Here is a 144,179-nt window from a genome sequence, read left to right as displayed (position 1 = left end):
GGCCTGAAATAAAGGAAAAAAGATATACAAAGCTAGATTTCTCCCTAACTATCCATGGTAACTACCAAAAACCTGCTCAATAACAATCTGCAAGTCCCCCTGAATGAAATGATACCCCCTATGTATGGATACACATAGAGACGCAGCCACCAAACACCCCAAAACAGGAGCAATGCAGAAGGGCAATTGCAGTTGAAAATCTGGGGGCTGCGCTCTATGTGTACTACTTGCGGTTTTTCAGTCTAAACACCCCCAAACTCTGAAATAACCCCCACAAACCATATATTATCGTAAAGTGCACTTCTTCAGCTATTCAAAGACGCCATTCTTGCTTTTCTACACGGAGAATTGTGGCCGCAGTCCTTCGTAGAAGTCCGAGACTTGGTCTGAAATAAAGGAAAAAAGATATACAAAGCTAGATTTCTCCCTAACTATCCATGGTAACTACCAAAAACCTGCTCAATAACAATCTGCAAGTCCCCCTGAATGAAATGATACCCCCTATGTATGGATACACATAGAGACGCAGCCACCAAACACCCCAAAACAGGAGCAATGCAGAAGGACAATTGCAGTTGAAAATCTGGGGGCTGCGCTCTATGTGTACTACTTGTGGTTTTTCAGTCTAAACACCCCCAAACTCTGAAATAACCCCCACAAACTATATATTACCGTAAAGTGCACTTCTTCAGCTATTCAAAGACGCCATTCTTGCTTTTCTACACGGAGAATTGTGGCCGCAGTCCTTCGTAGAAGTCCGAGACTTGGTCTGAAATAAAGGAAAACAGATATACAAAGCTAGATTTCTCCCTAACTATCCATGGTAACTACCAAAAACCTGCTCAATAACAATCTGCAAGTCCCCCTGAATGAAATGATACCCCCTATGTATGGATACACATAGAGACGCAGCCACCAAACACCCCAAAACAGGAGCAATGCAGAAGGGCAATTGCAGTTGAAAATCTGGGGGCTGCGCTCTATGTGTACTACTTGTGGTTTTTCAGTCTAAACACCCCCAAACTCTGAAATAACCCCCACAAACTATATATTGCCGTAAAGTGCACTTCTTCAGCTATTCAAAGACGCCATTCTTGCTTTTCTACATGGAGAATTGTGGCCGCAGTCCTTCGCAGAAGTCCGAGACTTGGTCTGAAATAAAGGAAAAAAGATATACAAAGCTAGATTTCTCCCTAACTATCCATGGTAACTACCTAAAACCTGCTCAATAACAATCTGCAAGTCCCCCTGAATGAAACGATACCCCCTATGTATGGATACACATAGAGACGCAGCCACCAAACACCCCAAAACAGGAGCAATGCAGAAGGGCAATTGCAGTTGAAAATCTGGGGGCTGCGCTCTATGTTTACTACTTGTGGTTTTTCAGTCTAAACACCCCTAAACTCTGAAATAACCCCCACAAACCATATATTACCGTAAAGTACACTTCTTCAGCTATTCAAAGACGCCATTCTTGCTTTTCTACACGGAGAATTGTGGCCGCAGTCCTTCGTAGAAGTCCGAGACTTGGTCTGAAATAAAGGAAAACAGATATACAAAGCTAGATTTCTCCCTAACTATCCATGGTAACTACCAAAAACCTGCTCAATAACAATCTGCAAGTCCCCCTGAATGAAATGATACCCCCTATGTATGGATACACATAGAGACGCAGCCACCAAACACCCCAAAACAGGAGCAATGCAGAAGGGCAATTGCAGTTGAAAATCTGGGGGCTGCGCTCTATGTGTACTACTTGTGGTTTTTCAGTCTAAACACCCCCAAACTCTGAAATAACCCCCACAAACTATATATTGCCGTAAAGTGCACTTCTTCAGCTATTCAAAGACGCCATTCTTGCTTTTCTACATGGAGAATTGTGGCCGCAGTCCTTCGCAGAAGTCCGAGACTTGGTCTGAAATAAAGGAAAAAAGATATACAAAGCTAGATTTCTCCCTAACTATCCATGGTAACTACCTAAAACCTGCTCAATAACAATCTGCAAGTCCCCCTGAATGAAACGATACCCCCTATGTATGGATACACATAGAGACGCAGCCACCAAACACCCCAAAACAGGAGCAATGCAGAAGGGCAATTGCAGTTGAAAATCTGGGGGCTGCGCTCTATGTTTACTACTTGTGGTTTTTCAGTCTAAACACCCCTAAACTCTGAAATAACCCCCACAAACCATATATTACCGTAAAGTACACTTCTTCAGCTATTCAAAGACGCCATTCTTGCTTTTCTACACGGAGAATTGTGGCCGCAGTCCTTCGTAGAAGTCCGAGACTTGGTCTGAAATAAAGGAAAAAAGATATACAAAGCTAGATTCTCCCTAACTATCCATGGTAACTACCAAAAACCTGCTCAATAACAATCTGCAAGTCCCCCTGAATGAAATGATACCCCCTATGTATGGATACACATAGAGACGCAGCCACCAAACACCCCAAAACAGGAGCAATGCAGAAGGACAATTGCAGTTGAAAATCTGGGGGCTGCGCTCTATGTGTACTACTAGTGGTTTTTCAGTCTAAACACCCCCAAACTCTGAAATAACCCCCACAAACTATATATTACCGTAAAGTGCACTTCTTCAGCTATTCAAAGACGCCATTCTTGCTTTTTTACACGGAGAATTGTGGCCGCAGTCCTTCGTAGAAGTCCGAGACTTGGTCTGAAATAAAGGAAAACAGATATACAAAGCTAGATTTCTCCCTAACTATCCATGGTAACTACCAAAAACCTGCTCAATAACAATCTGCAAGTCCCCCTGAATGAAATGATACCCCCTATGTATGGATACACATAGAGACGCAGCCACCAAACACCCCAAAACAGGAGCAATGCAGAAGGGCAATTGCAGTTGAAAATCTGGGGGCTGCGCTCTATGTGTACTACTTGTGGTTTTTCAGTCTAAACACCCCCAAACTCTGAAATAACCCCCACAAACTATATATTACCGTAAAGTACACTTCTTCAGCTATTCAAAGACGCCATTCTTGCTTTTCTACACGGAGAATTGTGGCCGCAGTCCTTCGTAGAAGTCCGAGACTTGGTCTGAAATAAAGGAAAAAAGATATACAAAGCTAGATTTCTCCCTAACTATCCATGGTAACTACCTAAAACCTGCTCAATAACAATCTGCAAGTCCCCCTGAATGAAACGATACCCCCTATGTATGGATACACATAGAGACGCAGCCACCAAACACCCCAAAACAGGAGCAATGCAGAAGGGCAATTGCAGTTGAAAATCTGGGGGCTGCGCTCTATGTTTACTACTTGTGGTTTTTCAGTCTAAACACCCCTAAACTCTGAAATAACCCCCACAAACCATATATTACCGTAAAGTACACTTCTTCAGCTATTCAAAGACGCCATTCTTGCTTTTCTACACGGAGAATTGTGGCCGCAGTCCTTCGCAGAAGTCCGAGACTTGGTCTGAAATAAAGGAAAAAAGATATACAAAGCTAGATTTCTCCCTAACTATCCATGGTAACTACCTAAAACCTGCTCAATAACAATCTGCAAGTCCCCCTGAATGAAACGATACCCCCTATGTATGGATACACATAGAGACGCAGCCACCAAACACCCCAAAACAGGAGCAATGCAGAAGGGCAATTGCAGTTGAAAATCTGGGGGCTGCGCTCTATGTGTACTACTTGTGGTTTTTCAGTCTAAACACCCCTAAACTCTGAAATAACCCCCACAAACCATATATTACCGTAAAGTACACTTCTTCAGCTATTCAAAGACGCCATTCTTGCTTTTCTACACGGAGAATTGTGGCCGCAGTCCTTCGCAGAAGTCCGAGACTTGGTCTGAAATAAAGGAAAAAAGATATACAAAGCTAGATTTCTCCCTAACTATCCATGGTAACTACCTAAAACCTGCTCAATAACAATCTGCAAGTCCCCCTGAATGAAACGATACCCCCTATGTATGGATACACATAGAGACGCAGCCACCAAACACCCCAAAACAGGAGCAATGCAGAAGGGCAATTGCAGTTGAAAATCTGGGGGCTGCGCTCTATGTGTACTACTTGTGGTTTTTCAGTCTAAACACCCCTAAACTCTGAAATAACCCCCACAAACCATATATTACCGTAAAGTACACTTCTTCAGCTATTGAAAGACGCCATTCTTGCTTTTCTACACGGAGAATTGTGGCCGCAGTCCTTCGCAGAAGTCCGAGACTTGGTCTGAAATAAAGGAAAAAAGATATACAAAGCTAGATTTCTCCCTAACTATCCATGGTAACTACCTAAAACCTGCTCAATAACAATCTGCAAGTCCCCCTGAATGAAACGATACCCCCTATGTATGGATACACATAGAGACGCAGCCACCAAACACCCCAAAACAGGAGCAATGCAGAAGGGCAATTGCAGTTGAAAATCTGGGGGCTGCGCTCTATGTGTACTACTTGTGGTTTTTCAGTCTAAACACCCCTAAACTCTGAAATAACCCCCACAAACCATATATTACCGTAAAGTACACTTCTTCAGCTATTCAAAGACGCCATTCTTGCTTTTCTACACGGAGAATTGTGGCCGCAGTCCTTCGCAGAAGTCCGAGACTTGGTCTGAAATAAAGGAAAAAAGATATACAAAGCTAGATTTCTCCCTAACTATCCATGGTAACTACCTAAAACCTGCTCAATAACAATCTGCAAGTCCCCCTGAATGAAACGATACCCCCTATGTATGGATACACATAGAGACGCAGCCACCAAACACCCCAAAACAGGAGCAATGCAGAAGGGCAATTGCAGTTGAAAATCTGGGGGCTGCGCTCTATGTGTACTACTTGTGGTTTTTCAGTCTAAACACCCCTAAACTCTGAAATAACCCCCACAAACCATATATTACCGTAAAGTACACTTCTTCAGCTATTGAAAGACGCCATTCTTGCTTTTCTACACGGAGAATTGTGGCCGCAGTCCTTCGCAGAAGTCCGAGACTTGGTCTGAAATAAAGGAAAAAAGATATACAAAGCTAGATTTCTCCCTAACTATCCATGGTAACTACCAAAAACTTGCTCAATAACAATCTACAAGTCCCCCTGAATGAAATGATACCCCCTATGTATGGATACACATAGAGACACAGCCACCAAACACCCCAAAACAGGGACAATGCATAATATTGGGGCTGCGAATTTATATGAGGTTCTCAACTTTTCTCATCCTAAACTGCACCTTTTCTGTTAAACCCCCACAAACCATATATTTTTGAAAAGTACACTTCATTAGATATTCAAAGATGCCATTCTTACTTTTCTACACGGAGAATTGTGGCCGCAGTCCTTCGTAGAAGTCCGAGACTTGGTCTGAAATAAAGGAAAAAAGATATACAAAGCTAGATTTCTCCCTAAGTATCCATGGTAACTACCAAAAACCTGCTCAATAACAATCTGCAAGTCCCCCTGAATGAAATGATACCCCCTATGTATGGATACACATAGAGACACAGCCACCAAACACTCCAAAACAGGGACAATGCATAATATTGGGGCTGCGAATTTATACGAGGTTCTCAACTTTTCTAATCCTAAACTGCACCTTTTCTGTTAAATAACCCCCACAAACCATATATTTTTGAAAAGTACACTTCATTAGATATTCAAAGATGCCATTCTTACTTTTCTACACGGAGAATTGTGGCCGCAGTCCTTCGTAGAAATCCGAGACTTGGTCTGAAATAAAGGAAAAAAAGATATACAAACTTAGATTTCCCCCTAAGTTTCCATGGTAACTAACAAAAACCTGCTCAATAACAATCTGCAAGTCCCCCTGAATAAAATGATACCCCATATGTATGCATAAACATAGAGACACAGCCACCAAACATCCCAAAACAGGGACAATGCGTAATATTGGTGCTGTGAATTTAGGTGCATGTATCCATATATCATCTGAAACTGTCCCTTACTGATGAAATAACCCCCAAAAACTAAGATTTCTTGAAAATAAACACCTTCAACTATTCAGAGATGCCATTCATGCTTTACTGCGTGGAGAATTTTGGCCACATTCTGCATTGTAGAACTCTGCTTTGGTCTGAAATAAAGGAAAAGATAGTATACAAAGTTAAGATTTATCTCCCAGGGAATTTTGGGACCACTTTATGGATCTGCATCTGGGTGCTACTACCCCAAAATATATTTCACTCACCTATTCGGATATATTGTAGTGGAGTGTCTTTGAGTTCCATCTGTCCTGTGGTGTTACGATACGAATTCCTTTGCTTCTTCCTACACTATTTCGCCAATGACAAAATCTGTACCACATTTACAAATACATTTTCCAACAGAAACCATAGTAAATTTGGCCCATAAATTATGCAAGTGTCCTAAGAAGTTTAGGAATTTAGGTGGCAACAATGAGGATTGGGGCATTAGCAGCTGAAATACTCACAAATCCAGAGATACCTAAATCTACAAAAACAAATGCAAATGTTGCTCAGAAATACAGACAAAACTATAGATAACTGCGCTGATAGACGAGCTTTTGAGGTGCCAGTAAAATAAAAGACTTGTAGCATCAGCATTAGAGATGCACATCATCCCACGTATTCATCACGCACCACAAGTTCTATCGTGTGCCCTCTCGCCAACCAGCACCTCATTTTGCTATTTACCACCAGCGCAATAGAAGTGCTATCCATAACACAACTGGTCTAAAACACCATTGCTCAACACAAAAGCTGAATGCCTAGACTAAGAACAATTGGAGTAGACACTCGCACACCCGTTGTGCAGGTATATAGCTTTGCTCGGTGCACAGTGAATGGAGGATACGGTGGCCTCCTAGTAACGTCTTGTATCTGCAGGGCAAGCCCTAGCAAAGGTTTTTACTGCGGTGGCACCACGGCAGTAAAAACCTTTGCAAGGGCTTGCCCTGCAGATACAAGTCTCGTGTGCTAGTGTGGTTTTTTGATTTAGACTAAGAACAAACCTACATACAAGTTTTTACTGCTACATTGCACTGCTCACCCAGTGCCAAATCCTATATAAAAAAATCAAAGATCACTACTATACAGAAAAAAAACTGTCATTGTTTGCCTTGTCAAACTTTTTTTTTTTATTAACAACATCTATACCTAGTTATAAGCGAAGTAGGGACCTGCCAAAATGTTAGATCTCAATAGGGGGGCTTGAATCTGAAAAACCACTCCACAAAAAAAAAAAAAAAAAAGAAAAGTATCACTCTGCCAGCACACCTAAACAGCTACTGCTAGCATGTGCATAAAAACCTAGAGCATGCCAAGTTTACTATACAGATTTACTAAATCCTTTTACCACCAACAAACCCAGAGAGCCCTAACCTACCAACACAACACAGAATTCAAGCCCTCTCGTAGTGTACCACAGTGTGGTACACCTCAAAACAGGGTTGGAAACACAAAGCAGGCTTGCTAGGACACTTGGGACAAAAATACCGCACATCTTTTCTAACACCCCTGGAACGGCAAACCTTACAAGCTCTCTGGGCATATCTTTTATTAGGAGTTGGTGGAATTTGGGCAATGAAATGCTTACCCACCATTCGGGCAACATTGTCATTGCCAGGCATTTCTGGAACCTCCTGTACATCACCAAACAAAAGGGCAGGGAGCAGCTGCAGCAGATAATTGTAAAAACTCAATTTTGGGCCTGGTACTGCCGTTTTGTAAACGACATAAGAATTATAAAGGGCCATTTGGATCATATAAATTGCGGCTTTTTTGTACCAGGCCCTGGTTTTTCTGGTGGCGTCGTAATAAGTTTGGATTTGGTCGGTTTTATCGACGCCACCCATATGCTTACTATATTCTTTACAACAGAGTGGCTTTGATTTTGCGGGCCTATCACCACTTCTGTGTTGGACAACTACACTCTCATTGTGGATAGTAGTAAGCATAAAAACATTTTTGGTGTCTGCAAATTTTAATGCCAGGAGCTCATCGCTTCTTAGAGCATGTACTTCTCCACGTTTCAATTTCTTATCCACCAGTTCCTTGGGCAGTCCTCTGCGGTTACGCCTAACAGTGCCACAAGCTGGGGTGTCCAACCAGTAAAGGGTTCTGAATAAGGGGATGCTTGTGTAAAAGTTATCCACGTATAAGTGGTAACCTTGGCCCAACAGTGGAGTAATGAGCTCCCAGACAATTTTACCACTGACAGTCAAGTCAAGGGGACAGCCGGGGGGGTCCAAATTAGTGTCCTTTCCCTCGTAGATCATGAAAAAACTAGTATAGCCCGAGCTGCTTTCACAGAGTTTGTAAAATTTCATCCCATATCGAGCACGCTTACTAGGGATGTATTGGCGAAATTTTAGGCGCCCTTTGAAGAGCAAAAGGGACTCGTCCACACATATATTTTGGGAGGGGGAGTAGACCTCTGTGAAGCGCTGAGACAGGCTATCTATAAGGGGCCTCAATTTGTAAAGCCTGTCGTAACCGGGCTCATTAGGGGGAACAGCCGCTGCATTGTCGTTAAAATGAAGAAACCGCAGTAAAATTTGATAACGGTTTCTTGGCATAACGGCTGAAAAAAGAGGGATGGAAAGGACTGTAGTGGTATCCCAGTATGAAGCTAAGGTGTTGCGTTCTACGAGTCCCATTGCCAATGTGAGCGCCAGGAATCTTTTGATTTCATTTACAGTAGTGGGATACCACGCCTGGGCTCTTGAATACCCTGGTATAGGGTGGCTGGCAAGATACTGCTCAGCGTATAAATTTGTGTAATGGACCATGTCCTGTAGGATGGCCTCTGTGATAAAAAGATTGAAGAAATCTAGGATTTCAAAGTTAGTGGTGTCCACCTTGACGCCCGTGACTGCAGTGAATGGGGGAATTTCAGGGGCATAATTACAGGGAGGCCCCCACATAGGCGCTCCAACTGCTGCATCACCACTACCCTCACCCTCTTCTACCTCCATGGGTGCATCTGGCACACTGCCACCAGCCTCTCCCTCTTCTTCTACTTCTTCAGCAGTAAGTGTGCCGCCACTACTAGCCTCTGCGCTAATAGTGCTGCTATCACCAACCTCTGATTCATCAGTAGAGTCATCAGATGGGACATACTCCGAATCAGAATTGCTAAATTCCTCTGAGCTGGAGTCCTCACAATACCTAGCTGCTTCTGCAGCGGTATAAAACCGTTTGGCCATTGTGCCAGAAAAATACAGACCACTGCAAAACTAGTAACAACTGCAAAGCAAGAAGCTCCTAAATCCAATCCAGCAAGATTTGACCAACTGCTAATACAAACAACCAGAGGGAAAAAAAAAAGGCAGCAAGATCTGACCAACAGTTAACCACTGCTAAAACAAACAACCAGAAGAAAAAGAAAAAAAAAGAAGGCAGCAAGATCTGACCAACAGTTAACCACTGCTAAAACAAACAACCAGAAGAAAAAGGAAAAAAAAGAAGGCAGCAAGATCTGACCAACAGTTAACCACTGCTAAACAAACAACCAGAAGAAAAGGAAAAAAAAGAAGGCAGCAAGATCTGACCAACAGTTAACCACTGCTAAACAAACAACCAGAAGAAAAAGGAAAAAAAAGAAGGCAGCAAGATCTGACCAACAGTTAACCACTGCTAAAACAAACCAGAAGAAAAAGGAAAAAAAAGAAGGCAGCAAGATCTGACCAACAGTTAACCACTGCTAAAACAAACCAGAAGAAAAAGGAAAAAAAAGAAGGCAGCAAGATCTGACCAACAGTTAACCACTGCTAAAACAAACAACCAGAAGAAAAAGAAAAAAAAGAAGGCAGCAAGATCTGACCAACAGTTAACCCCTGCTAAAATAAACAACAAGAATAAAAAAAAAAAGAAGGCAGCAAGATCTGACCAACAGTTAACCCCTGCTAATACAAACACCAAGAAGAAGAAAAAAAAGAAGGCAGCAAGATTTGACCAACAGTTAACCCCTGCTAATACAAACAATCAGAAGAAGAAAAAAAAACTAGAACTTGAACTCCTTCCAGAAATCTACAGAATAGATTACAGACAAGACACTGCACGTGCCCAAAATCGAAAAGAACCTTTTGGGGGCACTAAACAAGCAAACAGGGCAAAGGAACAGTCTGGAATAAAATCACCCAAAGCACTAAAACCAACAGCTATTGGAATGAAATCGGGGGCCAGAAACCTAAATCAACCAGCGTCACTGCAAACACAACTTTTTTTGGGGCACTAAACAAGTAGCAAAGGGCAATGCAAATGAAAAACAGAATAAAACAACAAAATGTAATAAAAATCAGCTAAAGCAATAAAAACCAACAGCTATTGGAATGAAATCAGGGGCCAGAAACCTAGACCAACCAGCGTCACTGCAAAGGCAAACTTTTTTGGGGGCACTAAACAAGCAGCAAAGGGCAAAGCAGAATAAAACAACAAAATATAAGAAAAAAAACTAGAACTTGAACTCCTTCCAGAAATCTACAGAATAGATTACAGACAAGACACTGCACGTGCCCAAAATCGAAAAGAACCTTTTGGGGGCACTAAACAAGCAAACAGGGCAAAGGAACAGTCTGGAATAAAATCACCCAAAGCACTAAAACCAACAGCTATTGGAATGAAATCGGGGGCCAGAAACCTAAACCAACCAGCTTCACTGCAAACAACTTTTTTTGGGGCACTAAACAAGTAGCAAAGGGCAATGCAAATGAAAAACAGAATAAAACAACAAAATGAAATAAAAATCAGCTAAAGCACAAAAACAACAGCTATTGGAATGAAATCGGGGGCCAGAAACCTAGACCAACCAGCGTCACTGCAAAGGCAAACTTTTTTGGGGGCACTAAACAAGCAGCAAAGGGCAAAGCAGAATAAAACAACAAAATATAATAAAAATCAGCTAAGACAATAAAAATAACAGCTATTGGAATGAAATTGGTGGTTAGAAACCTTGATCCACCAACGTCACTGTAAAGGCACCAAACAGCAAATAAAAGTGAAAATGCAATATAATAGATATAAAACACAAAGCAACAATGAAAATGGTAAAAAACTGCAAAAATACAATAAAATAAAGCAGATAATTATAGAACAAGAGTAGAAATAAAGTTTTAGCAAAAAAAAAAACCAACTACTAAAGAAAGCAAAGAAAGAAAGAAAAGAAAAGAAGTATAGGGGAAAGAAAAAGTGTAGAAGTGTGAGTGTGTGTGTGAGTGCGTGTGTGAGTGTGAGTGTGTGCTTGGCAAAGATGCCTGTAAGTGTGTGAGTGTACAAAAGTGTGCTAAATGATAAAGACAGAAGAAAAAAATATTCAAAAAAAAAAAAAACAAATTTAGAGAGATTAGAAGGAAACAAGTAAAATAAAAGGTGTAAGGGTGTTGTAGTTCAGCTCACTGAATCCAAGGCAGGCAATCAAGGCGACCAAACCAGCAGGAGAACCGCAGGAAGGCAGCAGGAGGGCTCCAACAGACACAAGTGCGCAGTAGGAGTGAAAGGGGAGGCGTCAGGAGGGCTGGATTTATTTGGGCAGCAGGAGCGCGTCACAGCCATGCGCCCTGCGTGCGCCCTGCGCTCCTATTGGTTCCAGCGACGATCGGTGGGGAGACCGGTGAGTATGACCGGTTTTGCTCGTTGCCTAGGGGGTTCTGCCAGCATCTAACGTGCGCTTGCGGTTTTAAATGCAACCGCTGCGCACTGGAACCCGGAAGTGCTGGAGATCGTAGAATCTACGATCTGTGGCACTTTGGTCCTTTGATCCACAGAACGTAGATTCTACGATCTGTGGCACTTAAAGGGTTAAATATTTGGCCCATATCTCTGCCTAACTTTAACTAATGCAAAGTATATATATATATATATATATATATGGTAGAGGCAATACTAAATACGGTAATCAAATCAGTAAGTTATTATATTGTGGCAAACAGTACATTCAAAGAACAAATCAAGCTATGTATTGCCTTCTTTACATCAGGTCTACCATGCAACACATTAAAAAAGGACGATGTGCAGTTGGATGAAGTCTTTTTATGCTGTTGTTTTGGTCACATATTTGGGCTGATATTATTGAGGTGACCATATCCTAGTTTAATAGTTGTCATCAGAAGAAGGTCAAATATCTGAGAAACTGATATAAGTGAAAATGAAATGGAGAGATACCTTCACCAACCACTAAACTAGAAGAGTATAATTATGCAATGCCTTACTAATTTTTTTTTTAGCAATCATAATGAAAATACTGGATTAGAAAGTGAATTTCCCCCCTTGCACGCTTTCTTTTTCCCTGTCCCATTTTGGATGAACCCCTGTTCTCAGTGTGGAGTGCGGGATAAATGTGTAAGAGGGAAGAAATAAAAAACACTACAAGAGTACAATACAACATAATAGCACAATTAAGTTGCTGTTGTTCAAAACAAAAGAAAAGATACTAAAGACTGTCTAATAAAATGAAAAGGCAAAACATTAACAGGAATAGCACATTTTGTGCACGGATTCTCTTTTGTTTAATTGTAAAAAAAAAAACAATTTCTTTAATTGTTGATTTTGAATTTAAAAGCTACTATTTTTTAGTTCTATCATCTATTCTATAAAAAAAAACAATATTTAATGACATATAAGAAAAATTTTTTCATAAATTGTAATATAGAGGTATATTTTACATTTAGAACCACTTGTCCCTTAAGTGAATACTTTATATTGATTATTAATTAGTACATAATCCAAAAATGCTATTTCTGGAGTAAGTTGAATGTTGAGTCTCGAGTTGTTTTTTTGACCAGATTTGAACTCGGGACCAGAAGATTAGAAAAACAGGACAATTATCATCATTATTGCATTTATTAAAAAAGTTTTAACATTTTATGCAGCGCTGTTACATTATAACTGACATACAGATACCTATACAATAGGCAATGTTGGCCCTGTCCATAAGGGTCTGCAATCTATAAGGGCAATGCCATACATCATTACAGACTGGAAAAAAGTTTTTGTGAAAACTAAGTTATTGGTGTTTTGAGATTTTATGATTTTATATTAATAAATAGGGGCATCCAGGAAACTGTCTCGTAGCCTATTCACAAATAAGTCATCCCAGAAGTATTCATGTTTGAAACGGTCAAGAAAATAGAAAATCGCTAACCTTGGACCACAATTTTTTAAATTTTTTCTATATTGCACTTGCACAACGCTCTAGACAGTCACAAAGGACCGTTAGAAATCAGCTGGACATGGTGATGTGGCACTAATAGACATACCCTGGGTCCTGGCACAGATTGTACAGAAAATTGCAAATTTGGAAAACCCAATAAAAAATTATTGTTAAAAAAAAGAAATACCCTGGGTTAGTGCATTTCTCTGCAAGGAGGAGAACCATCCATTGCCCAAGGTTAACAAAAGCAATTACTGGGCCAGAAAAAGAGACAACCCCCCCCCATTTGTTTTTGATGTTCTTGCCCTTTAACTATACAGGTGTTACCCTCATAAGGAATATTCTACATTTACATTTATGTGCAAGTACATACTGTAGTTTTAAGATTTATAAAATCGGAAATGAACCTCGTTATGGTTTTTTTTTTAGAAATGTTAGCATATACTTTACATTGCTTATTAATAGGCTCTCATTTGGCATTTTTATTTTAAGACACATGTACTGTAGCCTCTGTTTACAGCTCCTCGCTGTATATTGGCTTGGTTGCTTCATAAATATTTGCTGCCTGATTTTATCAGCAATGATAATTACTGCTTTACAATTGTAGGAAAGAAAACGCTAGCCATGGAAGGGCCATTTCTTGCTGATAGAGTCACTTTCTGCACCTTACTGCCATGTTAGATTAATTCTTTCAAAAAAGGTTTTCCAGAACAACTGCACTGAACTTGCAATATGTTTGAAATGTGTAAGTGAGGTCAGAAAACCTATTAAGACTCAGCAAGGTACAATACATTATTAATTTCCTTATTAATTGAGATCATTTAATCTTGTAATCCTCCAATTTCAAGGCATTTAACATAGCCCCACTTTACCTTTGCAAGCCTTTGTTCTTCCATATTTTGCCAGAATAAGGGCCTGTTGTACTATTTTTGAGAGATGTATTAATCATTTATTTGGTAGAATTATAAAATTGATAATTATAATTCAAAATACCAAGGTTCCCACAACATTATACTACACTGTGTCACGGTCGGCACCCTAAATTCAGAACCAATGCTAAGCATGTTCTTGGGTCTTGCTTCCACCTTTAACAGCCGCCTTTCACCTCGGGTGGAGCCCTCAGCTAATCGGATGCCGCCAGGTCTTATTAAGAGAGGTGCCAAGCGAAGGGTTCTGAACAAGCAACGGGGCATGACGGTAAGGCTTTTGGGCAGAAGGTCACAGTACAAGGCGTAGACAGAAAGCATAGTCAAATCAGGGGCAGGCAGAGTACAAGCGGAGTCAGGCAGGCAAGGGTCAAACCAGGAGATCAATCAGAAGGGATACGGATACAGCAGAATCGGTTACCAGGCAGGGGTCAGGATACAGAAGTCAGAATCGTCAAAAACAGGCAGGGGTCACAACAGGAATCAGATATCGGGCAGGAAAACAGCACACAAGCACCAGGGACTCTCAAAGTTTGAACCTATAACGGGCAAGGAGAAATACACTCTGTGGCTTTAAATACTTTTAAACTACACGCCACTACGTGCTGGCGTCATCACGCCAGCACGCATACGCCAATAAATAAGGAAGTTGTGCGCTCTAAGAAACTAAGGCTTAAAGAAGCGTCAGTGTGGCGGGCGTCCCCGCCGAGGAGGCTGCAGGCGTCCCTGCAGACCCCCTCCCAATAGACCACCGGGGTAAGCTGTTACATTACCCCCCCTAGAGGAAGGGCCATTGGACCCCCAGGTCTCTCAGGAAACTTAAGATAGAATTGTTTCCTGAGACGATCAGCCTTAATGTCACAAACAGGAACCAAAGAATTCTCCTCAGGGCCATAACTCTTCCATTGTACAAGATATTGCAACTTAACCCGCACAAGGCGAGAGTCAAGAGTTACAAATTCAGGCTGACCCTCTACCGAAACGGGGGGAGGAAAGGATTGTGGACAGACCTATGAGGCTGATTTCAAAAGAGACACATGAAAGGAGTTAGATATTTTAAAATTGTCAGGTAATTTGAGACGAATGGAGAAAGGATTGATTATTTCGGTAATGGGAAAGGGACCAATAAACCTGGGTCCTAACTTGAGTGATGTAACCTTAAGTTTGATGTTTTTTGTGGATAACCAAACTGAGTCTCCTACTTGATATTTGGGTGCTTCCCTACGAGACCTATCAGCTGCCTTTTTTTTGAGCAGCCGTAGCTGCAGAAAGGGAATCGTGCACCCCGGACCAGATCTTGGCAAATTGTTTAACAGAATTATTGACAGATGGTACAGAGGATAAAGAAGCAGAAAAAGAAAATGCTTTGGGATGTAAACCATTAACAATAAAAAATGGAAATTGACCAGTAGAAGCATGAATTGCATTATTGTAAGCAAATTCTGCCCAGGGTAATACTGTAGTTCAGCCCATGAGGACTGGTTGTCAGACACATAACACCTTAAAAATTGTTCAAGGGACTGATTAGCCCTTTCAGTTTGACCATTGGTTTGAGGGTGATATGCAGTTGAGAAAGACAAATCAAACCCCACCAAAGAGCAGAATGCTCACCAAAATTTAGAAACAAACTGTACCCTTTTATCGGAAGCAATATTGACCGGAAAACCATGTAATTTGAAAATATTAGAAATAAATAACTCAGCCAAAGTGTGGGAGGGAAATTAAATGACTCATTTTGCTGAACCTGTCCACCACCACCCAAATCACAGTTTTCCCTTGAGATGGAGGGAGGTCAACAATAAAATCCATAGACAGATGGGACCAGGGTCTTTCAGGAATAGGAAAATTTACAATCCCATGTTTTAGTGATTGAGCACACTGAATATGCATTTGTGATGAATTAACACATGTGTAAGTTACTAACATTATATTGTTCATAAAGCACGTAAGGTGTGTCATTTAAGTGTAGAAATACTACACTATATTAACTTTTTGTTATTCCCCCTCCCTTTGAGGGATACAGCAACTCCTTTTTTCTTGTGAAGACTGTGTACAGGCAGAGGACAGTTGCCCTGACAAATAGGACAAGAATTAACAACATTTTTGACATCTTGTTTAAATGAAGGCCACCACACATTGCGAGACAATAAAGACACAGTTTTAGAAATACCAGGATGTCCCACCATTTTTGAATTATGAGCCTCACCCAGAACAAGTCCTCAGGTACAAATAACCTCCCAGAAGGAGTATCTACAGGGGCAGAAGATTGAACTGAAGACAATAGTATTGCAAGGTCTGATCCCAGAGCTGCCACAATCAACTCACCCGGAATGGTGGGAACACACTCACTAGGTTCAGACAGGTTAGACTCAAAACTCCTAGAGAGTGCATCTGCCTTAGTGTTTTTGGAACCAGGTCTGTATGTGAGAGAGAAATTAAACCGGGTAAAAAATAAAGCCCATCTAGCCTGCCTAGGATTCAACCGTTTAGCAGACTCGATGTATAACAAGTTTTTGTGGTCAGTAAAGACCGTTATTCTGTGTTTAGCCCCCTCCAACAAGTGTCGCCATTCCTCAAGGGCCCATTTGATAGCTAAAAATTCTCTATTACCAATGTCATAATTGGCTTTGGCATGTGAAAATTTCCTAAAGAAGAATGCACATGCATGTACCTTGTTGGTTATCGGATGCCTTTGAGAAAGAACCGCCCCTGTCCCAACCTCTGAGGCATCAACCTCTACAATAAAAGGAAGTGTAGTATCAGGGTGACGGAGAATGGGAGCTGACAAATTCTTTCTTGAGAAATTCAAAGATTTGAATAGACTCGGGAGGCCACATACTTGGATCTGCACCCTTTTTGGTTAGATCCGTAATTGGAGACACCACCAAAGAAAAATTTTTAATGAATTGACGATAATAATTAGCAAAACCTAAGAACCTTTGGGTTGCATGTAAAGAAAGAGGCTGAGCCCAGTCCAATACGGCCTTAACCTTCCCAGGATCCATTTCTAGACCCTTACTGGAGATATTGAACCCCCAAAAATTGGACAGAAGAAACCTCAAAGGTGCATTTCTCAAGCTTCACAAATAAATTATTCCTCCTTAACCTGAGCAACACCTCTCAGACATGTTTTTGATGGTCACCCAAGTTAGAGGAAAAAATTTGAATATCGTCAAGATATACCACTACGAATAACCCCAGCAGGTCCCGGAAGATATCGTTATAATATCGATAAAATTCCTGGAACACTGCGGGGGCGTTGCAAAGACCGAATGGCATAACTAAATATTCATAGTGGCCATCCCTGGTGTTAAAGGCCGTTTTCCACTCATCCCCTTCCCTGGTACGAATGAGGTTATATGCACCTCTAAGGTCTAGTTTGGAATAGATAGTAGCATTCTTGACCTGATCAAATAATTCCGAAATCAGCGGAAGGGGATAGCAGTTTTTGATGGTAAATTTATTAAGGCCCCTATAGTCAATACATGGGCGAAGGCCTCCATCGTTCTTGCCCCAGCACCAGCAGGGGAACTAATGAAACCTCTTTCAATGTTTTCTTTGAGGTACTCTTTCATTGCTTGGGCTTCGGGCAAAGATAGAAGATAAGTTCTCCCTCTAGGGGGAGTAGACCCAGGAATGAGGTAAATTGGGCAGTCATAACGCCTATGTGGAGGTAAAGTTTCTGCGGGCTTTTTAGAAAATACGTCAGAGAAATCAGCATAAGCCGTGGGTAAACCCTCTAGGGATGTGACTGCCACCAATTGAGGAACACTTATGCAAGAGCCCTTACATTTTTGTCAACATTGAAGAATTTCCCCAGTTACCCAATCAATATGTGGGTTATGTATCTGTAACAAAGGTAAACCTAAAATTAGAGAAGAAGAACCCTCGATAACAAAGAAGGATAACTCCTCAGAGTGCAAGTTGTTAGTGCACATGGACAAGGCCACAGTTTTCCTTGTTACCAGACCTGACCCCAAAGGGCTTTTGTCAACAGCTAAGATTCTCATGGGAGGAATTAAAGGAGTTAGAGGAATATTAAACCTTACTGCGAAGGCAGCATCCAAAAAATTCCCAGCCGCCCCAGAATCAACACAAGCGGAAACCTTAACAGAGAAACTTCTCGACCCAAATGGAGCTCCCCTTCTCCATTTAGGCTTAGAAGTTTCCCGGCCTCTTATGACACTGATTAAGAATATGACCCTTTTCCCCACAGTAAATACACAGACCCTGAGACCGCCTGCGGGCCTTTTCCTCAGGAGTTAAATGAGTGATACCCAATTGCATGGGTTCCTCCTGAGGTAGAGGCACTGAGGGGTTAGATGGCTTTACATTAGTAAACCCCATAGGAAAGAAAGTACCCTTCTCATCCCTTCTCTCCCTCTGTCTTCTATCTACTTGGATGGCTAGGGACATTAGATCATCCAGATTGGTAGATAGAGGGTAGTTTACTAAACTGTCTTTTACAGCATCAGAGAGCCCTAACCGGAATTGGCTCTGAAAGGCCATGTCGTTCCAACCAGTTTCGACAGCCCACCGGCGGAACTCAGTGCAATACACCTCTGCATCCCGTTTTCCCTGGCGTAATTTACGAATCGCAGTATCGGCATGATCCGGGTCATCGTAAAGTATCACCATACTGTGGAAGAAGGTTTCTAGGGAAAAGCGGGCAGGATCAGAGGAGGACAATCTTCTCAAAGCTAAGGTATTATTTGCATGCCTCCTGAAAGACAAAGAATTTTGTTCTATCCCCACAAAAAATTTTCGGGGAAAGAAATTTTTGGTTCATGGGATTTAAGAATATTACCCATCACAGCAGGAGAACCCTCTTGGATGGCAACAGGAGGTGCAACTACTGGACTTGGCGACTGTTGCATAGTGTCCAGTTTGGGAGTCAGGTTATGAAAGCCATGCATCAAATAATCTTGCTTTTGCTCTTGATCCTCCAAGCGCTGCAGCAGAGTAGTGAGGAGCGCTTCAGTAGTGGAAAGAGCAACGGCAGCGCGACCTTCGTTGTCCATTTTAGGGCCCGTTATAATGTCACGGTCGGCACCCTAAATCCAGAACCTATGCTAAGCACCCTATTCTCGGCTCTTGCTTCCCACTTTAACAGCCGCCTTTCACCTCGGGTGGAGCCCTCAGCTAATCAGATGCCGCCAGGTCTTATTAAGAGAGGTGCCAAGCGAAGGGTTCTGAACGAGCAAAGGGGCACGATGGTAAGGCAAAGTTTTTTGGGCAGAAGGTCACAGTACAAGGCGTAGGCAGAAAGCGTAGTCAAATCAGGCCGGGTCGGGGCAGGCAGAGTACAATCGGAGTCAGGCAGGCAAGGGTCAAACCAAGAGATCAATCAGAAGGGATACGGATACAGCAGAGTTGGTTTCCAGGCAGGGGTCAGGTTACAGAAGTCAGAATCGTCAAAAACAGGCAGGGGTCACAACAGGAATCAGATATCAGACAGGAAAACAGCACAGAAGCACCAGTAACGCTCAAAGCTTGAACCTATAACGGGCAAGGAGAAATACACTCTGTGGCTTTAAATACTTTTAAACTTTGCGCTACTGCGTGCTGGCGCCAATAAATAAGGAAGTTGCGCGCCAAGCGCGCTCTAAGAAACTAAGGCTTGGAGGAGCGGCAGTGTGGCAGGCGTCCACGCCAAGGAGGCTGCAGGTGTTCCTGCAGACCCCCTCCCACTAGACCACTGGGGTAAGCTGTTACACACTGTAAGATAATGTCTAATTAAAAAAGAACATTCTGGTGATGAAAATGATACGTAGCCAAGTAGAAACTATGCATACTTGTTGCACAGGCAATAGAATAAGCAATGCAGTGAGAATAAATAGCACTAAATACATGCAGTGTTGCTTATATTGACCTACATGTGGGGCAGACTTATGAATCATTACTGTAGATCAATTTATTTCAGTTTATACTTGGCCATTTTATGATTTAATTGATACATTATGAATTTGTTCAATTTCAGAATGACATTTTGAATCAATCTAATTCTGATCGATCATATTAAAAAGCTTTAGTTCAATCCATTTTTTTCAGTATCAATACTGAAAAATCCACATGGAAAAAAATTAAACACTACCCAAAAGCCTTTATTGGATTTAATATCTCAGACTTGTTATTTGGGGGCCATCTGTACATATTACATTAACCATCAAGAGAATTTCATTTGGATGTATAGACATTTAGAACACATAAATAATTTTACAAACCAAGGTTACAGAGTAAAAATGAAATCAATGGGCCCTACTCATAAGAACTTAGATCTAAATTTCAATATAGAAGCATATTAGAAGTTAAGAAAAATAGGTTTACAGAATGCCAATTGTCATCATTACTTTGAACAAAGGAAATATGCAGTGAATGATTTTACAGATAAAAGGTAAATGTGTGATTGGCATATACATATATGGTTTCCTGATTTTAGTAATAAAAAAGTATGTTTTTAAATGCATGTGGATGTACCTTTTAAGTCATGGGAGTGGATTTTTTTGTACCCACCCTATATATTGTAGCTGTATGGAAATCATGATGGGGTGAATCGTTCCAGTGCAGAGCTTGGTAAATCTACAGCAGTGGTAACGATGCTACCAATCTCTCATAAATTCCTGAATAATACCCAGCCTGTAGTTACATGACTTCAGCAAGCACAAAGGCTATGATCCATAGCTCCCATATCCCACTTTATTTCAATACTCTACACAGCAGGATCTCCCCATAGTACTGGGTAAATAAACAAAGCATTTGCAGCCCTTTGTTTGTTCGGTAAATTGCAAAATCTGCTTTACCAAAAATACAGTCTGACAACAACATTGCCACACTTAAGCTGTATGTTAGATCACAGACAGAGTTTGGCTATACTTTGACTATACTTTTGCACAAAAAAAAAATGGAATCTAAACTGCCTTAAAGTTCTTCTTAAAAGAAGAATTAACATAATATTAACAAGAACATCAAAAGCAGAAATGCAGGTAAGCAACATAGACCTTATCCTTTAACGTTTGACATTCGTTCTCCAGCATTGAAAAGAAGAATTGTAAATGCATTGTACAAACGGAGCAAAATTAATTTTTTTTCATCCAGCTTACACAGTGCACATTGTGCAGCATTCATTTTAGTGTAAACAGGGGTGCAGTAATAAGTGCCTGTCTAAACAAAGCAGGTTCCTTCCTTAAGACCTAACCCGCAGTCAACAACTGGGGTCACCTGTAGGAGACTCCTGGGGGCAAATTCCTAAAGGGAGAATTTTCGCCAGTGACCTCTTCACCACACTTTGCACCATTTCGCCAGGCTAAATTAGTTACTACTATGCTAATTCACTAAAATGCGGTGTTGTCTCAGCAGCCAAATGTTGGCGAATTTTCGCTGGCGCTACTTCGGCTGTGCGAGCTTTCCATATGGAATTTTTACCAGCGTTCATTTCTGCCTATCGAAACTTCGCTAGACCTCTTGCGCTTAGGCCAATTTGAATAAGGTGGGAACCTAAAAGCCATATGGACGTCTTTATTAGTCATGTTGGTGCAAATGCTTGAAGTGCCCACTTTTTATTACAAATGTCTAAGGAACCATAATAAAGACAGAAGAGATCCTCTAATGCCCTACAAATGAGCCCACCCTAAAACAAATGTGCCGGGTCCCTCAAATGTCTAGGAAAAAATGTTAACACAAACTTCTTTAATAGTTCGGACTTTTGAAGGCAATCCGGCTTTAAAAAAAGAAAAGTCGCCAGCGTTTTTTTCAACTTTAATGCATTTCCGGCATTCAGGATATGATGTCACTGACATAAGACTGAGGAAGATGTAGCTTCATTTTATCAGTTCGCCTGGTCTGAGTCTTGGCAATGTCCCTGCGGATGGGATTTCTGTTGAATTGACGCTAGCGACGGGCACTTTGCCCATGGTCTTCATTAAAGTAATTTGTGCCTGCCAATTTAGTCTGCAGTAAGCATTTATGTTTGATAGTATATTATTAATAACATAAAAGCTATAGCTGCTAGTTCTTCCAACAATTTGTGTTTTCATTTGAAGGGTCATCATCTGGCTACTTGGCAGCCATACGAATAAATTATGTTACTGTGGTGTTTAGTTCTGCTTGTTAAACATTAGTCCAGAGTTCAGTGTAAATTCCAAGACTCTTATTCTATAAGGTCAAAAAGTCATACACGGTAGTCACATCTCAAAGAGACCCCCAGTCCAAGGGCCATATAGTTAAGTAAAGTCAAGCAAAAACAAAAAAACGGTAGACACTTAGGGGCAGATTTATCAAGGGTCGAAGTGAATTTGAGGGAGTTTTCGAAGTAAAAAAATTCAAAGTAATTTTTTGGATACTTCGACTATCAAATAGGATACCATGACTTCGAATTTACTTCGACTTCGATTCGAAGTAAAAATCGTTCAACCATTCGACCATTCGATAATCGTAGTACTGTCTCTTTAAAAAAACTTTGACTTCAATACTTTGCCAACTTAAACCTGCCAAAGTGCTATGTTAGCCTATGGGGACCTGCCAGAGCATATCTCTAAGTTTTTGGGTTTCGAAGGAAAATCGTATGATCGTACGATAAAATCACTCGAATTGTACGATTCGAAGTACAATCGGAATACGATCGTACGATGAATAAAATCCTCCGACTTCAAATTCAAATGTCGGAGGATTCTATTCGATGGTCGAATTTCGAAGTATTTTCCACTTAGAAATTCGACACTTGATAAATCAGCCCCTTACTGTTGCCTGAAAAGAGGAGCCCAAATGATGCATAAAAAGTAGAAAATCTTTATTAGGGTATGCTTAAGTAAGTGCCAACGGTGGGCACTTACTCATAGGCTCCGATTTTCTACATCATTTGGGCTCCTCTTTTCACACAACAGTAAATGTAAGTACAATAAGGATCTATCTGGACTGCACCATATAAAATATATAATATATCTGGAGGATCATTTTTGTTGGTGAGGCGGGTGCACAGTACAAAAAACAGGTGGTAATTGTGTCGATTTTTTATACTTTTCATTTTTCCTCTGCAATATACTCCGCTTGTTCTTATTCTTCCATCCGCCACTGTATACATATATGGTCAAGTCATAGGCATCCCCTGGCATGCCACCTACCTTGCATACCAAAAGGCAGGAGCACCAGAGGGGGTTAGGGTGAGGCCATAAAATAGAGAGCTCCCTTACATCTCTGCAAACTGTAGTCTGCACCTTGGGCTAGATTTTTGATGAACTTCCAAGGAGGAGGAACAAGAATGCAAATAGTAAGGACATGCGGTCTGAGGGATACAGCTAATGCCTATGAATAAGTGCCTGTGGGTGCGAAACACGCAAGGCGGAGCATCAATTGGTCTGTATGCCTACTTTTTTAATATTTATGCTAAATAAAGAGTGATTTTTTAACTTTGAGAGAATTGACTTGGAATATATCTTTGGACTTTTGATTTGGGTGCCCTTTGGAGTTGGGGGCTATATTCCAGCATTTTTTGGCCCTTATTTGACAGGCCTGTGTAGACTGCAGCAGCTGAGTAATAAGTGTTTTTTGGACTTTAGCACTTCAGCACTTGCACACTTACTAATTGTAAATGATCCCATTGAAGACAAATCTTTTCCAACCCACTGAAAGTGGTAGAAAGTTCTTTTTTACAAAACGATTACATAGTAGAGCAAACAGGTTGAATATAAATATATAAACTAAATAAAATAATTGCATAAGTAAAGCATCACCATTAAAGTTTTGGTAAAGGCTTTATAAGTTCTCAAACCTTACTGCACCCACAGTGCTATAGTATGTTTTATATTTAATGTAGAAACCTTAGCACTGTACATGCAAGCATATTATTTGATTTAATTCTTGCCAGACTCCCTGTGGGCTATGTCCACTATCTGCTGAGCTGACCAAGTGCCCTGGACCTCCCTTAGGGATTTGGTCACTCTAATACCATCCTCCTACACTCCCATGCAAAAAATACCTTCATGATCTTTACAGAATTTCCTTAAATGAATAAGACATTTTCCTCGGATTTGCAGTGCTTTTTACTGCTGTTACATATGCAACAACATGATATTTAATATCATTCTGGGCAGTTGTTTTGATTTAGATGTGGTTTAGATTTTTTTACTTCAGGTTCAACAGTAATCATCACACAAAAATAGTAGTATAATGCATGTATGTTTTGCATGTCAATATTGGTTTCAGAGTTTTAAGCTTTGTTATTCCATCATTTGGGTTAAGCTTTGTTCAACCGCTATTAGAAAAATCAGAATTTATTTTGTGGTTACTTCTTTGCAGTGAACAAATATTGATAGAAAGGTCAGGCACAGCAAATCAATAGGAGTTTTAACAAATACATTTCAGCAACACATTAAGGTTAGTTTACAGTAACAGAACTGCAGCAATGAGTCTGTCCCCTTTGCAGTATGTTTTAGCTTTTCTCTAGTAGCCAAAATTGATTATGTTTACATATTGTTACATATTGCACTTTAACCCCATATGCAATAAATGGCACTAAGTTTGACAAGAAGCAGTAACCCATAGTAAGTCCGTGGGCAAACGTAGTGCTTTTTGTTACATAACCCCCTAGGAGTCAATAAATATTTTAACAGAGCTATTGAAACATTTTATATGTACAGTATATGTACTTATGTTTGGGAAGAAATTATTCTCTGCATGACAAATATTCTTTCTAAACTTAGTTTAAGGCATATTACTCTCTGTGAAGTTTTTAACACACTTCCCGAATGACTACAGCTAATTCTTGCTATTGGTAATCATATATTGTTGCTTTCACTATCTGGCGATGCAGATATTTTTGCAACCTTAATATAGCGTGTAATCTACGATATAGCATCATTTTATTGTATGTTTCAGTATAATAATGTATTCCCCTAAAAAAGTCCTAAAAACTAAAATTGAACCTGGCAAATTAATTTTTTTAACCTGAACATGTAAAAATGTAGCACACATGGGGATTGCAGTGCATTTGCTGTCTGCTCTGCTTTTTGCCATCATTTCTCTGTAGAAGACCTGTTTCAAAAATCTTCTAAAAGAAAGCTAATATGTATATTTTTTAAATATCAAGTGTTGTAAAAATGTTCAAAAGTGATGTAAGTAGTGATGGGCGAATTTATTCACCAGGCGCAAATTCGCGGCGAATTTGCGCGATTCGCCGCCAGCGAATAAATTCGTGAAACGCCCGCGAAAATTCGCTGCAAAAATTCGGCGGCGTCCAAAAAAAAATTTCCAAAAAAACGGGCGCCGCCGCCGCCGTTTTGCGAATTTTTTGCCGTTTCGCGAATTTAGCGTGAAATTTGCAAATTTATCGGCGAAACGGCGCAAATTCGCCCATCACTAGATGTAAGTGAGCTTCACTGGAACTGCACCTCACACTGGTTTTGACCTCATTTTTGTAACCACTGCAAGGTGCAGCCCAGCAAAACCCATGAAGCAAGTGATCTTTAAATGTGCTGTGCTTCTGTGACCATTAGTGCTCTTGCACTTGCATTCATGGTCTCAATAAATGAACCCCCTAGGGTCTAGAAACAGCATCCCTTTGTACTAGGCACAGATAACGCCATACCATTAAGAACTGTGTCACTTGGAATCAATTTAAAGGGGCAGTCTACCCTTGTGTTCAACATGAGTGCAATAAATTGGGCTCCTGCTGAACATACTTTTTACCTTTTGCTTTTATCACTAAAATCCATGGTTTTTAATAATGTGGGAGTTATTAACTAAAATTCAAATTTATCTCATATTTTATATAAAAAAAAACCATGGCCAAACTCTCATGCTCGATTTGGACTTATTTATTTTTAAAATAACTCAAATTAATCAGGTTGCAGAAAAACTCAACAAAATCAAACGAATACCCCGAATCAATTTTTTGCACGAAAACCCTGAAAAAGTTGGTTTTTCGGGCTAAACCAAGCTCAGACAACAAAATCTTCAAATTGAGATAGGTGCCTCTCCCATTGTCTTATACAGGGCAGTTCTGAGATGGTGGATTTTCAGATTTGGGTTTTTTGCAGTATCGGGGTATAATAAATCTTGAAAAAAAATTAAAAAATTAACCCGTAAAAGTTTTTGCTCCTAAAAACCTGAATAGATAAATTTGAGGTTTAGTAAATAACCCCCTGTATGTTGTAAACAAATGGGGCAAATTAGGAGACTGAAGCATCTCTATGTTTGGTATTAGAGATGTAAAATTATTAAACTGCAGTATATACAACTCTACATCTTTGCTGTAACTGTTTGTTACAGGGGGACTATCTATGTTCTGGTAATCTAATTATCTACCTTGCAAGGATCGAGTAGCTTCAGTTTCCCTGTTTAGCTTTAAAAATAACAAAAACCACAGATTGTTCATGATGAAAACAATGGGAAAAAGATGTGTTCATCACAGGTCCTATTCATTCGACCAATGTTGAAAAGGAGGACATACAGCCCCTTTAAAGCTTTGCATGATACAACCTTTATTTTATAGAATAGTAGTGCATATACTGTATGTTACTTTCTCCCTGCATTCAATTTTCTCATCAAATGGATAATTATCTGGTGTATTTTCTGTAAAATGGCCCACTTTTTAATTGAATTGATTGCTGTGATGTTTTTTAAGGAAAGACTTCTGCCAAGTTATAACAAAGTGTAAATAACAATATTTTTTTTACTTAGAATCTTTAGTTGGTTTCATTTGCCATTGTTCTATGGGCTGCATGTTTTTTATTATCTACACTGACATGTCAACATAGCAAACATATGGCTTAGAGGTCATCTCTGACTGCAATCTGTTAAACTTGTCAAATTTTACATTAACTCTATGAATTATTGCATATTAGTAGCTCACACAGTTTGCAATTTAACTTTAATATAATGTATACACATCATATTCTGACTTAATCACAGCAATTCCCTGCACTCCAATCAACTTAAAACACTTTGAGTACATTCATCTATATTACAAATTTGACACTATAAAACTTCTGGTACAACTAATTTCCTTATACATTTCTCTTCTCCATATGCTTTTCCTTCTCACTAACTTCTGGTTTGTAAGTTATGGGCAGAGTAATTACAAAATTTTCTTTCTAAGCTTTTTACCCACTTTTCCATTTGTTGCCACCTGGGACTATTTAGCGAAAATGTGTAAAGTCAGTAATGTAAAAACTAACAGCAGTGATCTATTTTTTTGTGTGTTAGAAACTGAATGTTCATATAGAATAACTAGGGGCACATTTACTATGGGTCGAATATGGAGGGTTAATTAACCCATCGAATTTAAATCCTTCGACTTCAAATATCGAAGTCGAAGGATTTAGTGTAATTCGTTTGATCGAACGATTCAAAGGATTTGAATCCATCGATTGAACGATTTTCCTTCAATCCCAAATTGCCTGGATAGCCTATGGGGACCTTCTCCATAGGCTAACATTGGTGCTCGGTAGGTTTTAGGTGGCGAAGTAGGTGGTGGAAGTTTTTTTTAAAGAGACATTACTTCGACTATAGAATGGTCGAATAGTCAAACGATTTTTAGTTCGAATCGTTTGATTTGAAGTCGAAGTTGAAGGTCGAAGTAGCCAATTCGATGGTCGAAGTAGCCAAAAAAATACTTCGAAATTCGAAGTATTTTTTATTCTGATCCTTCACTCGAGCTAAGTAAATGTGCCCCCTAATGTAGTATTCTATTTTTAATTGTAATTGGGTTTATTGGTAAACACAATCTGGATGAACGTGCCTTATTTTAGAATTCATCTGGTTACTTGATTAAGTATAAAAACAATATAGTGCAAAAATATATAGTTGGGAAGCAAATGGTGCAAATTGATCTTGAAGTCGTGTTCTAAACTAGCTTCCTCTCACTTGATTCTGCAGAGATAAACATGGTGAAAAGGCAATACATTATTTCCTCTATATGTTATGCTTCCTGTCAGTAAGTTAGTAAGAAAGCTAATGACAGAAGATATCAAATAATGTATAGTTTTGGGTGTCTAAGCCCTTAAAGAACTTTGCAGTTCTCTCATGGTAAAAGACACAAGTGCATCCCGTCCCTGCTGACACACACACACAATTTTGTTACATGTGTTACTACTGGGTTGGTATCATGCTGCCTTATTACATAAGTTATTTGCATATTCATTTTTCCCCATTGCCAAAACTGATGTTAAAACAAATGAAAAATGTTATAATTTTGGTGCCTAACTATTTACATAGCAGGGCCCATTTACAAACGCATGGACAAGGCACGGTTCCAAAATTGAGATGATATTCACAAAAACCAACTTCTAATTCTCATTGTCTTTGCGCATTACCAGTAAGTTGTTTAGTGAGGCCAGCAATTACATTGGGATTCTAGGGAGATTTTTTTGGTGTCCAATAATCCAACTGTTGAATACAATGTTTCAACCAATTAATGTCAATACAGGAATCATCACACTTGCATTTACAGTCTTGTCAAGGGTCATGTGTTTAGCAAAACAGTCAGGCTTTTTGACCTATCCTCCAGCTTTGAAGGTAGGAAATCATTGCGTTTCCAGGTCCCAGTCTGAGAGCAACTTAATTGTTGTAGCAACAAAAACCAGATAAACATAAACTGACCTTATCATCTTCTCAGCACCTAAGTAAGGTCCGAGGAAGATGGAGGTTAAGATTCATCATGCAGTTGTCATAAATGTTGCCAGGGGGTTTGTGCACTTGTGTTAAACCTCCCACCCACCCCCATTTTATGAGGTCCCACCTCTAATCATCAACATAGCATTTGATCACTTTTAATCCTCAAGGGCGAACAGAAACTGGAGGAAAAGTGAAGGATGTTTAATCACCAGCATTGAGAAAGTTTCTTTTAATGGTAGTTATGTAAATAAATTCCTATTGAGAGTTGTTTTTTTACAAAAAAAAAAGCCAGGGACCAATTTCTCAGGCTGGTCGTCAACCTGTTGGTGTATTTGTTTGGTTCAGCTTGTGGGGTAAGTTTAGCCTTTAGAACTGAACTAAATAATTTGCTTGGCAATACAGATTTTCAACTATAGTTGCCAACTATTTGTTTTACAAATGAATGAGGTATAATAAACGTACTACAATAATATATGTATTCAAATTAATGCACATTTATTTATTCTGTAACATATGTATCTAAGCATTTATTGGTAACAAGCCTGGTAGTATGTGGGTTTAATATTCTAACCCCTAAATGTAGTTTATTAGGTATTTTGAAAATGTGTGTAAAAAAACCTTGCAGTTTCTCATGAGCATTCCTTATTAAAGATTGTATTTAAGACTTTGTACAGCAAGGTTATAAGTGTCATATACCTGTAGTAATAACAATATTATATAAATGTGGTCAAAATTACATTATTTGAAAATTAGAAATATTATTTATATTTAAAAAGATACACTATAGAATATATTACATGCCCAGCTAAAATATTTGCATTAAATATAAAGCATTAGGGCTTCATTTATGTGGGCATATTATTAGTATCATCTGGAAAGAAATAAATTACTTTATAGCCAAGAGCCAAAAGAACAGATTGACTACAGAATGCAAAGTGAATGATAATGCACAAGCACAGCAGCAATGTCAAACTCCTTCACTGTATGCAAGCATCCTCTGCCCAAGTTGGTATCATTTATCAGGCTTGTCTCAGATTGGCTACATCACCTGAAGTTAGAGAGCTGAATTATCATAGCTGTACTTTCTAGTGCAGTGGTGTAATTAGCCTGCTAACTCTAGATCACAGTGAATTCTCTTTTTGAAGGGTTTTGAAGGAGGAGTAGCCCCATTAGTTAGTCTGTCATGAAGTGGCCATGGAAATAAGATTATCAAATATTAATAAAATGTAGGACTGCTGCAAGAAAAGAAGTTTTTCTACCCTAATAAGTCGGTCTACTGTTATTACAGTTTGATGCAATTTATAATGTTTGCTTTATGGAAATAAGGGGAAAAATAGCTACTCGAAACTCATATTTAAAAAAAAATTGATTTTTTTTTTTTACTTATCATTATCAATGAACCAGAAAACTTGAAAAACTTGAATATGCTATATGTGGCACCCATTGACTTCTGTATGAATTCAACAGTTTTAGATGCCGAAGTTCGTTTGAATTCTACAAATTCTCTGCACTCAATATATTTTGTATGTACGAGTTTTTGAAAGAATAATTCGAAGTCAGGAGTTTTAGCTAAAAAATCAATGTGAAAAAAAAAATGTTGATAAATCAAGCAAATTATTTCAACTGTGCATGAACTTTGTCACAAATTCCATCTTTTCGTTCTTTCACCTTTTCGTTCTTTTTTTCTTATATCAATACCTTCTTTTCTTGGGATTGATGATGATATTGAACAACAATGAACTGTCTATTCTGTTCAATATAACTAACAACAATAATAATAATGATACTTAATACGAATTCATTTTTGTCGTATGAAAATAATAGTAATGTAAATGTATTATATTTTTTTCAGAACAAAAAGATAAACCTAATTTGTTCAACAAACATATATTTGTTTTGAGAGAAAAATGCTGGTTTTTTAAAGTAAAAAAGATAAAACTGACAATCAAGGGCTGAATTATTAAGCCATGACTTTTTCGGGTCAGACTTTTCGATGACAAAAATCTAAAAAAGTTGCACAAAAAGTGTGACTTTTTCAGGATTTATCATGTAACAAAACTGCACCAATTTATAAAATACTCCAGCTAAAACCTGTTGAAATAATTTAAAAGTCTATGGGGTATTTTTTATCAAAAAGTTAGTGATCGCCACAGTCCTCTAGAATGAAATTCCACTACTCTCCATTCATTTCTGTATATGGCAAGCTCCAGGCTGCAGAAATACAAGATACTACATCTCTTAGTGGGTGACTTAATGCTCAAATTAGAATTTTTGAAATTCGTTTTTTTTCTACTTTTAAAAACTTGAATATTTTTTTTTTTTCAAAAAATCCAAATACAAAAAACTTGATTGAATAAAATCTAAATTTGTGACTTTATATTTTTATATATTTTACACCTCCTCTCGTGTACTCATTAACTAGAGCAGACAGCAATTTTTGAGGCTAGATCAAGTTTACAACAACATATCTAAAGTGTGTAAATCAAGGGCAGAATAAACATCCCTTTTGTGAAAAAACATGCCTGCCCACAACTGATGAAGCTCTGTCTTCCAGGCTGCAGAGTGGATCCAACTGCTATCAGGAGAAGGCATTTATTTGGCACAAAGCATTGATATTTCTAGGCTCCAATGGAGGAACTCCAGGCTAAATTAAATATTGTAATTTTGCTAAAGTGTTGTTTTCAATTAATATTTGATTTAGGAGGATAAAGGGGCTTTTCAACTTAAATACTATCAGTATTAAGTACTAATAAGTACTACTAGTAAAACATGTAGAGAATTTAGGGGTCATTTATAGTTGGCCAATTGCACTGGAATTGTGGGAAGAAGAACCACAATCTGGGGACCAATGCATTGCAACTTGTGCCAATTTTTTCACTTAGTCCTTGTAAGTACTGTAAATGAGACACACAACATGAGTTACAAGAAGTCTCAAATGAAGTTAACTACATGTATGTACTAGTTAAAAACTGCACTGCAGATAAAAACCAAACTACCGTATATACTCGTGTATAAGCCGACCCGTGTATAAGCCGAGGTACCTAATTTACCTAAGAAAACTGGAAAAATGTATTGACTCGTGTATAAGCCTAGGGGCCCCATGTCAGATTTCAAAATGTGAATGTTGGTGCTTTAGAATGTACGGACAATACATAATCAGGTCTTCAAAATAAACATTTTTGGCTCCATCTAGTCAGTTGCAATGGAGTGCCTTTCCCTAGGTATTCATGTGAACTTGTGTTAGGCAAGGCTAAAACTGCGGTCTCAATATATAATAATTGAAAGAAATATTTTGACAAAAAAATAATAAAGCTATACTTACCCTTAACAACATTAGTGGAAGAGCTAAAACAGCTTAGTGCTGTTTGACTGGGGTTGAATAAACCAAAGCATTCTGAATCACTAAGGTCGCCGATCGCCGCCCGGAGCAGGTCCAGGAGCTCCGGGCGGCGCGTCCTTCCCTGCCGGCGTTCGCTCCCAAAATGGCGGCGCCCATGGCCGCCACGTGGGTAGCGGCCGGCGCCGCTACCCACGTGGCGGCCATGGGCGCCGCCATTTTGGGAGCGAACGCCGGCAGGGAAGGACGCGCCGCCCGGAGCTCCTGGACCTGCTCCGGGCGGCCGCGGAAGGAGCGTATCTGCGGCTGGTGAGGGATTTACGGTATGACCCGCGTATAAGCCGAGGTCGAGTTTTTCAGCACATTTTGGGTGCTGAAAAACTCGGCTTATACGCGAGTATATACGGTACATTTAAAATATATAAAAGGATACAAACTGTGTTTAATATGAAGCATACAGTAACACCCTAAACAAATGTCAGCAAACATAAAAATATGTACAGATATAGGACCTCTTATCCAGAATGCTCGGGACCTTGGGCTTTCTGAATAATAGATCTTTTTGTAAATTGGATCTTCATACCTTAAGTCTGCTAAAACTCATGTAAACATTAAATAAACCCAATAGGATTGTTTTGCCTCCAATAAGGATTGATTAGATCTTAGTTTGGATCACTTACAAGTTACTGTTTTATTATTACTACAAAAAAGGAAATACATTATAAAAATTTTAATTATTTGGATACAATGGAGTCTATGGGAGATAACGGGTTTCCGGATAACGGAATATAAAATACTAATTTCAGACTATAACCGTTCCTGTATTCTGAACTTGTTCTTGCCATATTGCTGCACTTGTGAAAAGTATGTTTTATTCATTATGAGATATGTTACACAGTGCTTTTTATGTTGATTCATTAGAAATGAGAAATTCAGGGTACAACAAAGTTTACATCAGTATTAGTAACAATTATTAGCAACTGGTACAACAATAATTGCCATGCACTAGCATCAACGGCATTAAGACATCCATGTTTCTGTGTGTCACAGCACTCGTAGACAATTTACAGGGTGAAAGAAAGTTATAACTCACTGGCAAAATCTGGAGACCAAAGTTGCTAACTATTGTTATATGTATATATTTCCCCTTCATCACAATTACTTTTTCTATTTTTTTGGATTGGCTCCATGCCCTCAACCCTGTGGTGTAGGGGAAAGGGGAAGATCTCTCCAGGTTCCAAGCATTACAGATTATGGTACAAGTATAATAAAAATGATAATAAAATAATAATATATGATAATATGAAAATTTGAAGTCTCATTTCATTTCAGCTCCTATTCTTCTTCACCCTGATCCTTTGTCAAAAATTTATATTAGAGTTGCTCACTTGGATCCCTGTGGCCGTATAGTATGCATTTTTTTTGTAGAACTCATCTCTACTTTTGTAGATGGCAGAAGAGGTGGTTAATTTAAGTTCTAAAGGTAGTAGTTGAACTGTAACTTGAAAAACCACTGAAATTTTTTTTTCTCCATGCAGGATAACTTGGACTGTCACCATAGGGGAAGGAAAAAGTTAATGAACACAGTTCCCTTAAACTACTGTCTGTGATTTATAAAAATATCAAGATTTCTTGCTTTTTGGGTATTAGTTCAGGAGCACGAATCCAAATGTATTTCAAGAACGGGTAAGTATAAGCAGGACGGTCCTTAAGAATAGTCTTTGACAATCAGACTGGAACAAATTAAGTAGCAAATCATCAGACAGAGAGAAAAGTCCTTTAAACAAGCCAAAGTCAGAACCAATAGTTCATGTAATTCAGGTAAAGTGCCAATTAGTCAAATAGAAATAGTTCATTAAACAGGCAAGGGTTAAGCCAAGAGGTCAGATCTGTATGCAGGAAAGTAGTGGCTGGCAGTAGAATGGATAATTGCTGGCAACAGGACACTGGAGAAAGTGAACTTACAGTATATGATGAACACAGATAGTACCGTATATACTCGAGTATAAGCCGAGTTTTTCAGCCCCCAAAACATGCTGAAAAACGCTACCTCGGCTTATACTCGGGTCAAGCGCAAAAACGGTCGCCCAAGAATAGTTGCCGGCATCCAAGAATAGTCGCAAGCGTCCAAGAATAGTCTCCAAGAATATACGCTGGCGTCCAAGAATGGTCGCCGGCATCCAAAAACCGAGACGCCGGCACCTCCAATGAGAGCAGAAACCCTCAATTTTTTGATTGAAACTTACCAGAAGCTGCATTTCTCACCCTCGGCTTATACTCGAGTCAATAAGCTTTCCCAGTTTTTGGAGGTAAAATTAGGTTACTCGGCTTATACTCGGGATGGCTTATACTCGAGTATATACGGTACTGGAACACAGAGATGGAAGGTGAGATTGCGGTAGAAAACTATAATCAGCATTCGGAAAAGCGAGTCAGCAGGTGGCAGGTTGAAAGCAGGTGAGTAGTAGCAGTTAGATGCAGATGGACTGGGAAAAATGTGTAACATGTCCTCTACTCTTGTAAAAAGTACTTTTATGGGCAAATTCACTAACCTCCGAAAATTCGCCAGCGACTGCTTTGCTCAGTGCGCAACACTTCGTCAGGAGTAGATTCGCCAGTACAACACTGGCGAAGTTGTGATAGCGTTACTGCGCCAAGCTAAGAGAACGTGCGCTGATGTTGCCTAATTTGCATACGGTGGGAAGTTAAAATTCAATGGACGTATATGTTGCAGTCAATACATTACACTACACAAGCCCGGGAAACCTTAATAAAATAAAGTTGTTATATTGCCCTACACATGAGCCCAGTGTATAGTTTATGTGCCATATGTTAGGAAATGTAGGGGGGAAGCCGGTTACCCCAAAATAAATTTAAACTCTTTTTCAGCCTATCACCCTGAAAAAGGAAAAGACGACAGCGTTTTTTGAGACTTTTTAGGAACTCCTATTTACTCTATTGCACTTCGCCTGGTCTGAGGTGGTGAAGGCAAGTCTGGCGCAAGAGGTAATGTTCAGTAAAATACGCATCTTAGTGAATTTGTGTAGTTACGTTCATTCAACAAAGCGCAAATTTGCCAGGCGTTAGACTCTAGCGGTATTTCGCTCTCTATCTCCTTCACTGGCGAAGTTACGCCAGCGACCATTAGTAAATCGGCAAATTACAGAAATGACAAATTTTTACCTGCGTTAGTCACTTCGCCCTTTAGTAAATTTGCCCCATAGTCTTTCAGATTTATACTTAATTATTCTTTGTATTATTCTGTGACCTGAAACAGTTTCAATTAAAAAAACATAAAATAGGAATCTTTTACAGCATACAAAACAGTATTTCTGGGCTGCTACAAGTAGCAACTACTAATCTCTTTATGTAATACTAGCCTTACAGATATCCATGAAAAGTTACAGTAAGATTTTAAGTTTTCTCCTTACAGTCATATGCTCCATTTGTTAAAATGTTGTACATTTTATTCAAGGAGCAATTTTGTACTCATTCTGTTGAATCCTTGTCTCTTGGCAGGAGATTATCTTGATTATCTGACATATTGCTCAGAACTACCGGAGAAATGCCTGAAACAAATGTATCAGAGTGGCTCTGTGACTTTAATAAAGGCCAGGGAGCATGCTCAATTGAATCTGAAACTTCTGTTTCTGAGCACTGTATCAATAAACAATTTAGAAAGTCATGTATCTGCCTTACTAAGCTGCTACAGGAAAACTTTAAGGAGAAAATGTAAACAAAAGCAATTTTTTAAAAAAAGGAATTTTTCTAGTGTTCTATTTAAAAATGGTGTTTTGTAAATATGACCAGCCACTTTAGGGGGTTATTTACTAAACTACGAATGCAAAAATCACGAAAAATTCGTGTTTTGTTTTTTTTATATAAAATCTGACTTTTAAAAAAATCACAATTTTTTCCGAATTTATTAAACCCTGAGGATGGAAAAGTCAGAATCTGAAAATCCGGCATCTCAGACCTGTCGAGGTTGCATATAAGTCAATGGGAGAAGTCCCAATGATTTTTTGATATGCGCTGGATTTTTGTGCAATACCCCAAAGTTTTCAGAGTTTTCGGATGAAAATGAATCCGAAAAAAATTCGTGAAAATCTGACTTTTTACCACAAAGCAAATTTTGGGGAAAATGTAATAATAAATAAGCATAAAAAACCCGAATGGATTTCATCGGAGTTTGTAGTAGAAAATATTGAGATTAATTCAGACTTTGATAAATAACCCCCTTGATGTCATCTCACAAAACTAATAATACAGTTTTTCTTTGTCATGCAACTTATATAAAAGCAGAACTGTCAACATGGAAAACCTCTTCTGCTTTTCAGATCTTGGTTTGTAACCTAATTATGTGGCCGTTAGAAATCAAAATATGAAATAAGTGAGCCTGAGGCATAGAGGTGGGACAGGCAATATATGATTGACAGCCTGGATTGTTAAGTACCTTTTAGGTATGGATGTTTTAAAAAAAGGATTCTTCTGGTTTATTTTTAGTTTAAAAAGGACTTTTATTATACATTATCTGGGTGACAGGCCCCCTTTGATTGACATTAAAAGAAGTGATAAGTAGACAAGGGCTTTTTTGACTACTGCTGTTTTTTGACGGGTGGCAGTGGTGGTCAAAATTCTGTATTCCATTAGCCCAAGGACTGGCTTACCACCCACTCTAGATCTGCTTCATTGTCTAGGTAAAGTAGAAAAAGAACAATAAAAAGTGCATTCCATTCCATGGGATGCCCTGCTGTGGCTTCTTCTTTCTTTTGGTGCACCTAGTCAAGCTGATGAAACCTCAAGTGCAAGTAAAAGCCTAAAAACCTCAGGGCCCCCTATCCCCCCCCCCCAGCTGCACACACAAGCCGGCCATGGCAGGAAGAAGCACAGGTTGCAGATCTGGGCCAGCAGGGTCCATAAGAGCCAGGGCCCATCAGGTTTTTCCCTGGTGTCCTGCCGGCCCAGTCTGTGTTTAGGAGCTGCGTGAGGTCCAGGTTCCTCCCACAGTCTAAGCTCCACAGGGGTGGGAATGAAGAACAGTCAGAACTATAAGATAAGGTTACCAGATAATATTCAACATCAGGAACATTTACGCTAGGGCCACACGGGGGCGAAATCAGCTCAATGAAATGTGCAGTCCAATTTCACCTCCCATCACAGGCAGTAGCCTCCTTCATCTGTTTGCATTCATTGTTTGCAACCATTGTGTTGGCTCCAGAGCGAACACACTGCAGATTACAGAGCAAAATGCTCAGTAATATATCCTCAGTCAAAATTATTTGAGATATAGCTTCTTGAAGCACTGAATTCTTGACCTCCCACAGTCCTATATTTTCTAGTTGACTCTGTGTAATATTTCCATCAGACAGAGAAAAATGAATAACTAAGTCTTAAGCAATTTGTCCGGTTGGATAATTTCCTTTTTCTTTAGTTCCCCCTTAGATTTAGGTTTAGATAATTTAAAAACAGTTACCTGATGACCATGGGGTAAAATAGTTTATTTAATAAAAATGTATCATTAAGTAATAAAAATATAGTATTACACAAGTTTATTGTTAAGTGTCACACATCTTATGATACATATTAATATAAAGATGTGGATGCGTCTTCCGGAGGTTGCCAGGGAGACTCTGCTCCACTTTGATAACACTGTTTTACAGTTAGTGGAATATTGGTAATTTGTTTATTGTGCTGCGATGCTGATGTTGGTCCGCTGCATATATGTACAACCTTTAATGTAAACATATTACTTATTTACAACATGCCTATTTTTTCTTTCTCTTTCCAATGGCTGTAATAATTTTCTTGAAAAACCCCAATAAAAAACATTGAAACATACAGAGCAAAATGCAAAAGTCTCATGACACACTGGTTTCGGATAGGTTTGCCACCTGTCTGGATTTCAGCCTGGTTTTTGGCTGCCCGGGTGAAAAGTGCCTGTCTCAATTTCCAAATTAGGACATTTATGTGAATGACATGGTGATCAGCCAATCACTGATCACCATGTTATCAGTCCCGCCCCCAAGGGCACCTGCCCAGATGTCACTGCCCCATCCCTGACATCAACCGGCCATCCCCCAATGTCACTGGCCCACCCCCTGATGTCACCCAGCCCACCCCCTGCCCATTTTCCCAACACAATAGAGGTGGCAACATTAGTTTTGGATGTGAACAGATGAAGAAGGCTACTGCCTACAGCGGGAACTGAAATCAGCCTGCGTACTTCAGCAAGCTCATTTTGGCCCTGTGTGGCCCTAGCCTTAAAACGTGAAGCAATCATTTGGATTTTTTGGAATCCACCCTTACACGTGGATCGGCCCTGTGTCTGAAAAAACACCATCTAAAACCTGTCACGTTCATGTAGGAGTCAGTGGCAGGAGTCCCTTGACCATTTGAAGATGTTAATAGCCTTCAATATGTTGGAGTTTTTTACAGAGAGTTTTGCCAAAAAACTCAATCAATTTGAGCAATTCAAGTTTTTTTAATGAAAACTCGATCAATTCGAGTTTTCGAGTTTTGCAACTTGAACTCGCTGAATCAAGTTTTTTCCATTCAAGTTTTTTTGTTAAATAACAAACCATTCAAGTTGTGAGTTAATTCGAGGTATAAAAAAACTCTAACATTCAACCTTTGATAAATAACCCCCTAAGCATGATAATCTGTCTTCCACAGCTCTTGTATTAGGCTCTGCTGGGGTTTAACCACTGGGCCAGGAGAACAAGTTCACGTTTGTTCACATTTGTTCCTCTGCTGGGTCACAGCATTAGTCATCTCACCCAAGCATCCTAATTGGTGGGTTAGGATCATGGCTGATCCTGCCCTATATAAGACCAGCTCTTCTCACCATCAATGCTGGAGCATTGGCCTTCCTGAGAACTGTGGCTTGCCCCTAGCTCTGGGATACTGTTATGGCCTTGTCTGCCTAACCTGAACTTTACCTTACCCTGCCTTGTCTTGTCCTGTCCTGCCTTGCCCTGCCTGTTCCAGTCCTGCTCCTGTTCCAGTCCTGCTTCTGTTCCAGTCCTGTTTCTGTCCTTTGTGATTCTTTGTCCGCACCATGATGCTCGTGTCAAATCTGTGATCCAGGCTTGCATTCATCACCAGTACGCTCCTGCTCCAGTCCTGATCCTACGCCCACTCCGTCCTGTTTGCTCCACCCTGACTGATTCTATGCCCTCATCACAATGTTCCTGCCTTTTCCTTTCCATGTCCCATGGGCACAAACAGCTCCTGCCTCAGTCTTCCAACTTCTGCCTCCACAGCACCCCTAACCTATCCTTGACACTGGCTAGTCTTAAAAGTGATCAGAAGAGACTGCTTTCTGGAGATCCAAGGGGATATTCCCTAGGACAAATATGTAAAATCAGTGTAGACAAGGAACCCCAAAAAAGGGGCATTCAATGTAATTCCTACAGTTCTCATCTTAAGTAGGGAAGGTAGTATACTCAAAAGAATTCTAGTATAAAAGAATTTTAGGGTATGTAGACTAATTCTAAAGTGGTTTAGCAATTTATTGTGCATTATGTCCTTTAAGATGGAAACTTTTGGGGCAATCGGTACCTCACTGGTGACAGAAGACCATCATGTCCCTATAGACAAGACCCACAAGATTTTCCACTTCTCTCTGTTTTACGATGGAAGGTCGACATTGGAACTACACTCATCTATCTACAGTTTTTAGAATATTGTCAAATATACGCCCAATCAGAAAGTGAGACATTCTCATGTTTCACTAGAGGATCTCCTGACCTGTCTCCATGTCTAAGGAGGTGGTTGTTCAGAATACATAGGAGGTTAAAGCTTTTCTACAATACCATGGGTGGCAGACCAACTGAAAGAAAATTGATTCCCTCAACCAAAATAGCTAATTTGTTAGAATTGAGATATTCAAAAATACAATGAATGAAAACCATACAAAGGACAATACAGTGCAATTCACTGTATTAAACACTGGATTGTTGTTGGTCTGGTTTCTGTTCATTGTTTTATTGACTGTACCATATTCAAGCCAAAGCTCAAAGTATTTAAATCTACTAATATGCATAACTGGATATGATATTGAAATTAGCACTTTTGTCCCAAGGAAAAGTATCCAAATTAATTAGAACGGATCTGTGATTCAGAGGTCTTCTGCAGTTCTGGACATAGTAACATAGTAACATAGTAAGTAAGGTTGAAAAAAGACACATGTCCATCAAGTTCAACCCTTTTTTTTATTTTTTTTTTATAAACTACCTATCTGCCAGTTGATCCAGAGGAAGGCAAAAAAAACCCATCTGAAGCCTCTCCAATTTGCCTTAGAGGGGGAAAAATTCCTTCCTGACTCCAAAATGGCAATCGGACTAGTCCCTGGATCAACTTGGAGTATGAGCTATTTCCCATAACCCTGTATTCCCTTACTTGCTAAAAAGCTATCCAACCCCTTCTTAAAGCTATCTAATGTATCAGCCTGTACAACTGATTCAGGGAGAGAATTCCACATCTTCACAGCTCTCACTGTAAAAAAACCCTTCCGAATATTTAGGCGGAACCTCTTTTCTTCTAATCGGAATGGGTGACCTTGTGTCAGCTGGAAAGACCTACTGGTAAATAAAGCATTAGAGAGATTATTATATGATCCCCTTATATATTTATACATACTGTAGTCATCATATCACCCCTTAAGCGCCTCTTCTCCAGTGTGAACATCCCCAATTTGGCCAGTCTTTCCTCATAGCTAAGATTTTCAATACCTTTTACCAGCTTAGTTGCCCTTCTCTGTACCCTCTCTAATACAATAATGTCCTGTTTGCATGATGGAGACCAAAATTGTATGGCATATTCTAGATGGGGCCTTACAAGTGCTCTATACAGTGGAAGAATGACCCCCTCCTCCCTTGACTCTATGCCCCTTTTAATACAGCTCAAGACCTTATTTGCCCTTGATGCTGCCGACTGGCATTGCTTGCTACAGCAAGTTTATTATCTACAAGGACTCCAAGGTCCTTTTCCATAATGGATTTGCCTAGTGCAGTCCCATTAAGGGTATAAGTGGCTTGGATATTTTTACATCCCAGGTGCATGACTTTACATTTATCAACATTGAATCTCATTTGCCACTTAGCTGCCCAGATTGTCAGTTTGTCAAGATCCTGTTGCAAGTGCCACATCCTGGATGGAATTAATTGGGCTGGATAATTTTGTGTCATCTGCAAACACTGATACATTACTTACAACACCCTCCCCTAAGTCATTAATGAACAAGTTAAATAAAAGTGGACCCAATACTGAGCCCTGGGGGACCCCACTAAGAACCTTACTCCAAGTGGACAGATTAATCATAAGACTGTTGGGTTTGTAATGGTGGGGTCCAGGAGATTATAGTTTTACATATATATAAATATATATAATAGAGACAACTACAAACATTTTACTGCTTGCCAAGTGTAACATTGTGTAGGCTTTTATGTCTGGCTTGCCAACATTTTCATGTCAAGGGCTTGAGAATGATCAGAGCAACTGGTGGCCAGCATTATCTATCTCCCAAAGATGAAGGTTATATAGGGATAAGGAGTGCAATCTGTACAAGAGACAGCAGTTACGTTTATTAGGAAAGTAGAAATCTACAATAGTAAAATTTGCAAATTTGAACAATATGTGTTAGCTGCATGTGTAACAGCAATGATGCTTTGTAGGGATTTGATTTATAACATATTGAGCTATGTACAGTACGTATTTGGGTCAGGATGCCTTAAATTTTTGCACAATGCTGAATCCATTTGTAGATTATACAAATCCAGGAAAAGGGATTTCACATCAAGACAGATAAAAAAGTCAAAATGATGTAAAAAATTTAACAGCAATGAGCACTGTAGTTTCCCATCAAGCACTGCCTTTATATCAAGATATCATATTCTGCACTAAAGTTTCTAATGATTACCAAAACCCTAAAAGACCTTGTGAAAAAACAAATGTCTTGACATTCAGCTTGAGTGTGTACCACAAGTATAACTCTAAATCTTACACTGGCTAACATTTTCTTTTTCTTTTATCCCACAAGCACCTTGATACTAAGAATACATCAACTCTTACTAATATGCCTAATACTGTCTGTATATAATGAAAGAAATCCAACTGATCCAGATTATAAATGCAGTAGCTGCTGAAACTGAGAGGGAATGCATTCTTTTATAGGGAGAAAAAAAACTCTGCAACCCTTTTTAGCTCATTTTGCCTATGTAAAACAGCATGCCTGTGAATAAAAATAGTTTTTTTGTGCAAAGGTTTCTCTGCTTTCATTCTGTAACAGACTGTCATCCCCCAATGACTAAGGAACTATTCCTAGATCACAAAATAAAAAAGAAACAAAAGAGAAAAGGAGCTGGCGAAGAAAAGGTGCTTTAATATTTTACACAAACAAGTTCATTTAAGGGCTTTGCTATGATTTTAGGGTGATTTTCCTAATTATAATTCAAATAAAAGAAAAAAACAATGTGTTCTATAAGGTTTTAGCTAAAGCTGTGTTGACTTATGTTTCTTAGAAAGGTTTAAAGTTTCTATTTTACATGCTCTGATTTTCATAAAAATAAGCAGTTGCCCATACCTAACTCAGTCTAACTGGTTTATCTTTCCAGTGATTTACATACAGGTCTGGACTGGGATTCAAAATAGGCCCTGGGATTTCAAGTACACAGAGGCCCAAACAGTCCCCCAGAGGCAAAATAAATTGTGACTGTCTATGGCATCTTACAGCAGCCCCTCTGGCATTTGTCAGAACCCACAGACTGACAGTCTGGGCCTGTTTACATAAATGAAATAGTTCCACACAATAATGAAGTGCTCAAACTAGGGTTGCCACCTTTTTGCCCTGTGGTATCCGGGCAGGGGGCGGGCCGTGATGCACAGGGGCGGGGCCGTGATATCAGGAGCAGGGCTATGACACAGCAATTGTAAATTGGCTGGTTGTGCGTCAATTATAGAAAATCCTGCCTGGGTTTTCCATATTAGGAAAAAAACTGGGCTGTCCAGGTCAAAACCGGGTAGGTGGAAACCCTAGCTCAACCTCTGTGTATTATCCTTTAGGATCAGGTGCTAGGCAGTATATTACCCAACCTGCCGGTTTTCTGGATAAGGGATCTTTCCATAATTTGGATTGTCATGCCTTAAGTCTACTAGAAAATAATGTAAAATTAAATAAGCCCAACAGGATTGTTTTGCTTACAATAAGGATGCACCATATGTTAGTTTGGATCAAGTACAAGGTACTGATTTATTATTACAGAGAAAAAGGGAATAATTTTTTGACAAAAATTGGATTATTTGGATAAAATGGAATCTATGGGAGATGGCCTTTTTCGTAATTCAGAGATTTCTGAATAAAAGGGTTTCCAGATAAGGGATTCATAACTGCATATATGTTTTTAATAATGTGGAGAGAGAGAGAGAGAGAGAGAGAGAGAGTCCACACATGAATAAAGAATTCATTATTCTACCTGTGCTTTGGGCATTCTAGGCTGCCTTTCATTGAGAGCCCTACTGGCTGAACTTGTGCAGAGCAGTCTAGTACATTTTATCATATGAGACTGTTGTGTGATCTCAATGAGATGGTGAATCCCAGCACCTAAAAGAGAGGCAGCGCCAAGGAAGGACAAGGGAAAAGAACCCCCGCAGATGCGCGCTCCCGGCAGCCAGAATAGGGGTTACGCGCGTTCCTTTTGGATTCGCTCGCAATGCGCGCCCCCATTTAATTCGCACCTCCTCTCCTGGTACCGCGCTCCATCCCTAAAGCTTTGAACAGAGCTGCAGCCTCTCAGTGTTGGACGGGATCTGGGAGAGATGGAGGCAGCTCCGATCCCCGGGAGCGCACAGCCCCGCAGCATCGTGCCCCGCGCTTAGCAAGGACTTACCTACAGCTGCTGCTACTGCTGCCCACACTGCTTCCCTCCAGCCGCATTTACAAGTAAGAGGCGATGCGACTGTCTGTAATGCTAGCTCCGCGTCTTTCCCACTAGCGATTTCTTTCAATGTCAAGTGCCACGCATTCCAAAGCGATCTGCAATAGATTCTATATTTGTGTGTTGTAGTTTGTCAGTAGCATTCGCAGGTGCAGGGATGAGATGTAATAATGGATGCTGTGCGATTTATTATATAGTGGAGACTGGCAGTGTTAATATGAGCCGCTTTATTCTCTTGCATAGAAGCTCCAGAGACTCATGTCATTGCCTCCCTAGTTCTGCCTCGCTTTCTACATTCACATTTCTCATTCTGCATCCAAAGCTTTTTATGGAAGGAGGAGGCCAGGGGTTAATCCTGTTTGGGGGTTCAGGTATTTAAGCCAAACAAGCAGTTCTTATATTCAGTGGGGATGCAGGGAAGCAGGAGCAGGTTGGCATCATAACATCATATAATATTACATGTATACAGGATATTATTACATCCGGAATTGGTCCAGCGTTTGTCAAACTAGAACTTGTAAGGTGAGGAGAAGGGGCTTGAGAAATAGATAAAGGGCATCACTGACATGCAGGTGTCTGTCTATAGGAAATCTGCCATGCAGCAGTGCCCATTCATACAATCCTCTGTTTACCCACAGAAGCTCATCCCAGCACCAATCAGTCTCATGCTGCTCTGCCACAATACAACAAGCCTCCACGTCCCATAAAATATTCCTAAGTAAAGGACCTGTAGGCTGTAGCCTTGGGAGATGTTCCCTCAGGCAGTGTTCCATATAGTTGTCTGCATTCAAGGTATACAGCAATAGAAGATGCCCAGGTTGGTTTTTGTCAAATGTTGTGGTGGCATTGAATTCTATTCCATTACGCCCAATTTAACCTGTGATAGCTGGACCTGCCTGTGATGGAACCCAGTAATGTGACTGTTTGCTTTTTGTGTAGCGTATTTCATGCAGAATGGAGAGTGGCTTGTGCTTTTCTTTCCAGGGATAGCCATGTACAGTATAGGTCCAAGGTGACTGACTTTGCCTCTATGTACAAGGACTGATTAGCAAATGCTGACAGCAGAGCATCACATGGGCATAGACATACTTGTACATACATGTACATACATTTTACATCCCCTGATTTTACGTTTGTCCTCATTTTACATTGTTGTTTTGGGGTCCAACCTATATATTATGCATAATACATTTCCCTGATTTTACATTTTACCTGGATTTTACACCATTTTTTTCTGATCCCCTTAAAAACGTAAAATGGGGGTTCTGCTGTTATTAAAAGAAACAGCCTCATAATTTACAAAACACCCTCTTCTTTATTGAGATGGGCAAAGGAGTTACAGAAAACCCATGCAATGCAGTTTGGAGGGTTACTCTCTGGCACACACATCCCCCTGCAGACACCAAATGGAAATCTTTAGATATGTGCCTCACCAGCCAAGGTACACCTTCATCTAAAATGTATTGTATAAAGTGTCATTTTGCTATTAAGTACCATTTGGCTAGAATTCTTCTGCTAAGTGCAGTTCTGTGCAGCTCTGAATAAGAAAGCAGGGCAAAAAGATACATAGCTGTCGCTTTGCATCTAAAGTACGTTCAGATTCCCCCTGCAGCCAAGAAATGTTTGACCATGTTTAAATGACTCCTTTGTTTATTTTTGTGCGCTCATTGTTATGGGACTGTAAGTACCAAGCAGCACAACTTATTTAGCAACACAATGACCAAGTCTCAAGTCTATCTTTTACTAGGCTACTCGCATTCATGCGTTTCATTTCTCCTAGTCCAAGATGGCAGCGAAGCATAAACAGTTAACAAAATACAACAACATAGGCAGACTTAAATTGTAAGCTCTATGGGGCAGGGGCCTCCTTCCTCTTTTCTCTTTGACAGTTAGCTCTTAATCTTTAATGTAATTGTATTTGTAATGTATTTATTATTGTAATGACCCCCTGTTTGTTCTGTTAATTTACTCTGCTGTTGCGTATATATATATATATATATATATATATATATATATATATATATATATATAAATATATATATATATATATATATATATATACACACAGTATGTAGCTCTATATAAATAAAAATATACATACTGTATATACAAATGTTCAGCAGGACTAAAATGTTCAGCATACTCAGGACCTAAAATGTGCACACATCTAATGGGTTTTGTGTTTTTTTCCTGCCAGTGAAAACAAAAACAAAAATACTGATGACAGTTCATTCTGTTAAAGTAAAGTGCCTCACCTTTATATCCTGCAGATCCTTTATATAACCATCACAGGAGACAAACTATTCTAAGAGAGACAGCAGAAAGTACAGGAGAATATTTACTAGATCACTAGAGTTGTGTATACACTAGGCAAATGTTCAAGGCTCTGTACTGTTATCAGTAAATTGTTAAATGCTATTGATGCTGAATGTTAACATTTTGTTTCCTAGAATTTCTACCTTATTGTAGGATGCCCCACCTGCAGCTTTTCAACTATAGCCTTCCAACTACAAGTATGGGATCTGTTATCCAGAATGCCCTCTGAGGCAAATAGGAGAAGCCTCAAATGGGTTTTGTGCCTTCCTCTGGATCAACTAGCAGTTAGGCAGGTTAAAAAAAAGTTAAAAGGTTGAACTTTGGACTTTGAATGGACGTGTGTCTTTTTTCAACCTAACTTACTATGTTACAATGTTACTTTCTATGAGACCTGTGGCCTTCCGGATCAGGGATCTTTCTGTTATTGGATCTCATACCTTAAGTCTGATAAAAATCATTTAAACATTAAATAAGCCCAAAGGGATTATTCTATCACCAACACCGCTGTTATACTTTAGTTGGGATCAAGTACAAGACACTGTTTTATTATTACAGAGAAAAAGAAAACATTTTTTAAAATTTTTAATTATTTGATTAAAGTCTATCTGACTTCCCATAATTCAGAGCTTTCTGGATAACAGGTTTTCAGATAATGGATCCTGTACAGATATCGCACCCTTCATCCGGAAACATGTTACCCAGAAAACTCCAAATTACATTATGGCCTTCTCCCATAGATCCCATTTTAAACAAATAATTACAAATTTAAAGAATGATTTAAAAAGACTTAAGGGTCGAAGTGAATTCGAAGTGAATTCGAAGTGAATTTTCGAATTCAAAACTTCAAAGTCATTTTTGGATACTTCGACCATCGAATAGGCCAAATTCGACTTCGACTTCGATTCAAAGTGAAAATACTTCGACTAATCGACCATTTCGAATATCGTACTGTCTCTTTAAAAAACTTCGACACTTCGCCACCTTAAACCTGCCGAATTGCTATGTTAGGGACCTCCTAGAACCTATAGTTTTTAGAAGTCAATTTTTTTTTTTGGAAAATCGTTTGATCGATCGATTAAATTGTTCGAAAACCACTAAATTTAATCAATAAAAAACTTCGACTATCGAATTTTTTCAATTCGATGGTCGAATTTCGAAGTTTTACCACTTCGAAATTCGACCCTTGATAAATCTGCCCCTTAAGGTATGGAGATCCAAATTATAGAAAGATCCCTTATCTGGAAAACCCAAGGTCCCGAGAATTCTGTTTAACAGGTCCCATACCTGTACCTGTATAATCTTAGACAACAAAGACATGCCTGTGATATATATAAAGCATGCAGCGCCTTTATGCTACTTGCACACTGAAAAACACTCAGATAAGGTGGCCTCAATATATGAGAATATTACATTCATTTTAAATACAACCATTTTAAAGATTTTTAGAAATCGTCATACAATATTCCTTTTAATACTGCATAATGTAAATCTTTTTTTTACACCACCATTTTAAGCACACTAGTATTATATTAATAAAGCCAAGGCAAGTTTGTAGTTATGGACAAAAACAACTGTTAAAACTGAAAAGAAACAAACTCAAATAAATAGAAATGGTCTGAGGGCTCTATTTTGTAAGAATATAAAACATATTTTCTATGTGGACCCATTCTCATAGCTATTGGGCTTCAGTCAATTCTGATGAAACAATCTGATGCATTTATAGATCCAGTTGGACTGAGCTTTCAGCCCAGAAAGCATCAATACACCAGGTTGTATTAGGGTATCATTAGGCTCATTCTATCTGCTAGGGAATTAGATTAATTTTAAATAGGAAACTTTATCATTTCCTTACAACATATTAAAATAGGGTTTGTTCAGCTGACACGATCTTCTGAAATGAGATACACCTACATATACAGAGAGTCAGATTATCAAGAACAGAAGCCTTAGCTTCTTTTGCACATTCAGTTCATCTGAAGGTAATACATTTACACAGTGATATAGTCAATAATAAAATGATATTCTTTGATTTTAAATATTTTCTATGACCACATGCAATTTAGTCTATTTATGCATTATAACTATTATTACCACTGTATTTAATTTATACAGCATTAACATTCTACATACAGCAATCACTTTCCCTGCCCCAGCATATATGCCAATTTTATTATCATACGTCACATGGCCATTCAAACGCTCATAACACCATACTCCTCTCCGACATATTATCAAGGGTTAAATCATCCTGAGAACTTTAGTCCAGCAACATCAAAGTTGTATTTTTAACTCCACTATTGCTCAATTAAACTTTTTTTCCCCAATTAAAGCAGGAGAAACCTGCAATGACTATCCCACGTAATCTGTGTAAATCTGTGTAAATCTGTCTTTTTGCTCTCTGTGCCAGAGCTGGAAGCACTAATAAAATACAGGTTTTTTTTTTTAGCAATATACAAATAAATGGTATGTTCTCCCTTCTGATCTTTAATGAGAACCCAAAATTTCACAATTTTTTGAGTTTGACGGCAGAAACGTATATTTTAATTATTTAAGTATTTTAATTTTTTTTTAAATTAAACATTTGAGGTATGCCTGTGTTTGAATTTTGAATATTGTGTGTTTAGAATGAATATTTTCATTGGTAAGACCTCTTGTGGATATAATTATGTTTGGCTGCCTATTTAAAACACGACCTGCAGAGGGACAAGCGGAACGGCGGATTTACATTCTCCTTAATAATACAACAATTATGTTGATGACCTGCAGTTCACAGCATGCCATTATGCTGAAGTATGTAATCAAGCAAAACGTAGGTAAATATAGTGGTACAACTGTGTTCTGTCAGTTTTAGAGAAGGTATATGTCCCCTTTAAAAAGGGCATAAAGCTCACATAGCAGTGCATGCCAAAAAAATCTTGCTGGACTACAGTTTCCAGACATTTGCAGCATTTTTTAAGGGCTACAGTATGATGGTTGCTGCAACAGAGATGGGTTCCTAAAGCAACAGTGTATGATTCTATGTTTTCTAGATGCTGCTGGTCCAGCACATCGGTGATAAGTGTGAGAATCCTGCCTGTTTACAGTTCACTCTCTCTTTTTGATTTTATATGATTGTCAGGGCCAGATTCCTCAGGCAGGCGCCCCTAGGCTGCGTGGTCCGATCGCCTCTATATAGGTTTGTTTACAAAATTGTAGTTCTAGGAAAAGCTCTATATAGATTTGTTTACAAAAAACTGCATAGTGTCTCACAGTGTTAATTCACAGTCAGTTGATTTATGCAGTGTTCATAAATTTGATTATTAAATCTCCTTGCATGTATAATTTAGTTTAAAATGCTCTTTGGTGAGGAATCATGCAGATTTAAAGAGACACTAAACCCTACTGCACTGCACTGTACTCATCATCAGACTCGGTGTCCATGGCCTACCGGGGCTGCTGCCCCAGGGCCCCCACACACCTGCTCAGGGGCTGATTAATATTGGTGCATGGCAGCTCAGAAACCAGCACAATTTTCATCAGAATTTAATAATCAGCCCTGTAGCATCAGTTTATATGACAGACACGCCTCATTTTCTGCTTGAAGATTTGCAACAACCCCTAAGCTTATCTTCTCAACAGCTGCTCAAACCACACTGAGCATGTGCAGTGTCACTGACACTCCTAACAAAATCCAAGATGGGAAACTCCTGTGACAACTTTGAAGGCCTGGATCATTACTACTATAGCGATGCTGAGCCTTTAGATTGGTTCACTACGTTCAATATATAAAATATTGCATTTTTAGCCATATTCATTTCTAGTAAAACTTTTTCCCAGTTATAGCCCACTGCTGCATTAAAATGCAAAGTAATTCTCCAATGAAAATCTGAGCTGATCTTTGTAAATCTGGGTCCTTGTTCTATGCTCCTGCAACAAAAGTTGGAAGCTTTAAATTGTTTATCAATGGTTCTACCTTATTTTCAAGCTTTTATTGAAAAAAATTATAAATCCCTTCCCTTCAATACTACTCAAAATGGAAACATTATCCACTTTTAAGCATTCCATTTTTTGTAGTTGTGAACACTCAGGTTATATATTGGTATACATACTAGAATTTGGACTTTACAACAGTACATGCAGTTTCCAAATGAAAGTCCTATCATATAGTTGTAATTATCAGCTTTGTTATGCTCAGAACATGTACATGCTTGGCATTTAGATTCAGTCTGAGATCTTTTCTTTAAGAAGCTCTCCATTTATATATCTCCCTCTCCTGTCAGTACACTTCAACATGCAATCATGTTCCTTTCCCTGAAGCTGTTTCTTGTTGCTTGGTTTAAACATCATGAGTCTGATTCACTTGATATGTTCAACACTGATGTGCTGAGTTTCTCCCGTTGCTCTAGAGACTCAGCTATCAAAATATAGATATAAAGTAGAATGATATGTGCATTTATAAGCAGAGCCATACCTTTATAAAATACATGGAATTCAGTTAAGAATTTTGTCTATTCCTTTTAACAAATGTACCTCTTTAAATTATCTGTTGACTGTATTACTGTACTGCCATCAGAGAAATGTTGTGTTTACTATTGAAAATGTTATACACAGTATTAGCACAACATATGTTGGATGCTTTATATAGAAAGACACGACAAACAGCACATCAGTGCTATCAATAAAAAGAATGTATTGCAGAAAGATGGTTCAGTGAAGATCTAACACACTACCAAATTCAGCAACTACATGAATATAGATTTCTATAACTGTTTTATGTATAAATAAATACCAATACCAGGAAATATATTCTCATCAATTCGAAGCCAAGGGCTTTTTGTTATAGAGGAAGTTCACATCTCATTTTTAGAATTCTACGGTTGAAAATATACCATTGTGCCCCTCTCCAAAGTGAAGTTTAAAAACAATATATATTTTATATATTGAAGGTAGGAAATGTCAATACTGAAAACAACTTAACGTAACATTTCTCAGAGTCCTCTTCCAAACACTTTTGCAAATGACATTATTTCATTCCCTTTGCTTCCAAAATGTATACAGTTTTAGAGTATTTTTAAACTGCAGATATAATGAATTTTGTAACAGTGCCATCTGTTGTTATATTGGCCAACTGTCTACAGTTAAATCTTGGAAATACCTAAATACATTCGGCAGGTGGACATAATAAAACATATTTAAAAATGTAATTATAAGATAATTCAGGCCATGTCCACATCCATTAAGGACGACAGCAGTTCAGTTTGTTCAGTAGAATACTCACTGGTGAATTTTCTTGCATGATTATAATGGGATCCTTAAGTAGTCTTGCATACATTAATGGGTGGGTCACCTTCAAGTTAGCTTTTAGTATGTTATAGAATGACCAGTTCTAAGAAACTTGGCAAAAGTTCTTTTTATTATTTGCCTTCTTTCCAGTTTTCCAAGCCAATGCCCTGTAAGGATACACATTTATGGGGTTATTTATCAAAGTCCGAATTTTTCTCAATATTTTCTACTACAAACTCCAATCATATCCGCTCGGGTTTTTTACGGTTATTTATTGTTACATTTTCCCGAAAATGTGTTTTGCGGGATTTTCACGATTTTTTCATCCAGTTTTCACGAATTTCACGATTTTTCAGAATTTTCATCTGAAAACTCAGAAAACTTCAGGGTATTGCACAAAAACCCAGCGCACATCAAAAAATCATTGGGACTTCTCCCATTGACTTATATGCAACCTCGACAGGTCTGAGATGCCAGATTTTCAGATTCTGACTGTTCCATCCGCAGTGATTTTTTTTAAAAGTCAGATTTTATATAAAAAAATTTTTTTTGTGATTTTTGCATTCAGAGTTTAGTAAATAATCCCCTTATTGTTATTGGTACTTGTTACTATTTATCTGTCTATTTAGGCCATCTCCTATTCATATTCCAGTCTCCTTTTCAAATCAATGCATGGTGCTCGGTATTTTAGACTATAGCAACCAAATAGCTGAAATTGCAAACTGAAGAGCTGCTGAATAAAAAACGAAACTCAAAAACCACAAATAATTAAAAAAAAAATGAAAAACAATTGCGAATTGTTTCATGATACCACTCTCTACATCATACTAAAAGTTATCTCAAAGGCGAACTAACCCTTTAACTTCCATAGCGGTCTTGAGATCACTGCTTGACCCTAAGAAGTCTTGAATAATTACAAAAATACATCAGTGGAAAAAATCAGTTATGTCTGTGTGGCACATGCCATAAACCAGCTCTATCTGTCTTTGGAATGATATACTGTGCTGAGATATTAAAGGTATCATTCAGAAGCAATTGTTTTAAAGGTGCTTAAAGGTTTATATCTACCCAGTTTGTCAGTTAGCGATCCACACCACTCAATTAGTCTAGCCGTGGCTAAACCTTCTAGGTAGGCTATGCCCCCTTTTGGTATTATCTCACAGCAATTGGGGCAGTTAATGGTATACACTTATAACAATTATAATGGAAGGGAACTGCTGATATATAAACACTTCATAAGTCATTATCAACAACATGTCAAAATGATTTGACAGTTTTCTTTATTTATTTAAATTAAGGTACCAATCCTCTTTACAAATCCTAGTTTAGGCATGCCAGAAAAACTAGATAATAGAGAATGTGAAACCCTTCCATTCCAGTTCTTTTTGTTCAAATTAGACGTCAGTTTTTCAACTTCATACCTCCCAAACCTCTATATTTGGCTACATCACTGATCTTTAATGTTAATGTTAATATTACAGTGTTACAAAATAAAAACATAACATAATAACTCTATCAAATATTTAAGGGCAGATTTATCAAGGGTCGAATTTCAAGTTCATGGGAGTCTTATCTCTGAAAAAAAATAGATTTTCAGGAGTCCACCAAACTACTCCAAATTGATTGTAGGACGTCCCCCATAGGCTGAAACACTATTTTGGCAGGTTTTACAACTAGTTCTTTTGGCAGGCAAGTTACTAAAACATTGCACAGAAGTATACAATATTCAAACCTAAACAATACCCTGAAACAATAGCATATATTATGGAGGAGGAATGGCATTAATCATCTTTCCACTGAAAAGATCAAAATCATGTTATTTTTCCCTGTCACATACCACTACCTGTGTCACATACTTATGTCCCCTCTATCAGATCCCCATATATATTTATGATCTTTGCAACTAAAAATACATCATAAAGCAGCTGACTACACACAAAATGTGTTAATGGCTCCAGGTGCAGTTCATACAGTACCAGCAGTGTCTTTTAATTCACATAACACTGATATATTTTCCTCACAAAAAAGATTGGAATAAGCTGGAAAAAGCAAGTGAGTTGCAAATTACTCAATGCAATTCATGAATTTCTGGGAGTAAAATCAAGAAGTTCACCAAAGAATTATATGATCTAGCAATATTATTGTGTTATATACTAAGCAGGGGGGCACAATATTAGATGGTCTCTCCAGTGCAAAATAAGATATTCTAGTGAAATAGTAAAGGGAAAATATTTTTATTTGAAATTTAATGGCAAAATTGAGCATTTTTCTGAATTACTGTTGTTTGTTTTCTATGAATATTTAGATATTCCTATACATCTTCCTTCTTATTCTAGTCACTGCCTAATCATTATTAAGTTCATTATTAAAGGGGTTGTTCACCTACCAAAACTTTTTTTTAAATCATTAGATTGTTCCCCAGAAATAAAGACGTTTTTCAATTACTTTTCATTATTTATTTTTTACTGTTGTTCCAAAATCTAAGTTTAAAGTTGAATGTCCCTGTCTCTGATACCAGCGCTACGAAATATGTTGGTGCTATATAAATACATGTTAATAATAAAATAATAATATTTGAGTCTGGCAGCTCAGTAATTCAGACTCTAAACTGTTACAATTTTGCAACATTGAGTTGACAAATTTCTCAGCAGAATCTCTGGAGTATTAGCAACTATTGTATCAATGGGCTTTTCCCCAAAAAGCCGAAATTTTGTTGTACAGGGCCCCCTGATTTCTAATGGTGGCCCTTGTCCAGCACAGACCACAGAAACTTACAAATATGATAGGGACCTCTCCCATTGACTAATACACAACCTTGGCAGGTCTGTGATGGCTGGTTTTGGGATTCTGGCTTTTTGCACCATCTGACTTTAATAAATCTATAAAAAAAAATGTAAAAACCCATAAAATTTGAGTTTTCTCCCAAAAAGCCTGAAAATAACCCCTGAATGCTTTATTTAGAACTCACTGCTGTAATTCATTATGTAGGGTCACAAGCAATATTTTTGACTTTCCTCTCCAACTTGTTATGAGCCTACACTTTGCCCTTGTTATCTTCAATCCAGTAGCACTTTACATTTGAGTGTCTGTACCTCTGGTACCCTTAATGAGCCCAACTACGTCTTCTTTTCTTAACACCACCACCACCCATAAGCCCTCTGCACCCCAATAACATTTATAGATGTTCCACACTTACCCTCTCTCACAGGCCCCTTTTTAGCTTTTCTCTTACTTTTTTCTACTGAAAAACATAAGGGTACGTGGTTAAAATTATCACAGTTGTGTAAATTGAAGCCATTCATTAAATGTACATTGATTCAAAATCACTCCTTGCACCAGTGTTACCCGGCAATCTGGATGAATCATGTGCAGTGTGCCAATTGAAACAGGAGAACAATGGTGCAACATAGCCAACTCAAATGTTGCGACATCTCCAGGATTCCCACTGTGGCTGGCGTCAAAACATGCAGCAGCACTGCAACTAAAGTATACGTCTCAGATATCTGGAGTTCTGGAAATGGCACATTTGCACTAAGCACAGGATGGGTGTATTTGACCCGTTTCGTTTAGCCAAAAATTCGCCGCCGGCGAAATGACGCTGACGCCCATTAAAGTCTATGGGCGTAAAAAAAAAACATCTTTTTATTTTGACGCACAACGCCATACAAGTCTATGGGCGTTATTTTTTCAGCGAAACAAGGCGAAAAAATTTGCCCATCCCTAAGCACAACTCATCCTGGTGGACAAAATGATGCGGGATTTATCAGATAAATGTTGCATTTTGGGATAACATTTGCTTTTGAATTTACGCTTTGCACATGGCACTTATAAATGAGCCCTATAAGGAGTGATTTACTTAACCGTGTACAATGTGCAAAGAACATTTGCAGTCAGCACTTTTGGCGTGCTTGTACTCTGCCTTCTGGTGTTGCTTAAATGGAGCGCTGAGAGCTGTGGCTACCCCATGAGTAGATTCTGTCTGTCGTATTCACGAGGGTTGGGAGTGAATAGGCACATACCCCTACACTTGTCCTAACTTGCATTTCATTCTTAGGGAGCGGTAGATGATGCAGGCTACAGCAGGACCTTGTTCTTACCACTTTCCCTATTTCAGGCAGAAAGGATACAGGGCTGGACTGCTTCCCCTGACCCCACCAGATGGAAGGAAGTAGGCACGCTCTAGTCTACCCTGGAGTGTTCTATTAATATGGCTTCTGCTCTATTCTCTGCTTCTCCAATTTTCCACTCTTTTCCTCTGGACTCATGGTTTTTATTTCTCTATCCTGCTTTTCCTCTATTCGTGCCCTCTTGAATCTTTTAATCTTTATCTTATTCTTTACCCATCCCTCCATTATCTTTTCATTAGCTGACGGTTCACCTTTTTTTTATTTTTATAATTTTCCTTTCTCCCCAGTGCATATCTGGAGCCACACACCAGTCTTGGGTGTCTGTCTGCAGTTACTGCTCTAACTATCACCAAATGTGTCCTTTGCAGCTTAGGGACTGCTAAAGAACCTTCCACAAATGTGTTGCTCCATCCAAACACGGATACTCTAAATTTCCAGCATTCTGACATATAAATAAAAGGTTAATGCCATTTAATGTAGTCCATCAAAATTGATGGATGGAGTCTTAAAACAACATTGGTTGATAACACTGTTTTCGGATTTCTTGAGGGACAGAAACCCAGTATATTCAAGAGGATACTACAAAAACATGTATCAAATATGTGAAAATCTATAATAAATCTAGTAACCACAGTTTAAGTAGTGGTTAGACGTTTTCAAAGCATGCATGTTATTATTGGGAAATATTTATCATGTTTTATTTTGTAAAAGACTACATGAAAATCTGAATGGCACAAATTGTGTCTGTAAGGTGTTCTTTGGTGTAATCAGTGGTTCCAGAACACTATTAATCAAGTAAATGAGAATTCATCAAGAATATGAATCTCAATGAAATTCTAAGGCCTTTCTTGTATGTTTTCAGCTAAATCAATGGCATTGTCATTTTCCTTCTGTTCATGCTTGAAAAATACTTTGGATGCTGCTCTACTGACAATTGGCATTTCACTTCGATGCACAAGTGATTTATTTTACAGTAATAAAATATCATTTAAATATTCACCTTTTGAAAGATTACATTTTATTTAATGAGAAAGTAGAAAAAGACAGTATAAGATATTATACATGAAAGACTTCCTCTAATAGCTTTAAAAATGAGCAATATATTGAGGCTAATTTGATGTCTGGCTTAGTAAAGGTAGAGATGGATAAATACAGAGGAGGCTGAAGGGTTGTACGGTGACAGTAAAAGTAATTGCATGGAACAAACTAAAAAGAAAACATGAGTGTTTAAGCAGTGAATAGCCCTCTAAAACCCTTACAATTTAATTTTGGTTTTATACATTCCCCCTACCTCAATCTCTTGATTTGCTACATATTATTTGTTTTCAAAATTGTTTTCGAAAGCAGTTAAAGACAGTGTTAATATCTTTAAAAGCTCAGAGCTGCCTTCTTAGTATAGGCGCTGTCAACTTCGGCATAGCTTGTACTGTGTATGTGCCCCTTGAGTCATCACTAGAGCAACAAGAAGCTCTTGCAATAGGACCATTTGCAGGCTTATGACATGAGAGAAATGAAGGCGCCAGTGACATAACCCTTGTCTAAATCCTCAAAGATTAAACCTAGTCAACCAGAGATCTGAGTAAACTGTTGGTACAAATATGGTTTTAAAACATATTTACAAGTTACAACATATTTACAAATAGACATTTAAGTATGACAATGAGGTATGTTTGGACTTTCTCTGCCTTTAAAATACAACCTGTTAAAAGTTATTTTAGAGATGCTTATTAATGCAAAAAAGAGATCACAACATATTTGAAGGATAAGGAGAGGCAAAAAATAATGCTGGTCTATTGGAAAGGCATGCCTGAATACTGTGTAATAGTGCTTCTATTTCAATTAACTTCTATGCCCTTTACTAGATCCAATTCTATAGTCTTTACAAAAGCAACACAACAAAAAAAAACATAATATGCTGTGCTGTATCAGTAAGACGAAGAGTCAAACGCATGCGCAGATCATCCACCCCGTGTGCACGCTTCCTCCCAGTGAGTAAGATTGCTCATATACGTTAAAGGAGAAGGAAAGGTTAAAACTAAGTAAGCTTTATCAGAAAGGTCCATCTAAATATACCAGTAAACCCCCAACGTAGTGCTGCTCTGAGTCTCCTGTCAAAAGAAATACAGCATTTCTTTCCTTCTATTGTGTACACATGGGCTTCTGTATCAGACTTCCTGCCTTCAATTTAAACCTCATTGCCCTGGGCAAGAGATGCTCAGTTTGCTCCTCTTCCTCTGCCCCCTCCCTTCTCTACTGTAATCTGAGCCCAGAGCAGCGAGAGACTCAGGCAGGAAGTGATGTCACACCACGTTAATACTGCAGCTCCTATTCTAAACAAACAGAGAGTTTCTAGAGCTTTTTACTCAGGTATGGTAAAACATTCTACAGAATAAATATAGCATTCTAGCTTGCACTATTGAGGCTAATCTATTGGCAATAAAATGCCTCCATAGCTTTCCTTCTCCTTTATAACATTTATGCCCGCCCTCTGCATGTGTGAACCAATCACAACTGCTTATAGCTGATTGGCAGAAGAGTATAATTCATCCTTGGGCTGCGCTGATCTGTGTCTGTTTTCCCTTCAATTCGCCTGACTTGCCTTCAGCCTTTCAGCCCTTCAGCTCATTGTGACAAATCATCTCTAAAGATGGCCGAGACTGAGGAGCTCATATGAAGTTTTAACAACAAAGTTACACGTATAAGAAGACAAATTAAGTGTGTTAAACCTAGCAATTAGGTAGAGGAAGGGGCAACAATTTATTTGATAACTTCATTTAATGCTCAAGAAAATGCAAGTTTTGCCAGGCATTGAAAAACCCTGGATTCTTGATAAACATCTTTGGCCTTAAACACAACAACAGGTGCACAAGCATTAAATAGAAATGGGAGCAGCCACTAGCGTTACTCACAGTGCTGTGCTATATCACATCTCTTGTGGCTTCTAATCTACAAATGTATATAGACGTTCCATTGTAGAATACAATTACAGTACTGGAGAATTCATTCATTCAGGATTCATTCAAAAGCCACACTACAGTATTCTTGGCATGTGTATCACCCTGTCTTTTTCTCCATACTAACCAAGTACATTCATTAAGATAATGGGGTATTTTATGTATGCATTCTAGTTCCAATGAAATGAAACCTTTTCAGATACCCCGGGAGGAAAGGCCTATTTAAACACAGTTTTGATTGAAGATGTATGTTATAATATGGTCTACCTGTCAGAGGGTTTTGTTCATATGATGCCGTTTTTAGCAGAAAAAAATGGACATGTTGTTCTAGAGATCAGTATTCATCAATCTGTCTCTAGAGATGCTGAATTTATTATGGAATAAATAAAGGCTCATAGCAAACTGAAATAATTGTTTTTAATGTTTTTTATATTTGTTTTGTACAATCTGAAATTCTACTTATGACTTAATGTAATATGCTATGCATCACGTCTGCAGTTTATGTGCTGTATATTTATAAAATACTCACTCAGATGGGTCAAATTCTTCCAGGTATGCATTTTACCCTTAATGACTCCAGTAACAAGTGCTCAGCTTTTTACAGCAATGTAATGTGAAGGCCAAGTGTGATTTGATAGTAAAACCGCAGAGCAAAATGAGAAAAATAAAAATCCATTTATATTGTGAAAATGGTTTTTACACCTGAAATGCACCTTTTTATTGCTAAAATCAGCTGCAAGATATTATGAATGTAATTCATTACATAGCAAGAGAAGCTGGAGGTCTTACAGTGCTACATTGTTATTGGGAGCGAGTGCTCTAAGCCTGTCATTATTTATAATATATAATTATTTGCAATGTTGCTTTGTTTTCATCATACCTTTAGCTCTTTATCTTAGCTCTCTTAATACCCTATAAAATAATTATGTGATGCCTAAGTGGTAAGTAATTCTGTACTATTGCTTTAGTTCTTTAAAATTGTATTAGAGGTTATTTATATACTGCTTTTTATTGTCAATGCTGTTTGTGCAGCATTTTTCTATGCAGTATGATGGCTGTCAATTATTTATGGATTTACCACTAGCAATGTATATTGTATATACCATATTTGTATTTTTAATGGGTTCTGTCAGTGTCAGGCACTGTGTTTTCACTTTAGAGCTACCCTGTTCCTAACTGTAAGGGGGGTATTTATTAGCGTCCGAGTACCAAAAACTCAAAAAATTTGAGGTTTTTTTTACTATAAAATTAGGGTTGCCATCTGTCTGGTTTTGACCCGGACAGCCCTGTATTTTGAACAGCTGCCTGGGTCAAAACTTCCTGCGCAGTTTTCCAAATAAGGAAAACCGGGCAGGACTCATCGCCGAACGCAGCGTCATATCCCGCCTTTCAATGCCCCACCGACATCACGGCCCTGATCCCTATCCAGTCACCACCGGCGGAAAAGGTGGCAACCCTATATAAAATCTGAATTTTAGTGGAAAAAAACCCCTCAAATTTTTAGAGATTTGTTATAGCAAGAGGATTGAAAGGCTGAATCCCAAAACATGGCATCTCAGACCTGCCGAGGTTGAATATAAGGTAATGGGAGAGATTCCTATCCTATTTGGAAATTTCTGTGGTCTACATTGAAATTAGACTGAAAACCCGATTATTTCTGACTTTTTGCGTAAAATTCCAAAAAATTCTTCCTTATTTTGAAAAACCCCCAAAAAACGAGCAATTCGGATTTTCGCTAGATTTTATCAAGTTTGTCCCTGATCCAATTCAATTGTGCTTTTTTATTAATAAATAAGGTCACATTGTGGATTCTAGATTGGTCTAGTTTTTTTATTTAAATACTCAGAAAAATTCTGATAAATAAGGCCCTAAATACTATTGAGCTACCCTGTTTCTAACTGTAAATATTGTTCAGATGTATTGATTATGATGTATGATGATGCCATGAGGTCGCCAATCTTTGAATTCTTTTACATCTATAACTCAGTAGTAGCCACCAGGTGAGCAATACTGAGTGAAACTTTTATAACTGTGCTGCACCACCAAATGCAGCTGGGGTACAAGCATATTCTTGGCATTTAAAAGGGCACTAAACCTGTCTGTACTGCATTGTCTGTACTGAACACTTGTTGGACTACAGATCACAGAATACTTTAACATATTAGTATGGTTAAGGCATGCTAGGACATAAGGATTGTATTTAGTGATGGATGAATAAATTTGCCAGACACAAATTTGTGGCGAATTTCCACATTTTGCCGCAAGCGAATGAATTTGTGAAACTGCTGATGACAATTCGCAGATGAAAAATCTGCAGCGTCAAAAAATTGACATGCGTCAAAGTTGGTGCACGCATAGAAATTGTGTTATTCGGACACACATTGACTTAATTAATTAATGCATTTGGACCAAATAGTCACGCGTATAAAAATTGTCACTTGCACCAAGATTGATGCATGTCAAAATTATTTTGACGCCCATTGACTTCAATTAGTTTCGCAAATGTTTTGCAGTTGTCACAGTTTTGTGAATTCCGGCACAGATTCACCCATCACCAATTGTATTCTTAATTCTTAATATTGCTCAATAGAACTTTGCCCAGCTCTCTAGGGCTTCAGGATGCATTTATAAGCAAAGCAATCCTCCAATAAGAATACCACTTATGTAAACTGACTGACTGTTCCTTTCGCCTGCAACTGGAGATGGAAGCTTTAAGCACAGTTTTCCATTTTCGATTACAATGTAATATAATGAAATTAAAATTACATATTCATTGTATGTAAGATAACAGCAAGATGACTGACAGTGCAGGTAATTAGCGTTATCAATGGTGAATTCTCTTGCATTTATAATGAAGTTTTTGGTCAGCAGAGTTGAATGTTTTCTGTCTGTAAGTTTTCCATCAACTTCTCTAGAGAACTAGGAGGTGCAGTGGGACATCTTTACGGTTGGGTTTAGATATACCTTCAACTGGTAAAGGATGGGTACAGAGCATATCAGTAATGCTTCATATCTCTTTAATTATAGATACAAAATAATTAATTAATGAGAATGCTGATCATCTGCATTATGCCAGGCATTTTGCTATAACTTGCTTGCTAAGCTTGCTATAAGAGATTATTATGCCATTTCAACCTCATTATATGTAATCACACATGAGCATCAAGAGCAGACTTGTTCAGTGCTAGGTAAACTGTGCTTAAAGCTTCCAATTCCAATTGCAAAATAAAGAGCATGGAGACAGATTTACACATATGGGATTCTCATTGGAGCTTTGCTTTGCCTATAAATGCAGCCACAGACCCTGAAAAGCTAGGCAAAAGTTGTATTGACCAATATATTAATTAAGAATATAACCCTGATGTTGCTAGAGTACAGTTCCCTTAACCTTGATAATATATTAAACAGTGAATTTTAATTATTTGATTAAAAGGGAGTCTATAGGAGATGGCCTTCACGTAATTCAGAGCTTTACTGGATAATGGGATTCCAGATAACGGATCCCATACCTGCATATGGTCGAGTATGGCAGATATTAAATGTTTATCAGTAGAATTGCAATCTTGGGTGATCTAGTCTTTCAGTTGTTGCACTGAATTATAATTGTGTCTAGCATTTATGTTACTTCAAATAGCTTTATCATTTTTAGGTTGAAAATTGTTCTTAGGGAAACACATTTTCCTTTCTATAATAAGGCTGTTGTAAAACACATCGGGACATGTTGAGGTGGAACAATGCTGAGATAGACCATCCATGTAAAAAAAAACATTCATTTTGTTCATTTATTTGAAAACAGCACATTTATTTCAAATGCTAAAATTTCAATATAAACATTTTTGAAAATGGCACACTTTTTGACATTCAGCGTGTATCCTGTGCTGTGTTTACCCTCAGTCGTATTCTATATGAATTCCTTCTATGATTGTAAATTAAAAGCACTTCTCTTTGGGAACCTAGCTTCTTTGTTATTTATTTATTGTATTTGTACTAGTGTCTTTGCTGGAAACTTTTAATTCATTATTTATTAAGATCAATGTATGTCTCTGCGAAGAAGCTATGAGTTTGACAGTGAAAGACCCATCAGGTTTGAAATATAAGATAAAAATTGAAAATTAGATAAATAAATTATAACGTTAAAGTTGGACTATGAAGGCAAAGTGCTTTACAATTATAATCGTAGGTTCTTACAGAGACTGTGACTCAAATCTGAAACAAAATTGCTCCATTCGAAGGATTTTAATCCATCGATCGAACGATTTTTCTTTGACCTAAAAATTGCTAGAAAGCCTATGGGGACCTTCCACATAGGCTAACATGGCACCTCGGTAGGTTTTAGGTGGCGAAGTAGGTAGTCGAAGTTTTTTTTAAAGAAAAAACCGCCCATTGACTTAAAGGAACAGTAACACCAAAAAATTTAAGTGTTTTAAAGTAATGAAAATATCATGTACTGTTGCCCTGCACTGGTAAAACTGATCTGTTTGCTTCAGAAACACTACTATAATTCATATAAACAAGCTGCTGTGGAGCAATGGTGGAAATTGAAAAACAGCTATATGAAACAGGTTAACTAATGGATAACAGATAACACCATTAGACAGACAGAGCTTATCTGCTATCTAATGTGTAACCTGAGCCTTTTCTCCTTTGAATGGCTACACAGCAGCTTATTTATATAAACAATAGTAGTGTTTCTTAAGCAAACACACCAGTTTTACCAGTGCAGGGCAATACTGCATTATATTTTCATTACTTTAAAACACTTTTATTTTTTGATGTTACTGTTCCTTTAAGTCTACACCCTGCTCCTGTTCTTTTTCCTTTGATGTTAGTACTTTAGATATTAAATATATTTCTTCTGATCCTGAACACATATATAGTGGTAAATTCATCCTCCTGGTTTTTAATTGTAGTGTAATATTGGCAAATAAAAACTGCACAGTATATAAAAGAAAAATGGCTGTAGTGCTGGAAGGGATCATTTTGAATTCATCCATCATTAGGCTAGGAATACCTGGGTTGCAAGTGGGAGAGTTTGAGGAAAGCGTTATGATCAAAGGCAGAAAATGTCATGCAATTTATGGCTTACAGCTTTTAAGACCTATATAAAGGATACAATCTAACCAGCTGAGTCTTCTTAATAACTCATCTCTCTGTAATTACAAGTAATATAGTGTCACTTTGGTCTCTTTTTTGGCATCTATTCCATTTTTCTAACAAAAAGTTGTACATTCCAGAATGAGCTGAAAGCTTTTATTCAAGCTGGGGAAATCATTCCTGTAGAGTAAACTTTGGTTTCCAAGAGGAGACCATTGATGTGAATGTTGATCCATCAAATAACTGATAACTCAGCTATCCAGTGAAATAAGATCACATAGCTCTTTACAGCAATGTATAGCTGTTCAGAAAAGTAGTCACAATAATTACAATAAAGTTTTAATTTTACGTGGAAACCAGTATTTCTCAAAAGATATAGTCAGTACACGTAGGGAGTTATTTACTAAAATGCAAATTTATCTCATATTTTATTAAAAAAGAAACAACAGAAAATTCCACCTATACCTATAATGTATTTCTTAGCCCAGGTTGTAAACTCTTGCATACTGTTTTGTCAAAAGAGCTTTCATATACATTTATATAATTCCAGAATGTAAAGTCACTATAAATATTTTCCACTGAATCAAACATAAGTAGGGTACTTCATCTCAGTACAAGCTTTTGTTAAGTATGTAGTGACTGGCAGTAACCTTTCAACATAAATATGCAATTAGTGGCTGATTTGCAGCGCAAAATAAACAGCCATTAACACCATTCTTATAGCCTACTATATACTGTATATAACTGGTAGTCAGTGGATAGTTATATGTCACTTTGTTTGGCAATGTAGTATACAGATAGTATAAATACAAAAAACATTCAGTATTGTGATTTAAGACCTCATAGATACATATCTTTATATACATACATGTAAGGACACATTTAGGGGCAGATTTATCAAGGGTCGAAGTGAATTCGAGGGAATTTTCGAAGTAAAATATATTCGAATAAAAATATTCGAAATTCGAAGTAATTTTTTAGATACTTCAACCATCGAATAGGATATTACGATTTCGAATTTACTTCGACTCGAAGTAAAAATCGCTCGACCATTCGGTGATTCGATGATCGAAGTACTGTCTCTTTAAAAAAACTTCGACTTCAATACTTTGCCAAATTAAACCTGCCAAAGTGCTATGTTAGCCTATGGGGACCTTCTACTGCATTTTTCTAAGTTTTTGAAGTTAAAGTAAAAATCGTTTGATCGTACGATAAAATCGTTTGAAACGTTCGATTTGAAGGATTTAATCGTTCGATTTTACTTCGACCGCAGAATAGCCAAATTAGATGAAAAAAATTTCGAATTCCATATTCGAATTCGAAGTATTTTAATTCAATGGTCGAATTTCGAAGTATTTTTAACTTAACGAAATTCGACCCTTGATAAATCTGCCCCTTATTGATATTAAATATTTTGATTGTAGGGATATCTTTAACAACCACAGGTATGGAATCTATCATTTGGAATGCTTGCAACCGGGTGTTTTCTGGATAAGGGATCTTTCCATAATTTGGATCCTCATATCTTAAGTTTGCTAAAAAAATTTTTTAAAACATTACATAAACCCAACAGGATTGTTTTGCCATCAATTCAGCTTTTTTTAGGATCCAAGCTGTACTGTTTTTTGTATCTTAAATTGTATTTGGTTTTTACAGCTAATTTTCCAGACCTTGCAATTTTTCTTAAAGGCCAGTAACATAGGGACATCAGTGCAGTTTTACAGTGTCATTTTGTTATAGGATTGCATGAACCTATATGAACAAGTGAAACACAATAATCAAAAACAATAAAAGAATAACGTGATAACATTATGAAACAGCATGCTCGAGTGTATGGAACCTTTCCTAACCCTTCTTTTTATTTATTAATACCCCTTATGGAGGGGGTATGGAGCCCCTGGTCCAGCCTTCCATGGAGAGAGTGGGGCCTGTTGCCATAGATATATTCACTTTTTATTTGGGGGAGAGTAGTCGCCTTTGGTGGGTTTGTCTACCCAGTCAGGGAGGATTCTTTTGGGATATAAAATGTAGTCGCCTTTGGTGGGTTTGTCTACCCAGTCAGGGAGGATTCTTTTGGGATTTAAAATAATCCAAATTTGACCATATTGGGGGACAGTCCTTCTGTGTTTTGCTGTCATCTCCTCCATTAGTTTCATCTTATGAATATGAATGATAGCCTCTTCTACAGTTGGAGCCTCGGGTGATTTCCAATTGGAGGTAATTGACAGCCTAGTAGCTGTGTATATAAAGTTTAGGAGTTTCTGTTCAGAAGGGGGATATCTATTGAGGCAGGCCTAGGAGGGCATTAAAGGCCTGGATTGGGATTTCCCAAAGGAAAATCTTAGTGATCGTCGAAGGCTGTACTGCTTTATTACTGCAGAGAAAGAGAATTAATTTGAAAATAATGATTATTTGCTTAAAATGGAGTCTATGAGAAATGATCTTCCCGTAATTTAATGCTTTCTGGATAATACTGTATTAGGGATCCCACACCTTTACCAGTTACCCTTTTTAATTCCCCAACAGTCATGACAGAAATCTCTTTAAATTGCTAGAAATCATGTCTGTGATTTATATGATAGTAAATTATAAAATTCAAGTTCTTCTTTCACAGTATAAAATTACCCTGGATACATGTCCAAAATGTTAAAACTGTTCCCCAAGAATATTTAAAATATTCTTATTGAGTTTCACTGTGGATACAAAAACAATACAGTAGTTGCTGTATACTCAGTGGTTTCTTATGAGACATTCTGGTGAAATTACAAAAGACTTCACTTCTCTTACTTTATGTTATGTTTATAAACTCAATAAAAATAATCTTTCAAAAAAAGATTGCAGCTTAAGAGGGCTGCATCACACCACTCAGTAGCAAGTCCACTATTAGTTGCTGCGGCACTTCCACCTGTTGTCCCTGAATGCCCCCCAAGGTTATATAGAGCCAGGGTCTTGCTGGCTGGCTTAAGGGGAGGTTGAAGTTGATGATAGATATTGACTTAATAGCCAGTGTTTCATGGATCTCAATGAGCTGATCAAAAATTATATTGATCCTCTGGCACCTACATATAGAGAAGTTCCAGGCTTCACCAAGTTATTGGAAACCTGTCATTTTCTGGCATCTGGCAGCTTTCAATCATCAGAAGGTCTTGTCAGTGGTATGTCTTAAGCTTTTAAAGGAAAACTGTACCCCCCAAACAATGTGAGTCTCTATAAAAATATATTGCATGAAACAGCTCATATGTAAAACTCTGCTTCATGTAAATAAACCATTTTCATAATAATATACTTTTCTAGTAATACGTGCCATTGGGCAATCGTAAATAGAAAATTGTCATTTTAAAAAATAAGGGCGGCCCCCTGGGATCGTAGGATTCACTGTACAAATATACCAACAAACCATACATGTTAGGTCACATGAGCCAATTAACAGACAGAGTTGTGCCTTTTGCTTCAACACTTTTTCCTGTTACAGTTAGAGTTGTAGTATTTCTGGTCAGGTGATCTCTGAGGCAGCACTCAGACCATCATGAAATGGTGGTTCAAGGCAAGAGATGTAAAAGGGCAATATTTACTTTAATATATAGACCAGTTTGCTAAGATGTTTTAATATGCCACTTAATATGATATAAATCATCTGTTGCTTAAGTATTCATTTTGGGGGTATAGTTTTCCTTTAAAAAAAATATATCATCTATTTATAAAATTTCCCAACACCAGACAGGACTGGCTGAAAGTGAAAATGTTGGCTGCCATCCAATAAATGTTGACTCTTAATTGATCAATAAAAAAAACAACAAAATCCTTGCCACCATTTTTATTAATAACATTTTTTTTTTGTGGCTAAAATACAATTATATTTACTTACAAACACCTGACCAATTTGTTGCAAATGTTACACAACCAAAATACAGAATCCACATAGCAAATTAGACATATCAGGACAATAATAAAGTCTTGAAAAAAACAACATGTTTTTATACAATTATTTCTTACCATTGTTTTTGAATACTGTATTTAAAGTAGGCCATGCTATAGGACTTTGTTGTCTCAGCTGGTTGCGTAACTCAGGCAATCCTGTTGATACAATCTGTTTTTAGTTGGTTGGTGTTTTGTCGCCACTAGACATGGGAGTTATGTGAAAGCTTTTTGAGTGTTTTCTACAAGCTTACACATTGATAAAGCGGTATCTGCCAATGAACGACTGATTTCATACAGGTGTTGTTGTGTGGTCAGATTTTGCTTCAGAAGTTCAGTTTGATTGTGCTCCGTTCATTTGTGTTGTGGCCAAATCATAATTTTGATTTTCCATTTTTAGTAGCTACAAACTTAATTATACATTTCTGTATTTCTCGTACGATGCAAATTCACCATATCATTATGGCATCTTATTTGTGTTTGCACATAGGAATTGTTGAAAGATTGGAATTACTTATCTGACACTTGGCATGAATCCAGCGCACCTTCAAAATGGTCATCTTTAGATGGTTCCTGATGCGTCTCTGGCTCCAGATTAATTTAGGGTCGAATAGTAAATTAGAATTTTCACATTTTTTTTGGTGTCAAAATTCACACTTTTTAATCCCCCATTTTGAATATAAATTTGAATGTGAGATAAGATTTATCACACCTCGACCATGGAAACAGTTCTAATTTGAATATTCTCCACCTAACATTTGCCAAATTCATTTACAAGTCAATGGCAGAGGTCCATTGATCCATTTGAATATGTTAATAGCTTTCCTGACATTCAAGTTTTTTTTTTTTTCATACTACATTTGAATATAAAATACATTTTTGGATCGCTGCCAGTCAATTGAATGTTAGACATTCTAATTTTTTCATAAATAACCTCCCATTTGAGTTGTGAGTACATTCGAATTTATTAGAGTAAAAAAAATTCACAACAATTTGAAATTCGACCTCTGATAAATCTGCCCGTTATAGTTTTAGCTTGTGGAAACACTCAAAACGCTCTTGGATTATTTTGTTCTAATGTACAGTAGTGTTTGCTGTTTCAGTATTTTAAAGTATTTGTTACATCTGGAGAGGATATTGATGGTGTAGAAATCAATTTTTGCAAAAAAGGACTTTGTGTAGGCCACATACGTATAAAGAGACACATTGGAATAAGTATGTGGATGATAACTGTGTAATTGTGATGTCTAGCTGTTGGAACATCATAAAGTGGTGGTGTTGTGTCATTACCAACATATACGTTGGGTATTGTTGCAGCATAAACACTCCTGGGCAGATTTATCAAAGATCGAATTTTGAATTTAAATGAATTTTTTATTAACTCTAATTCATTTGAATTTAATCACAACTCAAATGGGAGGTTATTTAAGAAAAATTAGAATTCAATCAAAATAGACCCGGCCCAAAAATTTGTATCGAATTTGAATAGCGTTTTCCCTCTAAAAAAAACTCAAATGCCAGGAAAGCAATTAACATATTCAAATGTCTCAATGGATTTCTGCCACTGACTTGTAAATTAACTCGGCAGCTTTTAGGTTGTGAATATTCTAATTAGAAATGTTTCCATGGCCGAGGTGCGATAACCTCACATTCAAATGTACATTCGAATTGGAGGATTAAATTTCGAATGTGTGAAGTTTGACACCAAAAAAAAAAAAATGTTTAATTCAGTATTCGACCCTTAATAAATCTGTCTCTAGGTGTCTTGTTCGCAAGATAGGAAAAGATAGTTGGTACATAACAACATGATCCTCTCTTATATTTTCAGGATGATGGACAATTAGCATTTATTTTCTGTTGGATTATGAGTGTCACTTGAAATAGCATCTATTGTTTTTGGTCTGTAACAAAAGACAAGAATGTGTTAATCATCAATAAGCAAATAGCAGAATGTTCACAAAATCTTGATACTCTTCCTTATACATATGCAGAGTTTTTAATTTAGTGTAACTTTAAATTTAAAAAAAACCTTGCTCTCTTTCTCTATCTCCTCCCCCTCCTTCCCTTAACATAGAAATTAGACACTTTTTAGGTATATATAGATGGATAGATTCCATAGTTCAATTAAATTAATAGATTATATAGTTACCAAGATTGTGCAGAGAGAGAAACACCTAGGGGCAGCTTTATTAAGGTTCAAATGGTAAATTCGAATTTGAATTTTCAAATTTATTTTTCTGTCAAAACTCACAAATTCGAATTTAAATGCACCAACTCGAATGTAAATTAGAATGTGAGATTTATCACATCTCGACCATGGAAACAGTTCTAATTGTAATATTCACCACCTAAAAGCTGCCGAGTTCATTTACAACTCAATGGTAGAGGTCCGTTGAACCATTTGAATATGTTAATTGCCTTCCTGACAATCTAGTTTTTTTCGGTGGAAAACTCTATTGGAATTCGATTTGAATTTGATTTGAATTTGAGGGTCGGGACTATTCGATCGAATATTAGAGAATATATGAGTACATTCGAATTTTTTAGAGTTAAGAAACATTCACATAAATTAGAAATTCAAACTTTGATAAATAACACCCTTGGACAAACAGACTATTACACAACTCCAATGGTTGATTGACCTTTACCTTACATTTTGTAATGTTAGACCATGAGTGGGTTAAGAATGTTAAAATCTGATTAATTGTTTTATGAGGAAATGTTCATATAATTTCTCACTCTTCCCAATATTTGGAGTTTTTAAATGGGGGTGACTGCAACACCAATATTTGTATGTGAGGGTCATATTTCAGTGTTATTATGACTTTTTCACACTTGCCTTTTTATGTAGTGCATCCTCTAGGCATTTTTATATTTCTGTTTCCAAACACTGTCTGGTTGTTCGGCTCCATTTGACTCTAGCAAGCAGATACATGTTAACAGTAAAAATAGGAGATGTGATGCAAAGGATTATTCTCCAAATATAGATACAGCAACAAGACCAGCTGCATAGTGTCAATGAGAAACAATCTTTAAATCAGAATAAATGTTACGGTTAAGGTCAAGTACAGGATCTTCTGTATCCACGCCATTTTCTTCCGTAGCAAAGATTTCCATGCGGAGGACTGAACAGGTTGATATGCTCCTCCTCCAGTTTTTTTGGCCTGAATGGCTTCTTCCGACATTTTTTGTTTGACTATTCTTTTGCAGTTTTAAACCTTTTTTTATTACATAAGTGGTTCTGCGTACACTGCTCACATTGTTGACAGATGCTGTGATTTCATTCCAGCAGGCTGCTTTTTGTGAATAGGATGTACAGACCTTGCCAGTTCCAAACAGATCATCATCTAGCTGTGATTAAAGCAAAATTTTCTTCAGAGATAAACTGGTGTCCTCGTGCCTATCCTCATCATTTACTGGATTGACATTTGTGTGGTCTGAATGGATGTCGTCTTCTGACCGTGGTGGATTGACTTGGCTTGAAGTACTCCTTGTTCTTCTACCAGAACTACGTGAGCCACGTCTGGAGGAGGTACGTAACCGGATTTCACTTTCACTTGGTTCTTTATCCACATCACCATGTGGGTTTGTCTCTTCAGGGCCACCATGGACTGTGTTAGGGTCCATTATACTTAAACATTTTCAAGACGATTTTTCATCTAAGGTGAAATTAATATGTTTAGGCCTTTGAGACACACTTATAGATACATTGATATTAACATCAAATAATGACATTCGCTACACAGAGAAAATACCATTTAATTGAAGCTCAAAACAATCATAGCATGGTGATAATCCTTAGCTTAACTTTTTTTGTTAATCAACCATATTTTTGTGTTGCATTATAGCTACTGCTATTTTTCTTTACCACGCCTACAGTATCTAGTTGTTACAGTATGTGACCCTAGCAAGCAGCCTGGGTTTGTATTGGCAGACTAGAATAGTATTAGAAATGGACACAAACATAAACTATTTAGAACCATAAATAAATACAACCTGACACCACAAAATTTGTGATATTTCTTTAAACAGGGTGATTTAGTCCTCAAATGCACATTCTGAAAAGCTTAATTATATTAAGACTTCAAATAAGTGAAAACAATTAGGCATGTAAATGTAGGCCAGTAAATGGTTCTAAATAAGTAAGTACAGGTATGGGACCTGTTATCCAGAATGCTCGGGACCTAGGGTTTTCTGGATAATGGATCTTTTTTGTAATTTGAATCTTCATACCTCTACTAGTAAATCATGTAAGCATTAAATAACCCCATTTTGCTGGTTTTGCTTCCAATAAGGATTAATTATATCTTAGTTTGGATCAAGTACAAACTACTATGTTAATATTACAGAGAAAAAGATTATTTTGACAAAAGGGAGTCTATGGGAGACAGCCTGTTTGTAATTCAGAGCTTTCTGGATAATGGGTTTCCAGATAATGGATCCCATACCTGTATATGTATCTTTGGATTGTTGCAGATGATGGATGTTACAAATATATTTGTTTAGATGTGGGTTATTTTGGCACTCAAATATTAAACCTTATTTTGAAGTACAAAACACACATAGGAGAAGATGAATACTTGCCGAAAATGGAAGACAGATGATCTGTTTGGAAGGCTGCAAAGGCCTTTTAAGCTGCTGTGGTGTAAACTATAAGATGATACAGAGTGAATGGTTTAGAGATCAAGTTTACATTTTGTAAAGTCCTTTAGTAAAAATGTTTTTGTACACAGTTAAGTTAACAATGTTGTCTTGTGGGTTGTTAGAATGCATATAGGTTTATGATTTGCAAGGCCAAACCTACATGGAATAGCAGACTTGGAGCATGCAAGCACCTGCAGCATGGGGCACAAACACAGTCACAGAAAAATAATATATGATCTCCCTGGAAGGCTGGAGAAGGTCCTTTTTGACTGGTATGGGGTACAGTATAAGATGATATAGAGGATATGGTTGAGTTCACAAGTGTGAAAAAAGAATAAAGTGAAGTTGAGGTTGTTTTTGTACACAGTTAAGTTAACATGGTTGTCTTGTGGGTTGTTAGAATGCACATGGGTGTATGTTTTACAAGGTCAAACATACATGTAATAGTGGACTTGGAACAAGCAAGTACCTGCCTGGAGGGCAAAGGCATTCCCACCAATCTTCCAGAACTCATTTTTATGGTGTTACTATGTCTGGGTGTAGTGTTGAAGTAAAAAACTTTGATTGGTTGGAATGAGCCAATAGAAGATGTTCCTAGAAATCTCAGGCAGCATTGTCCTTTAGAGGATAACCAGAAGTTATTTTCTGCATCAAAAAATTAAAACATTATGAACTTGGCATATGTTGTATTTATGCAATTCTAGACAGAGGTAGAATTTCGTGTGTTAAATTGATTGTGAAGTGATTTGTGAAAAAAGAGAGATAACAGTTTCCGCAAAAAAACGTTAGTATAAACTGGAAACGGTGATGTAATGCTTAGAGCACTATTGAGTTCAGAAATTGCAGTAAATGTCAAGGAAATAAACACAGACACACACCATGGGGCAAATTCACTAAGCGCCGAAGCGCCTAACGCTAGCGTCAATTCGCTAGCGTTGGTCATTTTCGTTACTTCACAAATTCACTAACGAATGCTGGCGTAAATTCGCTAGTGTTACTTCGCACCCTTACACCTGGCGAATTTTCACAACGGACGTAACTACGCAAATTCACTAACGCGCGCATTGTACTGAATGCTACCTTTTACACTAGACTTCCTTCACCACCTCAGACCAGGCGAAGCGCAATAGAGTAGATAGGGATTGCTACAAAAAAAGTTCAAATTTTTTCTAAGTCCCAAAAAACGCTGGCGTTTTTTCTATATTATGGGTGATAGGCTGAAAAAGATCAAAAAAATATTTGGGGCTCCCCTCCTTCCCCCCTACATTTCCTAACTCATGCCAACTTAACTATACAGTGGGCACATGTGTAGGGCAAAAAAAAAATTTTTATTTGATGTTTTGAAGGTTTCCCAGGCATTTGTAGTGATTCTACGTATTCCTCCATTGAAATTTGAATTTGGCGCCGTATGCAAATTAACCATCGCTATCGTAACTTCGCTTCGCTTAGCGAATCAACGCTAGCGCAACTTTGCAACCTTACGCTACCCCTGAGCGCAACTTTGGATTTTAGTGAATTTGCGGAGCGTTGGCGAAACTACGCCTGGCGAAGTGTGGCGAAGTGCGGCGAAGTTACACCTGGCGCAACTACGAATCTTAGTGAATTTGCCCCTATGGCTTATAACACATACTACTTTACTAATGAAAATGGATACTGACAAACAATCCTAAACAATACACACAATACGAAATACTTAGCTTCTTTTAGGAGGTGAATTTTACAGAAGAACTGCAGTCCTTGCACGAAAGTAGAATGTATGGGCTTGTCCAGGTACTTCAAAGTCTTCAGTGCGAGTCTCCTGAGCAGTCCTGTGCAAGGTTGTTGTGCACTAAAATAGTATTAACAGTACTTTGAATTGGCAATTTGCGAAACTGTTTTGAGAATATTTTCTCCACCACCACAGTCAAAGCATAACTCAAGCGCAGTGTATTTGCCATATTTTAAAAAGCTCTTATGGAAGTTTGCAATGCAAAAAAAATTTGCAATTCTGTTTGCACATTAAGTACACCATTCTTATCCAGCTTTATAAAAATAACCATGCGTAGGGCAAATATTTTCACTGTGCGAATCATTCTGCCCCACTGTGTCTCTTGTTTCCTGGCTGCATCCTTCTGGGAGAGGCACAGGAATACTCATCATCTTTTAACTCACAAACCCATATCTGTGACTTGACAGACTACTGAAGTGATTGTACGTATAGCTAAGGCTTTCTGGAATGGGATACAGATTTTAAAAATATATATAGTTCAAGTATCGCAGTAAAATATATTTATTATATATCTGTCAGGTACCAGTTTCATAGTAAATTCAATAAGTAATTCATGAACGAACCGCTCAACACCTACACACATGTGGGAGTCAGTCTGAAAAGAGTTATGGTTGCTGTATATAAAGTTAGAAAACACTGGCTGCAAAGACAAAATACCTCTTTCCTGGTAGGGACCTGATGAGAATTTATTAACCTATTCCTGTTAAAAATTGTCCAAATTATTTTCCTGTCCAATATTATTTTTATGTTTTAACCTTACTGACTTAATCTACCCAACTATCATCTGTTTGTGTTTATAAGCAGTTTGCTATTGGGATGAGCACTGAACAACTCTAGAATAAGGGTCCAAACATAGTCTGCAGAATATGGAATTATAAACCTGAAGAGAAGGGTGAAGGGGCTACTATAGGCCAAAAAAAAAGAGAATGAGAAAGAGAAATTTAAAAAGGAAACCCTCCTGGTGAAACATTTTTTCGAAGCAAAACATAACATTTCTCAACTCAGATGGCAAATATTAGAGGTTATACACAGGAAGAAAGGTGAAATAGATAAGAGGTCATTGTTGAGACGGGAGGCCTTTTGGATTTGGCAGCTTAAAACACTCACACCAAAGGGCCTTAACGAGAATTTTAGTTATACGTGTTTCTTATGAGAGAAAAACTGTTTTTAACCTTCTTGCATGTTTTTATTCATTTCTTACAGATAAGAACTGCTGAATGATCACATATAATATTAAGGGTTATTAGAAAATCCCAAGGGCAGTAAGGTATTATAATACAACACATGGATTTTTGTAAAATGGTGTTTAATGTATGTGGTTTTTTAAAAAAAGTTGTTTAAAATAATGTTTTGATACCATATTTTATAATAATTATTGCACATGGGCACTTTAAGAAAGAAAAAGATCATTTTGTTGACTGTTGTACCAAATTGATTGCTTTATTGTATGTTATATATAGGTCGAATTTCCTGTATCCCACATAAGGGTTAATTTTTATGGCAAACTGCATGATGGGAAAAGAAGGCGTGGGAAGTTGGGTTTAAATGGGTGACTGCACAAATAATTGTATCCTGATGAAGGGTGGGTGTTCCCCCCCGAAACGTTGATGTTTGGTGGCTGAATAAAAGGGGATAATCCCCGACTGCACTAATCGGTGTGTGTGCGGATCCGTTTTCTTTTACACATCAGCTGGTGCATCTCCCTAGGCTTCTCCATGTTTAAAGGGGTAATAAACTCAACTATAAGGCTGTCCCACTGCACTCAATGGTTCTCAATGTTTTTGTACTACAGCTTCCATCATGCATTCACCCTGATAATATGATAATATATTAAAATATGCTGGGATCTGTAATCAGAAACAATCAAGTAAAGTGTGGTTGAGCAGTGCAGTACAGTAGGGTTATCTAACATAAGGTGTAATTCCTGAGGGGTCATTTACAGTGCAGTATAGGAAGTGCAAAATAAGCCATAATTGGCCATTTTTTTGCACTTTGCACACTGTGTTCTGCATTGTGTAATTGGCACAGATCTGTGGTTTGCTCCTTGCATAGCACTCTGCCTGCGTTATGTTATTCTCTAGCCAAGAGGGTGGGTTGGGGTGGCATGTATGTGCCCCCCCACTGGTAAGCACAGGGCACTGGTATGCCTCTTTACATCAGGTTCTTGTAGAGGTGATTGGTTGTACTGCATTATAAAGAATGACTTATTTTCTTGGCACCTGTATTTCTGTAAAGCAAGTGCCATATAAACAGATGGTCCTGACGATATTTAGCCAAGTTGGCAACTTCCCAAATCATCACCCAATGTAAGGGCCAAATTCCAAACCTGTAAGCTAAAGCCAATTTTAGTGTAGGGAAGAGAGTGCAGCTGCATTGTGCAATATGTGTAATATTTTATTGGTATTCAAATATACAGTTTACAAAAGTAAAATTTTTACTTAGACATTGCACAAACAACTTTGTAACTGATAAAACAGAGATTTTTTTATTAATATCTTCCATGCTCACGCTGCAGAGTCTACTATGTTCGCAAGGGAGTTAACTGAATGGCAGAAAAGTAAAAACTACTGTACATTTCTGCTTTCTATTTAAATGCATATTTAAACCTTGTTGAATGACAACTATCGCTGGTGTTTACAGGCTTCAAACATCTCTGTTACTATAAGAATATAATCATGGGCAACACATTGAAAATGTGCTAAGCCCCACACCTATGGCAATGAAAGAGACGTGAGTTTTAGGGATGATGAATAGATTTTAGAAGCACTCCTGCTATTGAAGACTGACCCTTATCCCCTTCTAGCTCCTAGTTAACTTTCAGTATTTTACAGAAACTACAGACTACTGTTAATATAGAGAATAATGTACATCCATTGTAAAATGGGTATATGTAGTTATGATTATGTAAAGGCATAAGATTGCAGGTGAGTGCTTTGATATAGGTCTTGGAACTCAGATGTAGTGTCTAATATTTTCATATTCAAAAGGGGGTACATTATTCCTGATCCTAATCCTAAAAGGTGTTTTCTAAAAAAATGTTTTGATCTTTTGGTATAGCATTAGAGGTGGAGAGGTTCCATTTTCCAGCACTTCCAGCACAAGTTAAACATTTCTGTAAATTTATATTTCTTCTGTTCTTTGCAGAATTAAATGGCCACAAGTCATTGTTTATTTCAATACAATGTGTTTCATACATCTTCAGTCTAATCCATTCTTGCTGGGGCACCACATAGCAAACTATAAGAAAGCCCCAGTTGCTCTGGAATGCCTGCCATTTCTCTATGGAGTACAAAATGCCAACAGTCCTGGCAATTCTTTAAAAAAGTCATACACTAGGCCCTGCATTGATGAATAGATGAATACAGTTTATATCAGTACAACATATTAATAATATCATAAAAGGAAATACTCAAATAGTACTGTTTTCTAATCCTAACAATCACTAATCCTAATGATAATCCTATGACATTCTCCAAAGTTACAGATGTGTGTATTTTTAAGTAGGTTCAGGTCTGTAGTTTTCAATACCCTAATGCTGTCAATAGAAAATCCTTAGAAAAATATTAAGCACTGGGGCTTAATTATAAGCAGAAGAAATGTCTTATTTTGTAAACGATCATAGACAGACAGACAGACAGACAGATAGATAGAAATGTAGGGACCCATAGGGTCCATAGCCCCTATGGCTTTAAATACCTATACTTCCTTATTACCAAGTTGCTGGGCAGAAGTCCATGTATATAGTTATCCATATTTGTATCAGTGGCCCTTAGGTTGATGACCATTTTCTGCCACAAGTGTTTTGAGTGTTTCAGGCAACCTAGGATCAATAAGGCCCTGTAAATATTCTGCCCTAGAGGGACCCTACCTCTAATGATGTTGGGGAATAGGAACCCTGTGAATGAGGTCTAGCCAGTGTACAGGAAAGCCACTGTTATAGCACTTTCTAGTAAAGTGAGACATTTAGAATTAGCTATAAAGAGCAGCCTGTGCTCTACCAAGGAGGATAGAAGGACTCTGCATTATTGACAATTTGTAGTGATGGGTGAATCTGACCCAATTTGCCAAGCAGTAAAAATTTGCCAAATTGTAATTTCAGTGAAATGACAGACAGGTTTTCAATGCAAGTCGATCCCAGTTCTCTGCACTCTAAACCACTTTTGACTGGTCATTTTAACTGATAGTAGTGGCTGCCTTTCCACCTAAGCTAATACTGTATACACCGTCTGTTCTCATTAAGATAGCTGTTTTATAGTGAATTTTGAAATTCCAACAGAGCACAGATAATTCAAAACCTATTAAGTTTAGTTTCTTCTTTGTAATGAACTATTCTAAACCTCTGTAAGCTGGGCTTTAGAGGTTATTAACCACTGGCAAAGCTCTCAATGAGGAATTAGTTTAATAACCCTATTGCTCTGAGATGCAAATATTACATTCTTTGGTTATACTCGTTTTTGCTGAATTAAGTTTGTTCAACCAAAACATTCAATGCAATTTGTGCTAAATAAGGCGATGATAAGATATCAAATAAAACTGTGTAATTAAAAAACAAACAAAGCCCTGAACAAATTGTGCAACAATTCGCATTTTACTATAAGAAACTATATGCCTCTCAGGGTAACTATACCAACACACAATTATCTCTCTTCTTAGACCCTATTCCAATACCTTCCATGGCCCTTAGCGACAAGACTTTCCTAGATGCCTCTATTACGGAACAGGAAATAGCAAATGCAATTGCAGCCCTCCCAGCTAATAAAACTCCAGGACCAGATGGCTTACCAGCAGACTGGTATAAAACTCTAAATGGGAAAATATCTCCCAAACTCCTCATTACCCTTCAAGATGCTTAGTATAACCATTCCCTCCCTCCCTCGTTTGCAGACACACTAATAGTTGTTATACCCAAACAGGGAAAGGACCCATCATTCTGCACATCATACCGCCCACCTTTCTGCTCAACACAGATACCAAAATTCTGGCCAAGGTCATTGCATCCAGGCTTCAGCAGGTGGTCCCGGACTTAATTCATCCAGACCAACCGGGATATATGCCTGGCAGGTCCACTGACATCATCCTAAGACGCTTATTCACGAACATCCAGCTACCACATGCTAAAATTGGCACCCGAATTGTAGCCTCTCTTGACTCGGCCAAGGCTTTTGAATCTGTGGATGGGACTACCTATGGGAAGTCCTGTGACGCTTTGGCTTGGGACCTATAATAATGAATTGGATCCAAATGCTCTACAAATCACCCACAGCCCGAGTCAGGGTCAACCACCTAGTCTCCCCCATTTCCCCTTACAAGATGCACAAAACAGGGATGCCCATTATCCCCCATTCTCCTTGCACTAGCGATAGAGCCACTCGCTATTTCCATCAGAAACTCACCCCAAATCACAACACACTACAGCAAAAAACTTTCCCTCTATGCTGATGAACTACTGATCTACCTTGCAGACTCTAAAGAATCACTCCTGGCCCTTCTCAGGCCTCCAAATTAACTGGGACAAATCAGTACTATTCCCTATTGACAGGGACTAACCACAAACTTTACCACAAGGGATTCCTCTTCAATGGACCCAACGGTTCAGGTATTTAGGTATTATGATACATGTGGAACCTGGTAAATATACCACACTGAACTGGCCAAATTGGCAAAACTACCACTCTCGCTATGAGGCAGAGTTAATCTTATTGAAATGGTATACCTCCCTAAATTTTTATATGTACTACATAATGCTTCTTGCTATATCCCCAAATCCCTATTTCAACAGATCAACCAAATACTAATTCCTTTTATATGGAACAATAAACCTCCAAGAGTAACCTGGACACTGACTGCTCCACTATCGGAAGGGGGCTTGGTACTCCCCCACTTTCGATTGTACTACTTAGCATTGCAAATCCACTATATACACTGGTGCTTCTCTCCTGATCCTTACAACCCCAACACATCCCTCCAGGCAGCAATCTTGGCATCCCTGGAGGACCTACTAATTATCTGTACCACCACTTAGCATTCAGCTCAGATTCAAAAGCAAACAGTTATGACCCATGTGGCCCCCTCAAGTCACTGATTGGTTACTGCTGGTGTGAGCATTTTATTTAATATTTACATGATTTTTTTTATAAGACTTAAGGTATGGAGATCCAAATTACGGAAAGATCCCTTATCTGGAAAACCCCGGGTCCCAAGCATTCTGGATAACCATTGAGGTCCTCTTATTCTTTCTGAGGCCTCCTTTCTGATGCTTTCCCCCACCATGTACTCCCCTCTATGGAGTTAAGGGCAAAAGACACAAGGCTGCTATCCCCTTCCTTTTACACAGTAGTTAATACAGCATGTCACCCCTTTGTCACCAATGAATCCCCTCGTCCCACAGGGCATGAATAAGTGAAGCTAAGCTATCCTTCTCTGCCCCCTAGTTCTCTATAGAAGTTTAAAAAAAAAAACGTAATTATACTTGGGAAACAATTCAACAATGAGAAACTTTTCATTATAGATGCAAGAGAATTCACCTCTGCCAGATATATTGCTGTTATCTTGAATATTGTGACTAATATGCTTCATTATAGTACACCATACAGACATGGGGATTAAGGACAGCCTTGTTCAGTGCTAGGAAAACCATGCTTAAAGCTTCCAACTCCAGTTGCAGGATCAAAGAACATGGAACCAGATTTACACCGATCAGGTGGGATTCCATTGAAGGATAATTTATTTTCCATTTCAATCCAGCTACAGAATTTAGAAAGATAGTACGCTTTCCGCGTTTCGTGGCGTTTTACCACTTCTTCAGAAGCAAACACCTGATCCTAATGCATACCGTATATAACTTATAGCTATTTAATTGAAGGTATGCATTAGGATCAGGTGTTTGCTTCAGAAGAAGTGGTAAAATGCCACGAAAAGCGCACTATCTTTCTAAATGCTGATACACTAAAACGTCTATTTTTTAACATGGGTTATTAAAGTATATATTTTTAAATACTCTACTCCTGATGCTCCGTAAGTTGTTTTTTTTGTCCATGGAATTGGTCCGCCTGGGGGACGGAAATTACGTGTAGCACGGAGGTGAGTGTGTTGAGAGGAATGCTCCCTGTATTTGGATGTTTAATTGCAATGCAGCTACAGAGCCTTGAGAGCTGGGGAAAAGTTCAAGTGAGCAATATTGCTTTACGTGTGGTAGAGTAGTTTAGTATCCCTTTAATTCAATTCAAGGAAATGTAAAGAAAATATGGGGGTCCTGTGTCAAATGTGCACTAAAAACATGGTTAAGACACTCTACATGCACTGGTGTGTCGTCAGTGGTGCTACAATCTTAAAGATGCAGATTAAAAAGCCATCCTCTGAGTATGGTGCTGAATTGTAGTGAGCTTGGGTGAGTTCCATGGACACAAGACTGATATATTCTATCGTCTGCATATAGCTGTTATAACAAGTGATTTCATTTCAAGATATACAATATGGAAAAGCTTGAAAATTAAATTTTTCAGGGTCTCTCTACAGAGACATATTTTATTGTTGATGTTGTTCTATAAGTTATTGTCCATTGCTTGAAACTTGCTTCTGTGATTTCCTTTATTCTGTAGGATGTAAGTATACAGATGCAGGACATAACCTGAAGACATTAGTGCATGAATATGTATATTTTTTACATCGATGCACGGAAATTTGTTCTATTTTATATAGTTTTCCTAAGCACCAGAGAGTTGAATTTATTCACACAATATAAAGTGTGTTTTGATAAGTTATTTTTTAAAGGGCACTTTGCCAAAGATTGCTAATTTTCTTAGATACTAATTATACACTTCTCCGTAATTAAATCAGCTTCATATCTACATTCCATTCATCTTGTCTAATCAATTGTCCACTTCAATCTCTTCTCCACTGTGAGTAATTGGAGCTAGACTACATAGCCTTGCCTGTTAAGTGTAATTACATATCAATACATATTATGTATTGAAATCGTTGGTACAGGCTGCCTCACTAAGAGGTGTGTAGTGAACAAAATTATTTGATCTTAAAACCAGATTTGCCAGTGATATTTGCACAAATGTAACATGCAGGGGATTACGTTTTAAGAGCTGTGTGCTTCTTTGCATTTTGCTAATACAGTTATGGGACCTTTTATCTAGAATTTCCAGGACCTGGGGTTTTCTGGATAAGGGAACTTTCTTTAATTTGGATCTCCATACCTGAAGTCTTCTAAAAAAAAAAACCATGTAAACATTAGTGATGGGCAAAGTTGGGGTGTTTTGCTGAAAAATGTTCAAATTTCCAGCCAAATTCGCAAAACGGCGAAAAATTCACGAAACGGCGGTGGTGTCTAGTTTTTGACACCGGTGTCCATTTCGCTGGCATTTTTCAAGCCGGTTTTGCGGGAATTCGCAGAGAATTTGCGCCTGGTGAATAAATTCGCCCATCACTAGTAAACATTAAATAAACCCAATAGGATTGTTTTTGCCTCCAATAAGGATTAATTATATCTTAGCATGGATCAAATACAAGGTACTGTTTTATTATCACAGAGAAAAAGGAAATCGTTTTTTTTTTTATTTGAATTATTTGATCAAAATGGAGTCTATGGGAGACAGCCTTCCTGTAATTTGGAGCTTTCTGGATAACGGCTTTCCGGATTACGGGTCCCATACTTGTAGAATTAAAGCGATTTTTTAAAATCTATTTTATGGTGGTGATTTTAATGTTATTACCATAGAAAGTAGTCTTTTTTTTACTTTTTTACTTTGCTATTCCTGCACTACCGCTCCTGACTACATCTACCACTAAAACAATGTTGTAGTAGCCAAGGCACAAAATCCTAGGCTGCCACCCTCCACAGGCAGGAGAAGTCCATCCCAATGAACACATTTCAGGACATTTAAGAAAATAAAAGGCAACATTTTTTGTAGAACAATAAGACACTTTCATTCTCTACTTATAACATTTTAGGTTGTTCTATAATTCTAGAACAAAGGGATATAAAGGGATCAGCTCCATATGTGGCTGCAACACTGTTTACCCCCTGGAGACCTGAACTCTAAATACAACCCTCCAAAGCATGTATTCAATTTAGATTGTTGAGCATATATATAGAGCATGTAGCACAGTCCTTTTAGGCTGTGGTTCACTGCACAGGTACACTGCCAGGATATCCAGTATGTCTGACACTGCAGAAAGAATCGGTCCAATAAGCAGCCTAATACAGAGTAATATTAGTGTTGCACTTGGAGCTTTATCCACTCCAGCTCTGCCATTCAAAATCAGTAATGATGTAGGAACCCTTTTAAAAGTGTTATAAACTTGTAGTATGATGTAGAGAGTTATATTTTTGGTTTTTGAGATATTTATTCAGCAGCTTTCCAGTATGCAAGTTCAGCAATTTGGTTGCTAGGGCCCAAATTACTCTAGCAACATGCAGGATTTGAATTAGAGACTGAAGGGGGTAGTATATAATGATGAGTAATAAAAAGAAGCAATAACACTACATTTCGAGTCTTACAGAACATTTGTTTTATAGATGGGGGTCAGTGACCCCCATTTGAAAGCTGAAAAGAGACAGAAGGAGGCAAACAATTCAAAAACATTCATTCGGCTGCAGAGACGCAACTTCACATTTTAGTGAATTAGCAAAGTGGTGTGAAGTGTGGCAAAGCCTTTAACGGCAAAACTCTCCCTTTATTGAATTTGCCTGGCTCCAAGATGCCTTTCCATTGTGTAAAAAATGTAGTTTTTCTGCTGGTGGGTAAACTTGCCTTCGACAGGTTGGATTTTGGCTCAAAAACATACCATTTTGAATTGGGCAGTGGAGGATGGGTTGGAGGGATGCAGCAGATCAGCACTTTCTTCACCTGTAGAAAAACTCCATTGGGCAAATTCACCATGCGCCGAAGCGCCGAACGCTAGCGTCAATTCGCTAGCGTCGGGCATTTTCGTTACTTCGCAAATTCACTAACGGACGCTGGCGTAATTTCGCTAGTGTAACTTCGCACCCTTACGCCTGGCGAATTTGCGCAACGAACGAAACTACGCAAATTCACTAATGCGCGCATTGTTCTGAACGCCAACTTTTACGCTAGACTTCCTTCGCCACCTCAGACCAGGCGAAGCGCAATAGAGTAGATAGGGATTGCTTCAAAAAAAGTGAAAAGTTTTTCTAAGTCCCAAAAAATGCTGGCGTGTTTTCTATATTATGGGTGATAGGCCGAAAAAGATCGAAAAAAATTTTGGGGCTCCCCTCCTTCCCCCCTACATTTCCTAACTCATGGCAACTTAACTATACAGTGGGCACATGTGTAGGGCAAAATAAAATTTTTATTTGATGTTTTGAAGGTTTTCCAGGCATTTGAAGTGCTGATACGTATTCCTCCATTGAAATTTGAATGCAAATTAACCATCGCTAGCGAAACTTCGCTTCACTTGGCGAATTAACGCTAGCGCAACTTCGCAAACTTACGCTACCCCTGTGCGCAACTTCGGATTTTAGTGAATTTGCGGAGCGCTGGCGAAACTACGCCTGGCGAAGTGTGGCGAAGTGCGGCGAATTTGTGCCTGGCGCAACTACGATTCTTAGTGAATTTGCCCCCATGCGTGACACTAGTCTAAAGGTAATATGAACTTATAAAAAGTTAGATGACCAAAGTCTCTGAATCTTCCCCTTGGTTGTCACACCCAACGATCCTCGTTTCTCCTCGAGTGCAAAACAACAATCCAAAATTTTCTTTAAAGGTCAGCGCTAATTGAAAGCTCAAGGGGAAAGTATGATGAAAAAAGGAAAAATGATGAATTTTTTATAGTGTAGTATTTTACTGGGTAACTGCACCAAATAGTTTTTTTGGTTGTGGAACTACAACTCCCAGTAAAATACTACAGTATAAAAAATTCATCGTTTTTCCTTTTTTCATCATACTTTCCCCTTGAGCTTTCAATTAGCGCTGACCTTTAAAGAAAATTTTGGACTAGTCTAAAGGTATCTTGGAGCCTTTCCCTTAAACATGTGTCTGAGGATTAATATTGGGTTTCTGATTCCTGCCTCACTGATTCTGAAAGGGAGAACTGGAACAAAGAAAACATAAAAAAGTCTGCCTCATGCTAAATGTATTTTAAAAGTAAACTTACCACTTTAGCAACAGCCAAACACTGTTACGGGCTCTAAGCGAATACATATTCATTCTGCATAGCCTTCTGCCTACAAAAGATAGTGAGCTATCACTGATAGCATTGAGCTGCCCCTCTTTTCTGTGAAGTTTGCACAATGCTTTGCTGCTTATTTTATTATTATTCCTTCAGATTTCACTGGCAATCACTCTGCGCAAGCAATAGGAAACAATTTGCATGTAAGGCACCAAATGAAGGAAAATAAGTAAGTATGTTTCAGGATGAGGCATAGCTGCATTCTTTTATAGATATAATCCTTACTTTCCCTTCCCAAGCAAATGCCTTTTGATCTTAATATTTTTATATATAGAAAATAGGCTGGCATTAATGTATAAGTACTAGCATAATATGCCACCAAGTGTATTCATGTTATTTATATAGATATTCAGTGTCTTTTAACCACTAACCCTTTCTAGGTAAAGAACAGTGGTTTGTTATGTCTTATTAGTTTTCTAAGAATCATCATATTAGTACTTAGGCTATATACAGTTTATTATAGTGATCATTGATTTGTTTAGACATTGACTTTATGGCTGAATCTCTGACCTTATCTTTCCTTGTTATTAATACAGACATCGGGGAGGTGTGATGTGCTTCTACCTCCATCGACCTTCAGCTCCATGTGTGATTTCTTTAGGCTAAATAGATTTGCCTTGTATGATTATTCTACCACTGGGCCATGCCATTAACCTCAAAAACAATGTCTCATTAATAGTATTTTGCAATGTCAGATTTCCTCCGAACAAGCTAATCCTCCAGTACAACCAGGCAGTGCCATTAACCTCAAAACAGCATTGTTATTGATAGTCCTTACTACAAAACAGTCCTAAAGCTGGCACCAGGGGGGTGATAATCGAAATGGATTGACATTATATGGTATTGAATTAAAGGCTAGGGAAACGAATGACTAGAAGTGGAAACTCAATAGTAGAACTATTATATGAACCTTCAGCACCTACAGACCAATAATTGGAAAACAGAGCAAAAGGCTATGTGTTGTTAATCAAATGACGTCTCCTTTCTGCTCCCAGCTCTGGATTGTATACTGTTATGAGTCTGGTTTTCAGTAAATAAATATGCAGAGTTAAATTTAAGCACTCGAAATACATCTGGATGTTGGAAGATAATGACTAGAACAAATCTCCATTACATGCTTCCATAAAGCTTCCATTACAGCATGATGGGAGCTGTAGTTCAGAAACAGCAAAGGTTGATTCTTAAAGTAACACTGCATGAAAAAAAAACTTTATAAATCCTTCAGGGCCAGTGGCCCATCTGATGCAAATGTAACTTGCAATATAAACCCTGCCTGCTGTATATACACTTGACTGACTACTTTTGGTTTTACACTCTAATCTCTAAGGGCTATTCCACACGGGGAGATAGCCACGCGTTTGCGGTCGCGGCGACAAAGCGCCGCGCCAGTCGCCGCGACCGGCGCAGGCGACAGTTTTGTATGGGCGCCTATGTAAAAACGCCTGTGCTAACCACACGAGGCGATGCGCTTTTCAACAGTCGCCTGAAAATGCCTGGCGAGGCATTTTCAAGCGACTGTTGAAAAGCGCATCGCCTCGTGTGGTTAGCACAGGCGTTTTTACATAGGCGCCCATACAAAACTGTCGCCTGCGCCGGTCGCGGCGACTGGCGCGGCGCTTTGTCGCCGCGACCGCAAACGCGTGGCTATCTCCCCGTGTGGACTAGCCCTAAAGGAATTAAATAGCTGTCTAGCATGGAACACCAATAGGGCACTGTACCAACCCTTTTGAAGTTTTATTACAGTGGTAATGCTGGCAACAGGGCCAGATTTAAACCCAATTCGACCCTAGGCTGCTCGTACCCCACAGCTTGCACACTACCACACACTCACACCCCCTCCCCGCTTGCCCCTCTACGCGTCAAAAGTCCTCCTCCCCTGACCCCCCCCCCAACCTGTTGCCCCCCACCTTACAAATCGCTCCACTGTTTTGAAAGTAAAAGACGGATCGGGAGGAGGACTATGATACAGCAGACCCCGCAGTCCTGGCCCTTCTCTTGCCCAGGCCCCCCCACGACTGTGGGATCTGCTGTATATGTAGTATGGCAGTGGCCATCTACCATAGACTCCATTATAAGAAATAATTCACAATTTTATACTAATAAAACAGTACGTTGTACTTGATCCCAACTAAGATATAATTAATTTTTTTTGGAGGTAAAACAACCCTATTGTGTTTATCTAATGTTTCAATGATTTTTTGTAGAGTTAGGGGCATATTTATCAAGGGTCGAATTTAAAATTTTAAAAACTTCGAAATTCAAATTCAAAAAGACCAACCGAAATTAAGTCGAAGGTTTTTTTGGGCCGAATAGGTCAGTTTTCATCTATTCATCCGAATTAGAATCGTACGAATCGACGTAATAGCGCATTCAATCAAATTTGAATCAAGTTTTTCCCCCCAAAAAACTTAGATTTTTCAAAGTCCACCAATAACTCCAAATAGGTTCTAGGAGGTCCCCCATGGGGTTAAACAGCAATTTTGCAGGTTTTAGATGGCGAATGTTTGAAGACAGTACATGATAAATTTTGATTTTCAAAAATTATTTTTTTTTCAAAATCTAATTGAATTTGGACTATTCCCTAGTCGAAGTACACAATAAATAGCTCGAAATTCAAATTTTTTGAATTTGAAAATTCACCTCGAACTTTGATAAATCTGCCCCTAAATGTAGGGCGATATAAATTATAGAATGATCCCTTATCCAGAAAAGCCCAGGTCCTGAGCATTCTGGATAACAGGTCCCATACCTGTAATAATAAGTTGGGTGCTGTCCTATTGCTGCCTATGGAAAATGACCTGGCAGCCAAAGCAAGTGAAATGTGGTATTGAAAGCAACCAGCTGTTGTATCAAATGAATCTATGTCATAGACCTCTGGGCAAAACTAGCATTTTAATCAGCTGCCAAACATCTATAGCATGAACTCATTTTGTCAAAGATATATTTGTGCAAACTCTCTAGTTGTAAGTCATCGGTGACATTCTGGTAGTCTCTGACCTGAACTCTGAATTAAACTCGGCTCATTGCGAACAGAACAAACAGTGATAGTGATAAACAACCGTGAGCGGCATAAATCATTGGTATGCTATGTTTCTAGGGAATGACAATGGGTTTATGTATATCAATACAACAACCAGTGTCTCTTATGAGATTGCGGTGTAGATTTGTACAAGCTTAGATAAGCATCAATACAATTTTGTGATTAGGTTTACATTTTATTATAATCAATGTAATATTCTTTCATTTGTTTTTCCATGAGCATCTTCTAACGTTGTTAAGGTTCCTTACATAGTTACATAGCAGCTGAGGTTGAAAAAAGACATATGTCCTTGAAGTTAACATTTTTGTCCAAATAAATTCTACTTCACTTCTAGTTTATACAGAGGAGAAAATCTGTTTCCTTAGCTTTCTTCCAATTGCTGGGCATGGAGCTCTTGAGTAAGGAAAACATGATCTGTCTGCAGGTTTGTATTAATATATATAAGCAAATAAATAAAGTAAAAGAATGACAAGGCAATGTTACAACTCTAGCCTTCTTTTTACTCTAAGCAGTTTGGACAGTAAGTTCAATTGTTACAAACTTCCTTGGCTGGTTTAAGACCTAACTTTTATTTCATAATACAATTAAAAAGTCAAACCGACTGCTGCACTAAACAAAACCTGGGGGCATATTTATCAAGGGTCCAATTTAGAGTGTACAGGAATTTCTCAAAACTCCCATAAACCCGAAATTCTGAAAAAAAACGACATCTAAATTTATTAAAAAATTCAAACTTTTTTAAATCCGGGTGAATTGTATTGACCAGCAAACTCAAATTGAATTTGATTCAAGGTTTTTCACCAAAAAAAAAGTCCACCGAACGACTCCAAATTGATTGTAGGAGGTCAGCCATAGGCTAAAACATGGCAAATAGTCGAATTTGAATTTTAATTGAATTTGCACTATTCCCTAGTCATATTACACTATAACAAACTCGAAATTTGAATTTAAAATTTCAAATTTTTTAATTTGACCCTTGATAAATCTGCCCCCTAGTGAATAAACATACTCACTGCATATCAAACTTCTATGTAATGCAGGACATTGCCCTAAAAACAACAACTAAAAACTGCATCAGGTAGATGTCGGTTATGAGCTACGGCTGCTGAATCTAGTCACCAGGGCCGCTATCAGGGGGGCACAGGGGTTACAGCTGTACCAGGCCCGGTTTTTTAATTAGCTGGGCCCCCCTTAACATCGCCGAAGTTCATGAGCCGCCGGAGAACCGAAGCCATGCCGGCACCCACCTTTCCTATTGGTCGCTCTACATTACTATATTTTCATCTCTGCCCACATATCTTTTGTTCGTGCTTACGATTGGCTGATAACCACGCATCAATGATTAGCTATTTGCCGCAGCAAAATCTCGCTTATTACTAGCTCCTACATTTATACGAAAGAGCAAAGGCAGGGCCTGCATCTTGCTGGGAAATGTAGTCTCGTATTACTTACTTGCTTGGTTGACAAGAAGGAACTACAAATCCCGAAGCAATGTGGTTTGTGGGCGGTTTATAAACAATTTATTTTATGTAATGGTTGGCTGTACTTAATGGAAGCCTGGGTTTGTATTCTTGCTATTAGTGTAGATCATGTTCATGTATGGGAACTGTTACCTGGAATGATTGGGGATTTTTTTGTAAACTGGGTCTCTACTAATATGTATTTGTGGTTCTTAGTTACAATCAGATATATAGTACTGTTTTATTATTGCTTGTTTAAATAGGACTCTAGAGCAAAGGGTATTCATGACTTCTGGATCACAGATCCCACACAAAACTGCTTTAGTATTGTCTGCTTCTCCTATATATAACACACCAAAAGCAGCAAATTATAAAATATTTTGTTACTCTTTTAAAGGCATATTTAATGGATGATAACTAACATTGTGGCCAGGCCCGCTATCAGGGGGGCACCGGGGGGTACAGCTGTACCGAGCCCGGGCCTGAAGGGGAGCCTGGCTGTGTTGCACTTTTCAAATCAGCCAGCCTCCTCTTAACAGCAGCGAAGTTCATGCCCCACCAAAGTACCAAAGACCTAAAGCCGCGCCGAAGACCCAAAGCCACGAAAAGCCCAGAGTTGAAGTCCTGAAGCCACGAAAGGAGCTGAAGAAGAACCTAACGTAAATTCCACTGAACACCAATGTTTTTTTTTTATTTTATCGAACCCTGGCCACCAATGTTGTTTTAAAACATTCTATTGGGGGCCCTGACGCAATTTAACTTAAGTGGAGGCCCTGACCACCAATTTTTTTTATAACTTGTGAGTGAGAGGGTTTACCATTTTTAACGCTGGAGTCTGTGTGGACATTTACTGTTGTGTGGGCGGGGTCTTGAGTGGATGGAGACCAGAGGGCCCAGAAAATTTTGCTGTACGGGCCCCCCGTGATTTCTGACAGCAACCCTGCTAGTCACCAATTTAAATCACATGTCCAGTCTCTCTGTGGGGCTCATTTATAAACTTTGCGCAGGGCAGATTGGTTCGAACAATGAATATATTTGCCCTGCAGGGCCGGATTTACATATCGGGTACCCTTAGGCCCACTGACATGCGTCACCCCTGTCCTCTCCCTTTATTCAGGACCAGAGCAATGGGGATTGGCGTATAGGAAATTTAAAAAACGATTATATCTCCTGCATTCACCCAGTGTTTCTGACCCAATGTGGGTGTGGTTGGGCAGCATGCCTCCTCCTCAAATCCTGCTGCCCTAGGCCCAGGCCTAGGTGGCCTTTCCACAAATCCGGGCCTGTTGCCCTGTGCATGGTTACATTTATAAAGCTGAATAAGAGAAACAGAATTGCAAATTTTTTCCCGCAATTCAAATGTCTATAAGAGCTCATTAAATATGTCAAAAATCGTGAATGGCGTTTGAATTATGCCACAACTTTAGTGGTGGAGAAAATATTTGCAAAAAAGCATGTGCAGTACAACCATATGTGAATAAATATGCGCTGCGCAAACTTTATAAATTACCTCCTGTGTGTTTACAGCCCCCCCCCACCATTCCATTCATTTCAATGTGCCAATTCTTCCTATCAACCTTTGGAGCAGATGGGAGCTAGCCACACCACCATCCACCTATGCTGCCCGGCTGCCAGCTCCATCAGGGGCATAAATACCGGGCTTGCGTCTTTACTTGGTTTAAATAGGCTATTTGGGGCATCTATTGCACTTCAATGTGCATGCTTGCGTCCGCATCAGTATCCAGGGTGGCGTCATACCTGGAAGTCCTAAGTCTGAACTTGTATTGTATCGCACCAATACTGCTTCACTCATTCCATTGCTTGGCTGATACTATTATACTCTCCAAAGCCACTATTACCAAATCACCAGGAAATTTAGTTATGTTTTAATTATATATATATTTAGTTACATGATTCAGACTTTTTGCAGCTTTGGGGTATAATAAATCTTAAAGAATCTAGAAATAAGTGATGTACAGATGTTAAATACAGATTCTTAATTCTGATGACATGTGAATAGCCCATAGAGGTGATTAAGTATATGAATGACATTTTTAAGCATGCAATTTGTTATCCAAATGTTTTTTTAACACCCGATATAACAGTAAAGAATGAATATATTTAGACATTTATTTAATGATGTATGTGATTTTTATATTTGTATGATTTGTTTCCCCATGTGTCAAATGTGTTCTAAATGTGGCAGATGGAACTTAATGTGATTAATATTCATGTTTTCACTTTATATAACACAAAAGAGTACAAAAGTTTGTTTGCAAACCTTTATTTAAAAAAATAAACATGTTGCAACTAATGGTACAAAGTTATATAGTTATTTTGGGTTGATAAAAGTCAAAGGGACAGATTAGCTAAAGGTTGAAGTGACTTACGATGGTAAAACTTTGCCGATTTACTAACAGGCGCAGGCGTAACTTGCCTAGTGAAAGAGACAGTTGATAGAGGTCATTCGCACCCTTACTCCACAAATTCACTAAGATGCGGATTTTACTGAACGTTACTCTTTCGCCAGACTTGCCTTCGCCAGCTCAGCTCAGACCAGGCAAAGTGTTAACGTAGCTAGATCTTCCTCAATCTTCTGTTAATTAATTATTATAAGTCCCAAAAAATGCTGGCATCTTTTCCTTTTTTCAGAGTGATAGGCTGCAAAAGTCCTTACCTTGGGTAACCGGGTTCCCCCATACATTTTCTAACATATAGAACATAAACTATACACTGGGCTCATGTGTAGAGCATTATAACAACTCTATTTTCTTTAATAAGGTTCCCTGGACTTGTGTAATGTAATGTATTTGCTGCAACATATTCAACTTTAAATTTCCCGCCATATGCAAATTAGCCTGATCGAAGAACGAAGTTGTGTTAGGCATAATTGAACGCTAGCACACTTTCGCTTTGATTGCCAAAGTAACGGTAGCGAGAATTCGCCAGCAATCAGCACTCTGGACGCAACTTTGCATTTTAGTAAATTAGCGCTGTCTGAGTGAATTGTGGCAAAGTGTTACGATGGCTGCGAAGCTGCGAAGCTGCGAAGCTGCGAAGCTGAGGCTGACAAATTTTGGCCCTTAGAAAATTTACCCCAAAGGTCCTTCATGTATAACCCTTCCAAATGAACCCCAGTGCACATATATACACACATACATCTAGAGTGGCATCTATGAAGATATTCATTTATTCAGGTCATGATATATCTAGTAGAAGTAAATGTAGAGCAACTGGACTTGCTGAAAAACTTAGAAGACATTTCACTACTCATCCAAGTAGCTTCTTCAGTTCAACTGACTGGTACGGGAAGTCCTAGGCATAGAAACTCTTCCAATAATCCGATCGCAATGGTGCAGTGTAACTATCCAGAGAGGTAACAACTGAAAATCATAGAGGTTGTGAATGCTGTGTAGTTACTGCGATAGAATTAACAAGGTGTCATGCAACTCAAAGAGGCAGATGTTACTTGTAAGATTTGTATGAACGGAAGTCTAAATTTTTGTGAAACCGCCAGGGTAAAGATGATAGAACAGCATAGTTGAAGGCCTTCTCCTCCTGTTTAGGGATGGTCTACCTTAAAATGAATAGCTTATTTTATGCCTCGTTCTAACCAGTGGACTTGTTTGTCCATAACGGGAACTTCTCCTTTAGGTGTAGGAAGACAGCTGAGTCTTGCCCTGCTGAGCATTTCACTTGGTGAGCAGTTGCTTCGTCTCCCCAATGTATAAATCTCGGCACTCCTCTCTGCACTAAACTATACCACGTTGCTTTGTATTTATTTTGGTGTTGGATCCTTTGGGTGTAGCTTGATGGGGTGTTTGTGAATAATCTTTCTTTTTGATACTCAGCTACATAAAGAATTATTGTATTGCACCTACTCTGCATTTCAGGAAGGTTATTTATTTTTGTTTTCTTGTTAGGCTTAGTTGCTGTTTTGACAAAAGCCTAGTCTGGGTAGCCATAAGCTTTCAATGCTCTGAGATGTTTTGTGTTCCTTGCCTTTGGACTCTGTATCAATTGTTACACTTTCCGCCCTGTGGTTCAGAGTTCTCGCCACCTCCAGAGGCCCCCTGCTCAAGCCTAAAATCCCCCTCTGTCCCACTTACTCCCCCCCACCAGCGCATACCTTTTTCCTGCGCTTCTAGCGTGGGGAGGTCACAAAGGAGTGCCGGAGTGTAGGCTGAGGAGAGCAGGTCTGGGACGACAGGCCCACAAGAACTGGGGCCCACCGGGTTTTTTTCCTGGTGTCCCGCCGGCCCAGTCCGACCCTGCCTGTAGATCTTAAGATCCTAATATCCTTCTACTAGAGTGGTTATTCAACCTTTGTTAAATATCTGATACTTATATAGGTTTAACCTCATAAAAATGTTTTATAGTATGCTAGTCCCCAGTATTAAATGAGTTTGTTTTAGTTAAGTAAACTCCTGTGCTGCTGTCCTATTTACTGGCACTAGAAACTTCACAAAAGCTTTAAAGATTCAAACATGGAATAAATCTAAATTAGAACTAAAGATATTAATTAAAACATACATTACAATGGTATAACCTTGAGAGTAGTTATAAGGTCTTCTTGCTCAGACTCCCAAAACCTTCGGGTCATGAAGATAAATGGTCTGTCATTTCTCTCTGTAAAAGTTGATGTTTGTGCAAATTTAAAGCAGTGACAAGGTTCTAGATTTCACCTCACTGCTACAAAATCAGAAAGAATTTAATCAGCTGACTATAACAAATACTTACATTTATATTTTTTTTTTTTTATTGGATATAATTAAATAATTGATCATATTGCAGTGAGCAGTGAGAAGAATACTCACTGCCGTTTTCAGCCAACAGACATTGTAGAACATCTGAAAAGTATTTTCTTTACACTAGTACATGTCTTAAAGTAATGTATGTACAGTCTTCCTTTTACTTATTTTGTATTAAAACACATAGGCACCTTGATAAAAATAAATATTCTGTCAAAATAAAAAATTCTTTCAATCAAAAATGGTCCATTAAATTCATACTTTGGTTTTCAAAGTCATTTAGTTCATAGAAAGATAAACAATGGGAGAAAACAGCACTGGTGGAGAAACTGGAGAAGTGTGGCAGCATATGTTTGGTATTTTAGCCATTACATTTGGGCTAAGCATCCTCTACACCAGAGATCCCCAACCAGTGGCTCACAAGCAACATGTTACCCACCAGCCCATTGGATGTTGCTCCCAGTGGCCTCAAAGCAGGTGCTTTTTTTTTTAATTCCAGGCTTGGCAAGCTTTGGTTGCTAGTGATGGGCGAATTTATTCACAAGGCGCGAATTTGCGGGGAATTGCCACGATTCGCCACCGGTGAATAAACTTGCGAAAACGCTGTGAAAATTTTCCAGCGTCAGGAAAAAATGGACGCCGGTGTCGTTTCACAAATTTTTCGCCGTTTTGCAAATTTCGCAGGAAATTCACTAATTTTTCTGCAAAGCAAAACGCCCCAAATTTGCCCATCACTATTGGTTGCATAGAAACTATGTGTACTGCCAAACAGAGTCTCCTGTAGGCTGCAGTTCCACATAGGGGCTACCACTTGGTACAGAATCAAACAATGAGCTCACACAGGGTTTTAGTTCATTTAATTAGTCCATTATATTATACATTCAGGGTATTCTCCCCTCTGGTCGCTCACCATCAAGGGAAACTCTCACCCTTTTGCACTTTGAAGTATTTGGGCTTCACACTCAGCCCTGCTGGCTTATCCTCCTGGGACTCAGACTCACTAGCCTCTGCCAGTCCTTTTCTCTTTCTTTCCCCACAAGGGATTTAGGCTCCAAGCTCTGGAACTCTCTGCTGGCAGCAAAGCTCCTTCTGCCCAGCTCTGTCTCTCACAGCCCCTCACTTCCCTGGAGAGCCCTGAGTTATGCTCACACAGCCCTTTTACATTGCCAGCTAGATCCTCTCTCAGCTGCCACTTAAGAGAGGGAGGGAATATTAACCCTACCTGAGCTGAGTATCCCTTTGCAACACCTATCTTGCAGTTTAAATGTACTCTTTTCCATGTACTTTCCTGCAAGACAGTGGTGTTTTCCAAACACGCTGTCATATATTTTACATATCTTGTACTTTCAATTTACTTTTGTTTAATGTTTTCTTTTACCTAACAAATCAATACTTTTGGATGGAGCTTCAGAATGTTGGAGAGACATTTATCAAAGTGGCAGGGACAGGTACTGTATATCACAGATACATGTGCTTGAGGCTATCATTATAGGGTGTCATTAATTTATAGTGCATTTAGAATTTAATACAATAATCCTTGCCTCTGCAATAAAATCACATTCAATTTCTTCTCTCTGAATAAAAATGATCATTACATGAATAAGAACAGTAGGGTGTTTGAAAGGGACTTTTTCAAAATGCAGATATAAGAACTGCCGATCGTTAGTACACGTTTGTGTGGTTAAATTACCATTGTGTCAGGTTTAATTGTTCATTCCTTTTTCATTTCAACCTGCTCTTCTGATACTTAAGCAATTAATATCTCTATATGAAAATCTTTATGGAAGCAAATAAATTCTCAAGAATGAAAGGACTTACACTATAGACTTTAAGATGTTCATCCATAAATCCATGCAGTTTTTTGCTTTAATCTTAGGAATAATCTGTATTCGAGAGGAATGATTTTCAAGGTTTGTGGATATGGGGTGCTATAGTATAATGTTGAAGCATAAGGAACTATAACACCAAAAAATAAAGAGTTTTGAAGCAATGAAAATATAATGTACTGTTGTGCTGCACTGATACAACAGTTGTGTTTGCTTCAGAAACTCTGCTGTGTAGCCATGGGGGCAGCCATTCAAAGAAAGGAGAAAATACACAGGATACACAGCAGATAACAGATAAGCTCTGTAGTATACAATGGGAATCTTTAGATCTGTTAACTGCTGTATATTTTGTGATTGAATGGCTGCCCCCGTGGCTACACAGCAGCTTGTTTATATAAACTACAGTAGTTTTTCTGAAGCAAGAAAACTGTAACTTATGTGTAAATTGTCAAGTTGTATGTAAATATAAGCCAATTTGTCTTTTTTCATGCTCATTTCTTTTATTAAAATATTTATGTGTGAAATTAAACAGACGATTAGTTTACACTGGATACCCTGTTCTGTGGGAGGACCAATGATCAAATTGCACTTCTCAGTTAGCCCCCCTTTATAATAACTCTGTAAACCTGAGATACAGGCAGCAGGTGGGATTGGGAGGTGGTCAGTTATACCAGGTTCATTTCCCAGACTCCAAGGGGTGGTAGGGGGAATACAAAGAAACTAACCACTAGTATAGGTATAGGACCTGTTATTCAGAATGCTTGGGACCTCTAGCTTTCCAGATAAGGGATCTTTCTGTAATTTGGATCGCCATACCTGAATTTTGTTAAAAAAACATTTAAACATAGGATTGTTTTGCCTCCTTTAAGGCTTAATTATATCTTAGTTGGGATCAAGTACAAGGTACTGTTTTATTATTAGAGAGAAAATTTAGAATTATTTGATTTTTACAGAGTCTGTGGGAGATCAGCTTGTACTATTAGCTATCTTCCATAACCCTGTATTCCCTCACTTGCTAAAAAGCCATCTAACCCCTTCTTAAAGCTATCTAATGTATCAGCCTGTACAACTGATTCAGGGAGAGAATTCCACACTTTCCCATCTCTCACTGTAAAAAAAAAACCCTTCCCAATATTTTGGGGGAACCTCTTTTTTTCTAATCAGAATCAGCCAGAAAGACCTACTGGTAAATAAAGCATTAGAGAGATTATTATATGATCCCCTTATACATAGTTATCATATCACCTTATACATAGTTATCAGATCACCCCTTAAGCTCCTCTTCTCCAGTGTGAACATCCACAATTTGGCCAGTCTTTCCTCATAGATTTTCCATACCTTTTACCAGCTTAGTTGCCCTTCTCTATACACTCTGTAATTCAATAATGTCCTGTTTTGGGTGATGGAGACCAAAACTGTACGGCATATTCTAGATGGGGCCTTACAAGTGATCTGTGCAGTGGAAGAATAACCCCTTCCTGCCGTGAAATGTTGGCCTGGAACACAGTATTTGTACCTGGATAGAGAACTGGCTAAAAGATAGACTACAAAGAGTGGTGGTAAATGGAACATTATCTAATTGGACCAGTGTTGTTAGTGGAGTACCGCAGGGCTCTGTACTAGGTCCCTTGCTTTTCAACTTGTTTATTAATGACCTGGAGGTGGGCATTGAAAGTACTGTTTCTATTTTTGCAGATGATACTAAATTGTGCAGAACTATAGGTTCCATGCAGGATGCTGCCACTTTGCAGAGTGATTTGTCTAAACTGGAAAACTGGGCAGCAAACTGGAAAATGAGGTTCAGTGTTGATAAATGCACTTTGGCAAAAATAATATAAATGCAAGTTATACACTAAATGGCAGTGTGTTGGGAGTTTCCTTAAATGAGAAGGATCTAGGGGTTTTTGTAGAATTCTTGGCAGTGTCATTCTGTGGCTACTAAAGCAAATAAAGTTCTGTCTTGCATAAAAAAGGGCATTAACTCAAGGGATGAAAACATAATTATGCCTCTTTATAGGTCCCTGGTGAGGCCTCATCTGGAGTATGCAGTGCAGTTTTGGACTCCAGTCCTTAAGAGGGATATAAATGAGCTGGAGAGAGTGCAGAGAAGTGCAACTAAATTGGTTGGAGGGATGGAAGACTTAAATTATGAGGGTAGACTGTCAAGATTGTGGTTGTTTTCTCTGGAAAAAAGGCGCTTGCGAGGGGACATGATTACACTTTACAAGTACATTAGAGGACATTATAGACAAATAGCTGGGAAACTTTTTACCCATAAAGTGGATCACCGTACCAGAGGCCACCCCTTTAGACTAGAAGAAAAGAACTTTCATTTGAAGCAACGTAGAGGGTTCTTCACAGTCAGGACAGTGAGGTTGTGGAATGCACTGCCGGGTGATGTTGTGATGGCTGATTCAGTTAATGCTTTTAAGAATGGCTTGGATGATTTTTTGGACAGACAGAGTATCAAAGGCTATTGTGATACTAAACTCTATAGGTATGAGTATATATAATATGTGTGAAAGTAGAGAGGGGTGTGTGTATGGATGCTGAGTTTTCATTTGGAGGGGCTGGACTTTATGGACTTTGTCTTTTTTCAACCCAATTTAACTATGTAACTATGTGAATCTATGCCCCTTTTAATACAGCTCAAGCAGTTACGGTCACAAATAAGGACTAACAAGGTAATACCTAGTAGGATGTCCCACTTCACATCTCAGACAAACCCATTTGTGTTTTTTTATATGTCAGTGTATACTTTTGTTTATTTTTCATACATTTTTGTGTAACCTTTAATATACTGTAGCACTGTATTCCAAAGCAAAGTATTTCTTTAACTTATCAGTCAAGAAAAGATACAAATAATAGTGCCCTCAAGCTCTTGAAGTGCCCAAATGATTTCCATTCAAAGCAATTTACTGCAGCATCACTTATGTACATGCAATAATATTATTTTTAGGAGAAGTTGCGTGAAAAAAACAGATCATTATCTACACCGTAGCCCTTAGATTATGTAGTGATGCAGTGGGTTCACACAATCAACTCTCACTCAGTAAACTAAATTTTTAGTATTTTAGGCCTTTACATTTGCTATGGCTTAAATGTTTTTTAATTGCTTATTCAGAGTCCAGGATCTTTGCACATTTTAATTTTAGAGGTTAAGCAATCAGTTCCACAGAATGTGTCATAATAGCACTTTTTATATTTGCCATTTGGAATATTTCCAAAGCCTGAGAAATACGGAATTTCAATGCTTTAGAACACCACTGACTGGAGGGATTAATGATCTAAGAAGTCTGCCATGAGACTACACGGCTGTTGGGCACACTTTAAGACAGGCTTAAAATCCCTGTCCAAATCCAGAGATTCACTTTGTAGTCTTAGAAGATTTATCCAATTAGGATGAGGCAGCGCTGTAAGCATTTTGGTTTTAGCATTCAGTATCTAGGACTGTGTGAAGGCCACAAAGCATTCATTTTTATTTGGGCAAAGTGCAGTCAAGCTTTTATTGCATTGCTCAAGTTGTCTGACTATTGAAGCAATTCAAATGCCTCTGTACTGCCAAAACACTAAAAATCAATAATGACTACAGAACATGAAATGGTTATTGCTTACTAGCAATATTTTGTAAGGGATGTGCCTGGTCATTAGGGGTGTTTAACTTATTCTACTAGTAAAGAGAGTATTTTGTATGGTTTTACTTTAATGCAGCAGATAAAATAAATACCAAACTCTTGTAAATTGTGTCTCTTATTGGCTATAGTATGGGTTCTCTCGCATGTTTCATGTTATATTATGTGCAAAACATATCTGACAGCTTTAACAATTAAATCCCACTGCTGTCTACAAGAGACAGCAGATTTCCATAATGATGGATTAGTCTATAAATGAGTCATGGGGACACTTAATTGTATGATATTGCGGGTCTATAAATCTATAAGGTATTTATAAAGTATTTTCCTTTTTTTGGTGTTACTGACCCTTAAGGATAACTCGTTCTTTATATCTGGTTAATTCTTATTGAATGCAATTAGTAGGCTTGGGAAAATGTCTGCTACTTTAGTTGCTGCATACTGGCCCTTAAATGCTTTGGGCAGTATAGTTTAGAAGTTGCTGACTCCATTAGATTTCCGGAAAAGTAATTCCCTTCTGCAGAGACGATGTATGTGCCAGCACAGCATGTGAAGTCCTCTTCTTCATGTCTTGGGTTCACGTTAAAGTGCAAATCCATGTTCACAAGGTAGTAGAATGAATAGTAAATCTGTGCAGAGCAAGTATAAATGCATTTTATAAATTACTAACTATTTTTTAATGGTTTGGGCTCTTCCAGTAACAGATCTTTTATATAAATGATGTATTGCTACCCACGTTTCGCAACCTTTTAATTGTTGTAAATAGAGAATGTTTTTTGCTGTGCTTGATGTTCCATAAGTGTTAGCTCAAATTGAAAGTGCAATTCTATTCCCAGACAGAGAAAAGAAAAGCAGTGGGTGTTGCCAAGAAAGTGTAGCAGGTGATGAATGAGTACAAAAATAAAGAGTGTTCTATTAACACAGTTTTATCAAGCAGATATATCTCAAGACAGATAAGAGAAAGACTATTTATTGTGATGATACTTGAGGTAGCTGTCTCATCTGTGTGGAATATAGAATATTTCTTCCCAGTGTCTGGAGAATTTTCACTATAGCAGAAACTGAAACCCTTTTCCCCATCTGTGTAGCTTAAAAGAAAATTGGGAATGTGGTTCCTGCTTGAGAATTTTTATCTATAAAATTTATATGATCGATTTGTTGTCATCTGATAACAGGCAAATTAATTATGAGTCATTTATGGGCATTAGGGCCATATGTACAGAATCAAAGGGGCAAATTTTCTAAAGAGAGAAGTGCCCATCGTTAGTGAAAATTTGCCAAAAACGACACTTCGCAGGGACATCACCAATTTACTAAATGGCTTAGAAAACAATTCGCTAGCAAATGAGCTCAGAGCTAACAAAGTTCTTTGCCCCCTTTTGCTCAAGTGAATGATCGTTACTCCGCAAAGCCTCAAAATGCAAAATTTCCACTACGTTATACCTGTCGAACTGATAAAATGAAGCTACATCCTCAACAATCTTATGTCAGTGACATCATATCCTGTATGACGAAAAAAGACAGGCGATTTTTTCATATTTTAAGGTGGAATTATGATTAAAAGTTGTGACTGTTCTCTTTCTGTTTTTTTTTCCTCTTTTCTTTTTTTTATTGTATTATTTTTTATAACTGTTTTAATGCTAATCGGTACAGACACTAACTAGCGTATGTAGTATGGACTGTGAGAATAAGCAATGGGCGTGAATGTGTAACTGAGACCTCATATTGTTCCTTCTGCTTCACGTGTAATGACTGTACCAAACATGCTATTGCCTTGTATTTTCTTCTTTGCTGTGAAATAAAATATAAGTTACAAAAAAAAAAAAGTTGTGACTGTTAAATATATATTTTCATTTTTTTATCCATTTGAAGGCCATGCCACTTTTTTTAAGGTGGGCTCATGTCCAGGACAATGGAGGATCTCTTTTGTCTTTATTTTGCTTCCATGAACATTTTTAATAATAAGTGGCAATTTCACCAACATCTCTAATAAAGACAAATATATGACCTATATGTACCTGCCCTATTTAAATTGACCTAAGCCTAAGTGTGTTAATGAAGTTTCGCTAGGAAGAAATGAATGCTAGAGAAAGTTCGCTTAGAAATGCTTGCATTGAAGAAATTTCTCTGGCAATACTTTGCCAGTGTTCGTCTGCCGAAAAATAACTTTGCTTTTTGATGAATTAGCATATGCGCCGCAAATTAATGTCTGATGAAGTTGCGCAAGCCTTCTGAGGGGAAATGTCGTCATTTAGGAAATTTCCCCCATTGTTTTGCAAAAATGGGGCAAAGTGCAATATTGGTTAACTTTAATGTTATTTGAAATTCTTTGGAATATGTTCTCTTAAATTTTAACATCTTAACTTACCTAGGTAAAAAATCATGCACTCCTATATATTTATTTCACAGTTTTTAAGCCTCAGGAAAGCAAATTGTTCCTATAATGTGGGACATATTCCAATGGATGGACTGTTCTATGGAACTATGCAAAATTTTGTGAAAAAAGCACTCTGCAAAGCAATATGTAATAATATAGTAATGTTACAAGACTTTATAGAACCTATATATGTTCAATTTTACCTTGTTTCAACATTAGGTTGGGTTATATTTTTCGATGCAAATAAAATACATAAAAATACATGGCTATATTTCGTATATTTCTACCAGATGGGCTGATAAAAATGTCTAGGTGACAAGTAGTAATAGGTGCAGCACAACTCTAATCTAATGTAGGACATTGTTGTCTACCACCTAAAGTGTTACTCGAGAAATTGTAAAATAACTGGACGAAAACTCTTTTAAATGACAGTCACCCATTTTCTAAAACATTTTCATTATAGTTTAAATAATAGGAAATATCAAAAAAGGGTTATAAATGGAGCTGTCTGTAGAGCAAGAATGGTCATTTATGATACCCAGAGACACAGGTGTAAAACCGAGCCCAATAGCGCTTACTTACAGAGCACTTGCACCCCCTGGATTACTGTTCTCGGCACATGAAAAATCCAGTGTTTATTGAAGAGTGCGGTGTCAGGAGGCACAGCCCGACCTTGTCCTTACTGATGCCAAAACAAAGAATAGAGGGCTGGCGACTATTTGCACAATCGTCACACAGTGTGCAAAGTGGCAAAAAGCTCATTTGCTGCCTTTAATTGCTCTTTGCACAATGTGTGGTCCAATGATATGATAATAATAGCATATATGGCTGTATTCTGCTAGTGGGCAGATCAAGCTCTACTAGTAGATCACAACTACCTTTTGCGTATCCCTGGCATAAAATATTTAATTATTATACACTTGTGCTTCATCTACGTGCATTCAACAGATGTTTGCTATTTTATGTATATTGTTGGCTGTTTCCTGTATTGAAAAAAAAACTCAACACTTTAGTGCATAACTTGATCAGATAGAAACTATTGGGTGTATTAACGGTTCACATTACATTCAAAGTTTTGCTTGATAATTTTGCTTAATTTGGGAAATGCATTTCCTGCAATGGTACAACTTAGTAAGGCCTAGAAGGATGGTGAGTTCCATATACAGCTCTATTTGCCGTGCCACATCTCAGTTAAGGGTATGCCTTATTGATTGTTGGTCCAAATGGCTTTCTGGATTCTTGGGATAAAACAGAATAGTAGAGCTCCTGGTGGTGGCAACAAAGGTCATGGATAGTCTGCTTGACAAATGTACTGTATAAGCAACACTTATTTATCAAGGGGCGAATTTAGAGTTTATGGGAGTTTATAAAAACTCCCATAAACTCTGGTATACTCCGAATTTGAAAAAAATTACATGTATTAGAAAATTAGAATTTTTTAACTTTGGGTGAATAGGGTGGACCTGCAAATTTAAATCAAATTTGAATCGAATTTGATTCAAGTTTTTTCACCAAAATTTTTTTTTTTAACTTTCAAAATTCCACCAAAGACTCCAAATTGATTGTAGGAGGCCCCTCATGGGCTAATTTGACTAGGGAATAGTTAAAATTCAATTAAAGTTTTTTAAAAAATTTCAAAATCGAATTATGTACTGTCCCTTTAAAAATTCTAATTCGTTTTAACCTATGGGGATGTCCTGGAATCAATTTGGAGTTGTTGGGGGGCATACTGAAAATCACGTTTCTTTCAGAGAAAAAAATAGAATCCAATTTGATCCGAATTCAATTCGAGTTTGTGGGTTGATCGCATTCACTCGAATTGAATTTTTTTTTAAATTTTGATTTTTTTGGTTGTTTTTAACTCAAAAAAAATCTAGTTTATGGGAGTTTGTGACAGTTTTTATAAATTTGACCTTTGATAAATCTGCCCCTTAAACAGCAAGCTTTACCTGTGTCACCTTTGTAAAAGGAATCAGGGTCGTAATTAATAAGGGTAACTCAAAAAATAAAATAAAAAGTATGACCCATAAAGTTGCACCCCCTCACTATATTAGTCAGAGGTTCCCACTGTATGAACGTAGTTTAAACTTAACCTTTAATCGTAAAATAGTTAAAATGTGCCCCTTTTTCTTTTCTTTTTTAAGTTACCTATATTTCCTCTGACCCTTAACACCACAAATTAGTTTTTTTCATATTACATCCAATGGAGGGTGCTACCAATTGCTCCTTTTTTTATATAATATGTTTTTTATAATATAATAATTATTTATTTCCATATTTCCATAGACACATACAATTAAGAAATATTTTTTGAACTCCCACAACTTCAAAATTCGAATAATAACACCAACCGAAATGTATTAAAACAATCAAAGTTATTTTTGCAGGTGAATAGGCTATATTTGATAATTCGAATCGAAATGAGAATGTATTCGATTGAATTTGATTTGAAGTATTTAAAAAAAAAACAGATTTTTCAAAGTCCACCAATTGACTCTAAATAGGTTCTTGGAGGTTCCCCCATAGGTTAAAACAGCAATTCGGCAGGTTTTAGATGGCGAATGCTCAAAGACAAATTTTCAAATAGACAGTACATGATAAATTTCGATATTTGAATTTTTTTAATTTTTTTCAAATTCGAATCGAATTTGGACTATTCCCTAGTCGAAGTACACAAAAAATATCTTAAAATTCAAATTTTTTACTTTGAATTTTCAATTTGACCCTTGATAAATCTGCCCCTAAAATACGTAGTGACCCTATAAAAACTTAAATGTATTTTTAGAGTACATGTAAAGTATAAAAAAAAATCATCACATGATTCATACTGGTCCCGGTAAGATGAAGACTGGTATTTACCTTTATGCTTCTGTAGATGATGTTAATCCTACTGAATTACTGACCTTGCATGACTTTTATAACCATTGTATACAATTCTATTTGCGACATTCTCGGTTATAAAATAATTGCTGAGTGCTGATGTGTCGGAGAAAATAATGAAGCAGGTTAACAATAGAGATAATGTGAGTGAATTTTTTGAGCATGTGTCTCTATTCAATATCGCATGACATTAAACTGATCCTGCATTCAACTTCAAAAACAAGTTGCAATTCTTAGCTTGTACTGGAGAGGGGGCATAACGTTCTGTGTAACAATAGAATAACACACTAGCAACTATGTCTCAAGCTTGCTTTTCTAGGTCGGGATAATTTGTATACTTATGGGAAATATAATAACAATATGCTCAATGCATTTTCCTTGCATTTATTAATTTTTTTTTAATATAGTTTTGCAAACCCAAAAAGATATTCTATCCGCCACCAAAAAAATAAATAGAAAAGCCTTTATTTTGAAACACAAAATTCCACTTTCTATGCACAGTTAAAACTATTAGGGACATATTTATCAAGGGTCAAATTTCAAATTGAAAAAACTTTGAAATTCAGATTCAAAAAACCAACCAAAATAAAGTCGAAGTTTTTTGATCGAGCAGGTCTGTATTCGGCAAATCGAAGGAATAGCGCATTTGATAGAATTCGATTCGAAGTATTTCCCAAAAAAAACTTAAATTTTTCAAAGTTCACCAATTGACTGCAAATAGGTGACAGGAGGACCCTATAGGCTAAAATGGAAAAACAGCAGGTTTTAAGATGGCGAATGGTCAAAGTCAAATTTTTAAAGAGACGGTACATGATAAATTTCGATAATCGAATTTTTTAATTTTTTTCAAACTCAAATTGAATTTGGACTATTCATTCCCTAGTCGAAGTACACAAAAAATAGCTCAAAATTCAATTTTTTTTCATTTGAAAATTCACCTCGAACTTTGATAAATCTTCCCCATAATGTAGCCATCATCTTTAAAACAATGTATATAACCCCATTCCTACTTTTGTTGAATTAGAAACTAGTAGTAGAAAGTGCATTCTAGTAGAAATAAGGTATGAAGATGCAAATTTGGAATGATCCATTATCTATAAAACCCCAAGCATTCTGGATAATAATTTCCATACCTGTATGTACAGCATTTTAATTTAGTTAGTGATATGGACAGCAGAAGCCAGATGTAAGTTTGTACTAGCAGATCATAATGTTACATAAGTGAATAGCAGATGCCTTTAGATACTTTAAGTTACCAATGGGATTCTTGAGAATAGATGGACAATCCACATCCTGCCTTCACCTTTAATCCAGTACACCTTCGACCCCTTCCCTGGAGGATGTCCTTGATCTTGCCAATCCATGTTTTGCCATGGAAAAATGACAAGGCATAGATCAAAGTAAGCTGAAATGCTACAGTGCTAGTAGTCCTCGACAGCCGCTGAAATCTCTGCAGCCCTAAATCGAGTGAGACTAATGAATGATATACCTGATGTAGGACTGCAGAGATTTTAGCACACCAGGCAGAGCTACTTTATTAAAAGTATACCTGTTTTAAATTCATTTGCAATTGCTAAAAAACGTCAAAATTGTCCACATTCCATGAACACTGTGCAGGAATTCAAGATAACTTTGGAAAGACATGCACATACTGCAGAGAATGAAAGAAAAGGCTTTTGTTTTGATTCCCTCAATTAGTCTTTAGGAGGATACAGATCAATGGTGTAATACAAACATATGCCTCTTTCCATTTCTAGCAAGTTCAGCACAATGTATTCTTACTCGCTTCATCATACAGTGCAAGATTGTAGCCACACAACTTTTGCATTAACCCTATCCATGTAAAGCATCATTAGGGAAAAGGGATTGTCAAATATCTTTCTTGTTGAAATGACATAAAATTAGAAAACATATATACGTAGATATATTTACTATTCCAAAGTTTCAGTCTTCCTTTAGACCTTAATATTATATAGTGTTAATATTATTATAATGGGCAAATTTTAAATTCTGTCTCTCATGTCGCTTTTGCTAAGATTCTGTATTTATTGGCTCTACTCAGCTGGTCATATTTGTCGTATGTATGGAAGTTACACTGTACAATTTAATTTTACATAGTGCTGACAGTGTGCGTGTAAAGAATCAATCGTTCAGTGATTTTACAATCTGTTGGTAATGTATCAGTCACAAGCAGTAATGGGTTGTTCAAGGTTACAGTTCTTGCACAGCATGGGGAAATTTCAAGTGCTCCTTGAGGAGTAAAGCATGTAGGAACCTTTGTATAAGGCATCATTTTAAAAACCTATTTTATTTTCTTAAAGGAAAATCTTTTCCTCCAAACTAATGTATGCATAAATGTTATATCAAATAATATCTTGCTTTTTCTGTCGCCACTGCATCTGATTTTTCTATTGGTGGTTTGAAAAATGAGACTTTTGAATAATGTCCATTTATTTATTCTTATGAGGAGAAATTATTTCTTTCCTGTATTTATTTAGTGCTGACACATTTCTGCAGTGCTTTGCAGAGATTATAAATCATTCACTGCCCCAGCGGAGATTACATTCTAATGCCGCTGTCACACAAATAGGAACCAATTAACCTGCCTGTATATTTTTGGAGTGTGGGAAGAAGCCCACACAGACACAGGGAGAACATACAATCTCCTCAAAAATAGTGACATGTCTGGAAACAAAATCAGAATTCCAGCTCTTCAAGGTAGCAGTGCTCCCTATTGAGCCACCCTGCTACTCATCGGCTTTTAGAAAACGAAGCAGAAGTTGAAGCTTGAGTGATAGAGCAAGTAATTCGTAATTGTTAATTAGTGGGCTTGGATAACAAAAATCAATTCTTTGGGTAGCAAGTAGACATAACATACAGAGTACAATTTTGGAAGAATGGAACCCATTTCATAAATGTAGAAGGTGAGCTATTTAAGAAGTAGAAACAATAGTCTTGCTACATTCAAAGGGTAAAGGAGTAACAGTAAAGAGAAGCAACCAGATTAAACAAAAAACATTGAGCTGATGCCACTGAGTTGAAGTGCAAATAAGATTTTTCTGAAAGCGGTAGCAGCTCTGAAATCTATAGACAGTATAGTAAAAAATAAAGTGATTAAAGAGTAAGTAAATTTGGCAAAAATGTTCAACTTAATGATCAAGAAAACATAAGGATCATACATGTGCGGAATGCACAGAATGATAGAAGGAAGAGTATACAGACATGTAATGAGGAAAATATTATGCAACACAAAACGTGGGGGCCGATTCACTAACTTCGAGTGAAGGATTAGAAGTTAAAAAACTTCGAATTTCGAAGTTTTTTTTGGGCTACTTCGACCATCGAATGGGCTACTTCGACCTTCGACTACGACTTCGAATCGAAGGATTCGAAGTAAAAATCGTACGACTATTCGACCATTCGATAGTCGAAGTACTGTCTCTTTAAAAAAAACTTTGACCCCCTAGTTCGCCATCTAAAAGCTACCACAGGGAAGGTCCCCATAGGCTTGGCTAGCTTTTTTTGATCGAAGGATATTCCTTCGATCGTTGGATTCGAAGGATTTAACCGTTCGATCGAAGGAATTAACTATCTGCGCTAAATCCTTCGATTTCGATATTCGAAGTCGAAGGATTTTAATTCCTAGTCGAATATCGAGGGTTAATTAACCCTCGATATTCGACCCTTAGTGAATCGGCCCCTAAGTAAAGCATAGCTAATTTTATGCATTGGAGAGACCGAATAAATCTAAAAGGAATAAAGTGTGATATTTGAAAAAGAGATAACTAAATACAACAGGAAAGTTGTAGGAGAGTTAGCTGTTAGTATGCTACTGTATATACAACATCCTGGTACAATTGGCATCTAGGTTCCATATTCTATTTTTGTGGCTCTTTTGGGCCTTTTCATTCGGCCTATTCCCACCCTGAAATTTAACCAAGAAGAATTGCATGCATCTCTTTGTGCGTACCATAACAAACAAAGACATATGTATTAAGGAAAAACGCAGGAGCAAATTTAAATCGAATGGGCAGAATATACTTGTGAATTCAAGAAATAACAATTCTAAGATGTTTTTAACTGGGTATAATGCTGGTGAGGACATAAAGGACCTTTAATCGGACCATAAAAAAACATTCAAAGCAGGAGCTTAGACGTTAGAGTCAGGGATCCCCAACCTTTTGGTAGCCCGTATGTAGATTGTCAACCTACATTGAGGCTCTGTTTGGCAGAACACATGGTTTTTATACAACCAAAACTTGCCTCCAAGCCTGGAATTCAAAAATAACTCCTGCTTTGAGGCCACTGAGCGTAACATCCAAGGGGTTGGAGAGCAACACGTTGCTCAAGAGCTACTGGTTGGGGATCACTGCAGTTGACAATGGCATCAATGAATATGTATCAGTTGGGAGACTTAAGCAAAACAGTATAAAATAGAAAGCTATGGCAAAGCAAGGTTGTATAATACAACACATGTATACACACTATTGTGAAACTGCACATATCACTCAACTTTGTTTTTAATTACAACACCTTGCTTCTACTTTTCTAAAATGGGCGTTGGTTAAGGCAGTCTCTCCCTCTTAAAAGCCGCTCAGCAGTTGGCGGGGGAGGATTTAGCACAGAGTTTGAAACCAAAGCACAGGAGATGTTTACATAAAGAATTGTTACTACACAGAGAGGTAATATTCCTTTTTTTACTATGACTAAAGATAAATAAGTTAGGGACCACCATGTGGGGTTTTACCTTGACGTGGTATGGTGGCTTATCAATATTATGATCATAACTTTGTAACAAAAAAACCCTGTTTCAAAATTATATGCACTTGCATATTTACTTGAATTACTTAGACAGGGCTTTAAACTTTTTGAAATTGGCCTCAGGTGTGCACCCACAACCCCCCCCATAGTAAAGCAAGGTTGTAGGCAAAGTTAAAGCAGACAACAAACTGGGGCAGAATGATAAAACAAACAAGATAGCAAAGATGTTAATATATAAGCGGTTGAATGTGGTGTTATAATGGAACAGTAAATGAGCAGAAAAGTGAAAATGAGGTAAAACTGAGCCAGTGCCGGAGTTCCAAATGATGTACGCCTAGGTCAGCTGCCTCTTGCACCCCCTCCCCCACACATGAGCGCACGTGCACATTTTGCTTTCTCCTGTTCCGGTTGACTCATCTGTTCCCCCTGCAACTCGCTCAAGTTCAAACTCTGCTGGTGTCCTGTAGGAACCAGGAAAACCCCTAAAAGTAGGACCAGCCCTTTTTGGCCTTGCCACAAATATGGGCCTGACCAGAGCTAGACAAGGGAGCAAGGAGTGATACAATATGTTGTTGGTTTATATGGATTTAGGCCTTTGTAGGTATAAGGGAAAATACCAATTATGTTAGAGAAAGAATGAAGCCACGATAGTGATGATGATGATGATGATGATGAGTATTGAAACTGCATTTGTGTAAATATTTGACCATAGAAACACAATATTTCAGTAGTAGTAGAATAGTATTAAAAAACACTTTTTTTCTAGGCTGATTGATGGATCTAAACCTTATTCTGTCTATTTGTGGCTGAATTATGACTTCTGGGAGATGTATTGGCGATATGAAAGCACCAGTATTTGTTTGTAAGCTTTCTATTGGCACTGAAAGCATTTATGAGGCACAAGTTGATACTTATTGTGTTGCTTTAATTTTTTCTATACTTGCAACAATTTTAGCCATTGGTTAAAATAGCTTTGCTATCTCAGAGCTGTTAAAATGCTGGTAATAAAACAAAGTTCAAATGAATATTCAAAAATCTTATTTCTGTTAATTAAAAATATTTTATTTATCCAGTTTAAGGATTTCTACTCTACACTGATTTCTGTTGGTGTTAAAACAAAGATTTATTGATTACTGTCTGTTTTTTTAGAACACATTCCTCCAGTCTATGATGAAGATGAAGACTTACAATGAGGAGTCTCAGCTGTACTCTAGAGTCTGGACACACAAACAGCTTGAAGTTCATGTTGGCTGATTTGTTTCACAAGACAAAATAATAAAGAAAAAGTCAAGGTAGGAAGAAAAAAAAAGAACAAAAATGTGCAAAATAAAACAAGAATCACACGTTTATCTGTAATTTAAATTGGATGGTTCCTCTGTATTATTGGTCTAGTTCATTATAATAATTACAAATTGTCTATTTAAATTAGCAGTGCAGTGTTTTTTTTTAGAATAATGGCTACAATGTTTAAAGAAATGTTCCTATAATACTATAGGGTTGATTTATTTTTAACTACTTACTTTACAGAGCCATAAGAATGGTTACTCATTAAAAAATTGTGATAGCTTTAGAAAAATAAAGCACTTTTGATGCACTTTAACAAATTGTTATGGTGCAAAAAAGAGCTTCGAATTAACTTGCATCATGTTAATAACCTAGTATGTGTTAATTTCCAGGAGTTTTACAATACAGTGGGTTATTAAAACTCAGCACTGCCACTTAGGACTAACAATCGATAGTCCATAGAATGGAATTTTTCTATTAAAAACAATGAACACTTAGGGGCAGATTTATCAAAGGTCGAGGTGAATTTTCGAATGAAAACAATTAGAATTTAAGCAATTTTTTTTTGTGTATTTCTACTAGGAAATAGTCCAAATTCAATTTGAATTTGAAGATTCGAATATCGAATGACTTCGACCATTCGCTATCTAAAACCTGCCGAATTGCTGTTTTAGCCTATGGAGAACCTCCTAGAACCCATTTGGAGTCAATTGGTGGACTTTGAATAATCGAAAGTTTTTTTGGGGAAAAACTTCATATCGATTTCGATCGAATGCACTATTCCTTCAAGTCGTACGATTCTAATTTGGCAGAATACAGACCTATTAGATCGAAATCGGACCTATTCGACCAAAAAAAAAACTTTGACTTAATTTTGGTTGGTCTTTTTGAATTAGAATTTAGCTGATTTTTCAATTCGAAATTTGACCCTTGATAAATATGGGCAGATTGATCAAAGGTCGAGGTGAATTTTTGAATGAAAAAAATTTGAATTTCGAGCTATTTTTTGTGTACTTCGACTAGGGAATAGTCCAAATTCGATTCCAATTTGAAAAAAATTAAAAAATTTGAATATCGAAATTTATCATGTACTGTCTCTTTAAAAATTCAACTTCGACCATTCGCCATCTAAAACCTGCCGAATTGCTGTTTTAGCCATGGGGACCTCCTGGAACCTATTTGGAGTCAATTGGTGGACTTTGAAAAATCAAAGGTTTTTTTGGGGAAAAATTTGAATTGAATTCGATCGAATGCACAATTCCTTCAATTCGAACTATTCAAATTTGAAAACTGACCTATTCGACCCAAAAAAACTTTGACTTAATTTTGGTTGGTCTTTTACAATTCGAAATTTGCCCCTTGATAAATTTGCCCCATACTGACACATTTAAAAACACCTTAGAGGCTTTGATGTGTTAATTTTTTTTATCCAAAACCTCCAGTCTAGGAAAGTGTTAATAGATCAAAATACTGCTTGGAATGCTCTCAATTCTGTAGTTCAATAAATAGTAATTCTGCCCCATTATGTTTCCTGTAATTTAATGTTACTTTTCTCAAAATTCATTTTGGCCGGCAATAAATATGTTTAAAGCTGGAAGTGGAAGTTAATAGTTACTAACACAATAATTGGATATGGACAGATTTATCAAAGTGTGAATTTTAGGACTCACCACAGAAAAATTCGCCCACTTTCTGTTCATTCTTATAGGATTTTTAGATGCGTATTTATCAATGGGTGAACATTAGAGCCTGCAATTTGCAAAATATGCTTTTCAAAATTCCATAGGAAACAATGGGGTAGGTGGGGGTATGCTGCTTGCAAAAATTATGGTGAATTGTTAGAAGTAAGATTTGTGGGCAATTATTAAGAAAATAGGCAGTTTAGGTGTTCAAGCACATTGCATCAAAAGAAGTAGGCTTTAATCCTAAATTCCCATGTGACCTAAATTCCCTATGTTAAGGTTAAAACATTTTGCAAATGTTCGCAAGATACTTGATTATTGTACATACAGTATAAGAAAATTAATAGTGATGGGCGAATTTGGGGCGTTTTGTTTCGCCAAACAATTTGTGAATTTCCAGCAAAATGGCAAAAAATTTTCGAAACGGCACCAGTGTCTTGTTTTTGATGCCGGCATCCATTTGTTTTGATGCGGGCGGGGAATGTTCGCGGTGGGTTCGCAAATTTATTCGCGGGCGGTGAATCGCGGTAATTCACAGCGAAATTGCGCCTGGCGAATAAATTGGCCCATCACTAAACATGAAATAATGTTCCTGTGTGCTTATGAGTGCTAATTACTTATGAAGGCAAGCCAAAGTCATCTTAATACAGGTAGTGTGAATTTTGCTTGCTACTACAGATATTAGCAGCATTGCCCTTAGCACTGAGAAAAGCAGTTATCATTAATTCACTTAATTTATATAAAATCCAAGGTCAGTTGCATTTACCATGGATTTGTAGGATTCAGGTCAAATCAAGGTGAGATGTGACAATGGATGAATGCTCTTGTCTGTGTTGGCAATGATTTCTACTAAACTAACATTCTGATGAATTTGTTAATCTCTGTTTACTTTAATTTTATATATATCCTGTATGAATATGTTAATGTATACCTGTATTTGAACCAATGTTGAATTGGTTACTTAATGTACATAGATACATTAAGGGGGTTGTTTACTAAACCTCAAATTTTGTTGCTCATGCCTTTTGGTGACAAAAACTTGATTTTTTTTGTGGAAAAAACCCCTCAGATTTTTGAGATTTATTATACTCTGATGCTGCAAAAAGCCTGGATCTGAAAATCTGCCATCTCAGACCTGCCGAGGTCCTGTATAAGTCAATGGTAGAGGCATGCATGCTAAATTGAAGTTATCCTGGTCTGTGCTGGTCTTAGCCCGAAAATCTGACTCTCTAGTGGTTTTCGGAAGAAAAGCCAGAAAAAAATTTGTGTTTTTGTTCAAGTTTTTCCGAATAAATTGAGTTCATTTATTAACTAATAAAGCAAAATCAGGCATGGGAATTTGGTCCGGCTTTTTTTTATTGGGACGAGATAAATTCGGATTTTAGTAAATAACCCTAAAAGTGTTTTTCTATATAAATAATGAACAGACGAATAAGTATAAATACATGAGATCAAGTTTTAACATAAAAGGAAGATAGAACCTTGGCTCCTTACAAATTAATGCCACCATGTCCTTATGTTCGGTGATGTGATATCATTACTATAACTACTTGATAAGAAGAATCCATAATACCTAGTTTCTTTTACTAAAAATGTATATCCAGTAGCGGAACTACCGGGGGAGCAGGATGTGCAATTGGGCCAGGGGCCCGCACCCCCTCAGGGCCCCCCGGCAGCTCGCGCACTGGCGATTTCCGGTCAGATAATCTTGTACGGAGGGGGCGTGTCCCGCACCAGGGCCCGCCCCACTCCAGTTACGTTACTGTGTATATCATTTACTTTTTCTTATTCCTTGAGACATGATTTTTAACTTTCGAAAGAAATATTTTGAAAGTGAGCAAACAAGCATATTGTATGCCAGTAGGGCTTCCAAAATGTCATTGCCTCTAGATTACTTCTGCTCTGGTTGTGCTGAATGAAAATATATGTGTTTATCCAATGTGTTCCTGCCAGAAATGCTCCAGTGTTATTTGCATAATCCTGTAGTGAAACTGAGCACAGAAGCTCAAAATACATATTCAAGTAGTTGTATTCAATTTATCGTCTTGTTGCTCTGCTTAAATGCAGGTCTCTTGCTGACCCGTTTGAAATTAGCATCCAGGTTATTTCCTTGCTAACTCATAAATAACACATTTACTTGTAACAGACATCTTATTGAGCATCTATGATCAACTCCTTAGCATGCCTGCAGAACTAGAAAATTGCCCATAAAGCTACAGAGAACCTGAAGCAATAGAATGACATTAAGGTAAGTTAGAGAAAACATATCCCTAAATGTACTGTACAATATGTAACATATTAATGCAAAGGATGTGGGACCAATGCAGACAGAACATGGAAAAAATAGCGCAGCTGTGAATGTCAAACATGTACCATACATTGAGTTCAGAGCTGTGACTGATCAGATCAGTACAATTTACAGATAAATATCTATAGATATACCTATAGATGTATGGTCAAGTTTCAAGGAAAGAACACATAACATATATAAGTATTAGGAGCTCTTTGAAAATAATAGAATATCCTTCATCTAGAAAAAATAATATCTTTAAACAGCAAATTGATGCCATAAGCTGGTCCTGCACGACAATGCTTTTTCTCAGGTCAATGTTTCATGGGGACAACCAAAATAGAGCACAGAAACCTGTAACAATAATATATATAATCATGTGTGTAAAGTGCAAGAAAATGGAGGATTCGTATGCTGCCTTCCCCAATATAAATTATACCTGTATTCTTGAAATGCGCGTTACTTTATTCAGAATCTTTTCTGTCTTTTTTTGCCCTTTCTCCTTCTTGCATGTTTTTTACACTTATATTGACACATTTTATAGAAGATAGAACCTTTGAAAGGTTTTGTGGAGTGTTATCACCAGCCACATCTAGTTCTTTTATTTATTTTCATTACAAATACATAAATTCCATATTAACAAGGAGCAATATATAACTATTTTCACCTAAGAACTGGCTGACCTGATTATTCACAATATTTACCCAGGAAATATGATTTTACTCCATTTTATCCAAATATTCCAAATATTTAAAAAATATTTTTTTTCCCTTTAATAATAAAACAGTACCTTGTACTTGATCCAAACTAAGATATAATTAATCCTTACTGGAAGCAAAGCCAGCCTATTGGGTTTATTGGGTTTACGTGATTTTCCATTAGACTCGGGCAGATTTAGCAAGGGAATTTCAAAGTAATGGGAGTTTTTTTGAACTCCCATAACTTCGAAATTCGAATAAAAAAAGACCAAACTAAATGTATTAAAAGAATTGAAGTTTTGAGTTTTTTGCGGGTGAATAGGCTGTATTTGATCATTTGAATCGAAGTAAGGTCATATTCAATCGAATTAGATTCAAAGTATTTTCAAAAAGTCCACCAATTGACTCCAAATAGGTTCTAGGAGGTCCCTATAGGCTAAAACAGCAATTCGACAGGTTTTAGATGGCAAATGGTGGAAGTCAAATTTTTAAGAGACAGTATGTAGTGATGGGCGAATTTGCGCTGAAACGGCGAAAAATTCGCAAAACGGCCCGTTTTTGACGCCGGTGACGTTTTTTTGATGCCGGCGTCCGTTTTTTGATGCCGGCGTCCGTTTTTTGATGCCGTGAATTTTATCAGGCGAATTTTCTCGAATTTATTCGCTGGCGGCGAATTGCGCAAATTGCCGAATAAATTTGCCCATCACTAACAGTATGTGATAAAATTCGATTTTTCAATTTTTTTTTCAAATTCAAATCAAATTTGGACTATTCCATAATCGAAGTACACAAGAATAGCTCGAAATTCAAATATTTTACTGTGAATTTTCAATTTGACCCTTGATAAATCTGCCCCTTAATGAATGAAGATCCAAATTATGGAAAGATCCATTAACCTGGGAAACCCAGCTCCTGAGCATTCTGGATAACAGGTCCAATACATGTATTTAGGTTTTTATAACTTTTTCTCAGGGTTTTCATACACCTACACAAATATCATTAGAGAGCCCTTTGATTTTTTTTTGATTATGTATTATTTTCATTATTTGTTGAATTAATAATCCTTGCTTTACAATAATCCAATACATGTTAATGCTCCATCTTCTCTGATGACTTAATATACAGTAGCTCTGTGTCCTGCCCAGTATGTGTTATGAGAGAAATTACACCACGGCCTTTAATACACTCTAATGATATGCATTGGAAAAAAATATGTTTATCACAGCTAAACCAACTTTGTATAATACTTTTAGATTTCATTAGCCCTAGTCTTTTTCATATTATGTTGAAATGATTAAGTGATGTGAACCATTGGAAAAATGTGGCTGCGTATTAGTTTACCAGTTAAAACTGAAAATGAAACAACAATAGTATCTGTCACGTCATATAAAAATCAATAAAATCCTATTTGGTCTCCTAATAAGAAATTCTCTGCAGTCCTTTGTACAATCCAGGAAAATCAATATTGTTATCATCCTCCATTCATTGGACTGGAGAGGAAGTCTACCAATAGCACTGCTGTCTTGAGCAATATAGCATATTGTGTTCTTCCTTGTACATAATCTTACTTCTTACTTTTCAAAGAGTTTACATCTGCTCAGTGTTTGTTGACTGCATCTGGTGGCATAGTGTTCAGAGCTGAATATACACTATATAATTTGCTCTGAAGTGTAATTAAATAGCTGGCCTTAACTTCACTAAAGAATAAAAATCAATTGATGCAGTCGAAAAAAACACTTCATTTTATTACCGTTTATTATTTTATTTATTGTGTAGGAATATCGTGCATGTGAAAAAGCAGAAATGCAGCTATAAAGTTACTATAAAGCCATTGTATGGCATGGGCATTGGGTAGATGTATGTATATAATACCAGAAGTGCCCTGAATACTGGCTTAATTATATGTTTTCTTCAAAACCAACGACATTTATAGGGATAAAGTAATACAATTTCTAAGCAGAAAAAAAATAGGCAAACAAGAAGAAAAATGTGCAATTTGCAATGTAAAACTCATTAGATAGTTATTACATTTTGAATTTTAATTATGCATAATGCATTTTTTTAGGACCAGCTTGAAGGAGGCATATTTCTTGGGCACATAAATAACTTTTGCATTAAGACATTTCTCTATACACTGCATACTGAAACAAACTAGAAAATATGTCATCTTTTTTGTCAGTTTTGTGTGAGCACTGAGGTTTCACAAAAGCTGGATTAAAACCATGTACATTTCCCCATGTATTTTCTTATCATTTGGTAATACATTACTGAGAAGACAAACTGGATTGGAGTAGAATTAAAGGGAGGTGTATAATGAAAATAAACATTTAGGGGGTTATTTACAAAATTTTCATTTTATCTAAAAAAAAAAAGCTCGACCAAACTCGTATTCCCGTCTTTCCTTATTTATTAATAAAATAACTAGAATAAATCGGGTCGGTAAAAAACTCAATAAAATGGATTTCTCTCCCAAATCGCTAGATTTTTTGTATAGTAGTTTTTGGATAATGGTACAGATGTATCCTCTTCTAACGAGTATCTGTTTATGCATATCCGACCAAACTAGAATCTACGATGTGACCTTATTTATTAATAAAAAAAATAATCAAATTTTTTCGGACAAACTTGATAAAATCGAGCGAAAATCCGAATGGTCTGATTTTTCTCCCGAATCGTACAATTTTTCCTGAAAAGCCTGAATTTTTTGGATTTTTGCCCAAAAAATCCAAAATAGTCGGATTTTCAGGCTAATTCCAGCACAGACCATAGGACCTCCACCATTGACTTTTATACATCCTCAGCAGGTCTGAGATGTCGTATTTTCGGATTCAGACTTTTTCCGTCTTCGAGATATAATAAATCTCGAAAAAAAAATTTCCACTAAAAATTCTAATTTTATAGCAAAAATGTTTCTAGTTTTTGGCATTCGAACTTTTGTAAATAACCCCCTGTAATGTTGATTGCAAAAGTTTACATCAATTGGGTTTGGATCCCCTTTAACTATTTGATTTAGCTTACCTGATGTTTACAGGCACTACGATTAAATTGTTCTGTTAGATGCATTCCATTTTGCATGCTGCTTAATCACTGGGGTTTATTATTGGGAGTTTATTTTTGTCCGCATTGCAGGCACAGTAGAACTATTTTTCTGTTGCCATGTAAACCTTACACATATCATATTTATAAAGATAGCATTTCTTTTATTTTATTATGCTTATTAGAGGCATATAGTTTCTCTGCCACAAATAATGCCATTTCCATTAAAATATCTTCAGGAAGCAATTTCAGGATGTAATATGATAATCCTGTTTAGGAAAAAGAAAATGCGGGCACCGATTTTGATGATTTTGGCACGGCCACTTTATTTTTAAGTGTCAGACGAGATCTTTAGGGCTAGTCCACACGGGGAGATAGCGACGCGTTTGCGGTCGCGGCGACAAAGCGCCGCGACAGTCGCCGCGACCGGCGCAGGCGACAGTTTTGTATGGGCGCCTATGTAAAAACGCCTGTGCTAACCACACGAGGCAATGCGCTTTTCAACAGTCGCCTGAAAAAGCCTGGCGAGGCATCTCCCCGTGTGGAATAGCCCTTAAGGAATGGACAATGCCCTTAATTTAGAGGAAATTATCCATTTACCCACTCCTATCAAACTAACATCTAACATCTATCAAAACTTGCTGCTAAAAGGTCCCACACCATTCCAAGCAGAAGAATGGTGGTCCTCTCATATCCCTGAACTTATTTCTGATGATTGGGAAAAAGCTACTGTCAATATATACACAATCCTTGTCTCAATTAAAGACAGATTAATTCAATATAAAACTTTTCACCACTTGTATGTCACACCGATAAAGCTGCATCAGATGAAGAGAATACCTACTGATTCTTGCCTCTGCAGATTTTTTTCATATGATCTGGTCCTGCCCACAATCCCAATGTTTCTAGACTAAAGTAATAGATTACCTAGCAAATAACTTGGTCTTTCCCAAAGTAATCGCTTCAGCAACATGCCTTCTAGGTGTCCTAGAAGACATAGTCCCGCTAAAACATTCTAGACTATTATTCAGACTACTGCTTTTCTATGCAAAAAAAAACGATAGCTATGCATTGGATGGGAACTACGCCTCCACTGAAGGCCTGGAAACAATTAGCCAACAAAAAGATTCCATTATATGAGTTAACATATGAAAATAGGGGTTCTATTAGCAAATTTGGTAAAGTCTGGGGTCCCTGGTGTGACCATGAAGGGATAGGCAATGAATGAGAGGAACTACCTGATAAGCACCTGACCTGGTATCTTATTATAGGGCATGGCTACTCCTAATAAGAGGAACCCCACAAATTTTTTCTATTACTGGATAGAGAAAAGCAGGTACTTTGCTATGCTGTAAGGGTAAAAAATACAACAGCAATATGTATGAGAATGTGAGAATTCCATCACTATTAACCAAGCTCTATAACCATTGCCATCCCCTACTAAATGATCCAATTAGTACACCAATTAAAAGAACTTTAGTCATAATAGCTCCAGATGTGAGATGATCCCTCACCTTCATTATTCAAGCAAATCAAAATATTAAAACATCCATATATTATAGTTATGTGTATATAGTGCAAATCCATATCATATCTACCATGTGAATACAAAACTTCACAAATATTATATTATATATATATGTATATGTATATAATGTGTAAATATATATATATCTATATCTATATATATATATATCTATCTATATATATATATCTATATATATATATCTATATATATATATATATATATATATATATATATATATATATATATATATATATATATATATATATATATATATATATATATATATATATAAACTATTATAAGTGCCATAGTTCAATTAATATCCCTGTTGTGGTAACAATATAAAACTTTCTAAAAACATAGATTATATCCAAATATATCTGTTAAGAGAATTAAGAGAATTAACCTGTGCCCTAGAGCATTTAAGTGAGGCACATGCTTAAGCAAAAAACTTTCATAGAATAACCAGTTTCAACAATCCCATAGATCCCCATTAGTCTATGGATACTCAAGGACATTAGTGTGACTCCCCAGGGGTACATGACATCATAACCAACTGCACCCCCTCTTTATTTTAAAGCAATAGAACCCTGTGATATCATGTTCAGGGCATTATAGAAAGATTCATTCAATCCCCTAGGGGAGATTGTATCAAGAGTCCGTATCCATTTGGCCTCTCTTTGTAACAGAGTTTTAGCCCTATCACCTCCCCTAGACAGCGGAGGGATATGATCAATCAATATCGCCCTTAGAGAGGGTAAAGGATGTTTATGTAGCAACAAATGTCTCGCAAGAGGGATCTCAGACTTCCCAGAGGATAGTGCCAACCAGATAGTTATGTGGTTATTCATACACACACTCATACAGTATGCACTTGTAAATAATGTTACACTGGCTTCTATGAACAATTACTCCAGATCATAAATACATTATCCAATGAGGGGAAGAAGTAGTGGCACCCAAAATCTGTTAACTACAATGAGAAGCAGTGGGAGCTTTAGTTCCATATACTGTATATCAATCTATATTAGAGGAAAACAATCCTTTTGGGTTTATTTAGGTGGTTATTTAACAAAGGTCACGCTGTGTTTTCTCTAAAAATTACAATTTTTCAATGGCAGTTTCCCTAATAAAACTCAAATTTTCTGAAATTTATTATGTCCCAAAGATGCTAAAAGTCTGAATCTGAAAATACTCCAGTTAAAACCTGTTAAGATCATATAGAAGTCAATGGCAGAGGCCCCTTTCACCATTTGAAGCTGCTTTTTGCCATCATAATTTTCGTTTTTTTTACGGTGGTTTGTGTTCGAAAACTCAATAAATTCAAGGTGTTCAAGGTTTTTTAAACTATTCTAGTTTTCCCCCCCCCCCGATTGCATTCAATTGAGTCTTTTACATTCGGTTTTTTTTATAAATAAGCAACCATTGGAGTTGTGAGTTTATTCGAAATACAAAAAAAACTCACATACTCGACCTTTGATATATAACCCCCTAAATGTAAAAACATTTTAGAAACCTAAAGTATGTTGATCTTAATTATAGAAAAACTCCTTATCCATAAAAACCCAGGTCCCAGGTAAAATAACAGATCCCATACCCAACACAATCCCTGTTTTAATAAATGGAAAACAGCCACTTTACCCCAGATTGCTCAACATAACCTTGATAAATATAGCCTTTTATATGTTAACTACTCTTGACAATTGCTTCATTAACAAATATTGGTAGGGCAGTCAAGTAAATTACAATACAAAACATTTATCGGGCAAATAAAGAGCAATTTGATTGCTAACAACATCTCAATTTAGGTAGCGCTGCAGCCCAAATGATCTAATCAGATACAAATCAACGGTACTGTGTGAAAAGTTCTTAACTCAACCAAAGTGCTGAAAGCCTCTGATTCATATCTAGCCACTGATTAATAACCCTGTGGGCAGAAGCGCTTCCAGCAGAGTGAGATTTCAGCAGAAAGGTCCAAGGAGATTAATTGCATATGGGCTGATTTAATCCAACTTCTGACAGCGTCAATTGAATCTAGCAGTGCTTGTGTTGATGAAAGGTGTTATTTGTGACTTTCATCTAAAATCTCTTTTTTAGCAGTTCGTGTATAGCATAGATAATCATTATATATTTTTCCAACAGAACCTTTCTTTTACAGAAATGTAGGTTGCTAATCAGTGCCATGCAATTGCCTACTGTCTGACAGTACAGTTGCCCTTCAGTATTCTGAAGGAAAAAACAGCCACATAGGGGCACATTTATCAAAAATTGGATTTTTTTTCTCGCAATTGTGCTCGTATTTATGAAAACATCAAATTGGTTAGTCACGTTCATTTTAAGTCATGGCAAAAAAAAAAGCAGATCACAATTTTCCATCAATTTTTAATGAATTGAGAAATTAAGAATGGCATAAAATCTTGGAAAAAAACTATGATAAATAATAAATCTCCCCCATACTGTAAACTGCATGTAAGCAAACATTTAAGTCAGAATATCAACATTAGGGGGGGGTTATTTAACAAAAATTGTATTTGTGTAATTTTAGAGGTTATTTTCAATCTAAACTCACATTTTAAATAAAGCACAAGTGTCTTCTTATTTATTAAAAAATCCAAATATATAAAGAGCACAAATAAAAATGCAGAATGAATCAGAGTAAGACAGTAAAAACCTCAAAATCCTTTTTTTCATTAGAATTGTGTGCTTACAAACAAAAAAACTTGATAACCTCTAAAACCTTGAATCAAAAAATATTTTTTTACAGTTGAAAAAGGACTGTGACCAGCTTTAAGATGCCAAAGTTTTGTATTTGAGTATGTGTGGGTTTTACACTTTATAAATAATTTTTTCAAGGTTTGGAGACATTTTTATAGTACACAATATTGAAGTAATGAGTTGTAGACTGTATTCAATGATTACTCAGCAGATCTAGTTGCTCTAGATTTACTTCTATTATATATACCATGACCTGGATGAAGAGAAACCTTCATAGATATACTTTCAACATTCATTTTCAGGGGACATTGTGGTGTATAAATAATACAGTTTGGATAATAGATATTTCATTTGGTAAAATAACAATTCTCCACAAAATTCTTTACAAATTATTACCTACCCAAATAAGCTTTTCAGGTATTTTTCACTCTTTGAAAATTATTTCTGCTGTATTATATATTATTATCCACACCTAATATAAAAGGGTATTTGTTATTTTCAAATGTGTCCTTTGTGATAGTTACATAGCAGTTATCCTTGAGGTTGCAGCAAGACAAGAGTAAATGCTGCCTCTCTGAACACATATACCTGTACCCTGAGCATTTACCTGTATTTAATAAGTACATTGGCAGTGTCAGAATACAATTTAATCCTCTAGAACATTGGTTTTCAAACTGTGGGACTGCCTCACCTAGGGAGGCCCAGATCCTTGGCTGGGGGCTTATCTTGAAGGCTATTTAGGGTAAATTTAGGGAGAATGCCTATTTGCCCTTATAGAATGACATATTGGAAGAAAACATATTTTCTGCCCTAACTAATATACAGATAGGTACAGTGTATTTCCATGTATGTGTAACCTTGCTATTAGCAAAGGGGAACCCTGAGTAAATGTTTGACCATATGGGGGGCTCAAACTCAAAAAGTCTAAAAAAAAAAACCACTATCCTATAGGAACATACTGTATATAGACTTACTTGTTCAGCCAGACCAAATATCCATCCCATGTTTTTGCTAAAAATATATTGACCATGCCTGTGTATAAAGGTTGTAAAACACACATAATAGGAAAAGGTTGCTGCTAGGACCAAAAAGTGCAGGAGATTTATTGTATGCATACATAGGGGCAAATTCGCTAACCTCCATAAATTCGCCATCGACGACTTCGCTCACATCGCCACACTTCGCCAGGGCGCCGAATGATGGCGAAGTTTCGCTACCGTTAATTTGGCAAGCAAAGCTTGCGCTAGCGTTGGCTAATTTGCATATGGCGGGAAGTTAAATTTCAATGGACGTATATGTTGCAGCAAATACATTACTCTACACAAGCTCAGGGAACCTTAATAAAAGAAAATAGAGTTGTTATATTGCCCTACACATGAGCCCAGTGTATAGTTTAGGTGCCATATGTAAAGAAATGTAGGGGGGAAGCCGGGTACCTTAAAAAAATTCTGATCTTTTGCAGCCTATCACCCTGAAAAACTGAAAAGTAGCCAGCGTTTGTTGGGACATTTTTCAATTGTTTTTGAGGAACTCCAATGTACTCTATTGCACTTCGCATGGTCTGAGGTGGAGCAAAGGCAAGTCTGGCGCAAGAGGTAACATTAAAATCCGCATCTTAGTGAATTTGCGTAGTTACGTCCATCCGCCAGAGTCAAAATTCGCCTGTAGCTAGAGTGCGAAGTTGCGCTAGAGTCTATCTCCTTCACTAGCGAATTTACGCCACAAATTTTTGCCAGCGTTACTCACTTTGCCCTTTAGTAAATTTGCCCCATTGCATTTAGCACTAGCTATATCATTTTAAAAGATAAAAGATCTGTCCCAGAATATTTCAGACAATCTGAAAACCTTACATGACTAGAATCTCTGCAACAGGAGCAGAAAACCTAAGACTAGGGGGGCAGGAGTGCAAAATAGGTCTACCTTTGCAAAGTTTACAGGGGTGCTGGGACTCACTATCCTCTGGTTATGCTTCTGAATCTGATTCAGGTACTGTGTATATTTTTTCTCTCGTCACTGAAGAGGTTAAGATTTTATATGCATAAATCGTGCAGATTGTTTTGATATACACAGAAACCAGATGTAAAAAGACATTTGTTTCTGGCAGAAATAACAACCAAGAGAATGTGATTTGCTTTGTTGTGAGCAGCTACCAAATGTCACACCAGTCTGGTGTTTTCCCTTAAGAAAATGTAGTGTATATCTATAAATCTGAAGCAGGATAGGGCAGACATACCTTTTAAAATCAACACGCTGTAAATTATAAATACCTACTGCAGTGTACAATGTAAGAAAAAGTGCAAATAAAAAAATTATTAAAGGGGCACTATCGCGAAAATTTTAATTTTACATAAGCTTCAGCATACTGAAATAAGAAGTTTTCTAAATATAACCAATTAAAAATTCTGTACCATTTCTGAAATAATCAAGTTTATCTTCACTATACCTCTCTCAGCATCTGTTTCTCTTCATTCTGTCTTCATGCAGGAGTTGGGTGCCAGATATACATTGACAGTTAGATCCAATCTATCTTATATGGGGGCCTTTTGCTTAGAAGATGTATTAGAGCTCACTCTATTAAAATCATTTATTTGAGTGAGCGCTAATACATCTGTTAGGAAAGGAAGCCCCCTATGTCTTCATAAAATTGAATTTGGATTCTTGTGTGCCCCACTAAAATGGGCACTTTACTTACTGAGCTGTGTAAAATCCTTGAGGACGGCTCTGGGAAAAGGAATGCAGCTACTGTAACACTCTAGCTAAGGGTAAAAGGGAAGGATAAGAAGGTGAAGAAAACAAACAAGCTATAATGACACAGAGATGGTGCTTCTAAATAAAATAATCTGCAAGTGTTATGCATTAAAAAACAGCCATGGAAAAACCTCTAATCACCATATTTTTTATTCTTTACTTCTTTTTACCCAGTTTTGTACACTGTGCAAATCAAGATTTTTTGCCGTTACTATATCCCTTTGCTCCCTGCATAAAAAACCTCCATTTCCAGGTGAAATAATTAATGCAAAAAGTCAGTTTTCCTACAGCAGATATGCACCACTAATTTTCAGCATGAATTATTCATATGCCTTAATGAATGAATAATCATTGGTCACTTTATTATTGTGATTGGAATGAGAAGGGCTCATTCTGAGTTATACATCATTTTAAAAAGAATAGTACAATAAATAATGTGACTATTTCTGTTGTGGATAACAATCCTGATATTTTTAAAATCCTAATGTCTCAATTGTACCCTAACCTTTACTTTGTAAACTCTAATTTGTAGGGCCCTCTAATCCTATTGTACTCTGTAACCCTTGTTTGTTATCCTCCATTTATTCCCTGTTTGTTATAACTAAGGTAAAGCACTGCGTATCTTGTCGGCGCTATATAAATAAATGATGACTGTGATGATGATGGTCATGTGGTGCACAGAGCCCCTGTTCCTCCAAGAGCTTTTTGCCCAAATGGTTGAGGTTACTGAGTTTGAGGATGAAAGTGTAATTACAACTAAATCAGTGGGATTGTACTAATGTGATGCTGTCTATCCATCCAGCTTACATATTGATTCCTATGAGAAGGTATGTACAGTCAATGAATCTAAGTATTTAAATACCTTGCTATAGCTCATCTCATGGAATAAGAATATTAAGAATTTTGGAATTTGTTTTATATCTCTGAGTGTCTGTTCTTTGCTTTATGTGCTTTAATGTAATGCTTTGCTGTAAGAAAAGGCACTTTGCATGACAGTTTTACGTTCTATTTTTGGGTCAGATAATGCTCTATTAGAACTGTAATTGCACAGTATATGAACATCAGGGGTGTGATCTTTATCTTGATCGGGTTCACTAAACTGGAAGTAACTTATAGAGTCAGCCCAATGGACCATGAATGTGTCTCAAGCGATAGAATGAAAGTCTCCTTCACTTCTGTTGTGCTCTGAGCATGTTGTTATCTCTCAAATGAAACAATTATGTTACAGATTAAACAGGATGTTTTCAACATAATTCCCTTGAAATGAATCAGAGACACAATGAAAAATTTTACTTTTTCCAAGAAAAATGCTAAATTAATTGTAGAACACTTGAATAATTTGTGAACATTGTATTTTTCTCTTGCAAATTCTATTACAAATAAATCTGCCAAAGAATCCAAACAGCATGAACAGACGTTCCGGTCAAGTGAATCAGTCAGAGGTGTTATGGTCACAGTTATTGTAAAATGGATAAAGGTAAATTGGACAAAAATAACCAATTTATCTAGCTCTGCATATCCCTCTCCAATCGTATTCTTTATTCAACTAAGGTTTATGAGTCTCTTACTGTATTTGTTATATATACAGGTATGGGACCAGTTATCTGGAAACCCGGCATCCAGAAAGCTCCAAATGATGGCATGGCTCTCTCCCATAGACTTCATTTTATCCAAATAATCCAGATTTTTAAAAATTATGTCCTATTTCTCTGTAATAATAAAACAGTAGCTTGTACTTGATCCAAACTAAGATATAATTAATCCTTATTGGAAGCAAAACCAGCCTATTGGGTTTATTTAATGTTTATATGATTTTCTAGCAGACTTTAAGGAACAATAACACCAAAAATTAAATGGTCAATATAATGTACTGTTGCCTGCACTGGTAAAACTGGTATGTTTGCTTCAGAAACACAAACATTGTTTATTTGAACAAGTTGCTGTATAGCCATCGGGAGGCAGCCATTCAAGCACAGGATACACAGTAGATAACAAGTGCTGAAGAATCACATTCTATACTACAGAGATTATCTGATGAGTATCCTGTGCCTTTTCTCCTTTTTCAGCTTTGAATGGCTGCCCCCAGCTACACAGCAGCTTGTTTTATATAAACTATAGTATAGTTTCTGAAGCAAACATACCAGTTTTACCAGTGCAGTACAACAGAATATTATATTTTCATTACTTTAAAACACTTTAATTTTTTTGGTGTTACTGTTCCTTTAAGGTATCAAGATTCGAATTACAGAAATATCTGTTATCCAGAAAACCCCCAGGACCCGAGCATTCTAAATAACAGGTCCCATACCTGTATTATTAGATCGTGTAAGCTTTTAGGTTAATAAATGGTAACCTTAGATGCTCCCACTTGTTGGGATGTACAGTATTCCCCATTTATTCCATTTGCCTGCACTGATACCTGCACGCCTGCTTTCTACAATTTTGGTCGATTTTATATTTTTAAACCTTTTTTATGTCCTAAGATAACGTTAAAAGATCATGGTCATATTTAATGAATGCCATTGCGCAGTGACTCTCTTGGAAACATCCCTGATTTTCATGCGAACTGGTAACCTTATTTTATAGATAGCATTAGGGAATTCCATTTAGGTGCATTATTTCTCTTTTGATGTTACTACTTTGAAACATGCTGTACCAGCGTTCTTACATGCACAGTCAGATATACTTCCAGTCAGTCTGTTTCCTAGTTTGGCAGCTGAAGCAAAGCAGATAAACTGACCTGTAAATATACAAAGATGCTGCAGTTTTCCACTTCCTTTATCTTGTAATCCCCTCAACTTCAATTTGATGATGTGTGTATTTTTTTTTCATCTTCTTTTAGAAGGTGAGGTATTGCTTCTTCTGCAGTATTTCAATTAGAGAGCAACAAGGAAGTCAGGCTAAAATCCAATTTTGGTAAAATGTTGAATATCAAGAATAAGTTAATTTTTTCATGTTTTATTTCTATAGCGCCAGCATATTCTGCATGATATTACAGAGAATGTACACCATTCACTGCTTCAGTGGAGCTTATATTCTAAGTTATAGTGACATGCACACTATGGTTGGTTATTTTATCAGCCAATAAACTTAAAAGTATTCACTTTGACCTAGCTGGAACCAAACATAGGAACTCAGTGCAATGTCTGGTGGCATGTTTTTGTGATGAATGATTAAAATAACATAGGGGCAGATTTACTAAGCTCGAGTGAATCATTTGAATGAAAAAATATTAGAATTTCAAAGTATTTTTTTGGGCATTGTTCAAATTCGATGGAATTCGATCGATTTGAATGATTGGAACGATTTAAAGTAAAAATCGACTATTCGATAATTGAAGTACTGTCTCTTTAAAAAAATACTTCGACTTCATACTTCGCCACTTTAAACCTACCGAGGTGCAATGTTAGCCTATGGGGACCTTCCCCAGCACTTTTCTAATTTTTTTTTGATCGAATAAAAATCTTTCGATCGATCGCTTAATATCGGCCGTCAGTTGGAGCGCCGAAACGTTGAGCAAGAATAAACCTTCGCTTGGCTTTTGAGACACGAAGTCTTTGGAGTGCGGTTTGTTTGTTTTTTGCTATACTAATGTGTTGACCGGCACCCAGACATTTGAGGACAGTTTAGAGTGAACCAGTTGTATGGGATTTATATTATATATATAAAAATGACCAGATAGTACCTGCACTCTTTCCGTTGTTATATCCGTGGGTGCTAAGGTCTAAAGAATAGCCTTCAAAATGGACCAGCACACCAGATTCTCAAGTGTTCAAATTTGTTTTATTTTCATCACTCGTGTGATAAAAATAAAACAAATTGAACACTTGAGAATCTGGTGTGCTGGTCCATTTGAAGGATATATATATATAAGGCTTGAGCACACATGTATAAAAACTTATACCTGGGTGCAAAACATAAAAATGTATATAGTAACAGAATGCTGATGCACACCAGGATTTTTATATATATATATATATTATCTACATCTATCTATATATATATATATATATATATATATGGACACACAAATTTATGCAATAAATGGGACTTTATTCATCCAATATTGGAGTGTGGCTCTATGCGAAGATTTACATGTACAATTTGAGCAAGCACCCACAATAGATAAACACAAAAAAATCCAGATCAGAGTGCGGCTGCCTACTAATGAAATCTATATTTATATCTATATGTAATTATATATAGAATCCATGGAGGAGCCAGCACTCTCGTCACTATGTGCAAACGTGCCTGGGTGCAGTGTCCAAATTCAGTACATTTAACTCACAAAAGGTCCGCACTCTCAGGACTTACTTGAATAATAAAAAAAATAAAAATAAAAAATGTTTTATTAAAAGAATTATATTATATAAGAATTGCAGCTTGTATGAATTAAAGCTATAAATATTTCTTACAATCGTGGACGGTTGTGTTCTCAAAGTAAAGAAAAACACATAATGAATGTCTTAAATACAAAAAGATGGCGGGAAGTGTAAATTGGCTGACCAATCATAGACATCATCGAGTCATTAAATAGTTAAATACAACTGTACATTTGTACTTACACAAATATAAGACTATAGCTGTTAAGACAATCCCAATTAAGTTAAAACCCCCTCTATTAGGTTCTTAGAAGGATTAAAAGGATTAAAACCAATTCTAAGTAACAGTCACTTCCTATTAGGTGTTAATCTCAAATTAAAGTTTCTATGTTACATAGTATCAAAAACATGAGTAGGTGAAAGATCTGAAATAAGGGACCCTCCTCTATGCAAATAATAATCGGATCTATATCAAGTCAAGTAAAATATTATATAGTTCACAGGCCAGGACCAGTATCCATATTTATAAAAACTAATGGAGTGTTAACCCCCACTTGTGACAGTGAGCAATGGGTTAATATAGACCTGTGAATGCTGGAACATAGTGTTACCTAATGGTACTGCATGCTACGGGGCAAATCTACATATGTGTATTATAGCAAAGCAACATGTGCTTTAACCCCTAATAACCATAACTCTACAAGTTATTGAACCCAGTGCTATTAGTAAACAACATAATGTGATAAACTCATATTATCAGTGTATAAATATTCATCCAATATTATATGTATCAACCTAAAAAGTGTGTATTAACCCTGAATAATAATTAATTATTTAAAATATATAAACCCCATTTTACTAAACTAAAAAATCACAAAGATGCGATGACGGCAGCAACAGTATGTGGAGTCAAGACCAGCGGCTCGGACGCAGATGGCTGTATATTGCCCCACACATGAGTGGACACAAGCCCAGAGATGTGGGACGTCTATTCCGTGTAAGTTCAACACTTTACACTAACCTCCGATGGGGAGCTCAATGAAGGTCTGCTTACCGGTGCGCTGCTGGTCCTGTAGCGAGTGATCTTCCATTTGTTGCTACATGCCAGGACTGAAGACGGTGTGTGGGTTCACTGCCCTGTGTGGGCCTCTGACGGGGAGTCCATCGGGGACCCGCTTGCCGGCGTGCTGCTGGCCCTGCAGTAGGTGATCTATGAGAGGTCGGTGTTCCGTTACCCTCTACATTGGTGGCTTTATCCGCTGGTTTTCTGGAGTTCCTAAGTCAGCGGGCCTTGAACTGCTTTCCTGGGGTTTACCTGACAAAGGGTTCAGGTAATCATACTAATTGCTGGACATCTATATGCAGCTCGGGGAACAGTCTCACAGCACTGTTTGTGCTTCTAATTTTGGTCGTAATTTTCTATTACTCGTGTTTTATATTTTTTGACACTGTATTTTCTTTGTACTTTTGTGATTTTTTAGTTTAGTAAAATGGGGTTTACATATTTTAAATAATTGATTATTATTCAGGGTTAATACACACTTTTTAGGTTGATACATATAATATTGGATGAATATTTTTACACTGATAATATATTTATCACATTATGTTGTTGACTAATAGCACTGGGTTCAATAACTTGTAGAGTTATGGTTATTAGGGGTTAAAGCACATGTTGTTTTGCTATAATACACATATGTAGATTTGCCCCGTAGCATGCAGTACCATTAGGTAACACTATGTTCCAGCATTCACAGGTCTATATTAACCCATTGCTCACTGTCACAAGTGGGGGTTAACACTCCATTAGTTTTTATAAATATGGATACTGGTCCTGGCCTGTGAACTATATAATATTTTACTTGACTTGATATAGATCCGATTATTATTTGCATAGATGAGGGTCCCTTATTTCAGATCTTTCATCTACTCATGTTTTTGATACTATGTAACATAGAAAGTTTAATTTGAGATTAACACCTAATAGGAAATGACTGTTACTTAGTATTGTTTTTAATCCTTTTAATCCTTCTAAGAACCTAATAGAGGGGGTTTTAACTTAATTGGGATTGTTTTAACAGCTATAGTCTTATATTTGTGTAAGTACAAATGTACAGTTGTATTTAACTATTTAATAACTCGATGACGTCTATGATTGGTCAGCCAATTTACACTTCCCACCATCTTTTTGTATTTAAGACATTCATTATGTATTTTTCTTTACTTTGAGAAAGGCCTCGGAGAGGCCGAAACGTTAGTCTTTTAATAAAACATTTTTTATTTTCAAGTAAGTCCTGAGAGTGCGGACCTTTTGTGAGTTAATTATATATATATATATATATATATATATATATATATATATATATATATATATATATATATAGCATTCCATTACTTACCCAGAATCCATTTGTTTTTAGCCTTGTGTAGCATGGCGTCTGGGGCTTTGGATCTGGTGTACAAACAGACACATACACCAACTCAATGAACACGGTTAAATATGCTGGCAAAACACTGGACAATTTATTGCTGCTTTAGATTGCTAAAATCTGACTCAAATGATAACACTCCAGTGCTCTAGGGCTTTCCAGTGTTACAATAAAACCTGCTTAGACAGGATATATTTATCAATAAAAATGAAGCAAACCTATTTGCTATAACACAACCGTCCACGATTGTAAGAAATATTTATAACTTTAATTCATACAAGCTACAATTCTTATATATTTTCAATTATCCAGTGCAATATTTGACATTATAAAGACTGAGGTAACATTTTCTTTATGTATCCCTCATATTTGTTGAAAGCTTTTGCCATTTTATTCCTCATTTTCAATTTATATTGATAATAAAATCATATGATCATAATAATAAATCTACATAAAATATTTCCCCCTGGCCATTATATCAAGTCACAGTGGAACTGCATGGCCGATATATCTTGGCCTGTGCTATTGCGATTTTATATCATCAGAAAACTAGCAAAATTCTTAGAATCAACAGTATAAAATATGGCATCCTTTAAAAAAGCTTTCGGTATATAACATAAGATAATATATGATGTATGTCCTGTTAACTTTTTTAGCTTTCTTTGAAGGAAGAAACCACATAACAGAACTCTCAAGTAGTTTTTGGGCTGAATGGTAGAGCACAAAGGCACAAGCATTCTTAAATCAAGCCCCCCAAATCCAGATTATGGAAACACCCTTTATCTGGAATACCCCAGATCACAGAATCACAGATCACATCTGTACAAGACTAACAGTGTCCATCATTTTATATATGTCTATGAAATAAATAAATATATATATATATATATATATATATATATATATATATATATATATATATATATATATATATAATATCAAAACAGGGGGGTTGTGGGAGCACTCTAAAGGCTTTAAAGTATATATAAGTATAATAAATGCTATTGCATATGTACCCAAAACAGGGGTTATTTTGTTACAAAGTTATGATCATAAAATTGATAAGCCACCATACCACGTCAAGGTAAACCCCGAATGGCGGTCCCTAACTTGTTTTATATTTTATGTGCATTTTAGCATTACCTGTAATCAATGTCCGTTGAACGCTGTTTTTTTCACTTTTTCACTAAGGGCTATATATATATATATATATATATATAGTGTGATGGTAAATAAGATGCATAAATCCGAGTTGGTGACAAAATGATCCTATGTTAACCCCTATGTTTGCAGCAGTATACAGATTATTGAGGTCATATTCAAATGCAAGCGCAGTGTGCAAAACGCAATTTCAGACACAATTTCCTATGTTTTTTTACCCATAATGCAGCATTTTTCCATAACCCCAGTGTAACCCCCATGAACAGTCATTGCTGAAAGACATCATTTCCAACACTCGGTGATTCTTTGAGCACAACTGTGCCTGGGGTTCCCATTGTTGGGCCTGTTCTAGACTCAAGCAGGTGAATTAAATAAAATTGAGTCGAGGGTTAACATGATGAGGTATGCAGACAGGGGGAAGACACTGCTATGTTGTATGATATGAGTTTAGTTTTCACTAATTTGTAATTGTTTGGTGTTTGTTCACTAATAAATGCGCTAAATGAGTAACCGTGCATATTCATTAGATTATTTACCTAGTGCTATTGGACCTTGGCATCGTGCTCATCCATAAACAGCATATGGCTTTGATATGTTTTATAACCATATATTTACCCTTACATAACCTGTATATCGCTTAAGCCAAAAAAAATTATATTGTAACTCCCACTAATATCTCTAAATACATAGAAAGTAATGTTCTGAGCCTAGAGTAAGCTATATTATTCACTTTTAGCTGAAAATTAACAGTAAAATCACATTTTTACTACAGCACATCTTGCAGCACCATATTAGTCCTATAGTGACCAATCAACTTCATAGAACCTGTTTAATGCTTCTTAGGGCTATAGCAGTAGTATACACTGACCTATTATGAACAAGAGCATTCTAATTTATGACTTCAGTAGGTCAGTTAGAAAACGATGCTTGCCAACAGCCAATTTAATGGTTTTAGCAACAGTCTTCTTTACCGTGCAGAAGAGTAAAATAGACTTTGACCATAATTAATGTCTTCACAGATTTTCACAGATTACAAAATACATTTTTTAAATCTTGAATTCGAATTTGGCTGCTCAAAAGGGAAGTCTTTAAAGTAAAATGTGACCAACATGAGAAGGGAAAAACAGAAAGATCAAAAACTATACTGTATTATACTGTACTATATAAAAAATATTAAAGTGGATGATTAATTCACTGGGCCCAGGAGGAACGTTATCCCATCGAACCCCCATTAGCATCAGAGATAATATACTGTATACTGTGGAGCAAGAGCTGCTTCTGCTGGCTAGTGAACAAGAAAAGCATAAATATTGCATAGATTAGTGTAACATTATTACATTTTTACTTTATTGTCTTTTGTTAGACTGAGTTAACAGTTTAGAAGCAATTATGTAATTTTCTCAGAAACCATTTAAAATTTGCATAGCACTTTGTAAGTTTCAATACAGTTTACGAAGGGACATAATTTGGCAACATTGTTAATTTATTATGGGCATTCCAGAAAGCAATACTTTTTGTTGTTATTATATCATAAAGAGAACCTTTTAACATTGTTGTGCATTATGTTACTAATTCACTGAATACATTATTGTGTTATTGTGGCTTTATTTTACAATAATTTCCTTTAAAATAGCTTTGTGTTATTTCTGTCAAAACTGGTAACAGAACCAATTTAATGGAAGTTCTGGCTTTGGTCAGCACATATTTGTTCATATTTAAGACTATTAAATATGGGGAGGAAACACTATGTATTATATTAAAGAATTTAGGAGACAGCATTAGGAGATGACAGCATCCCAAGGTTAAGTGCAGTTATACAGTGTCACCCAGGAAGGGAGCACATCTAGATGTCAGCAAACTCAGCACCACATCTGGCACAAATTAAAACTAGAATTATTATGTAGTGGGATAATAAAACTAAAGCTAAACAGAATAGTGGTGTCATAGAGAGAGTAGATTATGTTAATGCTTTATAAATACTGGTTATTTTTTATCAGTGTTTATAATTATATACATTTATTTATAGGTCACTGACCTATAACTGAGTTGCAGTTGGCATCTAGAATTTCCACTAGATAAAAAAAATCTTGGAAAACTGACATGGAAAAGCTTATGTATCATAACTAAAACTATATTGAAAAATTAGGGACCTTATTTATCAAAATCCAAATTTTTTGCATTATTTTAATAGATAGTGAGTTATTTATCAAAGTCCGAACTTATCTCAATATTTTCTGAAAAAACTCAGACCAAATCCACACAGGTTTTTCGGACTTACTTATCAGATTTTCACGATTTTTTTCGGATTTTTCCATCCGATTTTCATGATTTTTTCAGATTTTTCCCCCTGAAAGCTGAGAATTTTGCCCTAAAACTCAGAAAACTTTGGGGTACTGCCAAAAACCCAGCATACATCAAAAAAACATTGGGACTTCTCCCATTGATTTATATGCAACCTCAACAGGTCTGAGATGTCGGATTTTCAGATTCAGACTTTTCCATCATCGGGGTTTAATAAATTTATAAAAAAAGATTTTTTATTTTTTTAAAAGTCCGATTTTATTTTAAAAAATCACTAATTTTTCGTGATTTTTGCATTCCGAGTTTAGTAAATAACCCCCAAAGTGTCCAACCAAACTAGAATCCATAATTGGACCTTATTTATTATTTTAAAAAAGCGAGATTTAATTGGATTGGGGACAAACGCAAAAAAATTTAGCGAAAATCCGAATTGTATAATTTTTTTTTCTATTTTTTTTTAACAAATTGCTCGATGTTTGATGCTTTTTCCCAAAAAGCCTGAATTTTTTAGATTTTTGCACAAAAAGTCTGAATAATAATTGGATTTTGAGGCTACTTCCAGCGCAGACCACAGAAACTTCCAAATAGGATATGGACCTCTCCCATTGATTTATATACAACCTCGGTAAGTCTGAGATGCTGGATTTTCAGATTCAGACTTTTTACAGCCTCGGGTATAATAAATCTGGGAAAATATGAGGGGTTTTTTTTCACTAAAAATTCTGATTTTATAGTAAAAATTTGGCATTCGGACTTTAATAAATAACCCCCTAAATGTATAAGTTAGACATACTATTTTTTTAAAGCATGTAAATGTAAACTACTTTTCAAGCCCTCATTTTTAATGCATTGTGTTTTCTCTCAGCTCATCTGTATTCGGGCATTGTTTATCTGTGTTGTTCTTACTGAAATGTTAGATCATAACTATTCATGACCTGTCCCTGAAAAACTGCAGGTCTCTTCAAATACAGATACCCTGCTTTCTAGAATTGGTGTCAGTTTTAAAAAGCACAGATTAAGTAAATATTATGTAAATTATTTTAGGGCAATTTTTTTTTGTGTGTGTTTGAAATATTTTATTTGGTTTTCACAATAAACCATAAAAATCAAGATGATAACAAATAGTATGCAGAATAAGAAGACTAATACAATGACATATTATGCTGCTGGACTACACATCCCAGCATCCAACACACATTTGGGTTTAACCACACTGGTAGCTGTAGTTCATCAGCATCAGGTCTGTACTCTTTAAGCAACACCACTGAATAATCTTTACAAGTTCGCTCCAGGGCCAGAGTTTCCCTGTTTTTTTTGCACCTTCAGTTAGAGCTAGAAGCAGTAAACACTAAACACAGAAGCATCATTATGTCCATCACTGTAATATCGGTAAGGACAAATTGCATGCTAATCTCAGTATAGTAGATCGCAATGAGGGGACTGGTGTAGTGTGTGTAGGGATGATTCACACTAGGAAATGCACTTGTACCTGTAATTAAGCTTATCATTAAGGTGGCATAAATGCAAGCTTCCCATTGGTGGCATTATGTTCAAATATATTCTTTTACTACATACATAACTGGGTTTCTGTTTTTTTTTTTAATTTAATTTTTATTATTGGGTTTGGAGTTCCAAATCTTGAAAATTATTATAAGGCTGCAATCATGGAGCAGATGATAATGTGGAATCTACCAGGAAGCAACAAGCATTGGCTTTTTATACAACAGCAACCAATAGCTCCATAACTGGGTTTCTCATGACATATTTCAAAAACAAAAAGATTACAAAAGAGAAGATGGAAGTTTCTTTATAATACATCTATGCTCTTTATTTGGAAAACAGATTAACATTACATTTATGGAAGTTGTAATATAGGTCATATGTATAAAGAAAAGAAAAAATAGAAATAAACCAAGCCAGAAATGTACATAAAAAAAGAAAGCAACAGTGTCTCTAAAATGGTTACTAATAAGTTGCTGATTGGCTGAGGTCTCTTCCAATCACAGTACAACTTTGTCTGAGCATGTGACAGTTGAGAATTAAATTCCACACCAATACCTTAAGTGGAATGTGATAACAGAAAAATAGAAGTGGTTAATGGCAAATATTGCATGGGGTGAGGAAAATATTAAAAGTAGTAGGAACATTTTAGAAAAAAATAAGGATTGTATCCAAAGGATTGGATAATAAGCTTATCAAGGACCAAGGGAAGTAGTAAGGAGAATAGAGGGAGATATGCAGATTACTAAGTAGTATATATTTTTAGCATGATGCTTATTGCATAGTAATCCTCAGCTGTTCAGCAGAGTTACAGAGTTGCTGTGTCTTTGGTGCCACTAACAATTAATTTACAAATTAACTCGTTCAATAGGTCTAAATCATGATTCAATGCAGATCCTAATTTCACTAATAAAGCAGAACTAAACCCCCTAATGTGAAAAGCCCCTTCCACTACCCTTCTGCCCTGCATAGTGCATTAGTGAAAATGTGACCCTAATTGTGAAACTCATGTATCTGTGCAGAGTAGCACAGCAAAGCTCAAGGTCGTCATCTTCCACATCTTGGTTTTCATCCTGAAGGGGATGCTCACACAAAGATATTTTGACACCAGCCAGGCTGGAGTTCATGTCAACTGTGCATGTGCCAGAAGCTCCATAAATGGCCAGAGGGAAGAGGATCTGAAGAAAACCAAAGATGAGGAAGATGGCGCCCTTGAGATCTGCTGTGCTACTCTGCACAGATAAGTACGTTTCACTCAGATACTATGTGGGGCAGAAGCAGGGAAGGTGCACTATAGAGGGTAGTGGAGGGGCTTTTCACATTAGGGGGGTTTAGTTGTCCTTTAAAGGTAATGGAAAGGCTGCCATCTCTGAGTCATCACTGGGCTAAATGTAGTAGCGGTTTCCTTTCAATTAATCTTATTTCATTTTTTTCTGTATATCAAATCTGACTGGTCACTTTTTCACTAAGAATTTTTTAAAATTCAGTCAAGCTGTGTAATTTTTTAAACAGATTAGGGGGAATGTAATATGCTTCGTTAGCGCAAAACACTTTGCACAAACAATTGTGAATGTTCGTGACCATGTTTGCTCCATTTTTAACTGAGTAAGACCTTAGCAAATTCCTCGTAAAGTTGACGACCAAACTGCTTTTGCGAATGTTTGCAGTGTAATAGAATTTCGCAATCGCTAACCGTTTTTTGTGACTAAATATTTAATGAAACTCCAGAGCATATGCTAAAGGTTCATAATGCGCAATTAAGATGCGCACTGCAATACAACAAAGTATAAAACGAAGAATATTACATCGCGACAGGAACATTTTTATTTGCAAAGTTTTGCTCTTTGTGTATTTTATCACATTTCCCCCACTATTTTTAAATGCCTAAATTACATCATTGCTTATATATTTCTTTTTTTTTTTTTCAGGGAAAATTATGACATCAGCATCTAAAGGAATCTTACGGCCATTTTTAGCTGTCAGCGGTGTGTTGGTCTGCTTCATGATATGTTTACTGATATACGTCAAACCAACAAACAACTGGATCTCCGGTCCTATCGAGTCAGCACATTCAGTCCTTAAAATGAAGAATTTTTTCTCTTCTAAACAGAATTATTACAATGAAACAGTCATACTAATTTGGGTGTGGCCTTTTGGGCAGACTTTTGAACTGAAATCCTGCCAGACATTGTTTAATATTCATGGGTGCCACCTTACTACTGACCGCACACTGTACAACAAATCTCATGCTGTCCTTCTTCACCACAGAGACATTAGCTGGGACCTCACTAACCTGCCCCAACAGTTGAGGCCACCTTTTCAGAAATGGATTTGGATGAATCTGGAATCGCCAACACATACACCACAGAAAAGTGGCATTGAGCACCTATTTAACCTGACTCTAACTTACAGGCGCGATTCAGACATTCAGGTGCCGTATGGCTTCATGGTAGTAAGCACAAAACCATTTGAGTTCGAGGTTCCAAGCAAAGATAAGTTCGTCTGCTGGGTTGTTAGCAACTGGAACCCAGAACATGCCAGAGTCAAATATTACAATGAACTTAACAAATACATTGAAATTATAACGTACGGGCAAGCTTTTGGAGAATACCTGAGCGATAAAAGTCTACTTCCAACTATTTCATCTTGCAAATTTTATTTGTCTTTTGAAAATTCCATTCACAAAGATTATATAACAGAAAAACTTTATAATGCATTGTTGGCTGGATCTGTGCCCATTGTACTGGGACCTGCTAGAGAAAACTACGAGAACTACATTCCAGCAGATTCCTTTATTCACGTGGAAGATTTTCTCTCTCCAAGAGAATTAGCTGATTATCTTTTAATGCTGAACAAAGACACAGAACAATACCTGAGCTACTTCAACTGGAGGAAACATTTTACAGTCAATATGCCACACTTCTGGGAATCGCATGCATGCTTAGCGTGTGACCATGTTAAAAGACATCAAGAATACAAATCAGTTGGGAATCTAGAGAAGTGGTTCTGGAACTAAACCATAACATTTTACTAACGCAAATTGAAGGGAGAAAAATAAAAATACCAGCGTTTCAGTGCTTTGTCCCACAGTTCAATGCTCTGGCAATTGTATTAATTAAATGTCAAATTTGAAAATTCAACTTTTCACCTTGAAATCATTAGCCTTATTTTTGGCCATCCTTTGTGTAGCTGTTTGTGTATGTATCAATTTTAATGTATAGCTTAGGCATTTTTCATGCACTTTTTAGCACTTGATGAACTTGATGTGCATCTTGTAACATTTTAAAATCAGCAATTTGTATGTGTTTTTTGTGTATATTTGTTATAGGAAATCTAAGTGCATCTGATACTGTATACCAGATGGGAATAATTTATTATTATAATATGTATTTTTTTTTTTTCGTAAATAGATGTTTAATGTTCAGGTTGAGACAATGAAAAAACTGGGCAATCTTGGTAGTATGTTTCCACATACTATAAAATATGTGCGGCTTCAATGTGGTTAAATACTGTATATTCTGTACTATAAGTTTAACAAGTATCAGCTAAGCCACTATTAATACCGCAAAGCCATCTGTCATCATTGATAAATCACAGATAATTTTTTAGATGTCTCGCTTTTCCGATCATATTGATCATTTAGTTTAACATTTTTTTTTTCTTGTTTGGTTAGATGTCTTCAAATGTGTCTGGCTTCCTTGTATTTTCTTAAGGGAGTCATGATCTTTATTTTCTTACAAAGAATTAAGAGTACCAATGCAATATTTGTAAGGCTTTTGAAGAAAAGTTGCTTGTCCCAACTGCAAGTCTGGTTCTGCTGAGAGAATATAAAATAGTGGATAGAAATAGTACATAATGTATGTTTAATTAAAGGACCAGTAACATCAAAAAATTAAACTTCTTTAAAGTAATAAAAATATAATGCAGTGTTGCCCTGCACTTATAAAACTACTGTGTTTGCTTCAGAAATACAACTATTGTTTATATAAATAAGATGCTGCTTAACAATGGGGGCAGCCATTCAAATCCAAAGAGAAAGGGCTCAGGTTACAGAGCAGATAGCAGAGCATAAAGGTGTTATCTGTTATCCATAGCCTTTTTTCAATTTTCATTCATTACCATTGCTACACAGCAACTTGTTTTTATAAACTATAGTTGTGTTTCTGAAGCAAACAGATCTGTTTTACCAGTGCAGGGCTATAGTACATGATATTTTCATTATTTTGAAACACTTCCATTTTTTGGTGTTAGTGTTCCTTTAAGCTGAATATCTTTCTAGAAAAGAAAGATGGGGTTTCAGGAGCTTCTAATTTGTTATGGAGGTCAAATTTCACATAGGAATGGACAAAAATAACATTTTTTCTGCTCTAATTTTCTTTTTTGGGGGAATGAATAAAAGTATTAACAAAAAGGGAAATATTTACATTTTGCAATATAATTTTGATTTTTGGACAAAATTTAAATTGCAACTTTTAACTTTTTTTAAATATCTGCTAGAAGGAAGGATTTATTTATACTACAGGTATGGGACCTATTATCCAGGAATGCTCAGGACCTGGGGCTTTCCTGATAACGAATATTTCTGTAATTTGGATCTTTATACCTAAAATCTAATAGGAAATCATGAAAACATTAAATAAACCCAATGGGCTGGTTCTGCTTCCATTATGGATTAATTATAGTTGGGATCAAGTACAAGGTACTGTTTTATTATTACAGAGAAAAGGGAAATCATTTTTAAAAATTTGGATTATTTGAATATAAAGGAGTCTATGGTAGACGGCCATTCCGTAATTCAGAACTTTCTGGATAACAGGTTTCAACAGGTATATACAAACTGCATATTTCTAGCAAATATCATTGCAGGTTTGTTTACCTTCCAAACACTTTTTTCGGTTCAATTGGTTTCTGATTCACCAGAAATAAAGACTTTTTCAATCGCTTTTTATTTTTTACCATTTTTCTAATATTGTTTAAACTTTGATATTTGTTTTACTGTATTGCAGCCTAGAGCAGCTTTACTGACTCCGCAAATACATTGTTTGAGATATTCAGGGGTAATGTAATAAAATCTGATTTCATCGAAGTTTTTAAATAAAAAAAACTTAAACAAACTCCCATCCCCGATTTTGCATTTTTGTACATTTTTTTTTACTTTTCTCCTGAATCGCTCGATTTTTTTGGATTATCAGGCTCAAACCAGCGTAGACTACGATATCTTCAAAATGGGATAGATACATCTCAAATTGGTTTCCACATCACCTTGGCAGGTTTGAGATGGCGGATTTTTGGATTCAGGCTTTTTGCAGCATCAGGTATCATAAATCTTGAAAAATTCAAGTTTTTTTTCACAAAAAGCCGAACCAGAAAAAAAATCTAGTTTAATTAATAACCCCTTTAGTTGATACATTTCTTATCTTTGGCCCTGCTGAGCAGAATCCCCGAGTTTCATTACAGGCAGCTGTTAGAATTGATACAATAGTTGCTAATACTCCAGAGATGCTGCTGAGAAATGTATCAACTAATGTAGCAAATTGTCACTGAAGCAGCAGAGACAGGATCATTAAACTTCAATTTTAGAAAAACTGCCAAAAATAAAAAATAGAAAGCAATTTAAAAAAGGATGTTTCTGGTGAACTTTCTGAAAACAAATGAACTAAAAACAAGTGTCTGGAAGGTGAACTTTAAAGAAATAGTATATATTGTGCATATTTTTCCTGCAACGCCTTTCATTACATTCTACCAATTGTTTTTAAGTTAGCGGCTTTATCTATTATCTCCAACAAACCTCTAGATAATTCGCACACACGGTCTGACACCAATGCACACAGAAAATTTTGTATGCCCACAAATAATTACTTTCTCATACCAATACATCATTCTGCACACACCATTTAATAGAAATGCTAGCAAAAGACAGGGAATATTGACAATGATAGCATAATATTTTTTGCATTTCAGTTAGCAAAGACATGAAACCATTGGCATACTAATAAAGCCAGGTGAAAAACATCTTGACTTTGTATTTGATTCGTGCTTTTTTGATGGTTTTGGTTATCTAAAGCCTCTGAACAGTCACCCTTGCAGATTTTGAAGTACAATGCTAAGAATCCCACTGATAGACTGTGCATCACTTCTCTGAACAAAATGTTATCTTTTCTTAAATAGTCTTGTTCTCCTTTGTTAAGTAACAATAAATGTGGCACAAATTTGAATGAAAATAAAGGTTCTCAAGAGCCCCTTAAAATTCTTGAAACAATGTTATTGCTTGTGTTTGTCCTGTATTTCCTATTGTTTCCTGTTATAAGCAGAGTGGCAACTGCAGAGATATTTCACGGTTGATTGTCCCAAGGAGCACAACCACTTGAAAGGGTCAGAACATTGCACCAAATACGGTAATAAATCTATTCGATAATACACCAAAATGGCATGATGTGTGTTATATAGGGTGTGACATGCCATGAAAATCTATCTAGGATAACAATTGTTGCAAAATAAATTTGTTTGAATTGTGTGATCAAAGATTTTGGGACTGTAAGTAAATACCTGCTGGAATATATGGATTCAA

General features: G+C 37.2%; 1 protein-coding gene across 4 annotated transcripts; it reads left to right on the top strand.

The window, feature by feature from the left end:
- Positions 1 to 43,704: 43,704 nt before the first annotated feature.
- fut9.L (fucosyltransferase 9 (alpha (1,3) fucosyltransferase) L homeolog) lies at positions 43,705 to 141,547 on the top strand. 4 transcript variants are annotated; one of them, XM_041563017.1, is made up of 4 exons: positions 43,705 to 43,916; positions 111,067 to 111,209; positions 115,030 to 115,131; positions 139,540 to 141,547. In XM_041563017.1, exon 4 carries the CDS (start codon positions 139,548 to 139,550, stop codon positions 140,625 to 140,627), a length of 1,080 nt encoding a protein of 359 aa, XP_041418951.1. In that variant the 5' UTR covers positions 43,705 to 43,916; positions 111,067 to 111,209; positions 115,030 to 115,131; positions 139,540 to 139,547; the 3' UTR covers positions 140,628 to 141,547. The 4 variants fall into 4 exon arrangements, with proteins under 4 accessions (XP_041418951.1, XP_041418949.1, XP_041418950.1 ...); XM_041563015.1 differs by lacking the exon at positions 115,030 to 115,131; XM_041563016.1 differs by lacking the exons at positions 43,705 to 43,916; positions 115,030 to 115,131 and adding an exon at positions 70,865 to 71,111.
- Positions 141,548 to 144,179: the final 2,632 nt, after the last annotated feature.

The sequence above is a fragment of the Xenopus laevis genome, chromosome 5L (genome assembly GCF_017654675.1).
Source record: "Xenopus laevis strain J_2021 chromosome 5L, Xenopus_laevis_v10.1, whole genome shotgun sequence".
Taxonomy (NCBI): Eukaryota; Metazoa; Chordata; class Amphibia; order Anura; family Pipidae; genus Xenopus; species Xenopus laevis.
This window is presented reverse-complemented; position numbering and strand designations above follow the sequence as displayed.

Coding starts and splice junctions, on each gene's coding strand:
- fut9.L (XM_041563015.1), top strand. CDS start 139,548: ATGACATCAGCATCTAAAGGAATCTTACGGCCATTTTTAGCTGTCAGC.